This window comes from Strongylocentrotus purpuratus, unplaced genomic scaffold (genome assembly GCF_000002235.5).
Source record: "Strongylocentrotus purpuratus isolate Spur 01 unplaced genomic scaffold, Spur_5.0 spur5_scaffold_21, whole genome shotgun sequence".
NCBI lineage: Eukaryota > Metazoa > Echinodermata > Echinoidea > Camarodonta > Strongylocentrotidae > Strongylocentrotus > Strongylocentrotus purpuratus.
Genome location: NW_022145607.1, coordinates 2,917,603 through 3,061,781, shown reverse-complemented (window position 1 = coordinate 3,061,781; position 144,179 = coordinate 2,917,603). Strand labels below are relative to the sequence as shown.

The window sequence follows — 144,179 nt, the reverse complement described above, 5'->3', positions numbered from 1 at the left end:
CCAAAAAGCAATCGTCATTATCAAATCGATTTAGGTTGGCAAATTCATTTTGAGTAATAAAACAATATCTATCTCTATTTTAAGATTGAAAGCACGTTAAACTAATTCCTTTAAATATTCAAAGAAGGTTTAATTTCCTTTACATGAAATGAAAGCATGAAGCCCATTTTCAGTCTGTTTGCATTTTAAACAAAGGTCATCGTATGAAAGACCACACTTGAACAGATTTTTACGAACTGGTAGCATATTATATAAGAGCTTGAAATTAAATTCACGTAGACGAAATTCTTTAGGTACCCTATGCTTATCATTTATCCAAATTTTTGGAATTTATTTTTGTAGCTTTGAATAGTCAAAAATCAAAAATTGTTTACTTCTTCTAGTTTTAAGGCTGATAAATAATTAATTTATTTAAACAAAAGTACCATTTTTAAAGATATCATTTAAGTATATAATACCACTTTTATACCAGTCTTCATAAAATAGCATTTTCTTTTCAAAAAAAATATCTTGATTATACCATAAAATATTTTCGTCGACATGTTTCTGTGTCTGACATTCAGCTGATGTGTATTTGTTTATAAGGTACCATGCATGTAATATTTCTATGTAAAAACTAGGGACATTTCTAAGTTTTAAGAGATTTAAAGTATAATCAGTATAATTGCAATTCAGCAGTAAATGCAGCCCTCCCAAACAGTCAAACCAATGTTTACACATATCTTTCCAATTTCCTGTTGTATTATCCAAACAAATCCCAAGCCACTTTAACCTAAAACTAAGCATTTGTATCAACAATCATTAAATGTATAACTTGACTAATTGCAAGTGATTTAATAATAGTCAGTCTTCCAAAAAAAGTCAGGTTTCTTTTTCTCCAGTTATCTAGCAGTTTTTGCATTTTTTCTAATTTATTTTGACAATCTATCTTTAAAGCACACTGCAGTTCAGGTGCGATATGATGTCCTAAGTATTTTACTGGCTCATCTGTCCAATGTAAGCCAAAACAAGATAACGACCATCGTTGACAGGCTGTTCCAATCCAAATCAAGACAGTCTTTTCTCTATTTAACTTCGGTCCTGCAACATCGCCAAAAACCTCTAATTAGATTAAAATATTTTCAAAAGAATTATATCAGATACATAAAATAAGGTGTCATCTGCATATTGCAGCAATTTCAGATCAATACCTTTATCATCAATATCTAAACCTTTGATTTCCCTATTTTCTCTCACTTTATTTGCCATTAATTCTGCGGCCATTACAAACAATAAAGCCAAGAGGGGACACCCTTGGCGTATTCCTCTAAGAACACTAAACATTTTAGATAACCAACCATTTACAATTACAGAACTTGAAATATTTGTGTATAAAATTGTTACCCACTTCTGAAAAACAGGCCCAAAATCAAATTTACTCAGACATTTTTTGATTAAAGTTACATCAATTACATCAAAGGCTTTAGAAAAATCTACTATCATAAGAGCACCGTTTTTATCGTTCCTTGTAATGTATTCGATAATATCTTTAATAAGTCTTACATTGCAAGCTGCCAGACGACCTCTTATGTAACCGGACTGGTTTTCATGAATAATTTTACAATTACTTTTTGAAAACGTTTCGCAAACACTGTTGCAATGATTTTATAATCACTATTCAGCAATGTGATCGGTCTCCAATTCTTCAGCTCTCGGTGATCCCCTTTCTTATATATCAAAGTAATTATTCCTTTCCTTTGAGTATCCGACATTTTCTCATTAGCATAACACTCGTTAAGAGCGGCAACTAAAATATCACAGATCTCATTCCAGAACACCTGATAGAATTCCGCTGTTATTTCGTCAGAGCCTGGAGTTTTGTTTTTCTTCATTGCGAATACAGCTTGTTTACATTCTCTGTGTGTTAATAAACCTTCACATATTTTATTTTCATCGTCAGAGAGAGATGAAATATTTTGAGAAAAATATATAAACTTCTGCAGTTTTAACATCAATATCTTCTTTAGTATACAACTTACTATAGAAATCAACGGTTTCTTTCAATATTCCTGTCTTTAGCTGATTTATGTTTTTTTCTGCTAGCATTTCTCTTTTCTAAGCTAAGACAATATTTAGTACTTCTTTCTCCCTCTTCCATCCATCTTGCCTTAGCTCTGATACCAGTTCCTTTAGATTCTACTTTATATATATTTTCCAGCTCTTCTTTTATAACCCTATATTCGTTTTCATTATCATTATTTCCACTTTGGTTATCAATACATTTTTGTATCACATTAAGCTTCATTTCTAAAAACCCTTTTCTATTTTTTTGACCTGCAACTTTAGGTTTATAATATTTTTGTGTAAATTCACGTATCTTTATTTTCAAAAGTTCCCATTTCGGTAGGGGACTCATATTTTGAGAATTAATTCAACTAATAACATCACAAATATTGTTATGATAACAGTCATCAGACAGAACACGACTGTTCTGCTTCCAGTAACCTGGGCCCTGTTGAACAGTTTTTGTTCTGATTTTTAAAGAAACTGCGTTGTGATCAGCTCTTACTGATGGTCTCATATCTGTGTTTTCAACTCTCCCTAAAAAAAATTATCGACCAGCCAATAATCTAATCTTGAAGCAAGTTTTAGATATTTATTTCTCCAGGTAAACTGAATAGTATTAACATTAATTTTTCTCCAGATATCACACAATTCGTATTTCTTTAACAATCTACTAAAATTTAGTGGTTTCTTGTAATAGGAACGGTTTGTTCCCTGAACATGTGCAGTGTCTTTCTTGACATTCAGTACACAATTCCAGTCTCCTGCCATTACTAATTTCGATTTTTCATATTTTTCACAAGAATTTGATACGAAAGTATTCAGATTTCTAAAAAACCGTTCTCTTTGCTTTTTCTTAGTTGGTGCATATACGTTAACCATCGTCAAAGAATATGTGTCCCTTTTGATGTCTAAACCATCTGAAAATTTGACTTCGTTTTTTCTTATTTCTAAGACCACGAACGTTTAAACTTAAGACATGACAATTCGACATTTACATGAAAAAGGAAGATTGTATAACAAAAATCAAATTGAAATAAGTTTGTTTGACATATCCATCATTTTTTCTTCGGTGGTTTTTTCGTCGACTTTTGCTTCCTCTTTTTACTCTTATCTGTATCATCTTTCACTGGGCGTGTTGGCAACTCGGGTGATTCTTATGGTCATATTTACTGTATACAGTGCGTGTAAGTAATATTTATGGTTATATTTACCGTACAAAGTGCGTGAAAGTAACCTGTATGGTTGTATTGACTGTACAAAGTACAATTGCAAGTAGGGTATTAACTACTTATTCAATTGCTTTAGCTTGACACGTACAAATAAACACTTCGTATGTATCTATTTATGTATGTAGACTCTATAAATGAATGTAGATTTATGAAGATATAGATTAGAGTGACTTGGAACAGCATGTTTTTTAGTTCAAAAGATCTCTACCTCCGTAAAAAAAAAAATGAAAATATTGCCATTTGCTAACAGTTCAAATTAAAATAAACAAGAAGTTCATAATCTTCTCTGTGTAAATAAGCAGTTCACATATATTATGTGCAAGGTTTTGTTCGTATTCTGACCGAATGTGCACTTTTATAACTGAATATGATAATCCCGGTGGTTGCATGGCAATACCGTTATCAAATATGTCCAAAGTGGAATCTGTCGTCTTTTTGTCTTCGTCTCTGATCTCTATCTCCCCTTTCTTATCTTCTTAACTTTCTCTATGCTATTTCTTTCTCTCACCCCTTCTCTCTCTCTCCCCTCTCTCTCTCTCTCTCTCTCTCTCTCTCTCTCTATATATATATACTGTTTCCCTTTCACACTCCATGGCTAAAAGGTGCTTTTGAATGTAATACGCTAAAGATGTAGATAAACATAGTTTGCACTATTTTTTTATTATTCAATGTAGTGATTATAGGATTTTCAAAGATTTTCCAGTGTTAGAACCCTACTTGGAACAGCTTCATTAAAAGAATGTTTTTTGTTAGTCAGCCATAACTGTGCTTACTGCAAGGATAGAGACATATAATTTGTTATTTCTCAGTACAGGAACTGCATCAGAAATGGATTAACGAGGCTTAACAAACAAAGTAAGCCCCCCTCCCCACCCGAGCAAATTCTCGTATTTTTGAATAGCCAAGTAATGAACAAATTTACCTAAAATAAACTTTGCCTGTGGCTCCCATATAACTTGTTTTGTTTAATCCGTCAAGACATGCTGGGATAAGCACACTTTGAAGACAAAGGGGCTACATTTCTTTAGTGTACTGAGAGACAGTAAAATTCATGAAGGACGGCGCTGTATCATGCAATGGGCTGGTTAGTAATATCCTGACACACCCTAAAGACCATTATTACACTGTTCAAACGGAACTGAAGTGGTGTCATTACTACAGTTGTGTGGAGAAACAGGTAACATATAGTCCCTTGCATTGACACTATACCTCAGCTACCTTTGACTCTTGCTTATTGCTCGGAACACAGTCTACCGTGAAAATAAAGATTCAAGGTCAGCAGGGTGCCATGAGATCATTAATTAGCCCGATACAAACAAACAAACAAACAGCGATGACAGTCATGAACGTCAATGTCTCTTAGAAAAATAACGAAATAACAGCAATCTTGTTAATTTGAAATATTGTTATTTGTCTTCAAGGCATGCTCATTCAAGCATGACATTGACGGATACCTCTAATTCATTTTTTAAACATAACTAAAGCCATAGTCTCCTTTAGGTAAATTTGTTTAAAAATTTTCGGTTTAGAAATTATGAAGATTTGCTTAGTGAGGGGGGGGGGGGGTTCACTTGTGTTTGTTGTTTTTATGTCAAACATAAAAGGTTTGTTAGAATTATTATGTTAAAGATTGGTAAATCACAATTATTCAACTAAATATGTTGATCTTTTTTTATAATCCACACGTAGCGCGTGCATGCATTATTATAACAGTTTCGCTGTTTTAGCTGTTTACAAATGCTTTAATTGCCATCTTAACTTTATTGATATGCAATGTATTATGATTTTCATGCATTTGTCTCATACACTGAAAGGGGGCGTTAGAAATGAAGTTCCAGTTTCTAGTTTATCTCTCTCTCTCATTCTCTATCTATCTCTTTCTCTCCTACTACCCTCTCTCCATCTGTCTTTGTTCGTTTTCTGCAACCCACTTACCCCTCTCTCTCTTATCTCTTTTATCTCTCTCTCTCTCTCCTTTTTTTTCTCTCTCCTTCCCGTCCTTCTCTCTTCATCTGCTTATGTTTTGTATATTTTAAGAACACGATTGCTAATGTACACTTTGACTCCGTTCTATCGCAACCACAAGAGCTGTCTCTTGACAAGGATCGCTGGGTTCACGTTTATCAGACACGAAATGATTTCTGACATCTAATAAACTCGTTCAAAGTACTGTTTATTTAGGGATAACATCACACCATGAACTTTCCGAGATAAGAACGATTAAAAAGGTTCAAAGTGATACCATAATTACAACGTCGAAGCTCCTTTTCACGAACAATTCAAGCCATAAAAGCTTATGAGCATGGCTTATCGGAATAATATTTATTTTGGGTCTCTAACACGACTTCCATTATGATATGTCCGTAAACTTACAAAATAATCATTGACGACAAAGCGTCTAAAATTTCCCGATGAACCTAAAGTAATATCTCGGCTTCTCTTCAGTTTTATACATGGACAAATCAATACTAACATGTATCATTTATTTAGAACCAACGCCTTTAAAACTGTGAAAATAATATTATCTCATTTTAATACAGTATTTTGAATTTTCGGGATAAGGCAGTAAAACCGTATTAAACAGTCTTAAACCAAATCAAAAGGATTAGGTTATAAACAATTAACAATGAAGGCATAACATTTGTAATGCTTAAATATGAATTTCATGAAATACCATATCATTAACATTATTAATGCCAATAATAAAAAAGCCACAATGGTTTAAGGCCTGGTACAAAGCTCTTTAACAAAACAAAAACAAACCTTGTACAATCCCATGACCAACATACTTCAGAAAAATCGAGTTACGGATTTTAAAGACATGGATGATTGGCCATATTTTGAACCTCGACCGCGGTGAGCACTCGGCCATAGATCTTGACCTCGTCAATTAAGCCATAGAAATACTCGTTACTTTGCCCTCACTATGAACATGACTGACAAAGAAAGCGGACAAAATATACAGTTCCTCAGTTAGACAAAGGAACATCCCTTCACTGCTATTATGTAAAAAGGTGAATATGCATGTGACACCTGTTCTACACATTTGTACATAATAGCAGTGAAGGGATGTTCCTTTGTCTACCTGAGGAACTGTATATTTTGTCCGCTTTCTTTGTCAGTCATGTTCATAGTGCCTGGACCTGCTTGACCAACAGTGACCGGTGTATTGCGTGTTAAAATAGGGCCAGTGCAACAATCCTGGTTGTTGGCTGTCTGCTGCTGACCATTGAGGTAGTAGAGCAAGGTAGACCCGTCATAGGTCATGGTCACGTGGTTCCAAGTGTTCCGCAAAGCGACAAGATGTATGTAGTCCCAGGTAGTAGCAGCAGCGGTTGTAATGACACCACCGCCTAACATTTGACCGCTGTTCTCCCTACCCATTCTGATCTCCCAGCTCCCTGTAGTGTAATACCCATTATTGATGATTCCCTGGTAGTTCCCCCACTCACCGGTTCGCTTGAACCATACACTGACACTGAACTCCGTGCCCCAGGCGAAGTTGGCAAACGACTGGACGCTCATTTTAGACGCACCGTTAAAGGACGCGGCCTGACCGCATTGGCCAGCCGTGTAAGAAACATCGCCGGTTGTGGTTCCGTCGCGGTTGTTACCGGAGCTGTCATTAACGTCTCCCTCAAACGGGTAGTAAGCTGGAAGAAAAGTAGGATGAAAATACCAAGGCATCACAGCAGGACAAACATTGAGTTCCGACAGGCAACTAACAGAAAAAAACATTCTTATTTTCAAATTTTGGGATCAGGCTAAATGCTAGTTTCAAAATTTTCGATTTTGCGAGAGAACATTCCAACAAGCTAAAGAAATAGGCTTGGAAATTGCTTTCAAAGTGGCTTTGATATTCTGACTCTCTGACATTGGTGCTCCGGTGGCTACTGTTCAATGAACTAGTCTTCGGGTTAGGGTTACGCTTTGGTTTTAGTTGAGGTTAAACATTGTAGTTAGGCTTTGGATTTATTTAATCCTTTTTAATTTCGGCTAGTTCATAAAAATGGTCTTGGAACAGTGTTTATAGGAGCGCGTGTCCTAAAACGCATATTTTGTGCTTTAACTACTTAACACAGTCTGCGGACAGAAAATAACAGAACACATCTTTAATACGTAGGATAACAAGTTATGCTCCCTTAGGTTAATGCTCCCTTAGCATCCTGATTAAACTGATTACAATTCTTTTTTTTTAAGAGAGGAGGTATAATGACGTATGGAAATATTATACTTTTCTTCTTTAAATTCATTGTTATTTCATTATTATATTCTTCTACCTCATGCGAAAAATAAATAATATTGATTAGGCCTATATATACATGTACATGCATGCGGAGATCGCTGTATCGCGAGAGGAAGGAAGGAAGGAATGGAAAAAGGGCGAGGGAGTGTTGAACCAATATCAAAAACGAATTATTAAAGCCCTCAGATTTTAAAATGTACCAAATATTGTCAATCTCGATTTTTCAAATATGACGACTATGGTTCTTATCTTGTAAATCCCTTTAGCGTTTTAAGGGACGATCCTGTAAGCAGAGTTTGGGCTCTTTATTAGTCAGGTCAAGATATGGTTTGACCCCAAAAAAATTGCAACAAAAGGTTTTCCAACGGTTTCTTGTAGTATCCGACCTCAGGAATAACATACTAAAAGTCGACCAAAATCGAAGGTTCAGAAAGCTGTTATTTTCAAGATGGCGTCCAAGATGGCCACCGATACCTAGAAATGGCCACAAATCACTTATTATCCATCCTAAAGACATAATTTTAGTGTCTATCCCATGGTTTTGGAGGTCAGAGAATCCATTGAGATAAGTAAGAATGGTTTGCAATGGTCTAGGAAACCCCCTAATCCAAGATGGCGTCCAAAATGGCCGCCATAACATAAAATTGGCCATAAGTCACTTATTATCTATCCGAGAGACATAATTGGGGTGTCTATGCTATGGTTTTCGGGATCATAGAATCCATTAGGATAAGTTAGAACGTTAAGCAGTGGTTCAGGGAACCACGAAATCCAATATGGCGTCCAAAGGGCCACAAAACCACTAATATTTCTCAATAGAGGGCGCACTTTATAAACAGGAAATGAACTTATAATGTTTCTCTCACCCTTATGGTGTCATCGACCCCGCCCCCCCCCCCACCCCAGCAAGAGGGTCAATTCAATTTTTGACAGGTCATTGTCAACACTGAGAGAGTGACCGAGGGAGGGGGGAGTGACCAAAACAAAGTAACAACTTAATACTAATATCTAGACACACATTTATAATACCTACCATACAATTAAAAATGTTTAAAACCTCGTGTTGTTCATGTCATCTTATAGCGCGTACACATGCAGATCTTCATGTTCCTTCATTTTGATGAGGAATGTACTTTAGTAAGGAAAAATCATCTTCTGCTTCACTATCAAGTGACTCGATATATAGATTGCGGCATTCATCAAGTTGGCAAGGTCTACACACACACTGTTACATGTTAGTCCGTAACATATGCGGGTACAGCAAGGTGTGCCACAAGCAGTACAGGAGTTGCAATGAATCAACTTATCAAGAAGATTACTAGGTACAGCCTCCTTATTCAACATTATTATCCTCTAATTTCCAGCCCCAGTATGTGATGTCCATATCTTATAATTCACTCTCCATCCACGCCATGACTTGGTAGTATGTTCTGAGGGAGTGGAATTTGGCGGAGGCTGGCGTAGGAGGGAGTCACATTGGCAATTTTCTTGACAAGCAAGTTGTATCGTAATGATGCAACTGAGTCATTTCAGCTACAGCAGCAACCAAACATGAAAGCAGTTGCTTTGATACCAAGTTCCTCAATTAGTTCCTGTGGCTGACTTAATTGGAAGAAGGAATGTACTAGCACTGGATTCTTATGTGGGGCTGTATTTCACAAGCTTCTGGAAGACTGTTCTCTTTCCGATTCCGAATATCCTGGAAGTCGAATCGCAACCAGTGTAGGCCTGTCGAAAAAGTAGTTGTGAGCATAGATCTTTACCCAGGTCCACTTTCAACGAACTGATTAATGTTATACACCTTTGGAGCCTTGCATTGCTCCATTGTAAGAGTGGAAGTATAGTTCTCTGCTATCTTCATCGGCGTAATGCAAGCGTAACACCAATAGGTCAGTGCCATCTCAAATCAGAGTAGTAGACTGACGACGAAAAGAATTCACTGCAGCTTTAGCAATATGTACATCTGCATCTGCAGGGAAAAAGCTGTCAGAGGCAATGAGAGCAACAGCTGACAGAGGAGGATGGCGTAAACTTGTGATGGCCACAGCAGCACAGCTAGCGCCACCTGACTGAAGAATAAGACATCTGCATCCCCGGATACATTGCTGACGGTGCAATTACCCTTCCTCAATTCCTCACTGATGAGATTCATGAGTCCCTGCTTATTGCAGGCTTTTGATAAAAACTCATCCTTCTTGCCTGAGAATACTGTGTCTACATTGAATCTGACAACTGGATGGGCCTTCTGCCTGCCTCGCTGGTGTGTATTATCATTAATTGACGGCCCTCCACCATAGCCGTCAAAAACTACATTTGCAGAACCATATAGTGGGGGGGGGGGGGGGGGGGGGGGGTTGTGAAATCAGGATATGATCGTGCTATTCTGCCAAAGCTGTCTCCTGTCTTCCGTGGTATCCGATGCACCGAGAAACCACCATCAAGGACATACTGGTCTGTTTTCTTTCACGGCTTCACCCGACACTTTACTTGCATGATCGGTTGTAACATGAGCTAGCTGAGGCTTCTTAGCCTTCCGAATGACATTCCTAGCCTCAAAAAGTGCAGGTAGGAACGGACCGAGCTCAAAGCTCATCACCTCTGCTACCTCAAGTTCCCCCTTTTTTTTAACTACCAGGAACTGTTGAAACAGCAAAGCAAAGCAGCAATTATGGTTTGCAGGTACAATTTGTACTTTCAAAATCTCTCCCAGAGTCGTAGCTTTGGCTTTCCTTTTGAACGAGATTATTAAAACAGCATATTGGAAGGCTGCTGAGCTTAATAGCCCACTGAAAGGGATTGACTTGCAATTAGGATGCTTCCAGACCTTCATGATTTTGCTGGAATCAATCGGTACCCTGACGAAAGGAACTGGACTTCGCATAATCCTTAGAACAGATAGCAGGGACCTATAATTCCACTCTTACAATCGACAGCCAAGGCTCCGAAGGTGTAGAACTGTTAGCAGTTGAAATTGGACCTGGGTACGGGATCTGTGCGCACAACTACTTTTTCTGGATGCCTATACCGATTGCGATTCAACTTCCCGGATATTCTTAAAGGAAAGAAAGCAGTCTTCCAGAAGCTTGTGAAATGCAACCTCACTTTGGAATCCTGTACTAGTACTTTCCTTCTACCAAGTCAGCCAAAGTAACTACTAAGAGGAACTTGGTATCAAAGCAATGTCTGTCATGTTTGGTGGCCGCTGTAATGACTCAGTTGCATCATTACGATACAACTTGTTCGTCAAGAAAATTGCCAATGCAACTCCCTCCTACGTCAGCCTCCACCAGATGCACTCCCTCAAAACATACTACCAAGCCCGGATGGGGGGGGGGGATTAGATTATAAACCCCTACCTATTTATAGGGGTTATTTTTCTCGAAGTTAAGCCCACTTTTCACAATTTTCACAATGCAAACACCCGAAAATTTTGTAAACACGGACCCATGTTTAGGGATATTTTTGATAAAAATGGGACCCATGTTTAGGGATTCATTAGAGCGGCACACGCATGTATGTCTTAATATGTGAGTACCCCCCCCCTTTCTCGGGCTACCAAGTCATGGCATGGATGAAGAGTGAGAGGACATGGACGTCACAGACTGGGGCTGGAAATTAGAGGACAATCATCTGGTTCCACTAATGTCATATACGGAGGCTGCACCTATAGTAATCTTCCTAAGTTGATTCATTGCGACTTCTGTACTGCTTGTAGCACACCTCGCTTTACCTGCATATGTTACGGACTACCATGTAACAGTGTGTTTGTGGACCTTGCCAACTTGATTTATGCCACAACAATCTATATAACGAGTCACCTGATAGTGAAGCAGAAGATGATTTTTCCTTACTAAAGTACATTCCTCATCAAAATGAAGAAACATGAAGATCTGCATGTTTATGCGCTATAAGATGACCTGAACAACACGAGGTTTTAAACATTTTTAATTGTATGGTAGGTGTTATGAATGTGTGTCTAGATATTATTATTATGTTGTAACTTTGTCTTTGTCACTCCCCTCCCCCCCCCCCCCCACCCCCCCCCCCCCTCGGCCACTCCCTCAGTGTTGACAATGACCTGTCAATAGTTGAATTGACTCCTTTTCTGGGGGGGTCGGTGACACCTTAAGGGTGAGAGAGAAACATTATAAATTCATTTCCTCTTTATTAAGGGCGCCCTCTATTGAGAAATCTTAGTGGTTTTGTGGCCCTTTGGACGCCATATTGGATTTTGTGGTTTCCTGAACCACTGCTTAACGTTCTAACCTATCCTAATGGATTCTATGACCCCGGAAACCATAGCATAGACACCCTAATTATGTCTTTCGGATAGATAATAAGTCACTTATGGCCATTTTTATGTTATGGCGGCCATTTTTGGACGCCATCTTAGATTTAGGGGTTTCTTAGACCATCACAAACCATTCTTACTTGTCTCAATGGATTCTCTGACCCCCGAAACCAGGGGATAGACACCAAAATTATGTCTCTAGGATGGATAATATGTGATTTATGGCCATTTCTAGGTATCGGCGGCCATCTTGGACGCCATCTTGAAAATAACAGCTTTCTGAACATTCGATTTTGGTCGACTTTTAGTATGTTATTCCTGAGGTCGAATACTACTAAAAACCGTTGAAAAACCTTTTGTTGCAATTTTTTGGGGTTGGGGTGTTTTTTACCGTATATTGACCTGACTATATGGTGAACTGTGTATTGTGATGATGTCATCCTTTTGATAAAAAGGAAGGAAGAAAAGAGGGGCGGAATGTAATCAACTCACCAATCAAGCAATCATGAGGGCAGGAAGAACACGCCATCACCGTTGATACCATAAACATGATCGTCGCTAGGAGGGCTATCCAAGTGTTTATTATCGGCGGACTATAGAATATAGATTATAAACATTGTCTGACTGTGGTTATTGTTTAACAGTACAAAATTGTAGATGCCGGTTCAGATTGGGTTGCTCTCAATATGATCTAAATTATGAAAGTAAAAAAACATATTGTGAACATTCGTTGCCAGTTTAATGATAAAAGTGACCATTTAATTGGAGTATTTGGGATAATTCTGAGGTAGCAGATGTTCTTACTTGCAAATTCTAACTTTTACAAAGACTATGATTTAACAGCCTCACTGTATCAAAATATTTCTGAATATGGTGAGAAAAAAAGTTTTACTCTGTAGAAAATTGAAAGCAATCAATTTATGTATCGTTTAGAGCAGACTCGACAGTTTTCAAATGTATGCGCTTTAAGTATTACTATTATTTTATTTATTATTTCGATTTAATTTTTTCACGAAATATATAGTGTGTAGCCCAATGAAAACAATCAAATAACATTTTTCTTGGAAAACAACGATACACAACGGAACCAAGTTTTCTTACCCCATACTGTCGAACTTATGAGAAGGGGCTCTAGCGCGAGATGACTGTAACTGACAAGTGTTGTCTTGAGAATGATTAAAGTGATATTGAATTAAAATCAGGAGCGATACTTTATTTTCTTCTAGTCACGTAAACACCATGTATAGATGACAGTAGGTATATTCAAGGACAGAGGAGGTTAGCATCCGGTACAGGAGAAATTAAAAAGAAATCAATACAAGAATACCAGCACGCACGTCCACTCGACTGGTATCTGATAGAGATTGAGCACTCTTACTTGTTTGAAGTGAAAAGAAGATAATTTGTATAGGTCAGCCGTGTCTTTGAACCTGGTCAAGGTCAAATTTTAAAAGCACATATAGACCTAGATGATTCAAATGATAAAAAATGGTTTATCAGTGTAGAATATGACGCACAAAAAATTATTATTGATGTAATGGTGGTCGCTCTCTTGAACTAAAACAAGTGTATTTTTTTAAAAGCTTTTCATGGTAGCTTAAAATAGATATTAAATATTTATGAAATAATGATATATATAAATGATTATTGCTGTACTTTTACTTGGTAGTTCAATGTGTGATTGAAAATACTTAGTATGTTGGTCAATATTTGTAGCCCCAGGACAGCACGAGTAAATGTCAATGTATTTTGTTTATCAATACTTCATCTGAATTCTTTTCTACCCCAATAACTCTAGTATTGTTTATGTTCGTAAAATATTGGTATCTAGTTTTTCAAATGACCCTTTTTCAGATTAAGCCCGTATGAATGAACAAGTAATAAAGTAACTACAGCAACAACTACTACTACAACGACGGCTACGGCTACGGCTACTTTTACTATTACTGTTATACTGATACTACTACTGCTACCACTACTACTACGTATAATGCTAATGATGATAATAATGACAGTGGCAATGACAATTATAATACTATTACTACTACTACTACTACTACTACTACTACTACTACTACTACAACAATTACGACTTAGACTATAGGACTTGGACTACGACTACAACTAGTATTACAACTAAGCTACGGCTCTAACTACTACTATCATTACTACTGTACAACCAGACTCAACTACTACTACTAGTAACAATTATACTGCTGCAACTTAGATCAGTTATGATCACTAAGGTTGTCATATCATAAGAAACACTTTATCTGGCGGTGATACCATTCAATAACTGCTATTTTCACAAAAAGGCCCTGCCTAGTCTGCAAGAAAAGATTCTAATTTGGCAATCTTCCACAATTCCTACAGCCTAGACCAGAACCTAAATATGGTAGCTGCTGGCTGTTATGTGTCGAATAGCGACTCGAGTACAGAGCCGAGTGTAGTCTTGTATTGCAGACACTGTTACTCACGACAGCTAACAGGGGTTTGTCCCTGGAAAACAAGGCTCGACACTACTCTACTCTTAACCTTGACCCTCACCCATTATTATATTCTTATATTATTTATATTTTTGTATATGGTCAGCACACTCACGGAAACGAATGGTAGTGTATAATGAAACTATAATCAATCACAACATTACACATGGCAATGTCACGTGGTATCCAATACTTATACAAATAGTTCTTATTATACGACTATGGAAATGAACGGTAATGCATTATCTTCAAGATCGTAAGAGTTAAAAAATGAATAAATAAAGGTCTTAGTTACGCCTTCGTCCACGTGATCATTATGTGCACGATATGCAGAGGTGGAAAATATATTTACGAACACGATTTATGAAATTTGGAACTTCGAACACATTTTATGCCAAGTGATTCGGACTCTAATATTTTTTCGGAAGAAGGTTAAATAATTCATATGTAGTGTGCATGTGTGTTCACGATAAATGATAGTTGTTCGATGGATGAAGACAGTTGCATCACCCTACATCCACCAACAGATGGCGCTGATGGATTAAAAATGAGTCGAAAGGTCGGTGACATACAAATATAAGCTGATTCCTGTTGATGTGCATGGCTGCATACTCATATTTCGTTATTTAAACATCTAAATATTTGTCATAGATTTTTGAAAAAATAATTTCATCAGACATGCTAATAAGATCCAACCTAATAACATGCTCCAGATCTTTTTCATCTTATGACATCATCCGTCAATCATTAGTGAGCCAACAAGAGACATTGGTATGTAGCTTCACCAGAGCTGACCACCTGTTTACAATAAACCATACAATACCAACATAGGAGTTGCTATGTCAGAGGTGCTGTAGCATCACCAGGAGAAGAAAGGTAATGTGGAGGTATTGTATGAAGAAAAAAACAATTCTTGTGTGAGCATGTGCTTTGTTGAACCGCAATCCTCCAATTTTCAAATGACCCAACATTAGTCAAACTCGTTGTTTCAATTTAGACGACAAATGTTCGCATGTTTTCCGTCGACCAGAAAAAGCTGCCAAGTTTGTTTGCAATTCGCTTTAATATATCTAACTTAGGGACACCCCTGTTAATAGGCTTTCGGCCCTCTACGTTGAACTGTGAATTGTGACACAGACCTGTAACCCACTTTACCTCAGTGAGATGTCATCCTTTTGATAAAACAAAAAAAATTATAACGAGCCATTCAGGTACGGAATGTTAACAGCTCACCGATCAAGCAATCAAGCCATCACCGTCGATCTCATTTACACGCTATTCACTGGCAGGAATATAGTGTTCATAATTGGCAACATTTTAGAATATAGATTATAACCATTTATGTTTGTCAGAATAATTTATGACATAATTTCTTATGCAGATCATACAAATATTCCTGGGATATTACTTTTTATTGACTTTGAAAAGGCGTTCGATTGTGTTTCACATGATTTTCTATGGAATGTATTACATTTCTTTAATTACGGGGATAAAATTATCCAATGGATCAAATTACTATATTCAAATTCTGCTTCAAATGTGTTAATTAACGGTTGTTTAACCTCGCGTTTTAATATTAAAAGGGGTTGCCGACAAGGAGATCCGCTTTCTCCATATTTGTTTCTATTATGTGCAGAAATTTTAGGCATGTTGGTCAGAAAATCCCACAAGATAAAAGGTTTAGTTATAGAAAACAAGGAATATAGAATATTACAATACGCTGATGATACAGTGTTGTGTCTCGATAGTACAGAAAGTTTACATTATGCTCTGGAGCTATTGGAGTTCTTTTCTCAGTATACAGGTTTAAATCTTAATATAAATAAGACACAGATATTGTGTATCGGTTCCTTGAAAAAAACTGTAAATATTGATTTACATCAGGTTCATGGGACTGACATATCGTTGGTTAACGGGGGATTCATAAGGTATTTGGGAATAGACTTTGGTATTGATTTAGAAAAGCTTCCGGATTTCAACTACGACAGAATATTTGATAAACTAAAAAGGCAAATGATATCTTGGTCGAAACGTAACATTTCTGTTTTGGGTCGCGTGGTCTTGGTGAAATCACTGCTAGTCTCGCAATTTAATCATTTATTTATGTCCATTCCTAACCCTTCTGAACATCTTTTAAAAGCAATAAATGTCTCTTTTTAAAAATTTATTTGGAAAGGGAAACCTGATAAGATTAGCCGAAAACAGATGGTTTGTTCTTACGAAAATGGTGGATTGAAAATGGTTGATGTTGTACAATTTTCTAGAGCTTTGAAACTGACCTGGATTAGAAGAATATTGTTGAACTCATGTGAAGACGTTACCCATTTAATGTACGCTTTCTTACGTCCACTATCATCATTGGAATGGGGTAAAGGTGATATATATTTCACTTAACTATCATTTATGCTAAGAAACTGTTTTTGGAAAGAACTTTTCCAAATACTAGCTTTTTTTGTCCGCCAGGTTCAATGTACTACTACTCCTTTTTGGAAAGCAATTTCTATTTGGTATAATTCTGAGATTAAAATTGGAGGAAAGGGTATATTTTTAAAAGAATGGTGTGATAAAGGTATTCGATTTTTAAACGATTTATTAGATGATCAAGGACACATCTTAGCAAGAGAAGAGTGTGAAAAAAGTTTTCAATCAAAATACAGTTTCTTCATTATTGTCTGTCTCTCTCACTCTCTCTCTGAAACAGACAAGCAAATACTGGTTCTCTCTTCTTCTCTTTGTTTCTCCGTCTACCCCTTTTTTATCTTTCATCTCTGTCCCTCTCTCTTTCTATCTCTCTCCTCTTATTTCTCTCTCCGTATATAAAGGACACACTCTTCCTTAAATATCACAGTAAAACCAACCGTCGCAGCACACATGAAAAGTTGTAGGGGACTACACACATGAAATTCAGTCCAACTTTTTAAACTCACAGGGCATTTCTACGATGATATACATAAACACTGTATATAACTCCAAACAGGAGTAACCGAAATATATAGTATTTGTTATATTTGCCAGACTTCAACACTCTTTGATTTTAGGAAAGTACTATTCATTAAGCATGAAAATCATATTCAATAAAGATGAAAGTCCTACTCAATACATAAGAGGGTAAGAAAAAAACCTGAGAACAATTTATTTTCATTTAGCTATTTATTAGCAAAGCAAGCAAATTCGACCATTCATTTTGATCTGCCACATCCATTATTCAATTAAAACAAAAACGGTGTTTACAGAACAGATTGAAGAACAAAAAGCCTTCAAATTTCAAAGAATCCATATATGCAGTCCATCTTGCATACTACTATAATTGATACGTTTGTCATTATAATCCGCTGAAACACATAGAGGTTTGAAGTTTGAAGTTTATTTATTCCACATTTTACATTAAAAAAAAGTTTAGATTCTTTCTTTTTCTATATAATATACAGGCGTTTATTATAAGAATATATTTCACAAAAGAACAAACAATTCAAGATTTCAAATCAAGTATAATGTACAGAAAATAAGTGCGAAATTTAGAAATATGTAGATATGACAGGCAAGGTCAAAACAATTTAAAATGTGGGGAGTCTAAATAAAAAGCATAGCTTGTATGTGAATAGGCTCCCGTACTGAGTAAAACAATATAGTAGATCTGAATTTAAAAGGTATGAAAGGAGGCAAAAACGGAGTAGTATAGCATAGATAACTGCATAATATGCATACCATACGCAACAATACACTAGATATCAAATTTCAGTTTATAAAAACTCCTTAGTAGGCAAAATATTGTAAACTATGTATTATAAATTGTAAATAATTCATTAACGATATACATGTATCAATGAACAATATACAGCATTAGCTATAACCACTGAATACTACAATACTCCTTCCAAATTTCGTATCGTATGATTAACAATATGTGAAGAAAATCTCTATTACTATTACCATTCCAGTATCATGCAAAGTATAGCCCATAAACCTCTACGAAGACGCTATTAAACAGACTGTATTGGATATATCTACATGTATGCGTTGAGTTGTTATCTGTTTTAGCTTATCCTGTCTTTCTTGTTTTATATTTACCCTTCTGATATGTATGCCCTTTAAATATGGATTACACTCTACTACAATAAAACACAACACTGTTGTCAAAAAATATGTAACCTCATGCATGGGTATATAATTATGTCTTTGCCAAAGTTTGAAACAGTTCTTTAATTCAGAGAAAAGCAAGAAAGCAAACATTTTCAAGCTTTTAAAGACAAAGGGCACACAATTATTGACATTCAAGATATGATAGCATGGTTAGTGCATAACAACCAGCTTCGGTTTTGCTTGCTGTTGGTGATTTGAAGCGATTTTTAACTTATATTAATTGTAACATAACCCACTGAGATGCATGGAAGCACACTGATCATATAAGAAAGCAGAGAAAAGTTATATGTTCATTCTCAACATCTATTATATGTATTCAGTGTTTAAAAAAAAAAAAAAATCATGTTTGTATAGAAGACCACTGAAACGTTGAGTAAACGTACATATATTGTATAGTAATAAGGTTATTTACAAAGGAAGATAATTTTAAAAATTATCAAATACATTAGGAATTTACTTCTTTGATACATGCATGTACCATTATTACATTCATTGTATTCCTGTAAATTATATATGGGTACATATATTGTATAGCCATAAATCTAGATATGTATATACATAATTGTGTAACATATACGATTATTGTTTTAAGTGTTTTAAGACTCCTCTTCATGGCTGGTCTTTTGATGTTGTTTTTGCATCATTATTTCGCGAGCATAGATATAAAGAGCGAAATAAACGGTCTTCAAAACTTTATTTATATTCTTAAATAGCAAAATTAGACCATTTGTGACCAACATCCTTTTGTAATATGAGCAAATATGTCGGTATAAATGTCAACTATAATTTGATAAGGTGCACAATCTAAGCGTTTACTCTAACCAGGCCCCCCAAGCTCCGCCATTTTGTCCGGATCCATTAGAAGCCAAAATAAGCCCCCTTGCATAATTCATGAGCCTTATGAATTATGCATTCTGTAGGATGATCCCCGCGAAAAGTGTACTGGAATGATGTTTACTACATGGTAAAAGACAATACGCGTATCAGCGTAATTAGAGAGGTCAAATAATCTACTGTACGGAATTATGGGTAATTTATTCATAACGCTGCGCGCTAGCAACGCAAGTGATTCAGCGAATCAATGTGGACTATTCTGATGCGATCACCGTTAGGTGAAATACGCGCTCGAACTTGTATTATCGATCACCAGTATAACAGCTGGTGTACCCAGGATGCATCTGGAAGTGGATCTTAAAAGTTCCTCTCGTTGTTGTGTTTTTGTTGTTTTTTAATATGGGGGAGTGGCCTTAACTTCATTGAATAAGAAATACTGATATTTTAATGTCCTATTCCCTTTTTAGTCTATCAATAACTGGGTCTGTTTTTGTTTTATTAACTCAAACATGCTATAAGCCATATAACAACAAATTCTCTGGCTATGATTATACATTTTAAATATGCTAATGTATAAAGTGTCCTTATTTTATACAAACAAATTATGTGGCAAAGAGGATGGTTTTTCTCCACCCACTCTCATCGTACCTTAATGATTCCCTTTCTCTCTCTTTCTCTGTCTTTCGTAAATTATCTTCTGCAACTAACGGTTTGTTGTCTTGACTGAACAACCTGTTGCAGTTCCTTTCTGTCTCACTTTCAATCATAATACCATTCATTTACATTTACTCGTTATCAACTACGATCAACCATTGATCCATATTCACTCCATTACTGTCCACATTTCACTTGGATTATCTTCACTTTTCCTTTTTGCAGCCTTTGCAGGAGCTTTGAACATTTTTAATATAGAGACCAGAGAGATCGGAAAATATGTTAATCATTTTATTCGAATTGAAAACGGAAAGTGAAACATTGTTTTTTCAACATCTTGACATATTTTTTGTTTAAAGACAATGGAATTTAACACTGGAAATTTTAAATTGGGGCGCCCCCCCTCCAAAAAAAACAAAAAAAAAAAAAAAAAAAAAAAACAGAAGTGGTACCAGGGTTAGTTAGTTCGGAGGCCCATGTCCTTTATAATTTTATTTTTAGGAATAGTTTTCTCTTTGTTATCAATTTGACATTAGTATACCGTTAATTTCACTGGGAAAACCACCCCCTTCCCTTACACATCAATACTGCCATTACTTCTAGCAACAGTAATTCTATAATTCAACTGAAACGTTTTCATTTTCTAAATCCTTCTAATATAAACATATAACAAATATAATACTGTTTACACTTTTGCAACCTGTTACATGGTCCATTTAGAAACAGCACCAGGAAGAGGATAACAAGCCCCCCCCCCTGTTTTCTTAGGCTAGGAAGTATCAAAACATGATTCTATTAAAATTAGCAGTTTGGATACAACAGGCAATGATGATTAGCAGTTTCCATATTTAGTGCATTTAGAGGGTTGTCTTTCAAACCTTCTTACATACAATACTTGAAGCAGCAATAATGTAATAATCTACAAAACTTCAAATACAGAAGTCCATAGACTGAGGTAAATGAATTTCAACATGTATAATTATAATTAAAATATCATTGATTGATTCAATCTTTGATATAGACTGATAGATCTTTATCATTCAAATTTCAAGGAAATTTCTTTCTGCCCAGCACCCAGTTTCATCCTATAAGATGGTAGTTGACATTGTTAAAATGTCATTAATGTTTATTCATTGATGATTAGTTTAATTATTTGAAAGTTGACAAGATGATAAATTCATTAGCTTTTTTTAAATGTGGTATTCTACAAACATATAATACAAATAATAAATAAATAGTATGTAAATATTCAAGTTTAAACCCATTTCTACTCAGTGGCGGATCCAGGATTTCTTAGGGGAGGGGGCCCAACTTTTTTTTTTTTGCTCCTGAAAATTTGAAAATCGCGCCGGCCGAAAAGTCGCTCAGTGGGGGGGGGGGGGGGGGGGGGGGGGGGGGGGGGGTACAGAGCACAATTTTTTTTTTTTTGCTCCCGAAAATTTGAAAATCGCGCTGACCGAAAATTCGCTCAGTGGGATGGGGGGGGGGGGGGGGGGGGGGGGGGTAGTGAGCACATTTTTTTTTTTTTTTATCCTCAAAATTTTTTTCAATTTGCACCCCCCCCCCCCCTTGAGCGCCAGGGGGGGGGGGGGCCCAACCCCCCAAAAAGGTAAAAATCACATGATTTTACACGATTTTTTTTCAAGGGGCCCGGGCCCCCCGGCCCCCCCCCCTGGATCCGCCACTGTCTCTACTGTCCTCTTTCATTATATGAGGGGGCATCTTTAAGACGTAGTCCCATGTAGATGTCTTCTGCATTCATCGATGAAGTTGTAGGCTAGTTTTCAGAAGAAAGGGCTGTGATGATAACCCAAGTCTGTTGAATGGAAAAATGAAATAAGATACAGTGTATAAGAAAATAAACAACAACTAATAACATACACCCTGATACCTGCTCTGACAAAAAGAGGAAGGACTAATATTCACTTGGGGTTCTAGTGGGAAAACCTAAACTTTTTTTCCTACAAGACTAGTTACTGACCACATGTTAGATTATTTCTGATGATCCCATTAAGACAATAGGCCTGATGGAGCTTGGATCAGACAAGTATGAAATAAGTAATACTGGTACATGTACAATGTACTTGTAATGTAAACTCGTGGTCATAAATGAATAGTACTCGGTTTACATAAAATGACCAAACAACTTGGTACAGAGAATGTACAGGAAATAATGCTATTGAAACATACGTTTAATATTTCATACATATTGACATTTTAGTTTTAATCTAAATCACAATTGTGATATTCAGTCAAGTATTCTTTTACAAGTCAATGGACAATGAAACATATAATTGTCAGATCTATAACTTTCTGCATGATAAATGTGTTCTACAATAGTTTATTGGGGGTACCTACATGGTATATTAGCACACTTGCTTGTATGAAGTGCAGTAGGCCCACATCTCTAGATATGATTCTGTCAATATCTGTTCTTTATTCCTCTCCTGGGTTTGTAATCAGCATGCTTTCATCATCCACTGTAGAGAAGCATCATCCTACATAAGAGAAAGCAATGTAGGTACTTCAATTAAAAAGTGATAATAATAGATACATATCAACCATAATTCATCGTATAAACAGACTTTCGTTAATCTTATGTTGTGTTCTTCTTCATCTTCATTGCTCAAGAAGTGAAAGGACCACTTACAAAAAAAAAGTAATGAGGGGTACTGTGTATACCCTACATGTATGATCATTATCATTATTATGTAGTGCTTTGAATGTGCATTAGACATCGTTCTTCTACACACAGGACCTCCTGTAAATAAGGACAAATCCCTTTGTAAACAAAGAAAGGGAAGAACTAGAATAAAATATTCCCTCCACTATACACACTTGAAACATAAACTTAGTTCCATTTCCTTTTTAGTGAATTAATAGGTGGTGGTTTAATATTTGTGTACTAAATATCCTGAAAATTTTACCTGCATGGGACTTTCAGCTTCATCTTGAAAATATAAGAAATGTTCAATTGTTGTAATGTCTACTCATCATTTAACTCCGTCCAGCTCTTCATCAGTTTCCATCTGTTGGAACAAAAAGAAAACAAAATCAATACGACAATCAAGGCGTCCCTTTCTCCTTAACAAAATAAAAATAGATCTAGCATAAAAGCTATTTTTCATGTCATGGTTGGCCTTAATTTTGATATAGTGTGGAAATCAACATTCCAATTTAATGGACCACAGTACGAAGTAAAATCAAATGGAAGATTTAACGTGTGCCTAAAAAAGTGCTTTATATGGCCTATAAATATAAAGTGGTCTTAAGTAGAATTGGTTTATTAAGACAAGAAGAAGTGGACTTCATAAGTAAACATAATTGTGGACAAGGGGTCTTCTCTTACACAAACAAATAGATTTATCAACATGAACTGCACAATTCAGAGAAGAAAAAAATCTCAAATATATTAAAAGTAATAACAGGAGTCAGAAGCGAACGCGGGGGGGGGGGGGGTAAACCCCCCTACCTTCATTTTTTTTTATGTGTATGTTTTTGTGGAAACCCCCCCCCCCTTTTTTTTTTTAGTGTTTTTTTTAATACAAAAAAAAAAATCCAAATGGATGACCTAACCCCCCCCCCCCATGCTTATTCAGTGGCTGGCTGAGTCGTTGCGAAATTTTTGGTCCGATTTCAAAATGTTAACCCCCCCCCTCCTCCTTGAAAAAATCCTGCGTACGCCACTGATAGGGGTCTAACTTTGTTAGATCTAGATCTAGTAGTAAGGTCAAGGTCTAGACTCTAAATGATAACTTGCTCAAGCATGCATGCTGGACCCACACAAAATCTAATTATTAAATAAACAAATCCTAGTGTTGATGTTTTTTTAATAATTTTTATTAATAGTTCCAGGTTTACATCTAAATGAAATAGGATTTGGAGTTGTTTGATTATCAATGGTCACAGATAATTTTGGTCTAAATAAAGTTGACACAGATGCAACTGAGCGAACGGATGGCACTGCAAGTAAAGCCATCAGAGTCAACATCTACTAACAAGTTAAAGATTTTAACAAGAATTAATCCACTTGGATTATCAAAAAAATCATGCTTCAGAGATTATTGTAAGGTGTAACGTTAAATCTAGATTTAAATTAAATCGATGATTGGTGAATTAGATTCATGATGACGATCAAATCTGAAATAAAACTTGATTAGAAAGTATGATCTTGATGCAGATGAGCACCAAAATTCCCCGGGTGGGCCTGCCGGAACGGCCGGGCCCCTAACTGGAGTACTAGGGTGAAATGACGGCAAACCGCAGTCAAACTACTTCATGACGATGAAAATCAAAGTTCAATTTCAAGAGTAATAATTTCCTAGTCTTTTCCCCAAAAATCTGTTGAGAACGGTCTCACAGTGTAACGAAATTACCGTAGATCACAAAGACTATTGCAGCTTTTTCAAAATTGATGACTAAATTCACTTAATCTACTCATATTTCAATCAATTACTCACCCATTCTCAATGAACTAACTCTTCTCAGTTTGTGCGAGTGTAGTAGCGTCGTGCATAAATCTGCATAATTAAAGTGACGCAATGAGGTCAAATACATTATCCGGTTTCTTAAACGATACTATCGATAAAATACATATTCATGAGGCTCTTATCCAATCAGAAAGCCGCCTCGGGTGCTTATTTTGTCTTCAAATGATCCAAAAGAGGCGGAGCCTAATCCCATTCGTCTGCATGGTTTCCGCGCGTGCTGCTTTCCGTCTAGTAATTATATTTAAACGTCTTTGACTCTAACCCCAATACAAAAGAGGTTGGTTTATTATCATGATTATGATATTGACTAAAATAATGAGTGATATACATATACAACAGTGATAATTTCGTTAATAAGACTTGAAACTTTCGATATTTGTACATCAAAATACGCATAGATGTTCTGTTCTTGTACACGATTTTTTAAAGGAATTTACTATGGCATTCGTAGATTACTGTACAATATGTATACTATACTCTTCTGTACGAATACAGAAGGTATGCTGCAAAGAATTCAAAATATGGGCAACAATATTCCTTATATACAAGTCATTGTCAATTCATGTGAATAGATAATAACAATATATTAATGAATAAAATACATCATTGACGACTACCACTTATTACCATTAATATTGTCAGCAATAATTTGAAAAGGTGCACAATCTAAACGTTTACTCTAACCCCAATACAAAAGAGGTTGGTCTTTTGTTATCATGATTATGATATTGAGTAGAATAATGAGTGATATACATATACAACAGTGATAATTTCGTTAATAAGACTTGAAACTTTCGATATTTGTACATCAAAATACGCATAGATGTTCTGTTATTGTACACGATTTTTTTAAAGGAATTTACTATGACATTCGTAGATTACTGTACCATATGCATACTATACTCTTCCGTACAAATACAGAAGATATGCTGCAAAGCATGCAAAATATTGACAACAATATTCCTTATATACAATTCATTATCAATTCATGTGAACGATTAACATACAATACATTAATGAATAAACTACATCATTAACGAATACCACAGATTACCATTATAATCCTTCCACATTTCATATCATATTATTAACAATACGTACATAAGTTCTTTATTAATATTACCATTTCCTCATCACGCAAAGTGAGGCCAATAAACCTCTACAAAGACGCTTTTTAACAGACTGTATAGGATATAAATACATGCATGCATTGAAGTGGTACCTGTTTCGCTTGTCTGTTTTTCTTGTTTTATATTTACACTTCTAATATGTGAACCCTTGTAATATGGATTTCATTCTACTACAACAAAGCAAAACACTGTAAAACAATATATATTCCTGTATGGGTACATAATAATGTCATTTACATTGCTTAATCATCAAGTTCTTTATTCCAGAGAAAAGCGAGAAAGCAAACACTTTCAAGTTTTTAAAAAACAAAGTGCAAAAAACGAGTGAAATTCATGAGAGTATAACATTGTTCGTGCATAATAACCAGCCGATAAATTGTGGTTGCTGTTGTTTTGAAACGACGTTAACGTATATTAATAGTAACATAACGCACTGAGAGGCATGGAAGCATACTGATCATATTTGAAACTAAAAGAAAAGGGATATGTACATTCTATACATCTATTTTATCTATTTATTATTTACAAAAATTACTATTCACAAATGAATAGAAGAACACTGGAACACTAAGTAAAAGTATACGTTATATGGAATAGTGATAACATTATTTACAAAGGAAGATAATTTATAATTTCTCTCGTTTGCAAGATTTCAAATACATTAGGAATTTACTTCTTCTATACTTACATGTACCATTGTTACCTTCATTGGATATCTGTAAATTATATATATAGGTATCTTATATTGTATAGCCATAAATCAGAATATGTACATACATAATTGTGTTAATTATTAGGTGATACGTATGAAATATACGTATCACCTTTTGATTTCGTCAAGATTTTTATTATTATTATTTATTTATTTATTATTATTCTTCCTCGAATTTGTTCGCAGGATATCTCATGACTGAATAAAGCCATTATCATGAAACTTGCCATGATTATAGATCTTAGTCTAACTTAGAACTGCGTGACTTTTTAGAGAGTCAAAATTATCGTGACGTCATCCAGGCGCCATTTTGATCATATCTTCATAACGGAAAGGAATTTCTCATTTATAATTATCAGGATTAAGATCAATATCCGTCCGGTCAATTTCAGGTCAATGAATGCGCGCAAAAATGCGCGTACGCGTTTCTGCGCGCGTCAACGCGCGCGTAAAATTTTAAATTGCTCCAAATCATCTTAAATTTTTTTTGCATATGTTTCAGGCCATTATAAACATTTCATAAAAAATCGTGCAAAACACGCATTTTTGCGCGTTTTCGTTCGCATGGCCGAACGAAAAATAATTACCCCTCAATTGTTTTTGACAGGATATTCCTCATATTTTTCTGAACAATTTGAGACCATGTTCATCTCTTTATCACTATTAATAACGGAATGAGCGTCCGTTGAAGATAAATATCCGTGCGTGCTAGCTCATGTATTATATAGCAGAAATGGGCAAAAACATGCCTATAAAAAGTACATAGGGATGAATAAGGACTGCCATTTTTTTTCCTTCATATTTAGATAGAGTATGAGTCGGATATATTATTTCATGTCTCATTTGGCCATTAAGTATATTTTTACATAATCATATTGACCTTGGAACTCAAAATACGAATTTGCATATTATGACGTCAACATATTTACGGAAAATGATTGTATCTCTGCGAATATTGATCAATTTTCTTCTACATTTTGATATGTTGTAGCTGAGACAATTCTTCACAAGATTATTACCAATTTGATGACGTCATTAGATTTTTGCTTAATATGCGTCTTATGCCTATGGGAGGTGATTGATACTACATTCCAGTCTAGACTTGTTCATTATGTTGCGTATGTAGTGCGTCGAAATATCAGTTCAATGATTGGTAGGCTCTGCAATTGTTTAGTAAATTAATAGTTTAATCATATAGCAATTCTCTATCAAGCACCTGAAGGGGGCGCTATACCACTTTTAATCATGGTCATCGTCATTTAAAACCAAAAAATCTTCATCATCAATATCGTCATTATCGTATTTATGAATATTATCATTAGATCATCATCGGCACACTTTCATGATACAAAAATAGCTTACGTATCACCTAATTCGTCAAAGTGACGAATTAAAGTCTAGTTCAATTATTGTTTTTAGTTTGTCTCTCCTCATCATGGGTGGTATTTTGGTGTATATCAGTTTTTTAATAGGAAATTAGTCCCTTTGTTACCAACATACTTTCGTTATATGGGTAAGTATGTGGGTATGATCGTCAAAGATAACTTCAAAATGTGCACAATATATGCACTTACTCTATCACAAAATACCAAGAAGTTTGCGTTTTATTATCATGATTACAATATTGAGTAAAATAATAGGTTATATATATATATACAACATTAATCATTTCGTTACTACGACTTCGAACTTTCGTAACTCATTATTCAAAATACGCAGAGAGGTTCGGTTATTATGCATTGCAATCTTAGCCAATCAATTGACTACAATTTTCATAGATAACTGTACAATATGCATACTAAACTCAACAATACAATATATATAAAATGTCAATTTATAACATAAGCTCCAATGGTAGGCAAAATATTAAAAACGATGTCCTTATAAATCGTAAATATTTCATAAACAATAAAAATGACCTATATCGACGAATAATATACAGCATTTGCTATTAACATTGATAATTTCCAATATTTCTTACAAATTTCATATTTCCAATACACCTATACAAAGACGCTATTAAACAGGCTGCGTTGTATAAACTCTCATGTATGCGTTTATTTGTTAACTATTTAATTATTGGTTTGAGTGCTTCTCAGCTCTTCATGTCTGGGGTAATGGCTTATTTTCTACATCGTCCTTTTACGAGCATTAATATAAACAGCAACAAAAACGGATCTCTAAAAGTCTGTTTCTGTTATTCTCCAATAGCAACATTAGACCGTTTAATAGTTACAAGCATACTTTAATGAAGATTTCAAAATGTGTTATCCATGAATTAATTTTATTAAAAGACATTGTTTCATTAAATACAATTAAAACAAATGTGCAATAAATGGACAATATGAGCAAGCACGTCGGTGTGAATGTCAAAGATAACTTTAAAATGTGCACAATCAAAGCATTTAATTTCCCCCCGAATACAAAAGAGGTTGGCCATTTTAATAACTTGCATGTATTTACAATATGATAAGGTCACTCATTTACAAGATAAAGAACGCAGTCCATAGACATTCTTAGCCTTACAAAAAATCTATGAATTGAGGTTAGCTATAAGGTATTAAAAATGTATGATTTTTCTTATGTATGATAAAATGCAAATCAAATATTGTAAGTCCACAATGAGTTTCATTATAAAGCCATGGCATTTAAACTGCGACTGACATAGATATTTGAAATTGGTGCACTTAAATTCCAGATAGATGACACAACAAATATTCAAAAGGTGATAGCAGGATCAAAGTTTTGGCAACATTACGTATGGTAAATATTTAAGGCCGTATAGACTGTACATATAGTACGCAATAAACTGGACAGGGGGAAAACAACACCTGGGTTCGTTACCGTATGCCAGATAACCGATTCAAGATAAAGATATTCATGAAATGCAATCAAGAGAATAACATAACTGAATAACATATTTGGGTCAGCTCTAAGCCTTATGTGGCAAGGAGAATGTAAGAGGAGTAGAGTTTACAAGAAGGAGATTGTACAAGAAGGTGAAAGTAAAAGAAGGAGAAAGTACAAGAAGGAGAATGTAAAAGAAGGAGAAAGTACAAGAAGGAGAATGTAAAGAAGGAGAAAGTAAAAGAAGGAGAATGTAAAAGAAGGAGAATGTAAAAGAAGGAGAAAGTAAAAGAAGGAGGATTTCAATCTGCCTTTGACGGATTCACATTAATCACATTGTATACTTTTTCTATTTACAAAGATAATGTAAAGAAACTTGCTACTTGTATGTGATTAAAGTGTTCCTCTTTTCGTTTTATAACTTATTCAAACTCTGGGAATCAAATATTCTTAGATTATGAAATTAACATGTGATATACACTACACATAACTCAGTATAAAGTTGCTTATATTACATCATATTCTGCAATGAAGCACAATTTCTCTATCGTGCGTGGCTTGTGTTGGAAATGGCCTTCCATAACATAATACAAGCATTAATATCAATACATTGGGAGGTGTATACATACATGTGAAATATATTTGGAGATTAATTGATCAAGCAACAATTCTTTTTCATTATACATGGTTTTCAATAGCGATTTTGAAGAAACTAAAATTAGCATGAATAACATATTGCCAATATAGTAAATAAGACAAACAAACACTCTATTCACAATATATTAATAAATGAAATTCGAATTTGAACGAAAAATTATTTCTTCATGTATTTGTTAGTATTATAATATTTTTTAAACAAGAAAGTGAATATCACGCATATGGATATTTTGTCTTAATGGATTGTAAAAACGTAGAGGAGGTATACAAACAGGTACGTGAGGTGCCACAGGGAAGGAAGCATGAATTGCCTACAAGCCCCAGACCCTGCATGAGACTCTATCTGGGGTGTGGGAGTGGTAGACGATGTAGGTACAGTATTAACAATCTGCCTTGTAGTTTCTTTGATAGGTGGCCACACGAAGTCGTTGCACATTGTTTCATTCACATATGAAATTACATCATGTGAGCAACAAGAGAAATGACTGTCATCGAGTAGCCAGAATATACCACTGGTAATTAGCCCATTATCTGTAATATCACCCTTAACGTCAATCATCTGATCATTCTGGTAACACAATAGTGTGGTTGTAACGCTTCCAGTGGTGGCTCGACAGTGTACTTCATAGGGATAATCAATATTTTCACTTAAAGTGATAAAGCATTTGGCAGGTCCGGGGGTAATTTGAACAACAATCTCCTTCTTCATAGTTTCATACCAAGCGCCCTCAAAACTATGCCAGACTGCCGTTAATACGTACCCATCCTCATCCATAGTATCAACGTCTTCTATCATCAGATTCACACAAGGAGAGATGTCTAAATATGTGAATGAGGTTGAAAATCTTCGTATCTGGGATGGGTTTTTAAAGCCCTTGATATCTACTTTTCCATTTATGGAGAATGGACGAAGATTAGATTCGAACCGAAGTGTGTAAAATGGAACATCCTGGGATGTATCTGTATCACTAGGTGGTAATGTGAGATGGAATGGGACCACACCAGATTTACCTGCTTTTAGCGTGACCCGTTCGGTGTTAGCCCTACCTGCTACGAGAACCGGACTTCCAGCAAGAATGATGGCCAAAGCGATAATCATCTGCAGGAAAGTTTGTCCGAGGGCCTGGATTGAAAGGATTAAAATTTGACAAAGTCATTGAATACGTCATTCAGCAAGGATCCGGTGTGAATAAAAAAAAAAGATAACACTGGATGGACACTAATCAATGCTGTCGTCCAATGTTCCACCGGGAAACCAGTCACATTTTTAAAAATGGGAATAATTTAGTAACAATAATTTCTAATCGCCCCCAAAATAATACAGAATATTACGAGGTAATACAAACCTGAATTGAAATAAATTGAAATAATGAATGAAAAGAGCAAATCCTTATTTCATCGAAAAGCCTTCCTCTACAATTCATAGAGATTACTCTTGTCGTTTAATCAGCATTAAAACTACTGATAAAGGTTAATGATTGAGTTTTGTTTTGCATAGATGCAGAACAATAATCCATTTTTATCATAAAGTTGTTACACTTTTTCATATCTTCAATAGCAAGTTATTTAAAAATGATAAATGGAGGCAATACTTCTCTCTTACCCTGATTTCCCAATATGGGTGTAAGGTGGTTCCGTGGGAGGTGACAGGGTTTCCGTCATACAACTTTTGGTGAACGGCAGCTGGTGGTTGTGTAGGGAAGCTGTTGAATTTAATTGTAGAAATTAGGTGAGACAACAAAAAAGCCAATCAAATTGGGTCCTTCAAATCTCTGAAATATAGAAATATTGACAAATAGACATACATTTACATCGAAGAAAGCCCACATATGGCAAAGGAAAAATACTTAGATTTAAAATATTGACCCTCACAGTGCCATGGGTACCGCATCAGGTGTTGGTTCACTGGTCTCCATCTTCATAAGGTTCAAGTCCAGGTAGGTAAGAAATCCAAAAGTGCTCTAGTCCTACTAATAAGTGATATCATACAGTTTACGTTCATAATCGTTTTTTTTCTTCAAATTCATGTACATAAGGAACAATATACACAATAATTCTGAATATTCAATGAACATGAAAAAAATGTTGTTACTAATGATGAAGTTCATTGTGGAGCGAAATGTATGTACTAAATACATCTCGTTATACGAATAATAAGGTTTCCTCATAATAAAAGAAATTGAAAATGACTAGTACCTCTCAATCTCTGATGTTCTGTTAATTGGAGGATCATTACCAGCATTCATCGGTGAAGAAGATTCCTGACAGAGAAAATGTCACATTAGAATGCTGTGGAACGATATGAACTAAGAAAACATAATGGCGACAATTAGTTTTGCTTAGCACGGATGCTCTAGCATGAATTAGACGAATCAACGAGAAAGACGAAATTCAAAAGTCATGCATAGAATGAACACATTATTGTTTCTTACAACACAAATAAATGACCATTGTGTAAATTAGCGTTGCATGTAATTTTTCATTTTGTCATGCATAGGTGTGTTTGAAGCCAAACATATGAATCTACACCGTAGGGCTATGTACAAACGTTCATTCATTTTGCTTTCTACGAAGCTTTGTTTTTCTTCTCTATGAAGATATTATAATTGGCTGAATGTTTGCTTCTAAACATATTTGTATTTTCCATTATCTTTTCTATCCAAAATTTTCAATCAAATATATTGCATATGCTTTGTTTAGAGAAAACTTAAACAAATAATAACCACTCACTCGAATTTCCCTGTTTTCGTCAATTCGTGAGCGACCTCTGGATTCCGGTTCTTCAGACGGGTGACCGTCATTCTCCATGGTTTGTAGATAGGGTGGATCAAATACGCTGTATTGCCCTGTCTGAGCTCCACGCGGTGAAGAAAAGTCTGTGCCATTTGTTGTGGTGCATCTTTTTCTTGTATCGGGGCACGTTATTGCCTTCATCCGATCTAGCATCGGAACTTGTTCACTTTTGTCAGGATATTTCAGCTTAGCCTGAATGAAAGGATTGTGCTCCTCATTGCCACCCTGTCCATCATCATTGGTCCTTACGGGAAGACTCTTCAAGGAGGGTTCATCGGCTCCTCGCTTCGAATTATGAGCTTGAATGCAGTCATTTCCCTCCTCTGCATTGTCTATCTGAGATGGGTTTAGTGGCTGCGTGTCTGCATCCTTCATTGTCACCGTCACATATCCTCTTGTGATGTGATTCTGGTGGCCTCCAGGTCGTAGGGCTCCTTTTTCTTCCTTATCCAGGTCACCTCTAGAAGGTGAGATGTCTTCTATTGCATTCAAATGGCATGCGTTCGCTGCTGCCTGAAGCGTTGTCAATTCATCTATGTCCCTTGCGTCAAAGTCTGCTCCATTCAATACAAGGTAATCGACTATGTCTTGGTGTCCTTCTTGTGCAGCGGCATGGAGTGGTGTCCATCCATCATGATCTTGTTCATTGACATTAGCGTTGTGGTGAAGGAGAAATTTCACGATATCCATGTTGCCATTGTAACATGCTGCATGAAGAGGGGACTTGCCGCATTCATTTCTGTCGTTCACATTATATCCATTGGAGACAAGGAATTTTACCACATCGATATGGTTATACTGTGTTGCGATGCAAAGTGGGGTCATTCCGTCAAACCAGGTACTTTCAGCTCCTTTCACCATGAGAAGTTTGACAACTTTCAAATGGCCATTTATGATTGCAGCATGTAATGGCGTCCAACCTCTGCAATCTTTCATGTTGACATCATATCCTTGCTGAATGAGATATTCCATGACTTTCAAGTGGCCTCGAGCAGCTGCACCGTGAAGAAGAGTCACCCCTTTGTCATTTGGTTCGTTCTCATCAGCTCCTTCGGAAATGAAGAACTTCACAATTTCTAAATGACCAAAATGTGCTGCAGCATAGGGTGGGGTCATCCCATCGTGTATGGTCCGCTTCGCTCCTTCATTCATGAGATATTTGACAGCTTCTAGATGGCCATATTGGACGGCAGCATTGAATGGTGTCCAACCCTTGGTGTCTGTCTTGTTCACATCTGACCCTTGCTGAATGAGATATTCCATGACTTTCACGTGGCCTTGAGCAGCTGCATTATGGAGAGGAATCATCCCTTTGTCATCTTCTTCGTTCACATCAGCTCCCTTGGAAACGAAGTATTCCACGATTTCTAAATGACCAGAATGTGCTGCGGCATGGAGTGGAGTCATATCATCATATCTGTTCTGCTTTACTTCTTTAGTCAAGAGATATGTGACAGCTTCTCGATGACCATATTGAACAGCAGCATTGAATGGTGTCCAACCCTTGAGGTCACCCTTGTTAATATCAGATCCTTGCTGAATGAGATATTCCATGACTTCAGTATTACCGTGAATAGCTGCATCGTGAAGAGGAATCCGTCCTGCATCATTTTTCTCGTTGACATCTACTCCTTTGGAAATGAAGTATTTCACGAGGTACACATGACCAAATCTTGCTGCGGAAGAGAGTGGGGTGATTCCATTATATATATTCTGCGCCGCCTTCATACTCAGGAGATATTTAACGGCTTCAAGATTGTCGTATTGAACAGCAGCATTAAATGGTGACCATCCAGTTTTGTCTCTCCAATTCACGTCACACCCTAGCTGAACGAGATATTTCATAACTTCAACATTACCGTCAATAGCTGCACCATGGAGAGGAACCATGCCTTCATCATCTTCTTCGTTCACATCAGCTCCGTTGGATATGAAGAATTTGACGATTTCCAAATGCCCACATTGTGCTGCGGCATAAAGAGGGGTCATTCCATCATATCTGTTCTGCTGTGCCCGTGTATTCACGAGATACCGTACGACCTCCAAATGTCCCTCTTGAACGGCGGCATTAAATGGAGTGCACCCAGTGTTGTCTTCATTGTTCAGATCAGATCCCTGCTGAATGAGATATTCCATGACTTCCAAATGACCGTGAAAAGCTGCACCATGGAGAGGAATATTTCCTTTTTCATCTCCTTCGTTCACATTAGCTCCTTTGAATACGAAGAATTTGACGATGTCTAAATGACCAGATTGTGCTGCGGCATAGAGTGGCGTCATTCCATCATATCTGTTCTGCTTCGCTCCTTCAGTCATGAGACATTTGACGGCTTCTAGATGACCCTCTTGAACAGCAGCATTGAATGGTGTTCAACCCCTGGCATTACCCTTGTTTACATCCGACCCAAGTTGAATTATATATCTCATGATTTTAATGTGACCGTTACACGCTGCACCATGGAGAGGAATTACCCCGTCATCATTTTCCTCCTTAACATCAGCTCCCTTTGATATGAAGAATTTGACGATGTCTAAATGACCAAATTGTGCTGCGGCATAAAGTGGGGTCATACCGTCATATCTGTTCTGCTTCGCTCCTTCAGTCATGAGACATTTGACGGCTTCTAGATGACCATATTGAACAGCAGCATTGAAAGGGGTCCAACCCTTGATGTCTACTTTGTTCACATCAGATCCTTGCTGAATGAGGTATTCCATGACTTCCACGTGGCCACGACCAGCTGCCCCGTGGAGGGGAATCTTTCCTTCTTCATTTTCTTCGTTTACACGAGCTCCTATGGATATGAAGAATTTGACGATGTCTAAATGGCCAGATTGTACTGCAGCATAGAACGGGGGCATTCCAGCATATCTGTTCTGCTTCGCTCCTTCAGTCATGAGACATTTGACGGCTTCTAGATGACCATATTGAACAGCAGCATTGAAAGGGGTCCAACCCTTGATGTCAACTTTGTTCACATCAGATCCTTGCTGAATGAGATATTCCATGACTTCCACGTGGCCACGAGCAGCTGCCCCGTGGAGGGGAATCTTTCCTTCTTCATTTTCTTCGTTTACACGAGCTCCTATTGATATGAAGAATTTGACGATGTCTAAATGGCCAGATTGTACTGCAGCATAGAACGGGGGCATTCCAGCATATCTGTTCTGCTTCGCTCCTTCAGTCATGAGACATTTGACGGCTTCTAGATGACCATATTGAACAGCAGCATTGAAAGGGGTCCAACCCTTGATGTCAACTTTGTTCACATCAGATCCTTGCTGAATGAGGTATTCCATGACTTCCACGTGGCCACGAGCAGCTGCCCCGTGGAGGGGAATCTTTCCTTCTTCATTTTCTTCGTTTACACGAGCTCCTATGGATATGAAGAATTTGACGATGTCTAAATGGCCAGATTGTACTGCAGCATAGAACGGGGGCATTCCAGCATATCTGTTCTGCTTCGCTCCTTCAGTCATGAGACATTTGACGGCTTCTAGATGACCATATTGAACAGCAGCATTGAAAGGGGTCCAATCCTTGATGTCAACTTTGTTCACATCAGATCCTTGCTGAATGAGATATTCCATGACTTTCACGTGGCCACGAGCAGCTGCCCCGTGGAGGGGAATCTTTCCTTCTTCATTTTCTTCGTTTACACGAGCTCCTATGGATATGAAGAATTTGACGATGTCTAAATGGCCAGATAGTACTGCAGCATAGAACGGGGGCATTCCAGCATATCTGTTCTGCTTCGCTCCTTCAGTCATGAGACATTTGACGGCTTCTAGATGACCATATTGAACAGCAGCATTGAAAGGGGTCCAACCCTTGATGTCAACTTTGTTCACATCAGATCCTTGCTGAATGAGATAATCCATGACTTTCAGGTGGCCTCGAGTAGCAGCACCGTGGAGAGGACTCATCCCTTCGTCATCTTCTTCGTTCACATCAGCTCCTTTGGAAATGAAGAATCTGACGATATCTAAATGACCCAATAGTGCTGCGGCATAGAGTGGGATCATTCCATCAAATCTGTTTTGTTTTGCTCCTTTAGTCATGAGATATTTGACGGCTTCTTTGTGGCCACTTTGAACGGCAGCATTGAATGGTGTCCAACCATCGACATCATTCGTGTTCACATCAGATCCATGCTGAATGAGATATTCCATGACTTTCATGTGACCTCGGATAGCTGCACCATGGAGAGGAATCCTCCCATTTTCATTTTCTTTGTTCACATCAGCTCCTTTGGAAATGAAGAATTTGACGATATCTAAATGACCAAAGCCTGCTGCGGCATAGAGTGGGGTCATATCATCAAATCTGTTTTGCTCCGCACCTTTAGTTATGAGATATTTGACAACTTCAAGATGGCCCCTTGGAACAGCAGCATTGCACGGTGTCCAACCATCGACATCACCCTTGTTTACATCGGAGCCTTGCTGAATGAGATATCCATGACTTTCAACTGGCCTCCAGAAGCTGCACCGTGGAGAGGAATCATCCCGCAATCATCTTCTTCGTTCACATCAGCTCCTTTGTATACGAGGAATCTGACGATGTCTAAATGACCTAATCGTGCAGCGGTATAGAGTGGGGTCCTTCCATCACATCTGTTCAGCTTCGCTCCCTTAGTCATGAGATATTTGACAGCTTCTAGATGGCCATTTTGAACGGCTGCATTGAATGGTGTCCAATCTTTGGCATCTTTCTTGTTCACATCAGATCCTTGATGAATGAGACATTTTATGATTTTCACGTGGCCTCGAGCAGCTGCCCCGTGGAGAGGAATCATCCTTTCGTCATCTTCTTCGTTCATACCAGCTCCTTTCGAAATGAAAAATTTGACGATATCTAAATGACCAAAATACGCTGCAGCGTAGAGTGGGGTCTTTCCACAATACCTGTTTCGCTTTGCTCCTTCAGTCATAAGATATTGGACAGCTTCTGTATGACCATATTGAACGGCAACATTGAAAGGTGTCCAGCCAGTGTTATCTTCCACATTCACATTAGCTTCTTCTGCAATGAAGCTCTCTAAGATGTGAACATAACCTTTTGCAGCCGCTGTTTGAAGAGGTGTCTGACCCAGTTCACACTCAACACTCACGTCCGCCCCTTGAAGGATGAGGAAGTCAACGATCTGTGCATGTCCTTCTTGAGCCGCTGCATGAAGAGGACGGAGTCCACCTTTACTTGGTTTATTTGGATTGGCTCCCCGTGAAATGAGGTCGTCAACATCTTCGAGATGACCTTCTAAAGCTGCCTTGTAGAGCAGTGTGTATCCTTCCTCATCCAGCTGGTCTATGTCAGGGTTGAATGGTAGCTCTGGTTTGGAAGCACTGACATCGCTCTGTGATTCTTCATTCAGTGTGGTATACATTGCATATGAAGCATCATTCGTATCAGTCTCTAAGATGTCCATGACGTCTCCTGGCAGCAGAGGAGATGTGCATTCTTCCAATTTGACGAATTTGTCATCAGCAGATGTGTTTGTATTCAAATTTACAAGAGCGCCCTGTGACAGCTCTGTTTTTACGTCCTCAATATCTACATTAGGTCGAAGTAATGTAGGAGTATTAGACAGTCCTTTATCTTCTCCATCTGTATGCTCTCTCTGTGCTTTATTGTGTTCAGTATTCAAAGCACCGGATGTATGTTGTGCTGGCATGTTTCGCAGTAATGTGATCAGCGGTATACCAGTTCCCATGGCCCTATAACAAAATGCATGTTTATAATGTTGTACTCAATGTGATATTATGGAACCAGGCATTTAAAATTTGTGAAATCATTTGCGTCATTTTGACTTATACTTGTTCCAATTCCATTCTAAAATAAAACGATCAATTGGAACTTAATTTAGTTTGTATCAAGAACATGACATTAAGCAAAAAGCAATAAAATAATATGCATTTGAAAATAGGCAATAACATTACATGATGTCATTTGAGGCTGACACCATATTCGGGGGAGGAGGAGGGGGCGGTTCATTTGTTTGAAATCTAAAATGCGACATTTGAAGTCCCTTACCGCGTACTGATACCTCATTGTATGTATTTGCCTGATTAGATCATGGTCTACGTCCCCGGCTATTTCTTTTCAAAGGAAATTGAAAGCAAATCAATGCATTTTGTCAATATCGGTTCGTAAGGAACAATGTAAAATTGTTGAATAAAATGTAATATCAAAATGATCAGATAGAGGCGAATTAGTTTCATCTTTAGTAAAAGGTGTAAGGAACAAGGAACAATTAAATTCAAAGATTTTGACACCGACAATGCCAACGGTTTGTTAGCGTTACGAAATAAAACCTTTAATAAAAAGGGTTGCCGTTAACGAGCATTAAACTGAACGGATAATGTTCAATTATAAAATTGAGTCTCATAAAGAAGTGAGTGTAGCTTACCGAGTTTCATCTAAGAGAAGGACAAAATTACTTAACAAATATAAAGGGCTGGGTACTGAAACGGGAAATCGACTGTTTAGCTAGAAAATGAACTTTATGTGGGACAAGCGTGACATCACTAGTTGCAATGATTATCCAAGTATATGCAATGAATGGTTACATGTAATGGTGGTTCAAAACAAATGGTTTCATGTCTGGTGTCAATAGAGAAAAATTAAAATATATAGGCATAGATACATCTGTTATGATCGCGTTATTCGTTCTACTTTCTATTCATAAATAATAGCTATCCTATTCGACATCACCCTTCCTCCCCCCTCTCTCTCTCTCTCTGTCTTTCTCTCTCCCCTCTCTTTCTCTCTCTTTCTTTCTCTCTTTCCCTTCCCTCTCTCTCTCTCTCTCTCTCTCTCTCTCTCCTTCTCTATATTTTGATGAGCACTCTTATCTTATTATCGCTGTTATCTTTATCATCTCAATAATTTGTTTATATTTTTGGAATGAACAAAGGCGGTATATTAAGTTCTTTTGTATGCAGATAACGATCTTATGAAGACACTTTAACCTCACTTTAACCACATTCCATGTTATACACTGATAGATACACTAGCGATATGTTTTACGCTAGTGTAATTTCCCGAATATAAGGTCTAATAATACTTAGTAAACATTTTTTTTTGGTTTACCACAACCACGGGCTACGCTTTGACTGATTAATAAGAGAAAAAAACTTACATTTTCCGTTCCTGAATTCCTACGTCACCTCCAGCGTCTTGAGGAAGGTTCTCATCTTCAGCCTCTTTTTCAAACTCGCCAGATTTCTCAGTGAGCTGGACAAAAGCAAACAAAACCAAAATTTCATCACATTTATTGATGTCATAATGTCACAGGGATTCATATCTTAATTGATTAATCGCTTTGACATAACTAATAATTGGGAAACAATATGACGTCACCTGGAACGAATTCGAATATTATTGTTACCTAAATCATGATGTTACCCCTTTAAAGTGTGAAAGCTGGTGCTTCTTCTTCAATACACCAAAAATGGTTAGAATTAGTTTATGGGTTGCTTTTAGCGTAAACTCAGCACCAGGCATGATGAGAGGAAGCGGCTTTACTAGAGGACCTGACTAATTTCAACCCAAGAACAACAATTAAAGCTTTTTTTTGTATAATTTATTTAAAGGACCTAATCAAATTATTTTACCAAAATATTTGTCTCACTCACGATGCGACCTAGCTATTTAAACTGCAAAATTAAAAGCTTAGTAAACAAAGCCCAATGAAGCAAAAATACCGTTCGTGTGTCATGCATTGATATAAAAGTCTGGAACATCTATAAACGTAGCTAATTATATTTCAATGTAAAATAGATAATGACGTGCAAGGACATTTCCCCTACCAAATAATATTTAGAGTACCCCAAAAAATATATCTCACTTTATATTCTCAGACAGCTAACGAGAGGTCAATCAATCAATGAGGGAGTTGTGCGGAGCTAATTATTAGGGATTTAATTATCCTGGGGTTGTTGTCCAAGTTAACTACCTCGTGGGGGGGGGGGGGGGTTGTTCGTCATGGTTATTTTTCGAAAATCAGTGCATTGTTGCACGATACCATCATAAGTACAAGTTCACCAACAACCCATTGAAACGCATGTTAAATTTAACACAGTACGTTTCAATGGGTTGTTGGCGAACTTGATCTCATGAAAAGCTAACTTGGCAATAACGATAACAACGAAAAACTCTCGAAACTCCGACCAATTGTCATCTTTCAATTTTCAATGCTGCTGTTCTAAGTCACTTAGATACTCAAAGAATAACTATTTGGAGAGGACTGAACAATATTACATTTTGAATTAGTTAATACGCCCTGGTGATTTATGGGTTACCTCATTTATAATTTATAATTGAATTTGATTTAAATAAGGGCAGGGTTAATGAGAGAAACGGGTCAGTGAAAATCTGAGGAATATCCGACAAAAGGAGTGGAAACCTATCAATCTTTAATTTGGTTTCAATCACAAACTATGTCATTTAAAGGCCATTTGTTTTTCTGATGAAAACAATAAAGTTCTATTACAGAGTTTGTTGATGGTTAAAACACTTTTAATAATATATTTAGAACATAGGTATAAAACCACTATATCTTTTTATTTGGTTAAATTCGATTTTTTTTTATTTTATTTTTTTATAGGACCACTAATTGGGGTGCATGCGGGATAAATCATAAGGAAGCATCATTGTGATAGAATGATTATACATTTAAAACTTTGAAGTTTCTTATCTTTCGTTCGATTTGAAACATTCATCACGTGGTGACTAATGTCCTTTGGCAAGACATTGATCTACATTTTCCACTCTCCACCCAGGTGTTAAATGGATACCAGGTAGGATGCGAAAGCTAATGTGCTTAGATTAGCAAGAGAGCGCTTGTAAAAATGACGCCTGGCTGGAATGCTCCCCAGGGAGTGGAGAATGTGCATACATTGTGTGCGGGTTAGCCTGAATGACCGGGGTAATGATATGATTGCTGAGCCCTCAGGGAGAAAAGTATGAATACTGATGAGGCTACCCTGGGTAAACAAGCCATATTATTATTATTATTATTATATTTTTCTTTAATTTATTTGTTACTTAGCCACTTTAATATTACAGTGAAATTTCTCTGTAGATTGCGGCTCAGAAGCAATGTCCGGCTCATCAGACGATTTAAGTGGGAGATATTCTTTGTGAATGCTTTGAAATATCAGGAGTAAGAACGTCAAGTCTGTAAACCTCATACATATTCATGAAATATCAAATATAACTAGATATGATATCATTTCTATTAAACTTTAATGAGTAAACCTTCTAAAGTGCCTTAGCAAAAAGATACATTTTGCTTACCTCGACTCCATCTGTTGATGATGATCCTGGACCCATCTCCTCGCCATCAGTGTTTACTCCCATATTGGAATCACCCTGTAGCAAGTGAAATATAAAGATATACATCAGAAATGAATCGCAATGCATCAAGCTCTGCTTATCTGGGAGCCACGGTCAATTCAGTTTATTTTAGGGCAAAGATGGTAGAATCAGGAGAGTAGTGTAAATTTAAATGTACTGCGCAAACTATAAATATTGAGGCCTGGAACAGATTTTTTAAGCGAGATTTCAGGCGAACAACCCTACCCCTAACAATATCGTCTTGTAATAAGCTCCTTTTTCCTTCTTGCCAATACCATCTTGTGATCCTATCTTTATAATTTTAATAGAGTATCATTTGAAACAAACAAACAAACAAATCGAAAGAAAGAAAATGTCACACGAAACATATTTTCTATTAGTGACGATTATCTGACTTTTTTGGAAATACATTTTGTTGTATCTTCTTCGAGGTAGATGCGAACTCATGACTTGAATTTATTATTTTCGGATAGTATTGCTTTAAGTCTTACACTAATATTCATTTTTTTTTTTGTTCTTCTTCTTTTTATTCAACTAGTAAGACAATTGTTTCAGCCTAGCAGATATATTCATGTATCAGTGGAATATAATGCAGTATACTACTGCTGAAATATTAAACATGAATGGTGTTTACGAGGGATAACTCGATAGCTCAGTCGGTAGAGCAGTGGTCTCGTAATCCGGTAACCCGGGTTCGAAACCAAGGCGATGCGCTAGGGCCCTTTGGTAAGGCATTAATCCTCATTACCAGGTCCCTCGGAGAGGACCTCAAGCCCTCGGCGGTCTCGGTTGCTTACTTACAAGCATTTATGCTTTCTTGGCAGTCAGGTAAAATTACCACCACCACCGAGTTATTTCATAATTAATCTTATAATCTAGAAAATTGAATATCACTATAGAAAGTAACGAAAGATATTAATAATAATAATAATAATAATAATAATAATAATAATAATAATGATAATAATATTAATTTGTATATAACGCTTTACAAACATACTATTACCCCCGGTCATTGGATTCAGTGCTTGCCCGCACACAACGTGTGCACAATCTCCACTCCCTGGGGAGCATTCCAGCCAGGCATTACATGACGCTCAAAAACTGTTTGACCAACAATGACGGTCGCATCTTACCGGGTACCCATTTAACACGTGGGTGGAGAGAAGCAAGTGCAGGTTAATATCATGCCAAAGGATATTAGTGCCGGTGTCGGGATTCGAACCCTCGACCTTCGCATCTTCAAGTCAAGCGCCTTAAACCACTCGACCACGTTCGGGTGCGTGTGATGTGCGTGTGCATGTATGTGTGTGCGAGTATGTGCGCGTTTGCGCGTGTAAATAAATAACTCCTTGTTATGTCCAGATCCATAAACTTGATTTTTTTTTTTACTGTTATTGTCAAAGAGTTCGGTCTTGACACAATCGATCATGTCTGATTGGTACACGTCTGTAAAACGCAATGTCATGCTCCCATATGCATATCCATCCTCCTACATTCATAGACACACTCACATACACACCTCTTTTTCAATGATATAAAGGCTGGATCTCAAAAGAAGGGAAACGTAACGCATTAAAATGATATTGTTACGTTGTTTTCATACGCAACTGGGTTTATCATTTATAACAGTAAGTTATTATGACCAATGGTAGAGATCTGCGGAGCGTTGGTGAAAAACATGCCCTCTTAAAATACATTCTGAAGAGGGTAATTTCAACGGAAGCTTGTCTGACATTATTTTTCGGTCAAAGTTGGCCGTTGTTTCAACTCTCCAACAAACTTTTTTTGCGCTTGTTAATTTCCAATGAACTGAAATAAATTAGGTGGCCTAAACTGGCTTATTGCTGCAGTATTCGTCTCTCTCTCTCTCTCTCTCTCTCTCTCTCTATCTCTCTCTCTCTATCTCTCCAGCTCTCTATTCCTCTTCCCCTCTCTATGTCTCTCGGTCTCTTTGCCTGTCTCTCTCTCTCTATTCCCCTCGCTCTTTAGCTCTCTATTCCCCTTCATCTCTCTCTCTCTCTCTCTCTCTGTATTATGATGCTCGAATATTATATGGGGATATTAGCCTCAAGTGAGCTTGGTAACAGAAAAAAGAATGAAAAATAGGGAAATCGGGGGAAAACCGAGAAAATGCGGACAAAGAATATGGAAGTTGCAAATCCATAAACATATATATTGATATGGAGCTACTCCTCTTCTTCAGTTGCAGTACAGGCCACTGTCAGGTATATTATTGTACTGTCGTACTGTCATTAACATCAACACAATCTTTCCCTTCTTGAGATACTTTCCGATTGATCTGAAGATTGGTGATGTTTTTTCGGCACAACTTCTCGATTCTTATGTAATACATCCTCCTTTTTATTTTTTTATTGGAAAGGGGACGTTTTCGTTTGAAATTCTATGACACAGTAGATGTATATATGAAACAAAGCAATATATATGAAATTACTAATCAGATCATAAATGGTAGGAATACCTTTGTATATTTTACTGATTTTTTAATGTCTTTTTGCCATTATATTCAATTTTCTGTGTTTTATTCTTCCACAATTTACAAAAAGGAATATTATAATACGCCTCCCAAACTTAAATAGGTATCCTTTTTTCTTCTCATTAGTTCTGTTGTCAGTCATCAGCTTTGTCGTCAGTGAAATGCGAAGTTGCTCAGTCTGCTATTTATATTAAACATTGATATTCTTACATCGTTTAATTCAAACATCTAAATGTAAAATCTCACACCCATAGGCTCTTTTTCAGTTGCAGTATAGGCTACTGTCAGGTATATAGCGTACCATCGTATTGTCATTAACATCAACACATATTTCCCTTCTTGTGATACTTTCCTATTGATCTAAAGATTGGTGATGGTTTTGTAATAATGTTTTAGTGCTTGGCTCTCAAAACTTTAAGTCCAATGTATTTATGTAAGCTAAATCAAATTAATAATCTCTGCCGAACATCTGTGATAGATATATAAGGATGTCCGGGTTAGTTTTACTTTGTCTTAACGTTATACCATCATCGTTTTTCGCTGGTACTTTCTCTCCTCTACTTCACTTTTGATTTATTTAGGTTGGGGGAGTACCTAGCGTTTCTCCACTACAAGGGATTTGTTATGCTGAACCCATATAAAATAACTTCTTGTTATAACCAGTTCCATAAACATGACTATTAAGACATCTTATGACGGTTAGTGTCAAAGAACTTGGTCCCGATACACGATTGATCACGTATGATTGGCACACGTCTGTAAAACCCAATTACACGCGCCTATATTCACGCACAAACACACACACCTACACCCACACCATTACGTAACTTTTCCTGTGCTATGAGGCTGTACACATTATTTTTTGGCTGGATCTCAAGGAAGGGAAACGCAAAACCTTCAAATGATAATATTACGTTATATACGCAGCTAGGTTTAGAATTGAAGTTAAATTATTTTGATCAATGGGAGAGATCTGTGCAGCTTGGGTGAAAAAACATGTACTTGTTAAATAATTTCTTAAAAGAAAATGTCAATGGAAGTTTGTTCGACATTGTGTTTCGACCAATGCTGGTCATTGTTATAACTTTTAGACATAGTCTTTTGCGCTTTTGTAATGATTTCTGAGATTACAGTGTAGAGTTAAAAAAAGACTAATAAAGTTTTTATTTTGAACAACTATGTACCATTAATTTAAAGGGAAATCCAACCCAATTGGATTTCTACTCCAAAAGAAAGCAGATAAACCATAAAAGCAAACTGAAAAAAGTTTCAATTCAATCTGACTAAATATAAGAAAGTTATGCATATTTGAAAGTTGTAATCACTATACGTATGGGCACTTTAAACTGGCTGAAGCGGTAATGTCAATGTGATGCAGTGCCAGACTACTTTCCTATCTCTTCCAACATATAAAATGACTAAAATGAAAAGTTTCAAAAGATAGATGGCTCAGAGAGGGCTATTCTTTTTAGGGGACCTATACTAATATCTAAAATATATTTCAAGTAGTGCCCCAAGGGCGAAGAAACTTACGAGAAAAACAGAAATTAGTGATATTTTTGTAGACGGCAATCGGTGAGTAATTCACGTCCTACATCACAATCCATTGACCAAACCACCAATTTGAGAGTCGTATAGACTTAGTGATCTCATATTTCAAACATTCATAACTTCCTTACTATTGATCCGATTCATTTCAAACTTTTTTTGTTTTTGTTACTTTACTGCTTTCATACAAATCAATTTATTAAAAGGGTTGGATTGCCCTTTGATCCTAATAAAGGTCTCAAAAGGTTTAAATGAAGTGAAACCACCCAACCTTAGACTCAGAATTAAAATGAAAGAGTGTTAAAATATAATACGTAATTTTCTTAATTCTCACCGCCATACCACCTACCTGAACAGTACCTGCAACAAGTAAATATGAATTGAGTATTGAATGAATTAAGTAATGCGCATTCGACAATTACATGTATTCATTTCTTCTCCTACTGACTCTATTTTGCCTTATTCTGATATCTCAAACATCTCAATATGTTATCTATATTATTTTCCTGCTTTTATACAATTGACATGATTAGAAGGGCTGGATTACCCTTTAAACTTGCTGAGCTATATTTTGCCACAAGCTTTAGCATGTCAATAGTATTGGCCTGCTATTCATTTTGCACACGGTCACACAATCACACAAACTGTGGATTTTGGAAAAGGAAAACATTGACATTGATCGTATTGTATGGATGTTCATATGTTCGTTTAGTTAGTAGGTGGAATTTTGTATTTCCAGGGTGGTTCAATCTTTTTTCTGAATCCCGTTGTTTTACACCAGGATGGGTTATAACAAATAAAATGGACGCGTTTTTAAGTGTATGTGGGTATGCCTAGTGTGACATTATGGGTATCCTATTTTCAAACCAATACTTTTTTTTTTTTAATTCCAATGTACATTCAATTCTTTAAAGGTGAATGGGAAAAATGAATCATTGATGTTGCTGTTCATTAACCAACTACAAGCTATTATGGCACAAAGTTTTTCCTTGTTACTCGCATACAGTATCGTCTCATTTTCCAAGTGTTGAGAACTCAAAAAAACAATGTTGTCAGTCTAGTTTTCTTTCGTATAGAATAACGTAAAATTAAGCAAATTTGTTTCGTATGATGGAATGTGTAATTCAAAATGAAAATTTGGCATTTCTTGCACTGCGGCTACTTTAATGAATTAGATAATGTGTAGTCAATTGGCAAAACAGACGATAGTTAAAAAAATAAATATTAAAATATACATTCTTTAAATTAAACAAAATCACAGTATCCATCTGTCCATTGACATTGTATATTTTGTCCAAGTATCACCGAATGATTTCATCAGGGAGGAAGAAGATTAGAATGCTATATCGTAATCATGTCCTCGTAATTATTTTTAAACATTTTCCTTGATCTTATGGAAGGAGAAATTTCATCTTAAAGAAGGTATTTACCTGAGACTTAAAGTGAAGCGTGGTCGATAGTGCTTTAACGTTTAGGCACCGTCACACAAACATAAACTAGTAATTTATTACTATTTTGAAATTGACGTGATTTACAATTATTTGACTTTTCGTTTGATCAATCAATCGTACAGTCAATTGCTAAGTTTTGTTTTGCAGGTCCCAGTTACGATTTAACCAATCGTAAACGGGATCGTATAACAAAAGGTTGACTAATCTTCGCAAAAGGGTGAAACTTGAAAAGTCATATTATCTCTTGGCGCATCCCCAAAACGAAACCTTTCACATGAAATGCTTTGTAAAGTCATCGTCATAGCCATGCAGCATATATTTCAATCCATATTTATTGCTCAGTCAGTCGGAAAAACTATTTGTGTTGCAAATCATATATTCCGCCCGAGCTAGCTATCTAGGGGAGTAATGTAAATATTGAGGAGCTTAAAGAAGAATGGAACCCTTCATTGTGACCTAGGTCACTATGTAGAGGACATTCAAACTCACATTTGCATACAACAATCAGGTTCGTAGGGTACACATGTATGTATATTCATTAAAACTTCCAAAATAAGAAGACGGTTATCGTCTGCTATAAGTTCAGATGGCAGCCGCCATTATGAGGTATTTGCGCTATACTCCGCTCTAGCTCTGCAGCTGGTAGCATGCACTCACTCAGCCATCCAATTTATTTTACTACTTTTTTAATATGTCAAATATAATTTATTTATAATGTAAGTTCCTATTTACATTTTTTTTAATGAAAATGTTATAAAACATGCAATCATACTTATACAAGTAAGTGTGATTGATATAGTTGGCCATTCATACATCCATAGCGCATTTACGTCACAATCTCCGGCGAGGACAACGCAATGGCGGCACCCAGTAACGGTAGAATCGTGAGGAAAGGACCTTTTATAATTTGATTTCTCAAACAAGGGAAACGCTCTCCGCGGTCTCGCCTGCATTACGCAATTCGATATGATAAATAATTGAGGTTGGAACATTAGTTATAGGCAGGGTGGTCCATTAGCAGGCCTCAACAAATGAAATCCTCTGAATATAATTTTGAAGTGAATATTGACTAAGAATGATCAGGTGAATTATTTACTAGTTATTGTACCACGATCGATAACTTGAAAGAAATATGAACAAATTAGTTGAAAAAAAAATTATTTATTAATTATTATATTAAGTTGTGAAAACATAATTCAAGTCTACTGACCTAAAATGACCTTTGACCTTGTGACCTGGAATTTGTGTCATATGATTTGTGATACTCGATAACCCTTGGGTAAATATGCAAACAAATTGAAAATCTTGATGTTGATGCCACAACAAAGTCTAAATTTGTTGACCTAAAATGACCTTTGACCTCAACTTTGTGACCTGAAATTCTACTCACATGATTAGGTATACTCGATAAATCTATAGTCTAAGTTTCATTGACTAAGAATTTATACTTTCAAAATTATATTAAAAATTCAAAAACTTAACCTTAGGTTAAGTTTTCGATGATGATGCAACAACATAGTCCAAGTCTGTTGACCTAAAATGACCTTTGACCTCAACTTTGTGACCTGAAATTCTACTCACATGATTAGGTATACTCGATAAATCTATAGTCTAAGTTTCATTGACTAAGAACTTATACTTTAAAAATTATACCACAAATTCAAAAACTTAACCTCATGTTAAGTTTTGATGTTGACGCCGTCAGCGGCGCCTACGTTTCGCTTTTTGCTACGCAGGTGAAACAAAAACGATGAACCAGATCTGCGATTTTCTTCGTGATTTCAAACGACTGATATTAATTTTGTTTGAAGTTCCTTCACCTTTAACAGCGACAGAGAAATAGAGCAATGTAGAGCGAAAGCGAGTAAGTGGGTTAGTGTTCCTTGTCTTAAAGGCGAAGTCCACCCCCAAAATAATTTGCTTTTAATAGATGCATAAAAACAAGAGAAACTGAGTAAAACAAATTAGGGTAAAATCGGGTAACTAATAAGAGAGTTATGAATTGTTTTTAGAGTACGAAAACTATGGAACTTAAAAAAACACTACACGAATTGCAAATTTGGTTACCAGTTTGTGACGTCATTGCCTCATTATTTATCAATTTATTTATATATTTTATCCAATTAATTTCCTTTTTTATCCACAAAACTTGATTTCCCAATGCCTTTGCCTAGGTTATTTGTATTATATTGCATGCATGACATTTCAAAAAATATTTTATGAACTTTGAAGAATTTATATTATTTTCTGAGTATTTTATATTCATAATCACTCATTTTTGTATTAAATAATAATAGTTTATCAAAATTCACATTTTTCATGATTTAACTGGGAAAAATATCATTTGGAGGCTGGTATGAGGAAATAAGATTTTTAGGGAAAAAATTGGAAGTTTATGTTATTAATATAAAGAAAACAATTAGTGGAAAGTGAGGCAATGACGTAACAGACTTATGACGACTTGCCAATTTGTCTTGAAATTAACAAGTTTCTCATGTCATTAAAAATTCACAATTTGCTTATTAGTTATCCGATTTTGCTCAAATTCTTTTTGGTTGGTTTGTCTGATTTGTCTGCTTCTATTGAAATTAAGTTATATTTGGGGTGGACTTGCCCTTTAACGTTATATCATTATCGTTTTCTCCATAACCAAGGATCTTTTGATGATGAACCCAACTTACGAAAACAGTCCATTTAAACTTCACCCCACTTTGGACCCGAAAGTGGGGTGCAGTTTGGGGAGAAGCTCACCACAGAGCTAGAGAGAGAAAAGTCCCTAATCTGCAGTGTAAACAAACTTTGCCAGGACATCGCCAGCCCAACCTTGATAAGTACTGCTTGGAACTCTCTCTATGAAATTCTAGTCTTATCCACAGTCTGATATAGGTTCGGATTATGTCCATTCTTATACCTGGGAGTTGTCAGTTTCATCTCCCTTGCTTTTCCTTTATGTTCCTTTCATCATAATTGTCTAGTTTGGAATGCATGGACATAAGTAAATGTGATATAAATAATAATGCATTATACAAATAGTATAGGATATAATATACGCTAGACTGCTCTGGGTTGCCTGTTCATGATTTATAGCGCATAAATATTAGGCTTGATATATATCTGAACCTCGAAATAGTATAAGTTCCAGTGTTCAACTATTTTGAATCTAATATTTGTTTGATAACTATTCCGCAGTAAATTTGACAATTATCAACATCTATTCTATAGTCATATTTTTCACAATTAATAACTCATGAACCTCACACTACAAGGATAGCATTCATCCAGATTCTCCAGCTTGCTAATTCGGATTCTCCAAGACCATCCCAATTAAAGCTTGGTTTATATACACAAAGATATTTGGGAAGAAAGTGGTCTGTAATACCAGACAAGCAAGTGGGGTATTTGGGCTCTGTGCTCACCGAAATTGAAATTCTCCATTTGAAACTCTGGTAATGTCAACAAATACAGCCTTTGTTAAAGGCGTTATTCCACCTCCAAATTCTTTTATCTTCCTTTTCCATCTTTCCTTTTGTTATTTTTTTTTTTACATACCTTCTATCTTCCATTTCCCTTTTTCTTTAAAAATAATTACTTATTATCACCCATCTTTCCGTATGTTATCCTTTATTTCTTCCTTCCTTTTTTATTATTTTTCCGCATTATCATTTTTTCTTGTTTTTCTATCATTTCTATCTTTCCATAAGTTATTCTTTGTTTTAAACCTTCTATTTTTTTTTCGTTTCCATCTTTCCTTATTTTATTTTATGTTTTAAACCTCCTTTCATCATTTTGTAATAACTTTGTTTATGTTATTCTTTATTTGTTGTATCTATCTTTCTCCCATTTTCACAATAAATAACTCATGAACATCACACTAGTACAAGGATAGCATTCATCCAGATTCTCCAGCTTGCTAATTCGGATTCTCCAAGACCATCCCAATTAAAGCTTGGTTTATATACACAAACAGTGGCGTAGACAGGTTCGTACACCTGGGGGGGATGACTCAGGGGCGGATCTAGCTTTTTGCTAAGGGGGGGGGGGTTGACCAATAATGACGATGCGGAGCATCGTCCACGAGCCGCGAAGCGGCGAGCCGATTTTTTTTGGGGTGTTTATTTGAACCCCGTAAGTGATGTTTTCCTGGCATCTATTAACACAATGGAGACCATAAAAAGCAGTGCATGATAACGTCTTTTTAAATCAAGTAACAGTTAAATACACAGTTATATCCAGAGTTATCATGTGTTTGGTTAAGTTACCAGATGAGTTGAATATCTTCTCACAATATTTGCACTTGAAAGGGTTTCTCTCCAGCGTGCATTCTTTTTTCTTTCTTTCTTTTTTTTTTTTTTTTTTCCCTTTTTTTTCTTCTTTTTTTCCTTTTTTTGTTTGTTTGTTTTTTGGGCCGCCCAAGGGGGGTTTAAACCCCCTAACCCCCCCCCCCCCGTAGATCCGCGCCTGTTTAATCTTGTGGTTATCTTGTGGTTTCCAAACCACAAGATAACCACAAAATACTTGTAAGATTTTCTTTTTTTTTACCGTCTGAATTGGCTTTCACCGTGTGAATGCGGCTAATAACAATAAACACAATTACAATAATGATGAGGATTATTATTATCATCATCATAATTATTATTATTATTAATATTATAATTGTTATCATTATTATTATTACTATTATTATCATCATTATGACTTATTAAGTAAGCAAATATCATTCCCCAAAACCTGGGGGGGATGATTGTACATGCCATCCCCCCCACCTTGTGAGCTGGGGGGGATGCATCCCCCTCATCCCCCCCGTTGTCTACGCCCCTGTACACAAAGATATCTGGGAAGAAAGTGGTCTGTAATACCAGACAAGCAAGTGGGGTATTTGGGCTCTGTGCTCACCGAAATTGAAATTCTCCATTTGAAACTCTGGTAATGTCAACAAATACAGCCTTTGTTAAAGGCGTTATTCCACCTCCACATTCTTTTATCTGCCGTTTCCATCTTTCCCTACATTATTCTTTAGTGGCTCCTTCTTGTATCTTCTTAATTGTTTTCTACTTCATTCATCTTCCGTTTTTTTTCATTTAGCTTTACTATGTTCTGTATTTTCTTCTTTTCTTTTCTTCCATTTCTGTATTTCCTTATGCTGTTCTTTATTTTCTCTGTCTTTCCTTATGTTTTTACTTATTATCAACTTTGTTATATCTTCCGGCTAATGTTATTCCTTATTTTTCTCCTCCTTTCAACACATATTTTTTGACTTTCCTAATATATATTTTGTTTGAACCTTCTTTTATCTTCCTTTTCCATCTTTCCTTTTGTTATTTTCTTTTTTACATACCTTCTATCTTCCATTTCCATTTTTCTTTAAGAATAATTACTTATTATCACCCATCTTTCCGTATGTTATCCTTTATTTCTTCCTTCCTTTTTTATTATTTTTCCGCATTATCATTTTTTTTGTTTTTCTATAATTTCTATCTTTCCATAAGTTATTCTTTGTTTTAAACCTTCTATTTTCTTCCGTTTCCATCTTTCCTTATTTTATTTTTTGTTTTAAACCTCCTTTCATAATTTTGTTATAACTTTGTTTATGTTATTCTTTATTTTTTGTATCTATCTTTCTCCCATTTTCACAATTAATAACTCATGAACATCACACTAGTACAAGGATAACATTCATCCGGATTCTGAGATTGCTCATTCTCACGAAGCTTGGTGTACGCGAAGATATCGGGAAAGAAAGCGGTCTGTAATACCAGACACGCAAGTGGGGTATTTCGCTCCCCGTTCACCGAAAAGTGAGATTCTCCATTTGAAAGTCGGGTAAGGTCGACAAATATAGCCTCTGTTAAAGGCGTTACTCGGCCACCAAATTTATTCGCATAGACGAAATAAACTCGAACGCGTTTAGAAAAATGTTAGGAAAGGCCGGGAAAACATCAATTTTGTTGGTTTGACCGTTAAATATTTTTGAGGTATTAAAGCAAGAATAGAATGTTGTAAATATTGTTTTCGTTACATTTATTCCGTGCGTAATCTGAAGGTCTACTCAACTTTCTTATTGCCTATTTCTTGCCCCCCCCCCAAAACGGCAGATCAAGGATTTGAAAATAGGGAGTGGCCGGGGCTCAGACGTCAAATTTGAAATAGTGGGGGGGGGGGGGGGGTGGTTGTTTAGGCAGACGGCACATTTCTTGGAATTCGTTATAAAGACGGTATTTAAAAAAATAATGATTCTGGTAAGATAAGAATTGAATTTCATCAAACTTTTATTTGATTTAATATGATCTGTATACGTATAGGATACAATATTTATTTCCCCACAACACATCAAGCCGTGATGATTGAATGTCCATTGCATGTAACACGAAAGAAACAGAAACTCTCAAATCTACAATCCTTTAGAAAGATAATAATAAGCTGAGTGATTAGGGCATTACAAGACATCGAAGGACTTAATCTATTTTACAATAGTTGATGCAACCATAATGGAACATTATGCTTCTCGATACTGAGGATATGAAATTTCAGCACAAGAGTATTTGGTTTCAAAATTTTATAGCAGTTCGTTAAAGAAACATTTCGATGCTCACTTGCATAATAAATCTCTATGACAAGCTCATTTTTATCACGACAGTTAAACCTTTTAACTTTTTGATACTAAAGATTGTTGAAGAATTGCCTAATAACTGCTCGGATGATTTTTTACCTTTCTCCGAAACCTCTTGGTTTTTTGCTCATGATTATAGCGCATTATTCTTGTTGTTACTGTTTAATAAGCAAATACATATCTGCACAACGAACGTCTTTATGATTATGATGTCCTCGTTTCGTTGTATGTTATAAATTCAATATCATGACGAGAAGTGCGTCAAAAATATCTTAACATCGAAATGATTTCTGTTCATGTTTAACTATTTTAATTAAAGCCTTTTTACTTGATCTAATACTTTTATGATGATGACATAGTCCGCAATAAACTTGACAAACATTATCATCCATACTATATGTCGTAGTTTATAACAATAATTACTCATGAACCTCACGCTACAAGGACAACATTCATCCAGATTCTGAGATTGCTCATTCTCACGAAGCTTGGTGTACGCGAAGATATCGGGAAAGAAAAATCAGGGTACTATTGGATAATTCGTTTTTCTGATTCTGTCACGACACAGAAAAGTCCAAAATTCCTTTGTCATTTCTTAATTAAAAACAAAAAATTAAAATCACGAAGCAAAAAACGTGTTGCGGTTTCGTTTCTGGTGTTAAAAAAAACAAATCAGAAATCAGAGAACACAGAATAGAAAAAAAACTCTTTCTGATTTATAATTTGTGTTTTTTACCACCAGAAACAAAATCACAGATCGCAAACGCGGTCTCGGCTCTCTGATTTCTAATTTCGTTTTCATTTCACGAATATTAAAGAGCGCCCTCTACGTTATAAGAAACGGCGCGTACGTACGTTTCTCTCATTTCTCTGTATCATTACATTACTCCCCCTCCCCCCCCCTCTCTCCGTCTCTCTTTCTCTCTCTATCTTCTCTCTCTTTATCTCTCTCTCATTCTTATATATCTCCCACCCTCACACGTACGCGCACACGCAAATACCATGCACACACACTTTGTTTTTTGTTGTTTTTATATACTGTATTTGTGTGTTGTTGTTGTTTTAGTTTATAGGCGTTTGTCATTCAGAAGTGAATATTTACGCCTCTTCTCTTAGGATTAAAACACAGTGTTTCTGTCTCTGTTCTTACTCTCTATCCATCTTTTTTTAAAATTTTTTATCTCCCTCTTCTCTCTCTCTCTCTCTCTCCCCTAGTTCTGTCTCCCTCTCTCTCCCTCCCCTTCTTTCTCTGTAAAACTTGAGCATTATCATTCTTCAAACGTTGAATTGACACCGTCAATAAGACATTTCTATTCCTTTTTTTATTCCGGCGAAACTAGTATACATTTTATAGCCTACTTTCATGATATGCATTTCATGTACAACATGAAACCGTGTAACTGATGCTCATAAACGCTAGATATTGTAGTGTCTTTTCAGGGAAATGAAAACGATATAGACTTTTGAAAAAGTATGTTAAAGATAAATAGAAAAAAGCTTCAAGGGGGTCCATGCAGCTTTGCCACTGGACCCCACTCCAATTTACGCTTCGATCGCTACGCTCGACCTGATCGTAAGTACTTTAGCCCCCCCCCCCCACCCCCACTTTGAAAAACGGTCCGCGGTGCCCGTTTATACAATGTACGTCATAGCATTTCATTAAAAAAGCTATACATCATCCATACTTCACGCACATTCAATTACAAATTGGGCTTTCTTTTTAGACCAAAAAGACACACCCATTTCCAGATCTATATTTATGTACAGAGTAAATGAGAGCCTCGTTGTTTATGTTCATCTACATCATTCAACGGATCCGATACTAGATGGCACCCACAATATTACTCCCACGAGATGTCGTTACCATAATTGCTTTTATCGTGTGTTCTATTAATACAGCCTATTATTATACAGCCTATTATGTGAAATGCATGCTTCACACTGTTATTATACGATCCATTTTATGTTATTAAGATGAGTTGTACTTATGGGACTCATAAAGTGTGTATTAGTTAGTACGTTTTACACCCTACCAATAACCATGCATCAATTTTCTTTAGAATAATAACAATAATAATAACTATTATTATTATAATTATTATATGACAATAAATGTATATAAGGCGCTGACTCAACTTAAATTAAATGCCCAACGCGCACTTGTGAAAACAAAGTCACATAAAAGTATCTGCGTTAGAAACAAAGGATCGGGAATAAGATAGAATATTAGATGAAAATGAAATTGTTATGTAGAAATTAAACAGAATGAATACGTTTTAAGAGTACTTGTTATACTTCAACTGATCCACTTTATAGAATCTCTCGAGGGAAAGCATTCCAAAGCTAATGCCTAGCTTGCACGACCAAAGTTTTTGTTCCTCCCACTTTACTTGGTATTGAGTTTAGGAAGGACAAGAAATCTGGAGTTTTGAGAGCGTAAAGATCTGGATGGAATGTAATGATTTATCAGATCATCCATTGGGAGCCCACTTTGTTTTAGTGTGTTAATTTTTGTGTGAGACATGATGCATTCCATAGTTTATGAGATTAACCTGACTTACCTGAGCATTCCAAATTGGTTTTGAGTGGCACCTTGCATAATGATTCTTGGTCAATGCTACCATAACTGGCTTTTGGGCCACAGTTTGGTTGCTTCTGGTATAAGCAGCAGAATATTTTGTCTGGCATGGGCAATTCCGTGCTCTGTGGCGTTCATGCATTTAGTTAAAATTGGTTTCAAGTGGTAATACCTCGATCGTTCATTCGATCAAACGCATTTTTAGGGGCCCTTTTTATGAGTCTGGTGTGCCTTTTGCAGCAGAAATTGATTTTTTTCTGGCAGGGGCCATTCGGTGTTATGTGGCATTCATCCATTAATTGTTATTTAACATTAGTTTGAAGTGGTACCTCGATTCGTAAGTAAGTTGATCAAACCCATTTTTAGGCCCCTTTTAACCGGTACAATATTATTAGTGAGCAAGCCAGCTGCACTATAACATGCATAAAGCATCATGATGAACAACATTATCTGTAAATACAACAACAGGCAATTCATTTAAGGCTAAAAACTCCACTGCTACACATTACAATACTACTAACCTAGTCATTAATTCGTTTAGTAGAGTACAGGCATAATGAGTACCGAATGCAGATACAACAAAATACAAGAGAAATCTATCAAAAATGAGAGAGCAATGGGGGCATTGTTGTACATGTATCAATGTCTGCTGGTACAATCATCCATCCACGTGCTTCTTCCATTTAACTTTGCTGGCTCAGACACAAAGCTTTTAGACGACTCCATGAAATTGAAACGGTCAAAATTATACCACTGAGTGAGGAGTCGGTCCCTACTGCAGATCGGTTTAAAGGGGTAAGCCACTGTAGCCACACTATTTTATTCACAAACGTCCCGTGTGATCGAAGTAACTTCATTTTCCTGATTTTAATACTATGGCTGTTCAGCTATCTGAATTTAAATAAAGGGCCTGAACTTTTGAAGTTTCACGTAAAAATTACAGAAAAAGCCTGGTAACATATTATTATTATCGTGCAGAGTATTCCCTTAAAAGGATCAATTTGGCATATTGACATGATTATGCTTGTTTTTATATCATATTATGAAATGACATTTTTATATAGTACTATAGGTGCTATGTAATTAGGCTCTTCTTGAAAACGATTTTTTACCGGAGGGTCAATGATTTACTTGTATATCACACTATAACACTTTAAGATCAGGACAATAAAAGTTGGTATCCATGCCACGGTAATAGACTAAAGATGGACAAATTGGGACTCCCCCTTTTTGGAATTGATGCACCAGATAATTTAGAAACTGAGAGAACAAATTATAATGAAGAATTTTGCCTGTAGGATTAGATAGAACAAAATATACGGTCTGATTAAAAAAAGCATTGGTGCAATTTATTTCTCACTCTCATTTCGTTGCAAAATCTTGAGAATCCCTATACATCTCCTGAATTGTTTACTGATTAATCGAACGTTGTCATCGTGTGAAGCCTTTAAAGAGAGGCACTGGAAAGATGACCGCCCTGGAATACTTCCCGATGAAAGAAATGAAGGAACCCTGTTCACATCAGAAATCTATATGATTACATTTCACGATATGCAGAAGTGCTTGTTTGATTTAGACTGTGTTTTGACGAATATATTCCTAACGTCAACCGACACTTCAACTGATTTTGTCACGCAGTGATTTTGATTTGATTCACTTTTTCAATCCCCCATCAAATAGTGCATCCTAGACCCTATATTATATATTTTTATCAGTGGCGTATAGCATGCATTGTGTCTAGCCAATGATGGGGCCTCAACAGGGGCAATAATCGATGAGTAAATACGAGTGAACAAGGCCACCGAAGAAGAGGGATACGGGATGGATTTTTTTCTTCACTCTATCATGCTGGCATGCCGACGTAGAGGGCGCTCTTTAATATTCGTGAGATGAAAACAAAATCAGAAATCAGAGAGCCGAGATCGCAATGCGATTTGTGATTCTTGAACAAGAAACAAAATCACGAAGCAAAAAACGTGTTGCGATTTCCTTTTCTGTGGTGCGAATCAGAATTCAGAAATCAGAAAGAGTTTTTCTAGTTTTAGTTTTCTGATTTCTGATTCGTGTTTTTCACCACCAGAAACGAAATAGCAACACGTTTTTTGCTTCGTGATTTTAATTTTTTGTTTTTAAATAAGAAATGACAAAGGAATTTTGGACTTTTCTGTGTCGTGACAGAATCAGAAAAACGAATTATCCAATAGTACCCTGATTAAGAAAGCGGTCTGTAATACCAGACACGCAAGTGGGGTATTTCGCTCCCCGTTCACCGAAAAGTGAGATTCTCCATTTGAAAGTCGGGTAAGGTCGACAAATATAGCCTCTGTTAAAGGCGTATACTCCACCACCCAATTTGGAACAGCTTGCCACATGCAGTATCGTGAATGCGCCGGGCACTCTGAGCGGCCGTTTTTCAGTGTATTTACTTTTAGTGTTCTTAAAAATTTGCCGTGTCGTTTGATCCTAATTTTATCTTTTTCATCTTTCTAATTTTCATCTTTCCTTATGTATTCCTCTATTTTCACCTTGTTTTATTCTCTCTATCTTTTCTCATGTATTTCTTTTTTTCTAACCTTCTTTATCTTCTGTTTCCATCTTTCCTTATGTATTTTTTAAAAACTTTTTATCTTCCTTTTCTATCTTTCCTTATGCTATTCTTTATTTTCTCTTCCTTCTTTCCCTCCATTTCCATCTTTCCATATTATCACCCGTCTTTCCCTATTTTATCCTCCCTTTATATTTTCCTTCTGCATTTTTCCATTGCCAAGCACATCAATGTCCTCTTCTATACGTAAAAGAAACTTAAATAGCTAGTACTTGCTAAAAAAAACAATAACAAGTGAGACTTTAGACACACTGAATCCAGGCCTATTATAAATATAGGTGTAGGGTCTGCGATGAGAAGACTATGAATCTGGATTGGATATCAGATACCAGCTGGTAATCCTTTTATCAGTAACTAGGCTATGATTGACCGCTGTCTCTCTCCCCATGGACCCTACTGGTAATCCCTTTATCAGTGATCAGTGCTCCTATCAGATTAAGGTAGCACAAGGAAAAGTGGTGAACTGGTGAGCAGAGCTCAAATGAGATGTGTTATTTATTGAATAAATAACTCCTTGTTGTAACCAGTTCCATAAAAAATGTTTATTAAGACTTCTTGTGACGGTTATTGTCAAAGAGTTCGGTATCGAGAAACAATTGTTTTTGTTTGATACTAAATTTGTCATGGTAGCCCGTAAGTTTTTTTGAAGATATACCCTTATCTTAAGAATGTGGGCAAGTGAACATGTCAAATGGAATTTTTCATATATTCTAATTGGTTAAACAACTTTAATATTGGAATCTTGTTTCAAATCCGAAACACAATGGGATTACGATTCACACTTAGAAATCTAGTTAGTATACTACTCATTTCTTAAAAGAATCATTGTTATGTTTGATATTATTATGAAAACTGTCAAGTGGAAGCTTACCGTTTGCTTAATTCTGTGATGTGTCCAAAGGAAACGACGAAACGCGCGAGGCCTTCAGTCTTTCCCCTCATCAGCAGTGTTGACTGTGCGAACTAAATGCTACCTAGCTACCAAGGATTCACGAGTATCTTATCCAAATTTCAGTCAAAGTAACAGGTAACAGCTCACTTCAAATGTTTGTTCTTGAACGTGTCATTAAGAAGCAAACTGACGGTGAAATACTGTTATTTTGCACGATCAGAAACAGGAGGTTAGTGTCCATTAAATGGCGAATCTGGTATTGGCACTATATCGAAACACGCAGTGCTCGGAAAAACACTTGCCAAAGAAATAAATCGCAAAACAGATTCAGTGTGCAAAAATGTGTTATTATCCATAATCCGAGACCCATGTAGAATTAACGGACAAGATACAATAATGAAAGGCATAGGTAAATCTAATAGATCAAAAAGGTGGTTTAGAGTGCGTATTGTCACTTGGCGCACCCCAAATCGAAACATTCTACATGAAATGCTTTGCACAGTCGTCGTCAAGGCTATGGCAGCATATATTTCAAAACATATGTATTGCTCAGTCAGTCGGAAAAACTATTTGTGATGCAAATTATACATTTTGCACAAGCTTGCTATCTGGAAGAGAGTAATGTAGATATTGGGGAGCTTAACAGCGACAGAAAAAGACAGTAATATAGAAAGAGATCGACAGAGAGACAGAGAGAGGGAGAGAGAGAGACAGAGAGCGCGCAACCTGGTTTCGCAATAATTTACAACTGGGTGTTTATAATTTCGTTGCGAAGTGTGTACCCATATTTTGGGCAGGGTTTCAGGAAGAATCCTGGTGAGGGGAAAGTGGAAATGGTTGGATTGTCTGGTTGGGTATTGTAATATTATTACGTACGGATCTATAACTTGTAAACCTGCTCAGTAAAAAGTACAATACAATCATGAAATTGGGTACTGGAAATTTCCGAAATTTAGATTCGCAAAGTTTAGTTGCGTGATTTAGATTTGTTATGAATTATTATAATGGCCTTCTGTTATAAAACAGTAGTTTTATCGGTTAGGTCTTTAATATTGTTTCTCAGATCCACTATCCATTATTCCCAGACCATTGCAACGGTTACCACAACAGTCTACTTTAAGGTAAAATAAATGACACGAGTTACAGAAACCTTACGAACTCACGCAGTATAATAGTAAATATAAAAGTATGCACATGGGCAGTTTATAGTTACACAATTCTGCCGTCATCAATCCAAATCATAATCTTCTTTATTTTCACAAACAATCTTATTTATATTCACATTTTTCAATTCAAATCTTATTTTCATTAAATCATATCTATAGAAATCTTGTAGAAAATGAAAAGTAATAATAATGGAAGGTTTTGTTCTTGTGCGATCCATGAGCTCCTTCCTGTAGGTAAGGCATATATCAGTACCGAGTCCCTCGGAGAGGACTTAAAACCATCAGTCCCCTGATTGTTTATTCACAAGCATACACCTGGTTTCCTAGCAGTCAGGTAAAATAAATAAACCATTAAATTGTTTTTCACTTACCAGGGAAATTAGTTTGAAAATACAACTCCTTCTCTTTCTTCCCACTTCTCACTTCGTAGAAAGCGGGAAACTCATATGTATTTGTAATGACAAACAATTCTTTACCGTTGTTTCAGTTACTATACTAGCCCCTTTGATAATAAATGTATTATTTTGAGACTGACTGTACGTTGTTAGATGCGTAAAGTTGTGCATTTAATATATTAAAAACATATTGTTTCTCGGGCTTTGAGAGAAGAATCGATAAATTGACCTGACTAACAGGAAAGATGGATGGAGGGGGGTGGGGTAGAAGTAGTAGGATGAGAAATATGATGTGACATCAGGGATTTAACGATGAGAGAATTCGATCTTTAGCTAAACGGATAGGAGGTACAATAAACTGGTTCTAGATTATATTGACATGTTGATTATAATTATGAGCAGTGGATATAATTATATGAATGAACCAGTGGGTTTATCATGTAAAGTGTTACAAAGAAAACTAGAGTACAACTACAAGGCAGTTCATACTATGATAAACCAAGATATGACTATAAGTTAATTGGGCAATTACTATGCTGTTTTTTATGGACTTAGTGTCGGAAGGCGTGTTAGATTCATGATAAATATTATTTCGATAAGCCAGCCTCAAGTTTATGATTTTGTGTAAAGAAGCAGTACGTCGAATGAGTTTATTAGATGTCAAAAGTAAGTTCGTGTCCAATACGTGTCAACATGGCGAGCCAAGTCAGACAAGAAAAGTTAATGTTGACTGAATTGGAAAGAAGTTAGCCTTTAGACAAGGCCTCATGTCTGATAGACGCCGAGCGACTAAATAGAGACTAATTGTGAAAACCCGAGTGAACGGCAGAGCGAGTGGCCCTAACGCCACTCGATCGCGCTTTCACCCTGGGTCTCTAGATTCACCTCAGCCGCTGATTGGGTTGGAAAATAACCAGAGTCACGAGGCCTTGTCAAAAGGCTAGAACGAAGTCAGATGTACCACCAATAAAGATCTTTAGATATCAATACAGGCACTATTTTTTTAAGGTTCGACGAATGAATAGATAGAAGGAGAAATCAGAAGGAGAAAAATGATAGACATAAGAGGTGAGAGAGAGAAGGAGATATAGAGAGAGAAAAAAAGAGACAGAAGAGTGACAGAGAAATAGAGGGGGAAGGAAGGCCAATGGAGAGAGAGAGAGAGAGAGAGAGAGAGAGAGAGATAAAGAGAGAGAGAGGGGGTACATTATGTCAGCCTTGTTAGGTAGTAGACTGTCGTTCTCTTGTGTGATGATTTGTAGCCATACGTACGAAGTGAGAAGTGGGATGAAAGAGAAGGAGAGATAGGGGAAGAGTTGCAAAGTGGTAGAGGGAGAGAGAGAGAGAGAGAGAGAGATGAGAGAGCTCGATTGTGTGTATGTTTATGTTTGTTTGCGTGTGTGCGTATAGAGAGAGAGAATTCCCTCTTCAAGAGAAGCGACCGTTCCTGAAAAATGGGTCAACCTTCTTTGCAATTCGCTCTAACATTTCTGACAAAGGGAGGCCCCTGCGAGCACAATAACGAACTGTAAATTGTGACCCAGCCCTGTACCCAGGGGTGTACGCAGGGGGGGGGGGGGTTAACCCCCCTTCAATGTTTGTTATGTGTATGTTTTGGGGGACCCCCCCCCCCTTTGATTTTTTCTTTTCTTTTCTTTTTCCTAATGGATGACCTAAAACAGATGACCTTACCCCCCCCCCCCCCAACGGAACGGAATGTCGATCGGTAAAATTTCGGGACCAAAAAAAAAATATATATATGTCCTATCACCCCCCCCCACACACACACACACACACACACCCATGCCTTTACAGCGGCCGGCTGAGTCGTTGCGAAATTTTCGGCGTGATCTTCAAAATTTAACCCCCCCCCCCCCCCTTGAAAAAAAAGCCTGCGTACGCGCTTGCCTGTACCCATAATGCCTCGGTGATGATGTCATCCTTTTGATTAAAAAAAAAAATTGTAACAAGCCAGCTCAGCGATCAAGTAATCATGATGGTTAGAGCCATCTATACACATAATTTGGCCAACTCGGTTTCACTGGGTCACATCATGGCGTATATTCGTATGTTTTGTGCTTGCCAAACAAAGCAGTGGTCGGTATATTGTGTCCATCTTGAACCGGGTTGGCTCAACTCTGTGTATGCATGGCTCCGATAAGGGCTAAAAGAACTTTTACCGTCGATATCTTCATTGGGAAGACTAGTGTTCATTATCGGCACAATTTTAACATTTAGATACGGAACATTTTCTGTTCGTGGTTATTGTTTAACAATTCAAGAGTTGATAAGCGCTTTAAAAATCAATCTGTATTATTTTTATTATCATTTCGTTGTTTTGCTCACGACATGTAAAGCTCGTAGCCGATGCTGGCCTTTCCTGAAGAACATCAATATCATCTTTTCTTGGAAAAAGACATAGGCCTACTCAACCTAACCAAGTCCGTTCACCCCATACTGCAGAATTAATGAGACGTGGCTCTTGCACGAGATGATTGTTACTGAAAGGTGAAGTCTTGAGAATAATTGATTAAAGTGATATTGAAATCCGGACCAAGTAGGATGGTAGGTATATTCCAGGACAGACAGAAATATAAGATAAAGCGCTTGTGAGGTACAATCCATGCTCCTTGTGTATTCCATCTTGCGGTGGCAATTAATATATTTTCTTTAAAATGTACATACTAGACATTTATATACAGGGTGTGCACAAAAAGGACTAGCAGATGGAATAGAACAGAGCAAATTTCACCGGTACCGATTGTAAGGGAATCGCTTTAAAAGAAAAATAATATCGAAAATTGGTTGAGCGCTTTTGCTTGTTTTATACTTTCAGAAATTATATCATGTCTGAGTTTTGGGCAAGCTATATTAAACGTCAGGGTAAACACAAACATAATGTTTCATACACGTTATCCTTTTACCCCCCCCTCCCCCTTTGTAGGTGTTTTTAATAAGTTGTTAAACAAAGACATAAAATTACACTAGTTTTTTTTAATGCAGTTTCATTGATACTGGACAAATTTAAACTTTCACTTTTTTTCACAAAATGCTTCCTTCCCCTCTAAACAAACCCCCCAAAACACACACACACACGCACACACAAAATATTTTGTACCAATTCTGTAAATCTTGGTATCATTTTGTCATTTGAAAATATTTTCATTCCATCTGTATAAATATTTGTATAATATCGAAAATTGGTTGAGCGCTTTTGCTTGTTTTATACTTTCAGAAATGATATCATGTCTGAGTTTTGGGCAAGCTATATTAAACGTCAGGGTAAACACAAACATAATGTTTCATACACGTTATCCTTTTACCCCCCCCCCCCTTGTAGGTGTTTTTAATAAGTTGTTAAACAAAGACATAAAATTACACTAGTTTTTTTTAATGCAGTTTCATTGATACTGGACAAATTTAAACTTTCACTTTTTTCACAAAATGCTTCCTTCCCCTCTAAACAAACCCCCCCCCCCAAAAAAAAAACACACACACACACGCACACACAAAATATTTTGTACCAATTCTGTAAATCTTGGTATCATTTTGTCATTTGAAAATATTTTCATTCCATCTGTATAAATATTTGTATATTGTCCTATATTGGGGGGAGCACCCTTAAGACCTACCTATTCAACACAAAATGATTCCCCATCTTCCTACCTAATTTATAACCACAATTATGTCCTATCTTTTTGTAATTTTTTCGTCATCCAAAGTACATAATTATTGCACTTTCATTTATATTACTTATTGTATTTTATAATAATAATAATAATAATAACTTTTATTTACCCAGGGTAGCCACTTCAGTTATGAAACTGTTCTTCCAGCGGGCCCTGCATAACATAATATGTTATTACTACCCTTCTCCAATCTAATATGCTGAGCGCCTAGCTAGAAGGCAGAAGGTCCCATTGTTATAAGTCTTTGGTATGACTCGGCCGGGGTTCGAACCCACGACCTCCCGTTCATGAGGCGGGCGCTCTAACGACTGAGCCACCATGCCCGTTACAATGTTACTGTTAATACACTGTTAATTAAGTAAGAGCGTTTGTTTCGTCTGTATTAAGCACAAGGCTTATTTCACGTTTTTTGTTCATGCTTATTACATATTTAGATTAAACGTAATTTTCATTTGTTTTGTAATGGTGCGTAGCTCTATCATCCTTTTGGGGAAAGGTTGATAGAATGTCTCTGCAGAATCGAACCCAGGTCCCTGGCTAAGAAAGCCATTGCCTTAACCACTAGACCAAGTAGATTATGAACAGCAGTTGCAGCGATACCATATTCAGATGACCGACAGGGGCAGGTAAGTTTTGAATAATGACGAGCCCCGTGCATCATTTGGACAAATAATTAATAAAGATTGAACATTTGTTAATTTTGATGTGATCACGCTCAACATGCAAAATACGCAAAAGACTCCTTATGCGGAATTAAACATGCGTCAATGCGAATGAAGAATCTTGCGAACAGATTTCAACCAGAGACCTCTTTAAAAGTCCCTTTTTTAATATGTTATTAAGAATTGTATATAAAAACATTAATTTAAAAAGCTTTTCCCCTGTATAATATAAAACGCTTATCATATCACATGCTCCCAAATTAATAAATATCCTCGTTTAAATGAGGGATTTCTCATTGAGCGTCTAAAAATGATAGGCGGGTCGGTCCTGAATTAGACGAGCCAGGTATTAGGTCAATCCTGATCCCTCCGCCTCTCCCCTCCACCTCCCTCTCCCCGGACAACAACCCCTAGACAAATACCCCCTAGGATAGTTGTCCGGGGGTAAGTTGTCCTAGAGGATGGTTGTAGTACGGGGTAGTTGTCTGGGGGTAGTTGTTCGGTGGGTGTCCTAGAGGGCGGTTGCCCTGGGGGGTAGTTGTCCTAGGAGGTAGTTGACTGGGGGTGGTTATCCGGGAGTGGATGACCAAGGGGTAGGTGTCCTAGAACCCTTATACTGACATCTGTTGTTGCTTCGTTGGGAGAGGGAGGAGCTTTACCAAAGACGATACTCACTATAATCGTTTGGATAACAGAATGTGCACCATATGACCTGGGTCTTCATTTGAACGTCTGAAGTTCGAAATACGACGAATACCACGTGCAAATATTAAGAAGAAAGCGAAAAGGGACAAACGAACGGAACGAATGAAAAAACGAGAGATGATGCACAAATATCAGTAGGAAAAGGAGACTACAGCAAATTCCCAATTATTCTGTCACATATGCCCTGAAGGGTAAGAAATCAATCAGTCGCTGTTAATATTTTGGGTCTAAAAACTTTGTACAAAGAGTTATGGAAATTAACCTGGCATAGTGACGTCTACACATTCCTTCCTTTATACTAAAGTCTGCTCTACACAAAAAGCACATAATTTCATTCTTTAGTTGGCAAAACAATCCTCCCTAGGTTAGTTGTAGCTGGTAAGGTTCTAAGTAAGGTTTTAAGAAACTTTAGAGGAGGGCGTTCTTTCCACTTCTATTCCTTTTCTATGTCTGTTTGTTTGTCTCTCGCTGACAGACAGACAGACAGACACACACACACACACACACACAGGCAAGCACGTACTGTTTCTCTCTTCTTTTCTTTGTTTCCCTGTCTACCTCTCTTCATTCCTTCTCTCTCTCCCTCTCTCTTTCTATCTCTTTCATCCAATTTCTTTCTCCGTATTTATGGCTACAGATATATATGGCTACCCCAAAGACCGACTAACCATGAGACCGACAAACCTTGAGACCAACAGAAGTTGAAACCGGCAGATCAGGATACTGACATACCATGGGACCGACAGACCCTTTTCATCCCCCTCTCTCTTTCCTTCCTATTCCCTCTCCGTATATACGGCTATAGGCCTTGAGACAGACGGACCATGGGACCGACAGACCCTTTTCATCCCCCTCTCTCTTCCCTTCCTATTCCCTCTCCGTATATACGGCTATAGGCCTTGAGACAGACGGACCATGGGACCGACAAACCCTTTTCATCCCCCTCTCTCTTCCCTTCCTATTCCATCTCCGTATATACGGCTATAGGCCTTGAGACCGACAGACCATGGAGCCGACAGACCCTTTTCATCCCCCTCTCTCTTTCCTCCCTATTCCCTCTCCGTTTGTACGGCTATAGGCCTTGAGACCGACATACCATGGTACCGACAGATCACATGACAGACGGCCAACGAGAGCGACAGCCCACGATTCCAAAATTTCGCTCCTGTAGGAATTCTATGTAACATTTACGAGGGTTTATGAGACCTCCAATTAGTTATGTCAAGAAGCTAACTTAAGCAAAAAAAGTTATTGAAATATAATGAAAGTTTAGAACAGGTCATGTGCTTGCATTGCGAAATAAACTGTCTAGAAGTTAGTTTGGAAGGTTCATGATGAAATAAATGAGAATTGTACATTTTGCGGTACCGTTTTGAAATCATTAATGCGATGATTAAAAGAGCACCCCGTGCTTGAAAATCATAGTAAAATCTCCCGTTGCACACAGGTCAAGGTGTAGGGGACTTCACATATGAAATTCAGTCCAACTTTTTAAACTCATAGGGCATTTCAAACCCTTGTTCGTGAGGATTTACGACGATGATCGTTTGGATAACAGAATGTGCACCATATGACCTGGGTCTTCATTTGAACGTCTGAAGTTCGAAATACGACGAATACCACGTGCAAATATTAAGAAGAAAGCGAAAAGGGTACCGTTTTGAAATCATTAATGCGATGATTAAAAGAGCACCCCGTGCTTGAAAATCATAGTAAAATCTCCCGTTGCACACAGGTCAAGGTGTAGGGGACTTCACATATGAAATTCAGTCCAACTTTTTAAACTCATAGGGCATTTCAAACCCTTGTTCGTGAGGATTTACGACGATGATATACACTATTATAGTTCCAAATAGGAGTAACTGGCATATATTATTTGTTATTTTTTACCAGAATTCATCACTCTTTCATGTTTAGGAAAGTATTATTCATTAAGGATGAAAGTCCTATTCAATATATAGCATGATAAAAAAACTATGAGAACAAATAATTTTCGTTTATGTATTTATTAGCAAAGCAAGCAAATACGAACATTAATTTGGTCTGCCACATCCATTATTCAATAAAAAGCCAGTGGTTAATTGTATATAATTAACATAATTATATTGTATAGCCATAAATCAGAAATATGTACATACATAATTGTGTTAAATATTGTTTTTAGTATGTCTCTCCTCCTAATGGCTCGTCTTTTTTTTTACATTATTATTTTACGAACATAAATATATAGAGCGGAATGAACGGATCTCTAAAACTTTTTTCTTGTATTCTTGAATAGCGAAATTAGACCCTTTGCGACCAACAAACTTTCGAAATATGAGCAATTATTTCTTTATGAATGTCAACGATAACTGAAAAATATGCACAATCTAAGCATATACTCTACCACATAATACAAATAGGTTGGCCTTTTAATTATAATAATTATAATTGTATGTGAACTACTGACTGATATTCATTAACAATTGTGTTGCTACGACTGTCGTAATTTACTATCCAAAATACGCAGAGGTATTTAATTGTTATACAGGCATGACAATCTTTGCAAATTAATTGTCTATGATTTTCATAGATAACTGCACAGTGTGCATACTATGCGCCACAACACACTGGATATCATTTTTCAATTTAGAAAAAATAGGCGACATAATATATTGGAAACGATGTCATTACAAATCGTAACAAATGCATAGACGATATACATGTATCAACGAATAATAAACAGCATTAGCGACTACCATTGATTACTACTACTACTAATAATAATAATAACCATTATAATCCTTCCAAATTTCATATCGTAATATTAACAATACGTAGATAAGTTCTTTATTACTATTACCATTTCCTCATCATGCAAAGTGAGACCAATAAACCTCTACAAAGACGCTGTTAAACAGACTGAATTGCATATATCTACATGTATGCTTTGAAGTGGTACCTGTTTCGCTTGTCTGTTTTTCTTGTTTTATATTTACATTTCTGATATTTATGCCCTTTAAATATGGATTACACTCTACTACAATAAAACGCAACACTGTCAAACAATATATAACTTCATGCATGGGTACATAATTATGTAATTGCCAAAGTTTGAAAAAGTTCTTTAATCCAGAGAAAAGCAAGAAAGCAAACATTGTCAAGCTTTTAAAGACAAAGGGCACACAACTATTGCCATTCATGAGAGGATAGCATGGTTAGTGCATAACAACCAGCCTAAAGTTTTGCTTGCTGTTGGTGATTTGAAGCGATCTTAAAAATATATTAATAGTAACATAACCCACTGAGATGCATGGAAGCATACTGATCATATAAGAATGTAGAGAAAGGTTATATGTTCATTCCTAACATCTATTTTATGTATTCAGTGTTTTGAAAAAGATTCACGTTTGTATAAAAGACCACTGAAACACAAAGTAAACTTATACATATATTGTATAGTGATAATACAAAGGAAGATATTTCAAAATTAGGAATTTACTTCTTTGATACATGCATGTACCATTATTACATTCACTGTATTCCTGTAAATTATAGCCATAAATCAGGATATGTATACACATAATTGTGTAACATATTCAATTATTGTTTTAAGTGTTTGACTCCTCTTCATGGCTGGTGTTTTGAAGTTGTTTTCGCATCATTATTTCACTAGCATATATACAAAGAGCGAAATAAACGGTCTTCAAAAGTTTTTACTGCTATTCTTAAAAAGCAAAATTAGGCCACTTGTGACCACCATCCTTTTGTAATTTGAGCAAGAGGTCGGTATGAATGTCAAATATAATTTGATAAGGTGCACAATCTAAGCGTTTACTCTAACCCCAATACAAAAGAGGTTGGTCTTTTGTTATCATGATTATAATATTTAGTCAAATAATGAGTGATATACATATACAACAGTGATAATTTCGTTAATAAGACTTGAAACTTTCGATATTTGTTCATCAATATAGGCATAGATGTTCTGTTATTATACACAACGATTTTTTTAAAGGAATTTACTATGACATTCGTAGATTACTGTACAATATGCATACTATACTCTTCTGTACAAATACAGAAGATATGCTGCAAAGCTTTTAAAATATGGGCAACAATATTCCTTATATACAATTCGTTATCAATTCACGTGAACGATTAATATACAATATCTTAATGAATAAAATACGTCATGAACGAATACCACAGATTACCATTAATAATCCTTCCATATTCCATATCATACGATTAACAATACGTGTAGAGGTTCTTTATTACTCTTACCATTTCCTCATCACGCCAAGTGAGGCCAATAAACCTCTACAAAGATGCTATTAAACAGACTGGATTGCATATACATACATATATGCATTGATTTGTTATCTGTTTCACTTGTCGCATTCTGTCTAGTGTTATATATACACTTGTGATTTTTGTGCACTGTTTATATGGATTTGTTTATACTGCAACAAATCACAACACTGTAAAGCAATATAATATTCCCTACATGGGTATATAATCATTTCATTATCATGGTTTGGATAAATTCTTTATATAAGAGAAATGCAAGAAAGCGTAGGTTTTCAAGCATTTAAAAACTAAGTACACAAGATACATGTGTTCCCCCAAAGACACAAGAGAGAGGTGGGAAATAATCTTCTTTCATTGAATCTGCATTATTGCAACTATCGGTTCTAATTATGATCCTTATTTGGGGGGGGGGGGGGCAAAAATAGCCATATTTGTGGTACATGACACAAAACTGTTGTATTTTCTGAATAAGAGCAAATTGTCGAATATTCGATATCTTTTACATGACAGCAGTAAAACAAGATTGGCCACTGATGCACATTCTTAAAACTCAATTTCGTTCACGTCCCTCCTCCATACGGCTTCGAAAAACGAAGCACGCGTGCCCCAAACTTCATGTAAGGTAAATGCACTTTTTCAAAATAAAACTTGCATAATTTTTTTCAAAACTAACATATATTTGCAATATAATAATGACACTTATTAATAATATAAAACCTACAAATAAATCAATGAATTGAGTTGAGCTAATATGTGTTACGTAATTTTTTTTGTATGATAAAATGCATAATGCATATTGTATATCCACAATGAGTTTCCTAATAAAGATGTCTTAGTTAAACTGCGGCGTATATACAAATTTGAATTAGTGCACTTGAATTCCAGCATACAACAACAACAACAAAAATGTTCAACGAGTGCAAAGCATGTTTTTAAAATCACTTTTACATTTGTATATATTTACAAAGAAAATCTAAAGAAACTTGTAATGTTTACGTGGTTATAGCATCCCAATTTTTTTTATTGTACAACTTATTCCAGCTCTGGGATTCACAAATTTACAGATTATGAAACGTACATGTGATAGACACTACCATAACATCATGCAATAAGTTTGTAACATTAAATCATATTATGCAATGAAGCACAATTTCTCTATCATGCGTGGCTTGTGTTGGGAATGGCCATATATAATATAATACACATTAATATCAATGCGAGTCGTTCTGTATAAAACAAATGTATATCAATATAAAAAAAAACATTAGGAAGTGTAGACATACATGTACAATATTTTTAGAAGTTAATTGATCAAGCAACAAGTCTTTCCGTACATTACAAAATATACATGTACTATGACTTCGACAACGGAACATGCATCCTTGTTGAAAATGTCTTATTTCCATGAGAATAATAATGATAATAATAATAGAAATGGTGCTTATAAAGCGCTTTCCACCGTATTCTTAAAGCGCTATGACAAGCAAAATACAATGATAAACAATTCCATTATAAACAAATCAAAACATTACAAACAATCCCCCAAATAACAAACATATGCAATATACATCAACGTAACCAGAGTAAGTTAATCATCAAAACCAAATTTGAATAATTGTGTCTTAAGACAAGTTTTGAATTGGTTGACAGTTTGACAGTTTTTGACATGTAATTGTAGTTTGTTCCAAAGTTCAGCAGAATCTTTGCAAACAGAGCGATGACTAGAGTTGACGCCTAAGTAGATACGAGGTTTAGTTGTGAAGATGACCGTAAATTTCATGATGGTTTTTATTCCTGGATTAGTCCTGGCAGATAAATTATTGCCAATTCATGAATACATTTATAAGTGAGAAACCAAGATTCTGTACTTCAATGCGGTACACTAACAAAGTCATAATGACCTCTATTGACAGCGATATTAATCGCATATTTGAAGCTAGAAAGGCGTTAACTCGGCATACACGCATTCACTATTCTATATCAAGTTATTCAGGCTCAGAATGTAACACCCGGCTCAACATGAAATAAAAAAATGCAAAAATAAAATCTAAAAAAATAAATCATACTCCAAATTAACATCTACATGATCTGTGAAGAGAATATATCTGGTAACATGGGTATCATACACCTTTAGAGTAATGTTCATTTTGAGCATGTTGATCCTAGGAGTATCACCTTGGTTCAATTTCATTCTAAAATTAGGATCTAACATGGCTGGATGATAGCAAACTACTTATATAGTCTATGTCAAATCGACATGGTGATAAAATAGAATGCCAACAATTAGTAAAGATCTTCCCTCAATTATTGAAATATAGCACACTATAGACTATTTAACTATGCATACATTCACATAACAACGAATTGAAAAGTAGACAATTTTGATATTTCCTTTCACATCAAAAACATTAATGCAAGAATTTAAGAAACGAATGTGAAATAGTAACAACTATGAACATCATACACTTTAAAGACATTCGAATTCGAACGATGATATTTATTTGTATTTATTTGTAAGTATTACACTATCTTTTAAACAAAAAAAGAGATATACGTATGACGACTTTGTGTTTAGTACATTGTAACAAGGGCGAGGATGTATACAAACAAGTACGTGTAGTGCCACAGAGAAGGCATCATGAATTGCCTACAAGCCCCTGACCCTGTATGAGATTCTACTTGGGTTGTGGTAGTGGTAACTGATGTAGGTACAGTATTAACAATCTTCCTTGTAGTTTCTTTGATAGGTGGCCACTCGAAGTCATTGCACGTTGTTGCATTCACATGCAAGGTTACATCATGTGAGCAACAAGAGAAATGAGTGTAATCGTGTAGCCAGAATATACGTCTGGTAATTAGCCCGTTAACTGTAATATCACCCATGACATCAATCCTCTGATCATGCTGGTAACATGATAGTGTGGTTGTAACGCTTCCAGTGATGGCTTCACAGTGTATTTCATAAGGATAATCACTATTTTCACTTAAAGTGATGAAGCATTTTGCTCGTCCAGGTGGGGTGTGAACATCAACTTCCTTCTGAATAGTTTCATACCTAACGTTTTCAAATCTATGCCAGATTGCCAATAGTACGTACCCACCCTTGTCTAGAGTATCAACGTTATCTATCATCAGATTCAAGCAAGGAGAGGTGTCTAAATCTGTGACTGAGGTAGTAAATCTTGATAACTGGGATGGGCTTTTAAAGCCCTCGATATCAGGGTGTCCATTAATGCAGAATGGACGAGACTCGGATTTAAATCCAAGTGTGTAATATGGAACATCGTGGGATGTACTATTAGATGGCCATGAGAGATGGAATGGGACCACACCATGTTTACCTGCTTGTAGTGTCACCCGTTCGGTGATACCGCTGCATGCAACGAGAACTGGACTTCCAGCAAGAATTATGGCCAAAGCGATAATCATCTGCAGAAAAGTCGATGTTCGACGTTTGGTCTAAAACAAAAGGGTATGAATTTGAAAGAACGTCGTTGAAATTTGAGAAGTCATGGAATATCTCATTCAGCAAGGATCCGATATGAACAATACAGGTTTGTTTGTTTTGTTTTTCGTTTTGTTTTGATTTGTGTTTTTTTTTTTTTTTTTTTTTTTTGGGGGGGGGGCACCATTCAATGCTGACGTTCAATGTTCCACAAGGAAACAAGTGATATTTCTCTATATATGGGAATTATGATATTTATTTATAGTCGCCCCGAAAAAGATTAACAAATATGACGAGGCAGTAAAAACCTAAATTGATATAACGAATGAAAAGAGCAAATGCTTATTTTATCGAAAAGCCTTCCTCAACCAATTCAAGAAGTTACTGTCGTCGTTTATTCATCACTAAAACTACTTATAAGGGTTAATGCTCGACTCTTTCCTCTCAAATATAATCTAAATATTCTGGTAGTGTCCTTTAATAAAAGCCCTCATACACGTTTTGTTTTGCACAGGTGTAGAACATTCATACATTGTTATCATAAGCTTGTTATGATTTTCATAACTTCGACAGCTATTTATTTAGAAATGATAAATTGAGGCAATACTTTTCTCTTACCCCGACTTTCCAAACTGGGTTTGAGGATGTTCCGTGGGTGGAGACAGGGTTTCCGTCAGACAACCTTTGGTGAACGACATCTGGTGGGTGGGTAGGGGAGCTGTTGAATTTAATCGTAGAAACTACAGTTAGCTGATGTAAGGAGAAACCACATTGGTCCTTAGTAGGGTCTACTCAGATGATGTCAAATTTGTATAGCCCATTAACAAAAAAATCTCTGTAATATACAAATGTATGTATGAGTGTTTACTAATAGATGTACAAGGAAAAACACCTAGATTTAGATATCTACTTCAACAGTACATCATGTCTAGCTTCACTGTTCTCTAGCAATCCGAAAGTGCAATGTCTTACAGTTTACTTACATATCGCTTTTTTCCGTAAATGTTTATTTTTTTATACATTATGAAGAACATACAAAATATTTCTGAATATTTAATGAGCATGAAGAAAATCGTTTTTATTAATGACCTTTTAATTAAATACATCATGATATACGAGTAATTAGGTTGCCTCATAATACAAGAAACGAAAACTGACTAGTACCTCTCAAACTTCACTGATGTTTCGTTGACTGATAGATCATTTCCATCATTCATTGGTGAAGAAGATTCCTGGAGAAAAAAAATCAATTATCATAACAATTGTCATTTTAGAGTGCTGTGAAATGATATAAAATAAATGGCGACAATTAGTTTTGGTTAGCACGGATGCTCAAGAAAGAATTGGACAAAACAAAGAGTAAGACGAAGTTTAAAATACATGCAAAGAATGAACACGTTACTGTTTTTCAAAACATAAACAATCTGACCTATGTGTATAAGACCATTGAATGTAATTCGTCATGCTCTATTTTTAAAATATGAGTACTTTTCTCATAAACAGGTGTGTGGGTGGTAAAAATATTACGGAAAATTTAACTTAGGGCTATGTACACAAGGTCATTAACTTTTACGCTTTCTACGAATCTCTGTTTTTCATCTCTATGATGACATTAGAATTGGCTAAATGGTTGCTTCCAAACATAATTATCCGTATTTACCATTATCTTTTCAATCCAAGTTTGAATCAAGTATATGCTTTGTTAAGATAAAACTTAAACATTGAATAACCACTCAGTCTCATTACCTTGTTTTCGTCAATTAGTGAGTAACATTTGGATTCCGGTTGATCAGAAGGATGACCGTCAGTCTCCATGGTTTGTAGAAAGGGTGAATCGAATCCACTGTATTGCCATGTATGAGGTGCATGCGGGGAAGAACAGTCCGTGCCATTTGTTGTGGTGTCTCTTTCCATTGTCCCGGTGCACTTAATTGCTTCCATCTGATCTAGCATGGGATCTTGTTCACCCTTGTCAGGAAGTTTCAGCTTAGCATGAATGAAAGGATTGCATTCTTTATGGCCACCCTTTTCATCATCAGTGGTCCTTGTGGGGAGACTCTTCAAGGAGGGTTCATCGGCTCCTCTCTCCAAAATATCAGCTTGAATACAGTCATACCCCTCATCTGCAATGTCTACCTGAGATTCTAAATGTGTTTGTCCATCCTTCATTGTCACTGTCACATATCCTCTTGTGATGATATTCTGGTGGCCTCCAGATCGTGGATCTTCTGTTTCTTCCTCATCCGGGTCACCCCTAGAAGGTGAGATACCTTCTATTGCATGTGGATGGGTTGTGTTTGTTGCTGCTCGGAGCGGCGTCAAGTTATCTATGTCCCTCACGTGGATGTCTGCTCCATTCAATGCGAGGTAATCGACTATGTCGTGGTGTCCTTCCTGTGCAGCTGCTTCTAGTGGTGTCCATCCATCATGATCTTGTTCATTGACATTAGCGTTGTGCCGAATGAGAAATTTCACGATATCCATATTACCATTGTAACATGCTGCATGAAGAGGGGACTTGCCGCTGTCATTTCTTTCGTTCACATCATATCCACTGGAGATTAGGAAGTTTACCACATCGGTATGGTCATATTGTGTTGCGATGTACAGCGGGGTCAATCCGTAAAACGTGGTACCCTTAGCTCCTTTCGCCACAAGAAATTTGACAACTTCCAAATAACCGTTTTCGACTGCAGCATGTAATAGCGTCCGACCTTTGCAATCTTTCTTGTTGACATCACAACCTTGCTGAATGAGATATTCCATGACTTTCATGCGACCGCTGTCAGCTGCACCATGCAGAGGAGTCATTCCATCATCATCTTCTTCGTTCACGTCAGCTCCTTTGGATATGAAAAATTGTACTATATCTAAACGGCCACAATATGCTGCACTGTAGACTGGGGTCATCCCATCACATCTGTTTTGCTTCGCTCCTTTAGTCATGAGATATTTGACGGCTTCTAGATGGCCATTTCGAACAGCAGCATTGAAAGGTGTCCACCCAGTGTTATCTTTCTTGTTCACATCAGATCCTTGCTCGATTAGATATTCCATGACTGCCATGCGACCGCTGGCAGCTGCACCATGGAGAGGAGTCATTCCATCATCATCATTTTCTTCGTTCACATCAGTTCCTTTGGATACGAAATATTTTACTATATCTAAATGGCCGGAATATGCTGCATTGTAGACTGGGATCATCCCAGCACTTTTGGTTTGCTTCGCTCCTTTAGTCATGAGATATTTGACGGCTCCTAGATGGCCTTTTCGAACAGCAGCATTGAATGGAGTCCAACCATCGGCATCTGCCTTGTCCACATCAGATCCTTGCTGAATGAGATATTCCATGACTTTCACGTGGCCTCGAGCAGCTGCACCGTGGAGAGGAATTCTCCCTGTGTAAACTTCTCCGTTCACATCAGCTCCTTCACTGAGGAAAAGTTTGACGAGGTCTAAATGACCAATTCGTGCTGCCTCATAGAGTGGAGTCATACCTGAATATCTGTTCTGCTTCGCTCCTTCAGTCATGAGATATTTGACGGCTTCTAGATGGCCATTTTGAACTGCAGCGTTGAATGGCGTCCACCCAGTGTTATTTTCCTTGTTCACACCAGACCCTTGCTGAATGAGATATTCGATTACGCCAAGGTGACCTTTAGCAGCGGCACCAAGGAGAGGAATATCTCCTTTTTCATTTTCCTCATTCACATCAGCTCCTTTCCAAATTAAGTTTCTGACAACATCCAAATGACCAAATACTGCTGCAGCATACAATGGGGTCATTCCAGCATATCTGTTCTGCTTCGCCCCTTGAGTCATGAGATATTTGACGGATTCTAGATGACCATTTTGAACAGCAGCATTGAATGGTGTCCAACCCTTAGCATCACTCTTGTTCACATCAGATCCTTGCTGAATGAGATATTCCATGACTTCTAAGTGATTTCGAGCAACTGCACCGTGGAGAGGAGTCCGTCCTGTATCATTTTCCTCGTTTACATCGGCTCCTTTGGAAATGAAGAATTTCACAAGGTCTATATGACCGAATTCTGCTGCGGCATAGAGTGGGGTCATACCAGCATATCTGTTCTGCTTCGCCCCTTCAGTTATGAGGTATTTCACGGCTTTTAGATGACCCTCCTGAACGGCTGCATTGAATGATGTCCATCCGGTGTTATCTTCTTGGTTCAAATCATGTCCTTCTGCAATGAAGCTCTCTAGGATGTCAACATAACCATGTGCAGCCGCTGTATGAAGAGGTGTCCTACCCCGTTCACATTCGACATTCACGTCCGCTCCCTGCAGGATGAGGAAGTCAACGATGTGTGCATGTCCTTCTTGAGCAGCTGCATGAAGAGGACTGCGCCCACCCTTACTTGGTTTATTTGGGTTAGCTCCCCGTGAAATCAGATCATGAACACCTTCGAGGTGGCCTTCTAAAGATGCCGTGTAGAGCGGTGTGTATCCTTCCTCATCCACCTGGTCTATGTCAGGGTTGGATGGTAGCTCTAGTGTGAATGCACTTGCAGCGATGGTAGCGATATACTTCTTTATTGCTTGCAGCGAGGAGCCATTGCGGTCCTTCAACTCGGTGATTGCTGTAGCAACCATCTCGGCAGTTATTTCATCCAGTAGCGTGTTATACATTGCATCCCAATCATCGTTCGTATCAGTCTCTAAGACTTCCATGATTTCTCCTGGCTGCAGGGAAGATTCTTCCATTAGGACGCACTTGTCATCAGCAGATGCGTCGGTATCGTGGGACTCATGAGCGCCGTGTGAAAGCCCTGAATTTATGTCCTCTATATCTGCATCAGGTCGCAGTAATGTAAGAGTAATACTATATCCTCCACCATGTGCTTCTTTGGGTTCAGTATTCAAACCAACTGAAATATGTTGTGATGGCATGTTTTGCTGCGGTTTGATCAGCGGTATACCGGTTCCCTTGGCCCTATAACAAAAAACATATTTCTATTGTTGTACTCGTAGTGACAATATGAAATCTGGGATTTTAAATTGTAAAAACTTGTTATGCCAATAGATTTATACTTGTTCGAATTCCATTATTAAAGAAAGAGTTTAAATGAAGGCCAATTTAAATGTTATACAACGTTTGGTAAGGGGTCATGAATTTGGTTCAAATGAACTATTGGAAGCAAATGCGATCCGACAATATTTAGTGATCGTTGTCGCTGTGGAAATTGAGTCTAAAGTTATGAAATTGTGAAAAATAAACTCTTTATGTTGTATAGCTCCCTCTCAAGGTCAAGATAATAATCAAGCTATGAAACAATGTTTCTTGACTAAAATCGACCGATTAGCTATTTCCGTTTGGAAATTATATATCACAACTACATATTCTGAGATTTTCATGGTCGCAGCTACCATTAACGGCCATAGGCGCTATTTGAAATTCATCAAAATTTACCGGGAGCACCGGTAAATTTTATACTCAATTTTTCTCGAAAGCAGAAGTGTTTTAGGGGCTAAATGTGCTAGTGCATATAAAACATCCACAGGGGGATCCAAATATATCAAAATTGTAAAGAATCACTATCCACCCAATGTTCAATATTTTCCAAAACTTTGTATTACCTTTAAAAGAATGATATGCGATTGAAAATAGGTAATAAAATTACATTATGTAATTTGAGTCCGACACCATCTTCGGGGGAGAAGAGGGAGGGGATGGGAGGAAGGGGATGGGAGGGAGGAGTCCATTTGTTTCATTCCTGGGGTGCAATATTTTGAGTCCCTTGCTGCGTATAAATCTCATTAACTATTTATGTATCTGCCTGATAGTTTAAGTCCTGTTGGGGTTTTTTCCAAAGGAAATTGAAAGCAAGTAAATGCAATTTATCGTCTTCGGTTCGTAAGGGAAATTGCTAGATTTGTAAATAGAATTAGTTAGATAGCGGCGAAATTAGTCTTCTCATTAGTAAAAAGCGTAAGAAACAAAGAACAAAAGTCAAAGCCTTACACCATAACCATGCCATGGTTTGTGAGCGTTATAAAATCAAACTTGTAATAAAAAGGGGTTCCGTAAACAAGCATCAAGCGTCAACTGAGCTGATATTTTTTGTCAAATGGAGAATGGAGACTAAGTGAGTGGACCATATCGAGTTTCTTCTAAGACGAGAACATAATTACCCAAATAAAATATAAGGGTATAAGGACTGAAACGGGAAATCGACCTCATGTGAGATATGCGTGACATGACTAGTTGCAATGATTATTCAAGTACAATGAATGATTACAGATAATGGTGGTTCAAATCAAATGTTTCATGTCTGATGTCCATGGAGATAAATGAAATGTCTAAACCAAAAATACATCAATTATGACCGCGCTATGCGTTCTATTTTCTATTTATAAAATGATAGTCATCCTATTCGACATCCCTCTGTCTCTCTCTCTCTATCTCTCTCTTTCTATATTTTGCTGAGCGATCTTGTCTACTTCTCTATCTATCTTTATTATCTCAAGAAATATGTCTATATATTTCCATATTTTCTGGAATGGGCACAGACAGTACATTATTAGTTCTTGCTCATGCAGATAACGATCTGATGAGGACACTTTAGCCTCACTTTAACCTCTTTCCATTTTATTCACTGATATATACACTAACGATATGCTTTATGCTAGTGTAATTTCCCGAATACAAGTTATAATAATAATAATCCGTTTTTTTTATATAGCGCTCAATACACCGATCCAACGATGTGCCTAAGCGCTTTACAGATATATATTAATACTTAGTAAAAGATATTATTTACTAAGTATCAATATATTATTAATAACAAATATTTCTTGATTTACCACAACCGCGGGCTACGCTTTGCGTGTTTTGATACGTTTAGATGATGATTGATTTGAGAAAAAAAACTTACGTTTTCTGATCTTGAATTCCTACGTCACCATCAGATTCTTGAGGAAGGCTCTTCTCATTTTCAATCCCTTGTTCAAACCCGCAAGGTTTCTCAGTATCCTGAACAAAACAAACAAAAAACAATTTCATCACAGCTACTTATGTCATAATTTCACAGGGATTTGTCTCTTCAATTATTTATCGTTTCGACATGACGAAGAATTGGGATACGATTGCAACAACCAGAGTTGACAAAAGACTTAACTCCGTTTCGTTGACGATCAGCCATGCATCAAGTCTTTCGTCTTCGTTGTGCATGGCTGATCTTCAACGAAACGGAGTTAAGTCTTTTGTCAACTTTGGATGTTACTACGGCAGACAGCCAGAGAAAATGAACTCGTTTAATCAAATTATGGAAAGGCAAGCATTACTTAATAATCAAACAGAACTTTTTTTTATTCCTGGCTCATTCTTCCTGATTGAGGTGTCATATGAAAGGGCTAAAATTGAACTTCCTAGAAATGTGATTTTCTCCTTGAAATTAAGATACCGCCCGCCAAATGACTTTTTGGTTTCCTCTCTTCAAATTGTTTGTAACAACTCATGCGTGAAATATTAATTGCATCAAATGAAGGAGGAGGATCTAAGCTTTACAAATATGTATCATTTATTAATAAATTGTGATTAAGTTATGATAAAACATCGATATTTCTAGGTTTCGTTTTTTTCTGGGACGCACTGTATAGTGGCAAAATAACAAGGTCAGAGTTAGACCAGTGCAGTCATATTTGAAATAAAATTTGCAGGTATTATCATGATCGAAGCGTATCTAGTGATTGAGAAAAATCGAACAAAATACGGTAAAACTTGCAATTAAACTTAGGCAGCAATTGATATATTGACAGCAAAATGAAAGAACGTGTTATATATTACACATGTATGTAAGGGGTAAGGGATATGGTCCAGCATTCATTTGATAGATATACAAAATTGAAAGAAAAAATCAAGGTTTAGGTCAAATGCATTACTTAGATGCTGACAAAAGGGTACACAAGGCTTTAACCTTAACATATAAATTGTGCCATATATATTGGGGAATATATTTTAAAGTCGCTTTGTCATTATACGATGCTTTTTCATCCACAAGTCTCGGATAAAAAAATAGTATATAAACACCCCCGCCCGTCTAGACCCCCTTGGTCTCTCTCACTCCCTAGGAGTAGTGCCGGTTGCCGATATCTGAAAACCACCGACAAAAAAGCTGCGACCATTGACAACCAATTTGCAAAATTGAATAGAAGGCGTTGTAGGGCAGTTGCCAATCGGTCGCCGAATGTCGTACAAAATTGTCGCAAATTAAAAAAAGTTGTAACATACTTTGCGACCGCTCTTGGAAATATTTGCGAATTATTGGCATTTGTTCGACTATCGATTGGCAATAATGATACCTAATCTGAGATCAATGGCCGATGCATTCATTATTCATTTATGATACACGTGTGCATTCATATTAGACGGAAGTATACTTTTCAAGACGGGGAACGAAAGGTTTTCACGAAGCAACTTCATCATCTTGGAAGTGATTATCCTAATATGCACAAAGTGGGAGGTCTCTATAGTGTCCGATAGTATTTGGGGGTCATTTGCACAAGTGCTATCTCCCAGATTGGCTTATTATGAAATGGAGGAACTTTTTCCCAGATTCTAAAAAAAAAAGGAGGATTCGTAACATGTAACAATTAATTCAACAACAAAAATCAGACTTTGTCTAATTTGAACTGACACTTGGTTTTTTAACAAGGCTGTTGTCGTGAAACGCTACCCTGACAATTACAATAAAGAAAAACTTCCGAACAATATATTTTGTTTTGGCATTACATTTGAACTATAGGTTACTGATATATGATTATTTTGCAAACGAGTACTCGTTTGTGCCACGTCTATTATTGCTTTGATATATCTTTCATATTGCTCCGATTGTCTCATTTTCGCTCGCTGGATCACTGTAGCACAAACCTAGCTAGTTCGACGTCACTAAAACTAGCCAATCAGCTGTCAATGACGTCATATTGAATGCGGCGGCAAATATATTTTGTGAAATTATCGAGAAATGGACTATTTCTAATTGCAAACTAGTTTTATTTTTGGCTGGAAACGCAACCATTGTTATCTTGAAATTCATTGAAGTCATCAGAATAGGGTAAGTTACGTCTCAGATGATTCAAGAGGTTTATTTTGTAGATAAATTTTCAATTTCTTAGAATGTTCCACTGTGTTGCAGGGTACCGGGTGTATGCCATTGGGTGTGATGTGTTCGCGCGCAATGGCGCGAATTATACATTCTTCTTCTTCTTCGCTATAAGTACAGGCCACCGCGTCGTCGGGTGTGAACATTCCTTTCCTTCTCAATACAATAACTTTCACCTGCCTAAGTTATTCAAACCATACGGAATAGTGGCGTCTCGCCACTTCCATTACGTAATCATTAAAAGGATCCGCATATACAACATTTTCCTGTTATACGTTGTACCGCAGGAAAATACAAATCTCCCTGGTATACCTTACAGTCCAAACGTAAATATGTGCCTTAAACGAAGCAGGCGACAATCTGCGTAGCAGACGACACTTGATAGTAATTTTGTATGTGAGATTGCTTTGCTAAATATAAATTACTTTGTTAATAAATATCAACTAAAATTTCTTTTACATATCTTTAAACCATCATTGATATTTAATAATTCATGAGTGAGTAAAAGAAACATACCAAACTATATAAATGATATGAAATACTTGGTGGCAATTAGGGGAGTTTGACGTGATGACCGATTGCACCCCTCTGTTAATAACCGAATAGTCCATGGTGTGTCATGAATATTCATGTTTTTGCTTACCTCGGCTAAATGTTTGCTTTTACTAAATGGACAAAATTACGGTGGGGGGGGGGGGGGGTTGGATGAAATGGACATAATGAACACAGCAGAAGTGATAATTGATAATTCATGCTTCTTATCCTTCGTGTGCTTGACCTATAATCTTACAATCGCTTGGCAGACTGAGTCCAAAGTTCGACTTGTTTCACATGTGTATTATAGGCAAAGGCGAGCTTGCAACCTATTTTGAAAAATTACGGTGGGTAAACTTTCAAAAGTCAATGAGACATGAGGGCTCCAATGAAAGAGCTAGTGATAACGTACGTCGGGGTGGATGTGCTTTTCGTTTAAACAAAACAAAATGAATTTTTAACGACTTTTAAAAAAAACGTCCATAGGCTAACATGTTAGGCTGCTGACTCTGATGATAGGGGGCGTTGTGAAATGAGACTAAACGGAGCAATATGCTAAATGTGCTATGGAATTTTGTTTTAACTGTTCTGTATAAATGTTTTGCTTTTTGATGTTAATATTTTCATAATTATTCAGTGTCCTATGGAAGACCGCTACTAATTAGTGAATGATCTACCCTGACAAAAGATTAGAAATAAATAAATTAATTAATATATAGGAGTAAAAAGACATTTAACTTACCTTGACTCCATCTGTTAATGTTGATCCCGGACCCATCTCCTCGCCATCAGTGTTCATCCCCATGGTGGAATCACCCTGTAGCAAGTGAAATATAAAGATATAAATTAGAAAGGAATCGCAAGGCATCAAGCTCTGCTAATCTTGAACCCCGGTCAGCACTTTTAATAATCTTTTTTAATTAAATTTAAATTGATTCATTATATATTCGATAAGGACTCAAAGTCGAGCACTCTAACTTGTTTGGGATTTTAAGGAGATAACATCATAGGTCAGCCCTGTCTATGAACGTGGACAAGGTCGAACTTTAAAACCATGTATAGACTTAGATAATTCAATTATAAAAAAAAGGATTAGCTAGTGTATGAATTGATGATTTAATACACACAGAACTGATCATTGCTGTAATCGTCGCTTTGAGATGATATGGCCATAGGCTGCTAATTAAAATGACGTCCACATGTATTGTAAAAGGTTACCGGGAGGTAGACCCTTATAACTGGTTGTGCCACCATGAGGAACTATTAACCAAATGCACTCCATTTTCATAGAATGTTACAATTATTCTCGATGCCATTCAAAAAGAAGAGACTCTGGACAAGTCCTTTTAGGCAACAAATTACTTGGCAACTTCGAGGAAAAACTCTGTTGCAGGTGTAAGGTACAAGGAGGAGCAATTGCTAGATGTCTGCAAATAGAATTCAATTTATTTGCCAGGATTGACAAAGAATGGATTTACAGCCCTTCTCTATGATCATAAGTCAGATACCTTAAAGTGCCTGGCTGAGGTTAATAGTATCATGGATGAAGTTACATTACAGTGGTACCTGGATGGCCATTCCATTGCCCCCAAACAGAGGAGTTGATCACTATGTTATCAAATCGTCGGAGGGGAGTAGTCATCTTCTTCTTTACATTAAAACCAAAGTAATAAGACAAAGCATTGTTGCTTGCAACATTACAACCCCCTAAATCCAATAGTTTGTATTCCGAATTCCTTGTGGCGTGCAAATTATCAAATGATGATGTGGAAAACCCCGAGATGGCAAGCAGCACAACATCTTGGTAGGGTACGAACGGTCAAGATGAACATTCGACTATAATATTGATAGCAGTGCCTATTGCAAGTGGATGTTGCGTTGTGTTCTGCCTAATCTTAATTATGTGGGCATGAAAAAAAATCAGCAGTCTGCAGGACTTTGGAGACACACCCATCTGGCAATGGCAAAGTAGTTGTCGTAGGTAATTTCAGAGGTAGACTACTTCAGGGCAGATATGGCAGAATCAGGGGACTATTAATAATACTGAGGCCTGGAACAGATATTTAAGCAAGACCTCAGAAAGAACAACCCTATGCCTAAACATAACGTCTTGTGAATAGCTCCTTTTCCCTCCTTGCCAATACCATCTTGTGATTCCATATTTATATTTTTGATAGAGTATCATTTATAACAACAACCAATCGAAACATAGCAAATGTTACATAAAACATATTTTCTGTTAGTGACGATCTTCTGACTTTTGGGGAAATACATTTTGTTTTATCTTTTTCGAGGTATGTGCGAAATCATGACTTGAATCTATTATTTGTGGATAGTATCGTTTTAAGTCTTACAATAATATCAATTTTTTTTTCTTATTTTCTTTATCAAACAAGCAAGACAATGGTTTCTGTCTAGCATATATACTCATGTATCAGTGGAACCTAATACAGTATACTGCTGAAATAGTAAGCATGAATTATATTTGATAGTAGTTTTATATTAGTTTGAAAGTTTTGATAGTGGTGGTTATTTTACCTGGCAGCTAAGAAAGCAATAAATGCTTGTTAATTTACGAGGGATAATTGAGCTAATTAATCTCATACTCTAGAAAATTGAATATCACTACAGATAGTAATGAATTATATGGGGAATGTATGGGTGAATGCGTGTGTGTGTGTGTCTGTGCGCGAGTATTTTTGCGTTTGAGCGTGCAAATAAATAACTCCTTGTTATGTTCAGTTCCATAAACATGACTATCAAGACTTTTTGTGAATGGTATTGTCAAAGAGTTCAGTCCCGATACATAAATGATCATGTCTGATTGGTACACGTCGGTAAAACCCAATTTCATGGTCCTACATGCATATACACATATATACACACACACACCTTCACTCAACCCTTTATTATTTGTCAATGATATGAAGGCTGGATCTCAAACAAGGGAAAGATAACAACATGAAAAATGATATTGTTTATACGTAACTCGGTTTATCATTAAAAGTAAATTATTATGACCAATGGTAGAGATCTGTGGAGCGTGGATGAAAAATATGCCCCCGTAAAATACATTCAATAATTTCAATGGAAGCTTGTCTGACATTATTTTTGATCAAAGTTGGCCGTTGTTTCAACTCTTCTGCGTTTTTTTTTTTTGCGCTTGTTAATTTCCAATGAACTGAAATAAATTAGGTGGCCTAAACTGGCTTATTGTTGCAGTATTCGTCTCTCTCTCTCTCTCTCTCTCTCTCTCTCTTTCTTTGTCGGTCTCTCTGCCTGCCTCTCTCTCTCTATATATTTCCATTCCTCCCCCCCTCTCTCTCTCTCTCTCTCTCTCTGTAGTATGATGCTCAAACATTTTGAGGGCGAATTAGCCTCAAGTGAGCTGGGGAACAGAAACAAGAAAGAGAAAACGGGGAACTCGGGGGAATACCTAAAAAATGCGGACAAAGAACATCGAAGTAGCGAATCCATAAACATATCTATTGATATGAAGCTACTCCTATTGAAGAGTCGGTCACGGTAGGTGATGTTTTTAACAAATCAAATTCCTCCTTTTTATTTTTTTTATCTGAAAGAGGACGTTTTCGTTTGAAATTTTATAACGTAGTATATGTATATACGAAACCACACTTAAACGGGTAGCCCTTTTTCTCCTCATTGGTGTATTGATTTCTGAGATTGAACAGTTATGTACCATCATTTTGAAGGAAAATCCAACCCAATTGGATATCTACTCTAAAAGAAACCAGAAAAATCAGATTAGCAAAGTGATAAAAGGTTAAATTAAATCTGACTAAATATAAGAAACCTATGCATTTTTGAAATTGGTAATCACAATACGTATGGGCAGTTCAAATTGGCTGAAGCGGTGATGTAAATTTGGTGTAGTGCCGGACTACTTTCCTATCTGTTCCAACATATAAAATGACAAAAGATAATGACTCGGAAGGATCTATTCATTTTAGGGGACCTATACTAACATGCTATCTAACACATATTTTGAGTAGTGCCCCGGGCGTAGCAACGAGGAAAACAAAAATTAGTGATATTTTTGTAGACGGCAAATTGGTGAGTAATCCACGTCCAACATCACAATTCATTGACCAAACCACCAATTTGAGATACGCATAGACTTAGTGATCTCATATTTTAAACATTCATAACTTCCTTACTATTGATCCCATTCATTTCAAACTTTTGCCATTCTGTTTCTGGGTTTTTTCTGTTTTCATACAAATCAATTTATTACAAGGGTTGGATTGCCCTTTAATCATGATAGAGATCTTGTCCTAAATGGTTTAAGTGAAGTGAAACTAACCAACCTTTGACTTAGAATTGAAATAAAAGAGTGTTGAAATATAAAACTTCATTTTCTCAATTCTCACCATCATACCAACTACCCAAAAAGTACATACAACAAGTAAATGTGAATGCAGCATTTAATGAAGTAGGTAATGCGCATTTGACAATAACATGTATTCATTTCTTCTCCTATATGACTCTATTTTGCCTTATTCTGACATCTCAAACATCTCAATCTGTTATTTATCTTATTTTCCTGCTTTTATACAATTGAACTTATTACAAGAGCTAGATTACCCTTTAAACTTGCTGAGCTATATTTTGCCACAAGTTTTTAGCATGTCAATAGTATTAGCCTGCTATTCATTTTGCACACGGCCACAAAATCACACAAATTGTGAAATATGGAAAGGGAAAACATGGACATTGATCGTGTAGTATGGATGTTCAGATGTTCGTTTATTTAGTAGATGGAATTCTGTATTTTCAGGGTAGTTCAATATTTTTCCGAATCCCTTTGTGTACCCCAGTGTGGGTTATAACAAACTAAATGGACGCGTGTTTAAGTGTATGTGGTTTGCCTAGTGTGACATTATCCTTTATCCTATTTCATACCAAAATATTTGTTTATATTTACATGTACACGCAATTTTGTGAATGTGAATAGGAAAAGAAATGAATCATTGATGTTGCTGTTCATTATCATACTACTAGCTTTTATGGCATGATGTTTTTCCTGGCTACTCTCATACTGCATCGTCTCATTTCCCAAGTGTTGATAACTCAAAGAACACAAAGTTGTCTACTTTGCTTTTGTATAGAATAAAGTAAAATTAAGCAAATTTGTTTCGTGTAAAGGAATGTGTAATTAAAAATGAAAATAAGGCATTTCTTGCACTGCGGCTGCTTTAATGAATCAGATAATGTCTAGTCAATGGGCAAAACAGACGATAGTTAAACATTGAATATTAAAATAAACATTCTTGAAATTAAAACAAATCACAGTATCCATCTGTCCATTAACATTGTATATTTTGTCAATGTATCACCGAATTATTGCATCAGGGAGGAAGAAGATTAGAATGCTATATTTTTTAACATTTTCCTTGATCTAATGGAAGGAGAAATTTCATCTTAAAGACCTTGTTTACCTGAGACTTGAAGTTAAGTGTATTTGATAGTGCTTTTAACGTTTTGGGCACCGTCACACAACGATAAATTAGCAATTGATTGCTATTCTGAAATTTACCATAATTTACAATTATTTTATTTTACGATCAATCAATCGTACAGTCTGTCATTCAATTGCTACGTTTTGTGTTACAGGTTCCTAGATTTTTTAACTTGTAAACGGGATCGTCAAACAAATGTTGACTAATCTTCGTCAAAAGGGTGCATCTTGAAAAGTCATTATCTCTTGGCGCACCCGAAACCGAAACCTTTCACATGAAATGCTTTGTAAAGTCATCGTCATAGCGATTTCACCTTACATTTCAATACATATTTATTGCTTAGTCAGTCGGAAAAACTATTTGTGATGCAAATCATATATTTGGCCGAAGCTAGCTATCTGGAAGAACAATGTAAATATTGGGGAGCTTAACCGAGAATCAAACCCTTCGTTGTAACCTGCGCCATTATGTAGACGACACAAGATCGCCCCCGGTCAAAAATAGGTAAAATTAAAAGATGGTAAGTAAAATGCGCCCCCCCCCACTCCCCTGGTCAAAACATTATTTAAAAAGTTAAAAATGTGATTCTTTTTTGTTGTTGCTCAAGGGAGGAGAGGTGGTTGTTGCAAAAGAAAAGACAAAAAGGAGGGCTCATCCCCCCCCCACCAGTTGAGCCAAAAGAACAAAAACAGTAACGGTAGGATCGTGATGAAATGTCCTTTCATTATTTGATTTGTCAAAAACGATGAACAAGATCTGAGATTTTCTTAGTGATTTCAAACGACTGATATTCTATTTTTAAAATGCACAATTATTTTATTTTGACTTTCATTCTCCTCTAACAGCGACAGAGAAAGAGTAAACGAGAGCGTGATTGCGGGTTAGTGTTACTTTGTCTCACAGGCAAAGTCTACTCCAAAAATAGTTTGCTTTTAATATAGGTATAAAAACAAGGGAAACTGAGCAAAATTAATTTGAGTAAAAAGTTAATTAATAAGGAAGTTATGATTTTTGTGTAAAGTATGAAAACTATGGAACTTAGAAAATCACAAATTGCAAATTTGGTTATCGGTTTGTAACGGCATTGCCTCATTATTCAACATTTGCTTTATTTATTGTTATCCCATTACTTTCCCTTTTTATCCACAAAAACTTGATTTCCCCATGCCTTTGCCCAGGTTATACCATTTGTTTCATATTGCATGCATAACATTTCACAAAATATTTCATGAACTTTGAAGACTTTTATACTATTTTCTCAATATTCTATATTTATAATCACTAATTTGTATATAAAATATGAATAGTTTTTTAAATCAAAATTCACATGTTTCAAGATGTAACTGAAACAAATTACTCTATATTTGCATCCACACAGGAACATTACTATCAATATAACTTGGATGCTGGTGTAAGAAAATAAGACTTTGCGGAAGGGAAATTGGAAATGTATATTATTAAAATAAAGAAAACAATTATTGGATAGTGAGGCAATGACGTACCAGACTCATGAGTGACTTGCCAATTTGTCTTTGAATTATAAAGTTGTTCATGTCATTAACTGAATTCTTAAAGTAGTTATTCGATTTTTCACAAACGTGATTGGTTTGTCTGATTTTTCTGCTTCTATTGAAAGTAAGTTATTTTTAAGAGTGGATTGGCAATTGAACATGTCAAATGGAATTTGCATATATATGGAATTATCTAATCTAATTGGTTGAATGTTATTTCAAATCCAAGACACAATGGGATTAGGATTCACATTTAGAAATCTAGTTAGTTATCCTACTCATATTTAAAAAAAAACGTTATGTTCGATGTTATAATGAGAACTTTCAAGTGGAAGCTTACCGTTTGCTTAATTCTGTGATGTGTCCAAAACAAACGAAGAAACGCGCGAGGCCTTCAGTCTTTCCCCTCATCAGCAGTGTTGACTGCTGACTAAATGCTTCCTAGCTTCCAAGGATTCACATGTATCTTATCGAAATTTCAGTCAAAGTAACAGGTACGACTCACTTGAAATGTTTGTTCTTGAACGTGTCATTAAGAAAGAAACTGACGGTGAAATACTGTTTTGCACGATCAGGAACAGGAACAACAGTGTCCATTAAATGGCGTATCTGGTATAGGCACTATGTCGAAACACGCGGTGCTCGGAAAGCACTCGCCCCAGAAATAAATCGCAATACAGATTCCGTGTTCAGAAATATGTTATTGTCCCTAATCCGAGTCCCATGTAGAAGGTACAATAATGAAAGGCATAGGGGTGCGTACATTTACTTGGTACATACAGGTGGGTGAAGAGTTTGCGTATTATCTCTCGGCGCACCCCAAATCGAAACATTCCACATGAAGTGCTTTGCACAGTCATCGTCATGGCCATGTCAGCATATATTTCAAAACGATATTAATTGCTCAGTCAGTCGGAAAAACTATTTGTGATGCAAATTATACATTTTGCACCAGGTTGCTATCAGGAAAAGAGTGCTGTAGATGATGGGAAACTTAGCAGCGACATAGAAAGAGTGCAATTTAGAAAGAGATCGACAGAGAGACAGAGAGAGAGAGAGAGAGAGAGAGAGAGAGAGAGAGCAACCTGGTTCCACAACAATTTACAATTGGGGAGTTTATCATTTCGTTGCGAAGTGTGTACCTATATTTTGGGCAGTGTTTCAGGAAGGATACGAATGAGGGGAAGGTGAAAATGATTGGATTGTCTGGTTGGGCATTGTAATATTATTATGTACGGATCTATAACTTGTAAAGCTGCTTAGTAAAAAGTACAATACAATCATGAAATTGGGTACTGGAAATTTAGATTTGCAAAGTTTAGCTGCGTGATTTAAATTTGTTATGAATTACTATAATGGCCTTCTGTTAAAAAAACAGTAGTTTTATCGGTTAGGTCTCTAATATCGTTTCTCAGATCCACTATCCATTATTCCCAGACCATTGCAACTGTCACCACAACAGTCTCCTTTAAGGGTAACATAAATGACACGAGTTAAAGAAATCTTACGACCTCACGCAATATAACAGTAAATATAAAAGTATGCACATGGGCAGTTTATAGTTACACAATTCTGCCGTCATCAATCCAAATCCTAATCTTCTCCATTTTTACAAAAGATGTTATTTATGCTAAATATATTACTCATTGCGGATATAGTATCGAAAATAATATCGCTAGTGGACATTCGTTCGTCTGTTTTTATGTTCACATGTTTTAAATTGAAATTTTATTTTCATTACATCATATCTATAGCTGTACACAAATTATTATACCTTACCAGGGAAGTTTGCAGTGTGCAGTTAACTAGTGTTTTATTCAGACAGGGGGTTTGCTAGTCGGCGTAAGTTAATCCCTGCATCATTAAATACCTCATATATATTTCACTTCTAACAATAGTTGTCCACACGCTCTTACTCGAACCAACTTGCCATGATTAAAGGGCAAGTCCACTCCAAAAATATTTTACCTTCAATAGAAGCAGAAAAATCAGACAAACCAATCAAAAAAGTTTCAGCAATATCGGATAACTAATAACAAAGTTATGAATTTTTAATAGCATAAAAAGTTTGAAAATCACTAGACAAATTGGCTAATCACTCATGAGTCTGGAACGTCATGTCCTCAGTATCTACTAATTATTTTCTTTATATTGATAGTATGAATTTCCTATTTCCCCCCTAAGAATCTTATTTCTTCACACCAACATCAAAGATGGATTGTAAGTAATATGGTTTTGTGTGGATGCACTGATATAGAGTTATTTGTCCAGTAAAATCATGATTCTTTTGGGGAGATATTACTATAAACTATTATATAAAAATCAATAATTACGAATAAACAATATTCAGAAAATAGTATCAACTCTTCAAAGTTTACAAAAGATTTCGTGAACTGTCATGCACGCAATATCATACAAATCATAAAGCCTGGGCAAAGACATGGTTTTCTAAAATAAAAAGGGAAATTAATGAGATTAAACTATATAACGCAATTGATAAATAGTGAGGATATGACGTCACAAACTGATAACCAAATTGGCAATTTATGTAGTGATGTCCATTGTTCCATAGTTTTACATACTTTTTCAAAAAATCATAACTTTCTTATTATTAGTTATCCGATTTTGCTCATACTTTTCTTGATTGGTTTGTCTGATTGTTCTGCTTTTATTGAAAGTAATTTATTTTTGGAGTGGACTTGTAGCACGAACTTCCACCGACCAGCGTAACTTACGCTGAGGCGGCAGAGTTTGGCCAACCAGGTTCGAGTTGGACACATTTTGGCGACTACTGTTTTGTTGGGCAAACACAAGACAAACGAATATGCGCCATGTTGTGACCCGGTGAAAGCTAGCTGGTCAAACTCTATGTATAAATGACACATGAAAGCACACAGTTACTCCCGGGTGTAAGATGAGAGCATCCACACGGTCAACTTAAAGGACAAGTCCACTCCAAAAATAACTTACTTTCAATAAAAGCAGAAAAATCAGGCAAACCAATCAAAACAAGTTTGAGCAAAATCGGATAACTAATAAGAAAGTTATGAATTTTTGAAAAAGTATGTAAAACTATGGAACAATGAGAATCACGACACAAATTGCCAAGATGATTATCAGTTTGTGACGTCATGTCCTCACAACTTATCAATTGCTTTATATAGTTTAATCCCATTAATTTCCCTTTTTATCCCCCACAACTTGATTTCCCCATGCCTTTGCCCAGGTTATATGATTTGTATCATATTGCGTGCATGACATTTCCCCAAAAAATATATGAATTTTGAAGAATTGATACTATTTGCCGAATATTATATTTCATAATTATTGATTTTTATATAAATAGTTTATCAAAATTTTATTTTTCATGATTTAACTGGACAAAAATTACTCTTTATTTGTGCATCCACACAAAAACATATTACTAACAATCTAACTTGGATGCTGGTGTGAAGAAATAAGATTCTTGGGGTGAAAATAGGAAATTTATATTATCAATATAAAGAAAATAATTAGTGGATAGTGAGGACCATACGTCACAGACTCATGAGTGAGTTGCCAATTTGTGTAGTGATTTAAAAAAAAATTCATGTCATTAAAAATTCATAACTTTCTTATTAGTCATCCGATTTTGCTCAAACTTTTTTTGATTGGTTTGTCTGATTTTTCTGGTTCTATTGAAAGTAAGTTATTTTTGGAGTGGACTTGGGCTTTAATACGCTACCCTCTAGTCGTGTTAGCGAGTTACTCCTGGATTTTTCTAGGAGTAAATAGGTCGGTAAAGGTAGGTGAAGCTAACACGATCATCGTTCAGACGGTCACTACCCCGATTAGCTCTTAACACAACATTTTACCCCAGGGTAACTTGCCTCCGTCTGAACAAGACTAATGTGTAATCGTCCATTTAACCTAGCATCGTTCATCCATCCATGAAGGACCATGCATTCAATCAGCAGATGTATTAGTTTTAATGTACTTTTATTAAAAAAACGCTCCTTCTCTCCCCTTTCCTTTTTAATTTTGTTTTGGCTCTACGGGGGTGGGGAGGGAGGGAACACTCCTTTTTTTTCCGTCCAATATTCACACCTCCCCCCCCCCCCTTGAGCAACAAAAAAGTAAAAAACATCTTTTACTTATTTTTTTGCGAAAACTAGTGAGTAATTTCTCCTGTTTTTTTAAACAATGTTGGAAAAGAACGTATCATTGTTTTGTTTTTCAGATATCAGTTTTGAGTTTGAGATCTGAGTGAACACAAACATAAAATTTCACACACATATATCTGTTATCCCTTTTTCCAGTTTGTTTTAAACAAAGACATGAAATTGTACGAATTATTCCAAAGAGTAAGTCCCACTTTTTCACAAAATGCTCCCCCCCCCCCCGAAGAAAAAAAAACAAATTTTGTCAATCTTGGTATCATGTTCCATTTGTAGAATTCTTTCCCGTTTTGGGGAGCACTCTGTATATATAAATACATGCAAATATATATAATACTGATGCAAATCCCAAAGACCATGGAGACGGGCCCGTAGTCTCTCGTCGAGACCAGCCGACAGTTTGACAATCTTCAACTTAATACTGTAATACTCTATCGGGGTCTGATCAGTTTTCACCCATTCCGAAATTTGTCAAATGCAAACGACTTTGGCAACTCTCTTCGAAAATAAATACACAATTTTGAGCAATTAGAATTACAGAATAATGGTGCGTAGCTCTATAATCCCTTTTGGGAACAGTTGATAAAATGTCTCTGCAGGATCAAACCCAGGTCCCTGGCTAAGAACGTCATTGCCTCAACCACTAGACCAAGTAGAATCTGGACAGCAGTTGCAGCGACGCCATATATTTGACCGACAGGAGCAAGTAAGTTTTGAATAATGACAAGCCCCGTGCATCATTTGGACAAATAATTAATAAAGATTGAACATTTGTTAATTTTGATGTGATCACGCTCAACATGCAAAATACGCCAACTTTTCTCATGCGGAATTAAACATGCATCAAATGATTTAAATACTGTAAATTATTATGGTCTGACGATAAATTAGGTTCTGATGAAATGAGTATGTATCACAAGAAAATCAAGCAATTTCAAGAGTAAAATATAGTGTACAAACAATTTATTTAAGAGCCATCGGCTCTATATAATTAAACATGCAAATAATTGACAAGAATAAAATGATTCAGCATCACTATGAACTTAGATAGGAGTATATCCTATCACTGTTTATGTCGACTTATCGTTACTCAATTATATCACAATATAATTCTCCATATTTCCAAAGGAAAAAAGATTACCTGATGACCAGGTCATCCTTCGAGGTATAATACAGTTAATCTCCCACCGACTCTAGCCCGGTCTTTATATAAAAAGTATACTGTTGTGGGTTAGAGAGTCCCGATTTAGAGTTCGTAAATACCACCTCTTCCTGTTTCTGAATAGGCGGAACGAAATACTCTGGTGTATGTAGTAACCCGGTGCGATATGATGCATGACCTGCTAAGCCTGACCGGTGTACGACAGCACTGGGCGTTGACTCTACGACTTGACGCGAGTAGGTTGCCTGAGCTTGTCGACTACGAACACATGTCCATTCACTGATGGTGCCTAGGGTTATGGCTACGAGCCCAGCTTGTCCCTAAAAGAATTAAATGGAAACCAAATAGCCAACCATCTACAAAAATAAACACGATAGCTATAGCGATGTAAATCCTAACAATTTACAACAATCATTTACAATCTCTAGAGCTTAGCTTCACTGACATAAACCACTAAAATAGGCGACATTTATAAATGACCATGTACGGTATCTTTCACCTAGAAATTATAGAATAACACCTATGTCTTTACATATAGTTATACATGTATAACTTTTCAGTGCAATACACTTTCTTAAACCTCATATATTCTAAGCAAACAAAATAATCAAGATTAAGTCTTCCTTATTCAACAAGCAAGATACAACACAAAAATCCATTATCTCGTAGTACATAGAAAATATCTTTCTCTTTATGAAATGTATGAAATTAACCTTCCTTCCAGATAATTACAAATAAGGTAATACATTTATTTCGGTAACTTACAGTTCAGATGTTCAAACGATGATCCAAGTTGAGGCGAGGGCTGATGAGGCTTCTACCACGTCGGCCTGTGCTGCCTGGTTCTTGCCTGGTCCCATAGTATAGGGAAAGTCTATGCCAGCAACAGCATGCTTATAGCCTGTGGCTGTAACTTTTACCTTCGTGGCCAACACCCCTCATTCACTCCCCAAAGTCAGACCAAATTCTGAAAGGTCTGCTCCTCTCGAGATCTCATGTGCAATCTGATTAAACTACCCTAAATCTCTAATCCACGTTGGCTCTCTCAATAGTAACCTCTTTAACATTCTTTGTATTCCTCTCATGCCAAAACTGTCCATCCAAATTCCTTTTACTGAATCCTCTATACAAAACTTTCCTATTAACATTCTCCTCATCCTTTCCCCACACACAGACAAAGACAGACACCTGCTCTACTAGAGACCCAAGTTAGTTGACCTAGTAAATCCAAGTTAGTTGACCTGGTAAATTGCTACCAACAACATCTATTCATCTAACACCTGTCCATTACATTCTCTGTCTAAAAAAGAAATCCCAGTCACATTGTGACATATCTCCCCTTCCTTCAAGAAATTTATATAATTTCAGAAAAAAATTTCAGAGTGGTTTTCTCATTCGATACGAGGAAAATTTCAGAGTGGTTTTCTCATTCTATACGAGGAAAATTTGTTTACAGGAAAATATAAAGATCAATAATAATTATTAACAAAAAAACCTTCTGTTCCTGCTTTACTTGAAATCAACTACTGGTATCTGGTATCCTACTTAAGTAGTCTGCACCGACGTTTTCACTGCCCTTGATAGCTGTGATGCTAAACTGGTACGGTTGAAGCGCCAGAGCCCATCTCAGAATCCTTGAGTTCGCGACTTTTGATTTCGCGATACACTGCAGTGGCTGGTGATCGGTTTCTAGTTCAAAATGCTTGCCGTAGAGGTATGGTTCGAACTTCTGAACACCCCAGACTACTGCTAAGCATTCACGTTCCATAACACAGTAGCGCTGCTCTCTTGGGAGAAGTTTCCTACTAGCGTAGGCGATAGGGAACTTCTTCCCTTCTGTCTCTTGTAGCAGAATTGCACCGAGACCATGATCTGAGGCATCAGTCCTCAGGATGAAAGGAAGATCTAAGTCCGGAAGATGGAGAATGGGTTCACTAGCAAGTTTCTTTTTCAAGGTAGTGAAAGCTGCCTCTTCCGCATCTCCCCATTTCACTAGAAGTGGCTCTCCTTTCTTTGTTCGGTCAGTCAGTGGTACTGCTAATGCTGCGAAGTTGGGAACAAACCGTCTGTAATAACCCACAAGACCTAGAAAGGATCGAAGTTGCTTTTTGGTCTTAGGTCTCGCAGCTCCTTGAACTGCATCGACTTTGTCTTGCACTGGTCGAAGCTCTCCTTGACCTATTCGATGACCAAGAAATTCGATACTTACACATCCTACAGTGCACTTGGTAGGCCTCGCCGTCAAGTTTGCTCTCCTCAGTCTCTCGAACACCTCACGGAGGGTATCTAAATGCTCCTCAAAACTTACTGTATGGATCAAAATATCATCAATGAAATTGTCTACACCATGCAAGCCACGGAGCAAAGCCCTCATGATACGACTAAAGCTTGCCGGAGCATTAACTAGCCCAAATGGCATGCTTCGAAATTGATACAAACCATCTGGTGTCACAAATGCTGTCAGTTCCTTGGCTTCCTCTGTTAAGGGTACTTGCCAATACCCTTTGGTTAGATCAATCTTTGTGAAATACTTGGCCCTAGAAAGTTTTGCAAATATTTCTTCCTGATCAGGTATCGGTTCTGCATCAGTTACGGTAACTTGATTTAACTTACGATAATCACAACAAAACCTGATCGTCCCATCTTTCTTCTTTACCATCACTACCGGGGATGCATAAGGAGAAGACGAGGATTCAACTATGCCAACATCTATCATCTTCTGAACCTCCTCCTTCACCTTACCTCGCAAAGCATGTGGTAATGGGTACGGTTTACTCTTAATGGGTTCCTTATGGACAAGTTTAATGTCATGCTTACCTAAGTTTGTCAATCCCGGCATATCAGTCAAAACTTCTTCATACTCCCGTAAAAGAGAGTTGACCTCCTCACGCTGCTTATCATCTAGATGTGGACTGATCTGCACATCTTTGAGAGATTCTGTTGGGGTAAGATTGGGGAGATGAAGAATATCCTTTCTCGAAGAATGGTTTACATCTTCATTCTCTCCTTCGCTACATTCCTCAGACAAGCCATCATCCACAACAGAGACACCAGCAACATCGAACCCACCTGCACTCTCCTCTCTCCTGTAGTACTTCTTCAGAAGATTTGCATGGAAGGTTTTTATCTTTCCATCCTTATCAATTCTGTAGTCCATTTGTCCTATCTTCTTTACCACCTTGAAGGGTCCTTTCCAGTGCATCAACAGTTTGTTGTTGTCACTCGGAAGTAGAAGAAGGACTTCATCATCAACTTCAAACTTTCTCTCCTTTGCTTTCTTATTGTACTGTCTCCTGTACCTCTCTGCTGATTTGCTGAGATTCTGTTGGGCAACTTCACAAGTCAATTGCAGCCTGTCTTTCAGATCCAATACATACTGATATGTAGTCTTGGTATCCGGTTCATCAACCTCTCCAGTCCACATCTCCCGTAGGATAGCAAGAGGGCCTCGAACTGCTCTCCCAAACAGGAGTTCAAAGGGTGAGAATCCCGTGCTCTCCTGCACTGACTCTCTGTAAGCAAACAAGAGGGGGTTCAAATACCTACCCCAGTCCTTGGGTCGTTCTTCACACATCTTGCGGAGCATAGACTTCAAGGTACCGTTGAAACGTTCAACCAACCCATTGCAAGCGGGATGATAGGGTGTAGTCGTCATCTGACGGATGGAGAATAGACGACTGACTTCCTTCATCAGCTCTGATGTGAATTGGCTGCCCCGGTCTGTCAACACCTCTCGTGGTATCCCCACCCTGGAGTATATGTCCATCAGTGCCTCTGCAACTGTCTGTGCATCAATCCTGCGAAGTGCTACAGCTTCTGGGTAACGTGTAGCATAGTCTACAACGGTAAGAATGTACCGGTTACCTTTGCTAGTAGCAGGTTCTATCGGTCCAACCAGGTCCATCGCCACACGTCTAAAAGGTTCATCGATGAGAGGGGTTGATCCCAGAGGCACCTTCGTAACCTTCCCCTTAGGCGAAGTACGCTGACATGGTCCACATGACCGACAATACCGCACTATATCTGCATGCATACCTGGCCAGAAAAAGTGAGTCAAAATCTTATCACGGGTCTTTTTAGTTCCAAAATGACCACCAAGAATAGATTCGTGAGCAAGCTTCAAGACTTGATTCCTGAATTTAGTGGGTACCACAACTTGCACGAGTACATCTGACCCTGGGGTTGCATCAATATATTCTCTATAGAGTACATCCTTCTTAACGATAAAGTAAGACGAATTTCCACTCTTACTTATCTTCTTTTCTCCACTTTCAGCGAGTTTCCTGGACGCATCCAGTGCATTGTCCTCCTTCTGGGCCTGGATTAGATCATCCACAGACACAATGTCATTCAGTGAATCAGGTACTTGAAGGGGAGGCCTCGTACGTCCTGCCTTCCGCTTCTGTCCTCTTGTCTCTACTGCGTTGGCCTGATGATCTTTTGGCTTCCAGTCTTGGTCTGGGTCAGCTGGTTGCCGGGCTCCATAAATGTTCCCTAGTACAATATCATACACGGGGGTTAGTACACACAAAGCTTCTGCCTTACCTGTGAAGAAAGGAGTATCTAGCTCGATCGTTGCAACTTGGAAGGTTCTGATCGTCCGATCAATGAGCAAGCAAGTCCGCTGTTCTCCAGTGAACTGCTCCTCCGACACCAAGTCTTGCCGAACAATGACAGTCGTACAACCGCTGTCACGTAGAACATCCACGAGCTTCCCGTTCACCATTCCCTTGATGACTGGCATCTCCACTGGTGAACCACTCGCTGCTGCTGATAGTACCGGGAGGGTGTCGCCAGATGCTAGCTTCACTCCGGTTCCATCTTCGGTGAGGTTTTCTCTCACGATGAGACTCAAACCCTTCGAGTCATCCAGATGAGCTGTCTCTCTTGAGTCAGTAGGTCCTGCTGCAGCATCATGTCTGGCTGATGTATCGTCTGCTGACCTGCCTTTGACGAGACTTGATCCCATCTCACGTCGACCTTTCTTTCCACTTGGGCAATTGAAAGAAAGATGTCCAAACTTATTACAAGTGTAACATTTCTTGTTCGAAAGATTAGAGTTGGTTGGATTCTCAGACCTACTTGATCTTTTATCACTACTTGAACTAGTAGAACTGTTTGGACTCTTAGTATTATTTGAACTGTTAGAACTGGACTGCTGGGCTTTCACCCTTCTTACCCTCAAATCTGTATGAGCATCATGATATTGATCAGCTAGAGTTAATACTTCTGTAAGCTTTCCAGGATGACGTTCCTTAACGAACATCAGGCATTCCTTACTGCTTGTATTAAATATCTGTTCCTGGATGAGCAGGCTCTTCAGACCTTCAACATTGTCATCATAAGAGCTAAGATCAATCCATCGATCTAAGTATTTCTCAATTCTATGGGCATATTGAACATAGGTTTCCCCCTGATGGAGTTTAGCATACCTAAACTTAGTCCTATACCCTTCTTCCGTAAGATCATATCCTTTTAGAAGTGAGGATTTAACTATGTCATAATCCTTAACCTGGGAAACTGTAAGTCTTGAAATAATATCCAAAGCCTTACCCGACATCAAAGCACAAATTGCGAGTGCCCAATCCGACTTATCCCACCCTACAATTACGGCATGTCTCTCAAACCTAGACAAATAACTGTCAATATCATCCTTTCCTTCTTGGAAAACTGGAAGAGGAGGAATACTGGGCCTACTACGTGGGTGCCCCGACTGTGAACTAGGTCCCGTCCCATTAGTTTTCCTTAGTTCCTCTAGTCTAATCTGTTGAGCTATTACTTCAGTCTCAGCACTCCTTGCTGCCGCTCGTTCATCTCTAGCTTCACGCACACACTCATCAACATACGTTCTCAATTCCTTCCCCTCCAAATTAAACTCTCTTTCCCTTGTGTAATAAACTTATCTCTCTCCATACTGCAGGCCACACCAAGGTAAATTTACAAACCTGCCAAATGCAGACAATTTATGCAGCGCAAACGTCACCACGCCCTCAGCTCTGGCACAGGCACGTAGAGAAGCCTCCCTGCCCCGACCTGCACTTGCACCACCGTCCGAACAGTCTTGAACCTACAAACACTGTAAACTGGAGAAGATCAAGTTTTCATTATTACACAAAAACAATCACAAGACATATTACCCAATGATAACAATCTAATCATTATAACCTAACCTATCAAATAGACAAAAAATAGTCCCTTCGTGGTCGCCAATATGTCAGATTTAAATACTGTAAATTATTATGGTCTGACGATAAATTAGGTTCTGATGAAATGAGTATGTATCACAAGAAAATCAAGCAATTTCAAGAGTAAAATATAGTGTACAAACAATTTATTTAAGAGCCATCGGCTCTATATAATTAAACATGCAAATAATTGACAAGAATAAAATGATTCAGCATCACTATGAACTTAGATAGGAGTATATCCTATCACTGTTTATGTCGACTTATCGTTACTCAATTATATCACAATATAATTCTCCATATTTCCAAAGGAAAAAAGATTACCTGATGACCAGGTCATCCTTCGAGGTATAATACAGTTAATCTCCCACCGACTCTAGCCCGGTCTTTATATAAAAAGTATACTGTTGTGGGTTAGAGAGTCCCGATTTAGAGTTCGTAAATACCACCTCTTCCTGTTTCTGAATAGGCGGAACGAAATACTCTGGTGTATGTAGTAACCCGGTGCGATATGATGCATGACCTGCTAAGCCTGACCGGTGTACGACAGCACTGGGCGTTGACTCTACGACTTGACGCGAGTAGGTTGCCTGAGCTTGTCGACTACGAACACATGTCCATTCACTGATGGTGCCTAGGGTTATGGCTACGAGCCCAGCTTGTCCCTAAAAGAATTAAATGGAAACCAAATAGCCAACCATCTACAAAAATAAACACGATAGCTATAGCGATGTAAATCCTAACAATTTACAACAATCATTTACAATCTCTAGAGCTTAGCTTCACTGACATAAACCACTAAAATAGGCGACATTTATAAATGACCATGTACGGTATCTTTCACCTAGAAATTATAGAATAACACCTATGTCTTTACATATAGTTATACATGTATAACTTTTCAGTGCAATACACTTTCTTAAACCTCATATATTCTAAGCAAACAAAATAATCAAGATTAAGTCTTCCTTATTCAACAAGCAAGATACAACACAAAAATCCATTATCTCGTAGTACATAGAAAATATCTTTCTCTTTATGAAATGTATGAAATTAACCTTCCTTCCAGATAATTACAAATAAGGTAATACATTTATTTCGGTAACTTACAGTTCAGATGTTCAAATGATGATCCAAGTTGAGGCGAGGGCTGATGAGGCTTCTACCACGTCGGCCTGTGCTGCCTGGTTCTTGCCTGGTCCCATAGTATAGGGAAAGTCTATGCCAGCAACAGCATGCTTATAGCCTGTGGCTGTAACTTTTACCTTCGTGGCCAACACCCCTCATTCACTCCCCAAAGTCAGACCAAATTCTGAAAGGTCTGCTCCTCTCGAGATCTCATGTGCAATCTGATTAAACTACCCTAAATCTCTAATCCACGTTGGCTCTCTCAATAGTAACCTCTTTAACATTCTTTGTATTCCTCTCATGCCAAAACTGTCCATCCAAATTCCTTTTACTGAATCCTCTATACAAAACTTTCCTATTAACATTCTCCTCATCCTTTCCCCACACACAGACAAAGACAGACACCTGCTCTACTAGAGACCCAAGTTAGTTGACCTAGTAAATCCAAGTTAGTTGACCTGGTAAATTGCTACCAACAACATCTATTCATCTAACACCTGTCCATTACATTCTCTGTCTAAAAAAGAAATCCCAGTCACATTGCGAAAAGATTTCAACCAGAGACTTCTGTAAAAGTCCCTGATTAATATGTTGTTAAGAATTTTTTTATAAATACATCAATTTAAAAAGCTTTTTCCCCGTATAAAATACAATGCTTATCATATCACATGCTCCTTAAAGAAAAATATCCTCGTTTAAATGAGGGATTTCTCATTGAGTGTCTAAAAATGATATTCGGGTCGGTCCTGAAGTAGACGGGTCAGGTATTAGGTCAATCGTGATCTCTCCACCCCCCCTCCACCCACCTCTCCCCGGACAACAATCCCCCAGACAACTACCCCCTAGGATAGATGTCCGGGGGTAAGTTGTCCTAGAGGATGGTTGCCCTATGGGGTAGTTTCCCTAGGAGGTAGTTGACCGGGTGTGGTTATCCGGGGGTGGATGACCAGGGGGTAGGTGTCCTAGAACCCTTATAATTACATCTGTTATTGCTTCGTTTGGGGAGGGAGGGGGGGGGGGGCTTACCAAAGACGATACTCACTATAATCGTTTGGATAAAAGAATGTGCACCATATGACCCCGGGTTTTCATTGGAACGTCTGAAGTTCGAAATACGGCGAAAGACACGAGCAAATATTAAGAAGAAAGCGAAAAGGGAAAAACGATGGGAAAGAATGAAAAGACGAGAGATGATGCACAAATATCAGTAGGAAAAGGAGACTACAGCAAATTTCCAATTATTATTTCACATATGCCCTGAAGGGTAAGAAATCAATCAGTCGCTGTTAATATTTTGGGTCTTAAAACTTTGGACAAAGAGTTATGGAAATTAACCTGGCAGAGTGACGTCGACACATTCCTTCCTTTATACTAAAGTCTGCTCTACACAAAAGCACAGAATTACACTATTTAGTTGGCAAATCAATCCTCCCTAGTGAGTTGTAGCTGGTAAGGTTCTGAGTAAGGTTTTATGAAAGACCAATAAGCTGGCAACTTTAGAAGAGGACGCTCTTCCCACTACTATTCTTTTCTACGTCTGTCTGCCTCTCTCTCTCTCTCTCTCTCTGACAGACACACACACATAAAAGTACAAACTGGTTCTCTCTTCTTCTCTGTCTACCCCTCTTTTCATTCCTTCTCTCTGTCCCTCTATCTTCCTATCTCTTTTCTCCAATTTCTCTCTCCGTATATATCGCTACATATATACATATATATATATATATATATATATATATATATATATTTGGCTACCTACAAGACTGACTGAATGACCATCGGAGCGACAGACAGACGATAGGACGGAAAGTTAAACTTAAGCAAGAAAAGTAATCAAAATATAATGAAAGTATAGAACGGGTCATGTGTCCAACATGTATTTCTTATATTTGTAATGCTTTTTTAGAAACATGAAAATAAATTGAAATTGATATTGAAATTGAAATGTCATTGCATTGTGAAATAAACTGTCTAGAAGTTAGTTGGTGGAAGGTTTATGATTAAACAAATTTGAATTTTACATTGGGCGGTACCGTTTTTAAAATCATCAATATGATGACCAACAAAGCAAATCCTGCTTGAATATCACAGTAAAACCATCCGTTGCACACATGTAAAGGTGTAGGGGACTTCCCAATATTAAAGTCAGTCCAACTTTTTAAACTCATAGGGCATTTCAAACACATTTTCGTGTGGATTTACGACGATGATATACACAGTATATAGTTCCAAAGAGGAGTATCTGACAGATATATATATTTTTATATTTACCAGAATTTATCACTCTTTCATGTTTAGGAAAGTATTATATATTACGGATGAAAGTACTAATCAATATAAATTAAAGCATGATACAAAATAAACAGAGAACAAATTATTTTCATTCATGTATTTATTAGCAAAGCAAGCAAATTCGATCATACATTTTGATCTGCCACATTCATTATTCAATTTAAAAATACGGTGGTTACATAAAAGATTAAAGTACGAAAAAGGTTCAAATTTCATAGAATCCAATTGCGGTCCATCTTGCATACTATCATAATTGATACTTTTGTCCATCATAACCCGCTGAAACACATAGAATCACACTGGTTAGTACATTTATTTTATCAATTTAATGTTAAAAGAAAATTAACGATTCATATTTGGATAGAAAGATACTGAAACACTGAGTAATATTACAGGATGTATGGTATAGTGATGAAAATATTTAAAAGGGAAGATGATTTTCAACTTCTCTCGCTTGCAAAATTCTCTATTATGCTATTACCATTCCATCATCATGCAAAGTGAGGCCAATAAACTTCTACATAGACGCTATTAAACAGACTACATTGCATATATATATACATGTATATGCGTTGATTTGTTATTTGTTTCGCTCGTCCGTTTCTTTTTCTTTTATATTTACACTTGTGATACGTATACGTTATATATAACAAAATACAACACTATAACACGATATTTTACTTCCTTGATGGGTATATAATTATGTCCTTGTCATGGTTTAAATAAGTTCTTTATTTCAGAAATGCAATAAAGCACAGATATTCAAGCATTAAAATGAACAACATTATTGTGATTCACGAGAGGTTAGCATGGTTAGTGCATAATAACCAGCCTGACGGTTCTTTGTTGTTGTTGTTGTTTTGAAGTAAGTTTAACATAGTTATATTGATAGTATAATAACCCGCTGAAATGCATGGAAGCATTCTAATCATAGTGGAAACTAGAGATTACATGTGCGGTCTATACATTTATTTCATCTATTTTGTGTTAAAATTCGTAATTTAATAGAAAACACAGAAACACTCAGTAAACGTAAATTGTATAGTAATAAAAGGAATATGGTTTTCGAATTTCTTGCGTTTGCATGATTATAAAAAAAGTAGGGATTCAGTTATTTCATGCATGATATAGGCCTATGTTTCATGCATTGTGTAGCCGTTAATTATGATATGTACAAACATAATTGTGTTAATCATTTCAATATTGTTTTAGTATGTGTTTCCTCTTCATGACTAGCCCTTTCGTGTATTTCTACATCGTCATTTTACGAGTATCAATATGTACAGCAAATGAAACGGATCTCTAAAAGTGTTTCCGTTGTTCTCGAAAAGCAAAATTATACCGTATGTACAAACATACTTTCATAATATATCTATAAAGCGCTTGGGCACATCGTTGGATCGGTGTATTGAGCGCTATATAAATGATTTTTTTATAATAAAATTGTTCCATTAAAACACTGCACATTAATGGACAATATGAGCACGTATGTCGGTGTGCATGTCAAAGATAACTTGAATATGTGCACTGTCTAAGCATATAATCTACCCCCAAATACAAAAGAGGTGGCCTTTATTATCATGATTATAATATTGAGTAAAATTTTGAGATATTTACGTATACAACATTAATAGTTTTATTACTACGACTTCAAACCTTTGTTATTTACTGTTCAAAGTACGCAGAGAGGTTGTTATTATACAGACAAATTTGTGAAAATTAATTGACTATGAGTTTGATAGATAACTGTACAATATGCATACTTTACAGTTTATACTATATTCATAAAAATACAGAAGATATGCACCAAAGTATGTAGAATACGGGCAACGATATTATTACAAATCATTATCAATTCATGTAAACAATTCATAAACAATATCTTAACGAATAATATACAGCGTTAACGAATACCACAGATTACCATTATAATCCTTCCAAATTTCATATCGTAAGATTAACATTACGTAGATAAGTTCCGTATTAATATTATCATTTCCTCATCACACACAATGAGACCAATAAACTTCTACAAAGACGCAATTAAACACGCTGCATTGGATATAACTACATGCATGTGTTGAGCTGTGTTCTGTTTCTCTCGTCCTTTCTTTCTTGTTTTATATTTACACTTCTAATATGTATGCCCTTGTAATATGGATTTCATTCTACTACAGCAAAACACAACACTGTAAAACAATATATATTACTGCATGGGTACATAACTATGTAATTGTCATGGTTTAATCATCAAGTTCTTTATTCCAGAGAAAAGCGAGAAAGCAAACACTTTCAAGTTTTTAAAAAACAAAGTGCGAAAAAACTATTGAAATTCATGAGAGTATAACATTGTTAGTGCATAATAACCAGCTGATGAATTGTGGTTGTTGTTGTTTTGAAACGACGTTAACATATATTAATAGTAACATAACGCACTGAGAGGCTTGGAAGCATACTGATCATATATGAAACTAGAAGAACTTTATGCACATTCTATACATCTATTTTATCTATTCAGTGTTTACAAAATAACTATTCACAAATGAATAGAAGAACACTGAAACACTAAGTAAAAGTATACGTTATATGGTATAGTGATAACATTATTTACAAAGGAAGATAATTTTTACAAATTTCTCTCGTTTGCAAGATTATCAAATACAATAGGAGTTTACTTCTTTTTTACATACATGTACCATTGTTACCTTCATTGGATATATGTAAATTATATATAGGTATCTTATATTGTATAGCGATAAATCAGAATATGTACATACATAATTGTGTTAATTATTCAATTATTGTTTTTTAGTTTGTCTCTCCTCATCATGGCTGGTATTTTGGTGGATAACAGTTTTTTTAATAGGAAATTAGTCCCTTTGTTACCAACATACTGTCGTTATATGGGTAAGTATGTCGGTATGATCGTCAAAGATAACTTCAAAATGTGCACAATCTATGCACTTACTCTATCACAAAATACCAAGAAGTTTCGTTTTATTATCGTGATTATAATATTGAGTAAAATAATGAGTGATATACAAATACAACATTAATCATTTCGTTACTAAGACTTCAAACTTTCGTAATTCATTATTCACAATACGCAGAGAGGTTCGGTTATTATACAGGTCAATATTTGCCAATCAATTGACTACGATTTTCATATATAACTGTACAATATGCATACTATACTCAACAAAATGCATACTATACTCAACAATATATATACAAATTTCAATTTAGAAGATAAGCTCTAACGGTAGGCAAAATATTAAAAACAATGTCATTATAAATCGTAAATAATTCATAAAAAATAACAAATGACCTGTATCGACGATTAATATACAGCATTAGATATTAACATTGATAACTTTCAATATTTCTTACACATTTCATATTGTATGATTCACAAACGTGAATAGGCTCTCTATGACTATTACCATTCCCAAATAATGCAAGGTGAAGCCAATACACCTATACAACGACGCTATTAAACAGGCTGCGTTGCATAAATCCTGATATATGCGTTTATTTGTTAACTATTTAATTATTGGTTTTAGTGCTTTTTAGTGTTTTTTGTATCTACATCGTCCTTTTACGAGCTTTAGCATATAGAGAAAAAGAACCGGACCTCTAAAAGTCTGTTTCTGTTAATCTTAAATGGCAACATTAGACCGTTAGTTACCAGCACACCCTAATAAAAATTCCAAAATGTGTTATCCATATATTCATTTTATTAAAAAACATTGTTTCATAAAATACAATAAAAACGCTGCAATAAATGGACAATATGAGCAAGCACGTCGCTGTTAATGTCAAAGATAACTTAAACATGTGCACAATCTAAGCATTTAATTTCCTCCGAATACAAAAGAGGTTGGCCATTCTAATAACTTACATGGATTTACAATATGATAAGGTCACTCATTTATAATATAGAGAACGCAGTCCATAGGACATTCTTAGCCTTACAAAAAATCAAGGAATTGAGGATAAAACTATAAAGTATTAAAAGTGTATGAGTTTTTTTTATGTATGATAAAATGCAAATTAAATATTGTAAGTCCACCATAAGTATTATTTAGCCATGACATTTAAATTGCGGCTTACATAGATATTTGAAATTGGTGCACTTAAATTCAAGTAAAGATGACACAACAAATATTCAAAAGATGATAGCAGGATCAAAGTTTTGGCACCATTATGTATGCTAAGGCCATATAGACTGTACATATTGTACACGATAAACGGGACAGGGGAATACAACCCCTGGATTCGTTACCGTATGCTAGATAACCGATTCAAGATAAAGGTATACATGTAAAGCAATCAGGACAACAACACAACATACTTGGGTCAGCTCTAAGCCTTAATGTGGCAAGGAGAGTAAAACAAGAAGGAAGACTCAATCTGCCTTTGACGGACTTGTTACAATATTTCTGCAAAGCATGTTTTTTAAATCACATTTATATTTTGTTCTTTTTACAAAGATATTATAAAAAATCTTGCTACTTGTACGTGATTATATAGTGTTCCTCTTTTCATTTTACATCTTATTCAAACTCTGTGATTCAAATATTCTTAGATTATGAAATTAACATGTGATATACACTACGCATAACTTCATGCAGTAAGTTGCTCATATAATATCATATTCTGCAATGAAGCACAATTTCACTATCGTGCGTGACTTGTGTCGGAAATGGCCTTCCATAACATAATTCACGCATCAATATCAATTCAAGCCGTTCTGCAAGTACATGTATATCAATGTAAAATACGTTAGTAAAAGTAGACGTACACTTTAAATATATTTTTTAAATAATTGAATAAGCCAAACATATTATGTAGGAAATGGTTTTCAACAGCAATGTTGAAGAAACTAAAAGTATCGAAAATAATATCGCTAGTGATATTCGTTTGTCTCGCAATGTGGTCAATAAGGAATCTAAAAGTTCACGACGTTTCGTGCGCTATCTGCAACACTTCGTCAGGTGATAAAAACTGATTTGTAAGCAAGGGTCTTTTATACTTTCCGGGAGGACCGGCGGAGCGGTCTATAATTCGATCGATAATTGGAACAATAACGCGCAATGCCTATTGGTCGACGCACACCGTGATCGACCAATCACCAGGCCGCTGGTTCGGCCGCTGGTTCGGCTAATGCACCAGGCCTATTGGCCGACGCATACGGTACTCAACCAATCAATCAACGGGCCGCTAACTAAAAGTAATATGAATAACATAAGTATACAAAAGAAAAGAAACGCAGACTTTATGAGAAAACAAATCATTTTACCACAATGTGCGCTATAAAAGACTGTGTTTTAAAATTGATAAAACTGTTTAGTCGAATAGCTTAAGATGTATAGGCACAACTTCACTTCACTGCTTGCATAAGCATGTGCACTATGAAAATTTACTTTGACTTTGACAATGGAACATGCGTCCCCGTTCAATATTTCTTATTTTCATGATCCAAAGTCATATTTACACGTTTAGACAACGATAAATAACCATGTACTGACATTTGCAGCCAGACAGGCATTATATCTGTGGTAACGTGTTTGACTTTCTGGTTTCAAACGGGGGATATTTACAATATAATGGTATATTCACTTCTTATGTGTAATTTATTATAATCTCTGACGTGATTCGTTATGTTTATATCATGTCGTTTAAATGTAACACCAGTCTCGACATAAAGTTGAAAATAGTGAAAATAAAATGTGGAAAGAAATCACATTCCAAATTAATATTTTCATGATTAACGATGAGGATATATTATGGGTATCATAGAACTTTAGAGTAATGTTCATCGTGCACATGTCAATCCTAGGAGTAACTCATGTTTTCCCCATGGTTCAAATTCATTCTAAAATGGGGGTCAGACATGGCTGGGTGATAGCAAGCTACTTAAAGATAATTTTGAGTTCTGGTCATGCGATTGCATTGTGAAAGAAACGGTGTGGAATCGATCAAAACAAGATGACCATGTAGCTTGTAAGTATTGGTGTGTACTTTAAGGTTCTGGAATCATCAAAATGGTAAGAAGTTTGGTCCAGTCTTGGTAAAAGTAACAAGCATTCTACACAGAAAGATGTAAACGGGACTACACATAAAAATGAGGTTCTCATTTTTAAGCTGTTATATGTCATATTTATAATATGAAGGCATTTGAAGAGCCATGCTTATCAGGGAACATTTTTTCTCTGATGTTCTTCCACACTTGCATAATAACAATGAACACGCTCAGAAATTATTGTTCACCTCTTCCCAGAACTCAACCTTTTCTTTAAATGGTCTATGTCAAATGACATGCTGACAAAAGGGAATGTCTTCGATATTAAATATGTTCCCTCAATTATTGAAATATAGCCGACCATAGACTATTAAACAAAGCATACATACACATAACAACGAATTGAAAAGTAGGCCATTTTGATATTTTCTTTCAAATAAAAACATACATGTATGAATATTAGCAACGACTATGAAATAGTAAATGTTTCGTACATTGTATACATTAATGAAATTCGAATTCGAACTATGATATTTGTTTGTATTTATTTGTACATATTACACTATCTTATAAACAAGAAAGTGACATCACGTGTGAAGACTTTGTGTTTAGTACATTGTAACAAAGGCAAGGAGGTATACGAACAGGTACGTGAAGTGCCACACAGAAGGAAGGATGAATTGCCTACAAGCCCCTGACCCTGTATGAGATTCTATTTGGGGTGTGGGAGTGGTAACCGTAGGTACAGTATGGACAGTAAGGCTTGTAGTTTCTTTGCCGTATGGCCACTCGAAGTCATTGCACATTGTTTGACTTACATCCAAAGATACATCATGTGAGCAACAAGAGAAATGAGTGATATGGGGTAGCAAAAATATGCCACTGGTAATTAGCCCATTATCTGTAATATCATCCTTGACGTCAATCTTCTGATCATTCTGGTAACATGATAGTGTGCTTGTAACGCTTCCAGTGGTGGCTCGACAGTGTACTTCATACGGATAATCAACATTTCCACTTAAAGTGATGAAGCATTTTGCTTGTCCGGGTGGGATTTGTACATCAACCTCCTTCTTTATAGTTTCATACCTAACGTTTTCAGAACTATGCCAGACTGCCGTTAAGACGTACCCATCCTCATCTAGAGTATCAACGTTATCTATCATTAGATTCACACAAGGAGAGGTGTCTAAATCTTTGACTGAGGTGGTAAACCTTCGCAACTGGGATGGGTTTTTGAAGCCCGCAATATCATTCTGTCCATTAATGCAGAATGGAAGAGGCTCGGATTGAAATCCAAGGGTGTAATATGGAACATCGTGGGATGTACTATTAGGTGGCCATGGGAGAAGGAATGGGACCACACCAGGTTTACCTGCTTGTAGCGTGACTCGTTCGATGCTATCGATGCCTGCTACAAGAACCGGACTTCCAGCAAGAATGATGGCCAAAGTGATAATCACCTGCAGGAAAGTTTGTACGAGGGCCAGGATTGAAGGACAGCGGTCAACCGATTTTTGACGTTTGGTCTAAATCAAAAGGGTATGAATTTAAAAAAGAACGTTGATGAAATTTGACAAAAGTCACGGAATATGTCAATCAGGAAGCATCCGATGTGAACAATAAAAATTGGGGGGGGGGGGGGGTATGGTTCGTTGATTGGAAGATCATTTCCAGCATTCATCGGACAGGGTGAAGGAGATTCCTGAAGGGAAAATCAAATACATCGTAGAAAATGTCATATAAGAATGCTGTGAAATGATATGATCCAAGAAGACAGAATAGCGACAATTAGTTTTGGTCAGCACGGGTGCTCTAGGATGAATTAGACAAACAACGAGAAAGACAAACAACTGGAATGAACACGTTATTGTTTCTTACAACCAAAATAACTGACCATTGTGTATAATTGTAATTTTTCATTCTCTATTTTTAGAATTTGAGTCCTCTTCTCATGCATAGGTGTGTTTGAAGCAAAACATATTACGGAATCTTCACGAAGCTTTGTTTGTCATCTCTATGATGATTTTAGAATTGGCTGAATGGTTGCTTCTAAACATATCTGTATTTTCCATTATCTTTTTTTATCCAAAGATTCAACCAAATATAGAGCATTTGCTTTGTTTAGAGAAAACTTAAACAAATAATAACCACTCACTCTCATTTCCCTGTTTTCATCAATTAGTGAGTGACATCTAGATTCCGGTTCTTCAGACGGATGACCGTCAGTCTCCATGGTTTGTAGATTGGGTGGATCGAATCCGCTGTATTGCCCTGTCTGAGGTCCATGCGGGGAAGAGCGGTGTGTGCCATGTGTTATGGTGTCTCCTTTCCTTTGCACTGGGCACTTCATTGCTTTTCTCAGACATATCATCGGATATTTTTCACCTTTGTCAGGACATTTCAGCTTAGCCTGAATGAAAGGATTGTGTTCCTGATAATCATCATCATGGGTCCTCGTGGAAAGATACTTCAAGGAGAGCTCATTGGATCCTCTCTTCGCAATATCAGCTTGAGTGCAGTCACTCTCATCCTCTCCATTATCTACCTGAGATGCTAACTGTCCTATACGTGACTGCGTGTCTGTATTCTTCAGTGATACCGTCACATATCCTCTGCTGATGAGATAATGATGGCCTACAGATCGTGGATCTCCTGTTTCTCCATCATCCGGGTCACCTCTATGTGGTGAGATGAGTTCTACTGCATGGACATGGCCCGCGTTTACAGCTACCTGAAGGGGTGTCAAACCATCTATATCCTTCAGGTTCATGTCACCTCCATTCAATGTAAGGTAATCGACTATGTCGAGATGTCCTTTTTGTGCAGCAGCATGGAGTGGTGTCCAACCCTCAGCATCCATCTTGTTTACATCTGATCCTTGTTCAATGAGATATGTCATGACTTCAATGTTGGCGTGAATAGCTGCAACGTGAAGAGGAGTCCGCCCTGTATCATTTTCCTCGTTCACATCGACTCCTTTGGAAATGAAGAATTTTACAAGGTCTATATGACCAGATTGAACTGCGGCGTAGAGTGGGGTCATTCCATCACATCTGTTTTGCTTTGCTCCTTCAGTTATGAGATATTTGACGGATTCTAAATGACCCCCTTGAACAGCATCATTGAATGGTGTCCAACCCGTGCCATCACTCTTGTTCACATTAGATCCCTGCTGAATGAGATATTTCATGACTTCAGAGCTACCGTGAATAGCTGCACCGTGGAGAGGAATCCGTCCTGAATCATTTTCCTCGTTAACATCGACTTCTTTGGAAATGAAGAATTTTACAAGGTCTCCATGACCAGATTGAGCTGCGGAGTAGAGTGGGGTCATACCAGCATATCTGTTCAGCTCCGCTCCTTCAGTCATGAGATATTTGACAGCTTCTATGTGGCCATATTGAACAGCAGCATTGAATGGTGTCCAGCCCCTGGCATCACTCTTATTCACCTCGGATGCTTGCTGAATGAGATATTCCATGACTTCAACATTACCGTGAATAGCTGCACCGTGGAGAGGAATCCGTCCTGAACCATTCTCCTCGTTCACATCGACTCCTTTGGAAATGAAGAATTTGACGAGGTCTACATGACCGTATACTGCTGCAGCATAGAGTGGACTATTACCAGCATATCTGTTTAGCTCCACTCCTTTAGTCATGAGATATTTGACAGCTTCTAGATGGCCATATTGAACAGCAGCATTGAATGGTGTCCATCCCTTGGCATCACTCTTATTCACCTCGGATCCCTGCTGACTGAGATATTCCATGACTTCAGTGTTACCGTGAAAAGCTGCACCTAGAAGAGGAATCCGTCCTGAATCATTCTCCTCGTTCACATCGACTCCTTTGGAAATGAAGAATTTTACGAGGTCTACATGACCGTATACTGCTGCGGCATAGAGTGGACTATTACCAGCATATCTGTTCAGCTCCGCTCCTTTAGTCATGAGATATTTGACAGCTTCTAGATGGCCATATTGAACAGCAGCATTGAATGGTGTCCAGCCCGTGGCACTACTCTTGTTCACATTAGATCCTTGCTGAATGAGATATTTCATGATTTCAGTGTTACCGTGAATAGCTGCACCGTGGAGAGGAATCCGTCCTGAACCATTCTCCTCGTTCACATTGACTCCTTTGGAAATGAAGAATTTTACGAGGTCTACATGACCGTATACTGCTGCGGCATAGAGTGGACTATTACCAGCATATCTGTTTAGCTCCACTCCTTTAGTCATGAGATATTTGACAGCTTCTAGATGGCCATATTGAACAGCAGCATTGAATGGTGTCCATCCCTTGGCATCACTCTTATTCACCTCGGATGCTTGCTGAATGAGATATTCCATGACTTCAACATTACCGGGAATAGCTGCACCGTGGAGAGGAATCCGTCCTGTATCATTCTCCTCGTTCACATCGGCTCCTTTGGAAATGAAGAATTTGACGAGATCTACATGACCAGATAGAGCTGCGGAGTAGAGTGGGGTCATACCAGCATATCTGTTCAGCTCCGCTCCTTCAGTCATGAGATATTTGACAGCTTCTAGATGGCCATATTGAACAGCAGCATTGAATGGTGTCCAGCCCGTGGCACTACTCTTGTTCACATTAGATCCTTGCTGAATGAGATATTTCATGATTTCAGTGTTACCGTGAATAGCTGCACCGTGGAGAGGAATCCGTCCTGAATCATTCTCCTCGTTCACATCGACTCCTTTGGAAATGAAGAATTTGACGAGGTCTACATGACCGTATACTGCTGCGGCATAGAGTGGACTATTACCAGCATATCTGTTTAGCTCCACTCCTTTAGTCATGAGATATTTGACAGCTTCTAGATGGCCATATTGAACAGCAGCATTGAATGGTGTCCATCCCTTGGCATCACTCTTATTCACCTCGGATGCTTGCTGAATGAGATATTCCATGACTTCAGTGTTACCGTGAAAAGCTGCACCTAGAAGAGGAATCCGTCCTGAATCATTCTCCTCGTTCACATCGACTCCTTTGGAAATGAAGAATTTTACGAGGTCTACATGACCGTATACTGCTGCGGTATAGAGTGGACTATTACCAGCATATCTGTTCAGCTCCGCTCCTTTAGTCATGAGATATTTGACAGCTTCTAGATGGCCATATTGAACAGCAGCATTGAATGGTGTCCATCCCTTGGCATCACTCTTATTCACCTCGGATGCTTGCTGAATGAGATATTCCATGACTTCAACATTACCGTGAATAGCTGCACCGTGGAGAGGAATCCGTCCTGTATCATTCTCCTCGTTCACATCGACTCCTTTGGTGGATATAAAGAATTTGACGATATCTAAATGACCAAACTGTGCTGCGGCATGAAGTGGGTTCATACCATCAAATCTGTTTTGCTTTGCTCCTTCAGTCATGAGATATTTGACGGCTTCTAGATGGCCCTCTTGAACAGCAGCAATGAAAGGTGTCCTACCCTTGGGATCAACCTTGTTCAACTCGGATCCTTGTTGAATGAGATATTCCATGACTTCCATGTGGCCTTCAGTAGCTGCACCGTGGAGAGGAATCATTCCATCATCATTTTCTTCATTCACATCAGCTCCGTTCGAAAAGAGGAATTTGACGATGTCTAAATGACCAAAATGCGCTGCTGCATAGAGAGGGGTCATACCAGCACATCTGTTCTGTTTCGCTCCTTCAGCCATTAGACATTTGACGGCTTCTAGATGGCCGTTTTGAATAGCAGCATTGAATGGTGTCCAACCCTTGGCTAGCCTTGTGCTAGCCTTGTTCACATCAGATCCTTGCTGAATGAGATATTCCATGACTTCTAAGTGGCCTCCAGAAGCTGCACCGTGGAGAGGAACCATCCCTTTGTCATGTTCTTCGTTTACATCAGCGCCATTAGATATGAAGAATTTGACGATATCTAAATGATTAGATTGTGCTGCGGCATAAAGTGGGGTCATACCATCATACCTGTTCTGCTTCGCTCCTTCAGTCATGAGGTATTTGACGCCTTCAAGATGACCCCCTTGAACAGCAGCATTGAATGATGTCCAACCCTTGGCATCAATCTTGTTAACATTAGATCCTTGCTGAATGAGATATTCCATGACTTCTATGTGGCCTTCAACAGCTGCACCGTGGAGAGGAATCTCCCCTTCATCATCTTCTTCGTTTACATCAGCTCCTTTGGAAATGAAGTAATCCACGATGTGCAAATGACCAAATCGTGCGGCGGCATAGAGAGGGGTCATTCCATCATAGCTGTTCTGCTTCGCTCCTTGAGTAATGAGATATTTGACGGCTTCTACGTGACCATATTGAACGGCAGCATTGAATGGAGTTCGCCCGGTGTTATCTTTCTTGTTCACATCAGATCCTTGCTGAATGAGATATTCCATGACTTTATTTTGGCCTTGAATAGCTGCACCGTGAAGAGGAATCACCCCTTTGTCATTTTCTTCGTTCACATCAGCTGCATTGGATATGAGGTATTTGACGATGTCTAAATAACCAAGTACTGCTGCGTCATAAAGTGGGGTCATTCCTTCATAGCTGTTCTGCTTCGCTCCTTCAGTTATGAGATATTTGACAGCGTCTAGATGCCCATATTTTACTGCTGCATTGAAGGGCGTCCAACCCTTGGCATCACCCTTGTTCACTGTGGATCCTTGCTGAATGAGATATTCCATGACCTCTATGTAGCCTCGAGCAGCTGCACCATGGAGAGGAATCCGCCCTTCATCTCCTTCTTCGTTCACATCAGCTCCCCTAGAAATGAGGAATTTCACGACATCCATATGACCTCCGAGTGAAGCGGTATATAGTGGGCTAATTCCATTAAACCTGTTTTGCTTCGCTCCTTGGGTCATGAGATATTTGACGGCTTCTAAATGGCCACACTGAACGGCTGCATTGAATGGTGTCCACCCTGTGTGATCTTCCATGCTCACGTTAGTTTCTTCTGAAACCAAGCTCTCTAAGATGTCAAGATAACCTTTTGCAGCCGCCGTATGAAGAGGTGTCTGACCCAGATCACACTCAACACTTACGTCTGCCCCCTGCAGGATGAGGAAGTCAACGATGTGTGCATGTCCTTCTCGATCCGCTGCATGAAGAGGACGGAGTCCACCCTTACTTGGTGTATTTGGGTTTGCTCCCCGTGAAATGAGATCATCAACATCTTCGAGGTGACCTTCTAAAGCTGCATTATACATCGGTGTGTAACCTTCCTTATCCATCTTGTCAGGGTTGAATGGTAGCTCTAGTTTGGAAGCACTGACATCACTCGGAGATATTTCATCCAGTAGTGTGTTATACATCGCATCCCAATCATCACTCTTTTCAGTCTCTAAGATGTCCATGATTTCTCCTGGCTGCAGAGGAGATGTGCATTCTTCCATTAGGACGCACTTGTCATCAGCAAATGCGTCGGTGTTCAAATTTACAAGAGCGCCGTGTGACAGCTCAGTCTTTTCATCCTCTATATCTGCACCCGGTTGTAGTGATGTAGGCGTATTAGACAGTACACTACATCCTGCATCTGTATGCCCTCTCTGTGCTTCATTGTGTTCAGAATCCAAAGCCCCGGATGTATGGTGTGATGGCATGTTTTGCAGTGATGTGATCAGTGGTATACCGGTTCCCTTGGCCCTATAACATACAAAAGGCATACTTATGGTATTGTACTCGATGCGATATTATGAAACCATTCATTTAAAACTTGTGAAATCAGTTGCGTCATTTTGACTTATACTTGTTCGAATTCCATTCTAAAATAAAGAGGCTGATATGGAAACGATCAATTGGCACCTAATTTTGTTTGTATTATGAAAATGAAATTTTAAGCAAAAAGCAATACAATGATATGCAATTGAAAAGAGGCAATAACATTACATGATGTCATTTGAGACTGACACCATATTCGGGGAAGGAGGGGGGGGGGGGGGGGGTGTCCATTTGTTTGAAATCTGGAATGTGACATTTAAAGTCCCTTGCCGCGTATTGATACATCATTGGATGTAATTAATGCCTGATTAGATGATGGTTTAGGTCCCCGGCTATTTGTTTTCAAAGGAAATTAAAAGCAAATAAATGCATTTTGTCTATATCGATTCGTAAGGAACAATGTAAGATTTGTAAATAAAATTTAATATAAAAATGATCAGATAGAGGAGAATTAGTTTCATCATTAGTAAAAGGTGTAAGGAACAATTAAATGCAAAGATTTTGACCCCAACAATGCAAACGGTTTGTGAGCGTTACGAAATAAAACCTTTAATAAAAAGGTTTGCCGTTAACAAGCATTCAACTGAGTGGATAATTTTCAATTAGAAAATTGAGTCTCATAAAGAAGTGAGTGGATCATACCAAGTTTCATCTAAGAGGAGCACATGACTAGTTGCAATGATTATCCAAATATAAACAAGTAATGTTTACAGATAATGGTGGTTCAAAACAAATGATTTCATGTCTGATGTCAATGGAGATCAATTAAAATGCCTAGGCATAAACACCGCTCTTATGATCGCGTTATTCGGCAGTGGGAGCCCCTTAGCAGCACACATAATAGAAGGCCAAGTAGAAGGAAAAAGAAAAAGAGGCAGACAGAGAAAGCAGTGGTTCGATAACATCGAAGAATGGACAGGTCTCACATATTCAGGAGCCAAAAGATTAGCACAGGATAGAAACAAATGGAGAAAGACAACAAGAAGATGTGCAGATGTGGTCGCCAATCGCCAGCAACTGACGGCGGCAGCCAGACAGACATTCGTTCTACTTTCTACTCATAAAATAATAGATATCTTATTCGACCACCCCCTTCCTTTCTCACCCTCTTCGTCTCTCTCTATCTCTCTTCTTCTTGATGAGCAATCTTCTCTACTTCTTTATCGTTATCATCTTTATCATCTCAAGAAATTGTCCATATTTTGGAATGAGCACAGACAGTACATTAAGTTCCTGCTCATACAGATAACGATCTTTAAAGACACTTTAGCCTCACTTTATTATTCACTGACAGACACACTAGCGATATGCCTTACGCTATTGTAATTTTCGGAATACAAGTTATAATAATTTATAACAAATATTTCTTGGTTTACCACGACCACTGGTTACGCTTTGCTTGTTCTGATACATTAAAATGAAGATAGATTTTTTTTTTGGTAAACTTACATGTTCCGTTCCTGAATTCCTACGTCACCATCAGCGTCTTGAGGAAGACTTTTCTCATTTTCAATTTCTTGTTCGAATCCGCAAGTTTTCTCAGTGACCTGAACAAAAACAAACAAAAACCAATTTCATCACAGCTAATGATGTCATAATTTCACAGGGGTTTGTCTCTTCAATAGTTACTCGTTTTGACATAACTGAGAATTGGGAAACAATATGACATCACATCACCTGGAACGAATTTGTACATTCTTGTTAGCTAATTCATGATGTTGCCCCGTTAAACTCTGAAAGCGATGCTTCTTCTTCAATACACCAAAATGACTAGAATTAGTTTATGGGTTGCTTTAAGCGTAAACTCTGCACTGCATGATGGGAGGAAGCTGACTAACTTCAACCCAAGAACAAAAACGATAACTGATTTTTGTTATCTTTTTAAAGGACCTTATCAAATTAAAATGCCCTCAAAACTAAGAATTTAATTTATTTTACAAAGATATTGTTGTCACTCACGATGCGACCTAGCTATTTAAACTCTAAACTTAAGAGCTGAAATTGGAGGCACTTATTTCCAGTAAACAAAGCCCAACGAAGTAAGATACCGTTCGTGTACATGTCATGCATTGAGATAAAAGTCTGGAATATCTATACACGTAGATAATATATATATATATATATATATGAAGAATTCATTCCAAAAGGAGCTAAATCCACTTTGGGTACTTCTGAGTAAATCGCCATTTTTATTTCTCCCCTTTCCCTTCAGCCATGTACCTTCATGTTGTTATATGTGTAAAAGGTGTCAACATGGACCAATAATGTATGATTTAAAACGAAGTTATTTATGATTTTTTTATTAATTTTTAGATTCTTATTTTTCGTGGATTTAGCTCCTTTTGGAATGAAACATGATATTGTACCAAAAATTTGTGAAATTTTAGGATATTTTCTCAATAAAGTCACTGAAATTTATTTTAATTTATTAGCAAACCTTTCCTTTTAAATAATAACAGTGAAATCACATTTAAAAATACCTTTTGAAAAGAAAGTAAACAACATATTACAGTTTCATTCCAAAAGGAGCTAAATCCGTTTCATTCCAAAAGGAGCTAAACCCATGTTTCATTCCAAAAGGAGCTAAATCCACAAATTTTAATAATTTACTAAAAATCAGGAATAACTGGTAGATTTTTTTTCTTATCATATATTATTGGTTCAGGGCGACACCTTTAACATAAATAACAACATGAAGGTACATGGCTAAAGGGAAAGTGGAGAAACAAAAAAGGTGATTTACTCACAAGTACCCAAAGTGGATTTAGCTCCTTTTGGACTGAAACCGATTTGGATTTAGCTCCTTTTGGAATAAAACATGATATTGTAACTAAAAAAAATTATACTTCCTGGTGAAACTTTTGAATGTGATATAGTGCATTTTGTCCCCATGTAGGAAATCATTATTTTAAGACAAAAAACTCAATTTTGATGAAATATGGATTTAGCTCCTTTTGGAATCAAGCTCTTCATATATCAATGTAAAATAGATTATGATTGGATTATAATTAATACATCTCTCCAAAAAATACCATTCATAATGAAATGTAGCAAACAAATCTCCTTAGACAGATACAGTCCAATCAATATTAGTGATCGAATTTGGCCCGACAAACTGATTATTTTGTTGATATATAGATTCCAATCGAATCAAATGCATACCCCCTCCCCTTGTCTTTCCTAGTTGTCACACAATCGAAATCGTATTACTTTTCCTTCTCACCCTTGTAAATAGGGACTTGAAGATTTGCGTGGACTGATACGAGTGACGTCCATTCAAGGCAGTGCATTAAAAGGACGTCGACCGTAGCAGTCCACATTGTCTTCGTGCAAATCTAAAAGTCCATAATAGCACGTTGTGAGCGGTAGATTATCCATGTTGCATTAGATGTTGGGTGTACACGCAACTCTAAAACAATAGACGCAAATCCTAAATTCACATTTGGTTAAAAATAAAGTGATTAAGTTTTGTGTAGAACCTACACATAACAGGCCCCGAAAATTATTACGAGTCCCAAAGCACTCAAATGTTTTAAAACATGTCAAATTAGTCCTTGGTCTAGTTTTAATACGTAATCTCCAGTATCTGTTTATAAGTGGTGTTGTAACACCTACAGGTATAAGGAACAGGTGAATTATAATTCATTTCTATTTAATTTAATTTAATTTGTATTGGCAAGATAACACATAATAAATGTCAGAACACCAATGCGGTCATATTCACTATGAAAGTAAACTTTGGCAGAAATAAATTTTCTCGCGTCCAGCATTTGTGCATGCATTTCCTTCCATAATCTTTTTATTTTCAGGAGAAAAATCAATTGCATGCCCCACCCCCTCGTGACACAAAAATCTAAGAACGTGTTATACTACAAGTATGTATGGGCTATGGTCAAGTATTCATTTGATTGATAATGATATACAGAATTGGAAGTAAGTCGAATGTATAACCTAGATGCTGATATATAGGTACACAAGGCTTTCACCAAATATCGTTTGTATAAATGCATAAAGTAATCGCACCATATTATATCGGTGAATAATTTGTTGAGGGCGATTTGTCGTTATACGTATGCTTATTTACTTTAACAAAAAGGCACAAGCCAGTGATAGAAAAGGAATAATACCCCCTCTCCTTTAGGAAAACATATCAAACAAACTGAATTTAATATCATTTTTAAACTTAAAAAATGAAATTCATTCCTGGTTGCTGAGGTTCGGCAAACGTTTGGAATTTAATTGGTAACTGATCGTACATCATTCGTAAATCAATTACCACCATTTTTCCAACCAAGTGTCGCCTGGTAATAAATCGACAACTACTGGCGATCAGTCTTCATTCAAGCTGATAATTTTTGCGTGTCCTTGGAAGACCAACAAAAAAACATTTCCACAACAAGTCTGGTCTGCAAAAGGTTTTCGATGCAGCAGCGTAAACCTCCAACCGACTAAAATGCTCCGAACCACTGGCACTGACTAAAAACTCCCGACCAGTGGTTGTCGGGCGTCCACGGCCGGTCGTATCTCTAGTGTTAGGTCTAAGACCCCGTTTACAATGAGAAAATGGCCATGGCCGGGCCAGGTCTACTCGGCCCCGCAATTCTGTGCGTTTACAGTGCTGGGCCAGGCCGCGGCCTAAATTGTAACCTTTCAATATTTTGTCAGAGTGGCGCTCTGCATGAATCTCTGCTCTGAATGAATAAACATGAATCTTTTCCCCAATTTCCTATACACGGCGAACTTTCACTTCCGGGGTAACAGTTGGGCCGCGGCCTGGCCCTGCGTGTGTTTACAGTGAGAAAAAGCCAGGCCAGGCCGCGGCCTGGCCGCGGCCTGGCCGCGGCCGAGACTCCCTCCAGAGCAGGGCAAAATGCGCGGCCAGATTGGCCTCGCATTTGGCCTATTGCGCGTTTACAGTGCTAGGCCAGGCCGCGGCCTGGCCCGGCCTTTTGCTCACTGTAACAGGGCTCTTAGATACTCAAAGAATAACTATTTGGAGGGGACTAATGAATATTACATTTTTAATTAGATGAAACGCCCGGGTCCTTTTCTAAATGAAGTTGATTTAAATAAAGGCAGTGTAATGAGAGAAACGGATCATAATTAGTAAAAATCTGATAAAAATCCAACAAAAGGATGGGAAAGTTATGAATCTTCAATTTGGTATCAATCAAACGCTATGTCATCTAATTTGCGTACACCTAGGCCATTCGTTTTTTCTGACGGAACCAGTTGTTAATAACAGAACTTTTAGACCCGGTGGTGGTGTTGCACTTTACATACCGCAACTATATGAATATGCTCTTAAACCTAATATGACTATATCTAACGATGTTTTAGAATCCCTTTTTGTTGAAATTAACAACCCAAGTGGAAAAAACTTAATTGTAGGCGTTTTATACAGACCTCCTCAATCAAATACTCAAAATTTTCTAAGAACTCTTAATGACCTTCTGCTAGATCCTCTGTTGAAAAACAAAGATTGCTGTATTATGGGTGACTTCAACATTAACTTAATGAATTGCAACATTAACAACGTTTCGCAAGAGTTTCTCGAAACTTTTTTATCCAATTCTTTCTTACCACTTATCACTAAACCCACAAGAGTGACAAAAAATTCAGCTACTATTATTGATAATATATTTAGCAATATAACCTACCCCATCCCCAAAGCCGGTATCATCCTAAATGACATTTCTGATCATTTTCCAGTTTTTGCTAAGTTGTGTATAAATAAACTTGTCAAAAAAGCGACGATCACTACTCCATATCGCAAAATAACTGATGATAATATTACTAATTTAATCAGTGATTTAGACTTAATAGACTGGTCGAACGTTTTTGATTCATTAGATGTTGATGAATCGTACGACTTCTTTATCAATAAGCTTACAGCGTCTTTAAATACTCATGTTCCCCTCACCACCCACCGGAGATCAAACTATAAAAAGACCCCAATTCATCCTTGGATTACAAAATCGCTTTTAAGATCTATCAACCGCAAGAATAACTTGTATTATAAATATATTACAAAACCAAGTGACGAATCTCGCTCTAAGTACACATTATATAAAAACACCCTTACCACTTTATTACGTATTTCAAAAAAAGAATACTATACTTCACAACTCAATTTGTACAAAAATGATATGAAGAATACATGGAAAATCATTAATGGTGTATTAAATAAGAAGAAAAAAGGATCAGCAATAACAAAAATCAAAACCAATAATACTATCACCGATGATGCTGATACAATCGCTGAAAATTTTAACTCGTACTTTTCACAAGTGGGTAACAAACTGGCACAACAAGTGCCACAGAGTACCAAATCATTTAACGATTTTCTTGTCAACCCTAACCAAAATTCCATCTTTTTTAATCCTACAAACACTCGAGAAATTATAAACATTGTTAACAATCTTCTGATTAAGAAGAGCGCCGGGTTTGACTGTATTCCCAACTTCTTATTAAAGAAAATTATCAGAGCTGTTGTTCATCCCTTGGTGCATATCTTTAATATTTCACTTCATACAGGTCGGGTACCTAATCAAATGAAAATCGCCAAGGTCATACCCCTCTTTAAGAAAGGTGATAATCAACTCGTTACTAACTATCGTCCCATATCCTTACTTACCTCGTTATCTAAAGTTCTTGAGAAACTTGTTTTTACAAGAACAACCACGTTTTTTAAAAAATACAATATTTTCTCACACTTCCAATTTGGTTTCCGTGAAAATCATAGCACCTCGCATGCAATTTTGTCTTTTATGAAAACAGTTACCACTTCCATTGATAAAGGTTTGCATACTGTAGGTATATTCCTGGACTTCTCCAAGGCCTTCGACACTATAAACCATGAAATTCTTCTTCACAAACTTTCTCACTATGGTATTAGAGGGAAGGCCTTGGAGTGGTTCAGGAGTTACCTTACAGATAGGACTCAATTTGTATCGGTTAACAACTGTAATTCTTCTACACTTCCTATTACCTGTGGTGTACCGCAGGGTAGCCTACTCGGCCCCCTTCTTTTTATTACCTATATTAATGACATTCAAAAATCTTCAAATTTATTATCATTTATACTTTTTGCAGATGACTCCAACATTTTCTTTTCTCATGAGAATGCGAACCAACTACTTAGAACTGTAAACTCTGAACTAAAAAATGTAACTGACTGGATCAAGGCTAATAAACTATCACTTAATCTGCAGAAGACCAATTACATGCTATTTAGCAACAAAATCAATAGTTTGCCAGGTGAAATTATTTTTGATAACGCTGCTCTTGTTAATGTTTCTACAACCAAATTCTTGGGAGTGTTTATTGATGAAAAATTATCATGGAAAACTCACATCGATAATATATGCAAAACCATTTCACGAAACATCGGTATTATCAATAAACTCAAATACTTTCTTCCTTCTCGAACTCTTCTTACATTATATCATACCTTAATATTACCATACATTAATTATGGGATTATAGCATGGGGATGTGCAATACAAACACAATTAAATAGGATCCTACTGCTGCAGAAAAAAGCACTCAGGATAATATTTCAAACACAATTCAGATCTCATACAGATATTTTATTTTTCGAAAATAATATTCTCAAAGTGAAAGATATCTATGTGTTCCAACTCGGCCAATTTATGTTCAAACTAAGTAAAGACGACCTCCCCGCAATTTTTTCCGATATGTTCTGCAAAAATGCCTCTGTACACAATTACCCGACTAGACAACGGAACTGTTATCACTTACCCTTAACACGAACATTATTTGCACAGAATTCATTTGTCTTCGCTGGATGTGCCTATTGGAATTCTCTTCCCAACGATATAAAAGAAGCCCCTAGTCTTAGCAATTTTAAACGTAAACTTAGGAAAACATTAATCAGCCAATACTCTCCACCAACAAGCCAAGCTCAAAAATCTAAACCTACGGAAAGATAAAACAAATCTTTCCTTTTGTTACTCCTCCTTTCCTCCTTTTTTGTTTCTTTTTTAAGAATAATCTAAACAAGCCTAACGACCTGGTGGTGTACCTGCCTCCTGTCCCCATCTCCTTCTTCCTGCCTTTCTCTCGCTCTCTATTTCTCTCTTGCTCTCTCCCCTCTCTCTCTCTCTCTCTCTCTCTGTTACTATATTTATCTTACTTTTATTTTTATTTTTACTTTTTCTTTTTTTTTGTATTCCCTTTTAGTGTGTTTTACTGGTATTAGCTTTCGACCATAATTATTTAAGCGTATCCATGTAACTAAGTCAGGGGCTTGCCTCATACAAGCTCTGCTTTTTTAGCAAGCCCCTCCGTTTTGAATTACTTCATCAAGGTCATTTTTTTTCTATTGTTCAGTACTGTTTTTTCCCACTATTTCTTATCAACTAAATTTTGTTCTACATAATACTGAATTTACTTTGTTTATATTATATTTGACTGTATTATATTATGTCTGTTTATATTTTGTTTGTTTTGAAACGGAAATAAAATCTGAATCTGAATCTGAATCTAAAACACTTTTAATAATACATTTAGAACATAGGTATAAAAACACTTTATCTTTTTATTTTGTTAAATTGGAAGTGAAAGTTTTTGTATAGGGCCACTTGTTGTGGTGCATGCGTGATAAATCATAAAGCAGCCTCATTGTGAAAGAATGATTTGAAATGTTCATCAATTTTTTGCTTTAATTTGTATTCTATTACTTCAGACACTTTAATATTACAGTGAACTTTCCCTATGGATTGTGGCTCAGAAGCCACGTCCGGTTCGTCAGACGATTTGAGTGGGAGATATTCTTTGTGAATGCTTTTGAACGTCAGGAGTGAGAACGTCAAGTCTATAAACCTCATAATTATTCATGAAATATGAAAGATAAGTAGATATGATATTATTTTTATTAGACTTTAATGAGTAAACCTTATAAAATGCGTTAGCCAGAAAATTACATTTTGCTTACCTCGACTCCATCTGTTAATGTTGATCCTGGCCCCATCTCCTCGTCATCCGTGTTCACCCCCATATTTGCATCGCCCTGTAGCAAGTGAAATATAAAGATATACCTTAGAAAGGCTGCTATCGACTGAAGCATTCTTGCTTATGATAGTTGGCCTCTGCATTTATCTTGATTATTTTTACTTACCTCCATACTTTCAAGCTTTCAATTATGCATTTTTATTTGTGTGTATTTAAGTTGTCACTCGTCACTATTTATGTTATATACTATTATTGTTGTTTAATTTTTTTATATTTGTTTTTATCAATAAATGCAGAAACATCTGCTAAAAAAAAGGGAATCGCAATGCATCAAGCTCTACTTATCTGGGAACCACGATCAATTCTGTTTAGTATAGGGCAAATATGGTGAATCAAGTGAGTAGTGTAAATTTAAATGTACTCCGCAAACTATAAATATTGAGGCCTGGAACAGATTTTTAAAGCAAAACCTTAGGCGGAACAACCCTATGCCTAACAATATCGTTTTTTAATAAGCTCCTTTTCCCTCCGTGCTAATACCATCTTGTGATCCCATCTTTATATTTTTAATAGAGTATCATTTGAAACAAACAAACAAACAAATCGAAACAAAGAAAATGTTACATAAAACATATTTTCTATTAGTGACGATTATCTGACTTTTAGGAAAATACATTTCGTTGTATCTTCTTCGAGGTCGATGCGAAATCATAACTTGAATCAATTTTTTCGGATAGTATTGCTTTAAGTCTTACACTAATATTCATTGTTGTGTTTTTCTTCTTCTCTTTATTCAACAAGTAAGACAATTGTTTCAGCCTTGTAGATATACTCATGTATCAGTGGAATCTAATGCAGTATACTACTGCTGAAACAGTAAGCATGCATGGTATTTACGAGAGATAACTCGATAGCTCAGTCGGTAGAGCAGTGGTCTCGTAATCCGGTGACCCGGGTTCGAAACCAAGGCGATGCGCTAGTGCCCTTTGGTAAGGCATTAAGAGAAGCAAGTGCAGGTTAATATTTTGCCAAAGGATATTAGTGCCGGTGTCGGGATTCGAACCCTCGACCTTCGCATCTCCAAGTCAAGCGCCTTAAACCACTCGACCATGTGTGGGTGCGTGTGATGTGCGTGTGCATGTATGTGTGTGCGAGTATGTGCGCGTTTGTGCGTGTAAAAAAATAACTCTTTGTTATGACCAGATCCATAAACTTGATTTTTTGTTGTGACTGGTATTGTCAAAGAGTTCGGTCCCGAGACACAATTGATCATGTCTGATTGGTACACGTCTGTAAAACGCAATGTCATGCTCCCATATGCATATCCATGCTCCTACCTTCATAGACACACACACACATACACACCTCTTTTCCAATGATATGAAGGCTGGATCTCAAAAGAAGGGATACGTAACGCATTGAAACGATATTGTTACGTTGTTTTCATACGCAACTGGGTTTATCATTAACAGTATTAGTTATTATAACCAATGGTAGAGATCTGTAGAGCGTTGGTGAAAAACATGCCCTCGTAAAATACATTCTGAAGAGGGTAATTTTAACGGAAGCTTGTCGGACATTATTTTTCAAACAAAGTTGGCCGTTGTTTCAACTCTTCGACAAACATTTTTGTGCGCTTGTTAATTTCCAATGAACTGAAATAAATTAGGTGGCCTAAACTGGCTTATTGTTGCAGTATTCTTCTCTCTCTCTCTCTAGGAAAATCGGGGGAAACAGAGAAAAAGCGGACAAAGAATATGGAAGTTGCAAATCCATAAACATATTTATTTATATGGAGCTACTCCTATTGAAGAGTCGGTCACGGTGGGCGATGTTTTTTTTTTTCGGCACAACTTCTCGATTCTTTTGTAACAAATCAAATTCCTCCTTTTTTTTTTTTTTATCGCAAAGGGGACTTTTTCGTTTAAAATTTTATAACGCAGTAATTGTATATATGAAACAAAACAATATATAATATGACATTACTAATCAGATCATAAATGGTAGTAATACCTTTGTATATTTACTGTTTTTTAAATGTCTTTTTGCCATCATACTAATTTTTTTTTTTTTTCTTCTTCCACAACTTACAAAAAGGAATATTATTATACGCCTCCCAAACTTAAACAGGTATCCCTTTTTCTTCTCATTAGTTTTGTTGTCAGTCATCAGTTTTGTCGTCAGTGAAATACGAAGTTGCTAAGTCTGCTATTCTTATTAAACATTGATATTTTTACATCGATCCATTCAAACATCTAAATATAAAATCCCACACCCAAAGGCTCTTTTTCAGTTGCAGTATAGGCCACTGTCAGGTATATTGTCATACTGTCGTACTGTCATTAACATCAACTAATCTTTCCCTACTTATGATACCTTCTGATTGATCTGAAGACTGTCGATGTTTTTTTAAATAATGTGTTAGTACTTGGCTCTCAAAACTTTAAGTCCAAGGTATTTATGTAAGTTAAATCCAATTAATAATATATGCCGAACATCTTTGATAGATATATAAGGATGTCCGGGTAAGTGTTACTTTGTCTTATACCATCATCGTTTTTCGCTGGTACTTTCTCTCCTCTTCTTCACTTTTGATTTCTTTAGGTTGGAGGGAGTACCTAATTTTTCTCGATATCAAGTGATTCGTTAGGCTGAACCCATATGGAATAACTCCTTGTTATAACCAGTTCCATAAACATGACTATTAAGACATCTTGTGACGGTTACTGTCAAAGAACTCGGTCCCGATACACGATTGATCACGTATGATTGGCACACGTCTGTAAAACCCAATTACACGCGCCTACATACACGCACAAACACACACACCTACACACACACCCACAACTTTTTCCTATGTTATGAGGCTGTACACATTTTTGTTCTTGTTTTGTGTGGTTAGTTCCTAGGCTGGATCTTAAAGAAGGGAAACGCAAGACCTTCAAATGATATTGTTACGTTGTTTACACAGTTAGGTTTAGAATTGATATTAAATTATTTTGATCGATGGTAGAGATCTGTGAAGCTTGGGTGAAAAAACATGTCCTTGTAAAATGATTTATGAAAATAGAATGCCAATAGAAGTTTGTTCGACATTATGTTTCGATCAATGCTGGTCATTGTTACAACTTTTAGACATAGTCTTTTGCGCTTGTGTATTGATTTCTGAGATTACAATGAAGAGTTAAACAAGACTATTCATTTGTTTATTTTGAACAACTATGTACCATCAATTTAAAGAGAAATCGAACCCAATTTGATATCTACTCTATAAGAAAGCAGAAAAATCAGAGGAGCAAACTGATGAAAGGTTCAATAAAATCTGACTAAATATAAGAAAGTTATGAATTTTGACATTTGTAATCACAATACGTATGGGCACTTTAAATTGGCTGAAGCGGTATGATGTCAGAGTGATGTAGTGCCGGACTACTTTCTTATCTGTTCCAACACATAAAATGACTAAACATCAGCTTTTTCAAAGAATAATGGCTCAGAGGGATCTTTTCTTTTTAGGGGACCTATACTAACATGCTATCTAAAATATATTTTGAGTTGTGCACCAAGGGCGAAGAAACGAGAATTTTTTTTTAGCATGTCAATAGTATTGGCCTGCTATTCATTTTGCACACGGTCACAATATCACACAAACTGTGGATTATGGACAAGGAAGACATGGACATTGATCGTGTTGTATGGATGTTCATATGTTCGTTTATTTAGTAGGTGGAATTTTGTATTTCCAGGGTGGTTCAATCTTTTCTCTGAATCCCGTTGTTTTACACCAGGGTGGGTTATAAAAAATACAATGGACGCGTTTTTAAGTGTATGTGGGTATGCCTAGTGTGACATTATGGGTATCCTTTTTTCAAACTATTTTTTTTTTAAATTCCAATGTACATTCAATTTTGTAAAGGTGAATGGGAAAAATGAATCATTGATGTTGCTGTTCATTAACCAACTACTAGCTATTATGGCACAATGTTTTTCCTTGTTACTTGCATACGATATCGTCTCATTTTCCTAGTGTTGAGAACTTAAAAAAACAATGTTGTCAGTCTAGTTTTCTTTTGTATATAGAAGAACGTAAAATTAAGCAAATTTGTTTCGTGTGAAGGAATGTGTAATTCAAAATGAAAATAAGGCATTTCTTGCACTGCATAATGTCTAGTCAAAGGGCAAAACAGACTATAGTTAAACATTGAATATTAAAATAAACATTCATGAAATGTAACAAAATCACAGTATCCATCTGTACATTGACATTGTATATTTTGTCAAAAAATCACCGATTTATTGCATCAGGGAGGAAGAAGATGAGAATGCTATATCGTAATCATGTCCTCGTTATTATTTTTAAAACATTTCCTTGATCTTATTAAAGGAGACATTTCATCTTAAAGAAGGTATTTACCTGAGACTTGAAGTGAAGCGTGGTCGATAGTGCTTTAACGTTTAGGCACCGTCACACAAAGATAAACTAGCAATTTATTGCTTTTTTGGAATTGACGATTGTTTATAATTAATTGATTTAACGATCGATCAATCAATCGTACAGTCAATTGCTAAGTTTTGTGTTACAGATCCCTAGAGTTGTTAAACAAATCGTAAACGGGATCGTCAAACAAATGTTGACCAATCTTAGTCAAAAGGGTGAATCTTGAAAAGTTATCTCTTGGCGCACCCGAGAACGAAACCTTTCACATGAAATGCTTTGCAAGTCATCGTCATAGCCATGACAGCTTATATTTCAATACATATTTATTGCTTAGTCAGTCGGAAAAACTATTTGTGATGCAAATCATATATTTGGCCCAAGCTAGCTATCTAGGAGAATAATGTAAATATTGGGGAGCTTAACCGAGAATGAAACCCTTCGTTGTAACCTGCGCCATTATGTGAACGACAAGATCGCCCCCGGCCAAAAATAGGTAAAATTAAAAGATGGTAACGTAAAATGCCCCCCCCCCCCCACTCCCCTGGTTAACAAATCATTTAAAAAGTTTAAAATGTTATTCTTTTTTGTTGTTGCCCAAGGGAGGTGAGGTGGTTGTTATAAAAGAAAAGAAAAAAGGAGGGCTCATTCCCCCCCCAACCAGTTGAGCCCCCCCCCCCAAACAAAAAAACAAAAAACCCAGTAACGGTAGGATCGTGATGAAATGTCCTTTCATTATTTGATTTATCAAAAACGATGAACAAGATCTGAGATTTTCTTAGTGATTTCAAACGACTGATATTCTATTTTTAAAATGCACAATTATTATATTTTGACTTGCATTCTCCTCTAACAGCGACAGAGAAAGGACAGTTACATAAACGAGAGCGTGTTAGCGGGTTAGTGTTACTTTGTCTCACAGGCAAAGTCCACTCCAAAAATAATTTGCTTTTAATATATGCAGAAAAACAAGAGAAACTGAGCAAAATAAATTCGAGTAAAAAGTTAACTAATAAGGAAGTTATGATTTTTGTGTAAAGTATGAAAACTATGGAACTTAGAAAATCACGACACAAATTGCAAATTTGGTTATCGGTTTGTAACGTCATTGCCTCATTATTTAACAATTGTTTTTTTTATTTATTGTTATCCCATTACTTTCCTTTTTTATCCACAAAAACTTGATTTCCTTTTGCCTTTGCCCGGGTTATATGATTTGTATCATACTGCATGCATGACATTTCACAAAACATTTTATGAACTTTGAAGAATTGATACGATTTTCTCAATATTCTATATTCATAATCACTAACTTGTATATAAAATATTAATATATTTTTTTTAAAATCAAAATTCATATTTTTCAAGATGTAACTGAAAAAAATTACTCTATATTAATGCATCCACACAGAAACATTACTATCAATGTAACTCGGATGCTGGTGTGAGGAAATAAGATTTTGAGGGGGGGATTGGAAATGAATATAAAGAAAACAATTATTGGATAATGAGGCAAGGACGTAACAAACTCATGAGTAAATTGTCAATTTGTCTTTGCATTATAAAAATGTCATGTCATGTCATTAAAAATTCTTAAATTAGTTATCCGATTTTTCTCAAACGTGATTGGTTTGATTGATTTCTTTGCTTCTATTGAAAGTAAGTTATTTTCTGGAGTGGATTTACCCTTTATCGTTATATCATCATCGTATTTTCGCTGGTGCTTTCTCTCCTCTTCACATTTTTTTCCTTCAGGTTGGAAGGTGTACTTAAAAATCATTTTTTTAAGGGGGACAATTTCTCCATAACCAAGGATCTTTTTATGATGAACCCACATTAAATAACTCCTTGTTATAAACAGTCCCATAAAAAATGACTATTAAGAGTTCTTGTTACGGTTATTGTCATACACAGCTGCATTACTATCCTGGCTATGTATTAAATACTGTTCTTTTGATTCCCAACATTTCAAACACCACTGTACAATACAAAACTCGTCATGGTAGCCCGTATGTTTTTGTTTTACCCTTATCTTATGAATGTTGGCAAGTGAACATGTCAAATGGAATTTGCATATAATGGAATTATGTAACCTAGTTGGTTGAATGTTTTTCAAATCCAAAACACAATGTGATTACGATTCACACTTAAAAATCTAGTTAGTTATCCTACTCATATTTTAAAAGAATCTTTGTTATGTTTGATGTTATAATGAGAACTTTCAAGCGGAAGCTTACCGTTTTTTGGCTAATTCTGTGATGTGTCGAAAAAAAACATCGAAACGCACGAGGCCTTCAGTCTTTCCCCTCATCAGCAGTGTTGGCTGTGTTAACTAAATGCATTCTAGCTACCAAGGATTCACATGCATCTTATCCAAATGTCAGTCAAAGTAACAGGTAAAAACTCACTTTAAATGATTGTTCTTGAACGTGTCATTAAGAAACAAACTGACGGTGAAATACTGTTTTGCACGATCAGAAACAGGAGGGTTCAATAGTGTCCATTAAATGGCGTATCTGGTATAGGCACTTATGTCGAAACACGCGGTGCTCGGAAATCACTCGCCCCAGAAATAAATCGCAATACTGATTCCGTGTTCAGAAATATGCTATTGTCCCTAATCCGAGTCCCATGTAATAGGTACAACAATGAAAGGCATAGGGTTGCGTAAATTTACTTGGTACATACAGGTGGTGCAGAGTGTGCGTATTATCTCTCGGCGCACCCCAAATCGAAACATTCCACATGAAGTGCTTTGCACAGGCATCGTCATGGCCATGACAGCATATATTTCAAAAGCATATTTATTGCTCAGTCAGTCGGAAAAACTATTTGTGATGCAAATTATACATTTTGCACCAGGTGGCTATCAGGAAAAGAGTACTGCAGATGATGGGGAGCTTAGCAGCGACATAGAAAGAGTGCAATTTAGAAAGAGATCGACAGAGAGACAGAGAGAGAGAGGGCAACCTGGTTTCGCAACAATTTACAATTGAGGAGTTTATCATGTCGTTGCTAATTGTGTGTACCTATGTTTTGGGCAGGGTTTCAGGAAGGATACGAGTGAGCGGAAGGTGGAAATGATTGGATTGTCTGGTTGGGTATTGTAATATTATTATGTACGGATCTATAACGTGTAAACCTGCTTGGTAAAAAGTACAATACAATCATGAAATTTGGTACTGGAAATTTCCGAAATTTAGATTCGCAAAGTTTAGCTGCGTGATTTAGATTTGTTATGAATTATTATAATGGCCTTCTGTTATAAAACAGTAGTTTTTCGGTTAGGTCTTTAATATTGTTTCTCAGATCCACTATCCATTATTCCCAGACCATTGTAACGGTTACCACAACAGTCTCCTTTAAGGGTAAAATAAATGACACGAGTTAAAGAAATCTTACGACCTCACGCAATATAACAGTAAATACAAAAGTATGCACATGGGCAGTTTATAGTTACACAATTCTGCCGTCATCAATCCAAATCTTCTCTATTTTCACAAACAATGTTATTTATATTCACATTCTTAAATTGAAATCTTATTTTCATTAAATCATATCTATAGAAATCTTGTAGTAAAGGAAAGGTAATAATAATGGAAAATGTTGTTCTCGTGCGATCCCATGAGCTCGTTCTTTTAGGTAAGGCATAGATTATCAGTACCAAGTCCCTCGGAGACGTCTTAAAGCCGTCAGTCCCCTGATTGTTTTTCACTTACAAGGGAAATTAGTTTGAAAAAAAACAACGACACTGTATTTAAGCTGAAGAATTTCAAAATTATTAACATATACTTTTTTTTAAAGCTGTTTTCTGTTCATTTATCCCTCAAACGGTGAGCAAAATCCCAACAAAAGCTCAGGAAAAATCATATTAAAGGGGAAGTCCACCCTGAAATTAAGTTAGTTTTAATAGGAGTAGAAAAATGAGAGAAACAAGTCAGTGAAAGTTTGAGCAAATTCCGATTAAAAATAAGGAAGTAAGGATTTTTGAAGTTGTGATCAATCAAACACAAATTGGCAACTCTATGACGTATCATGCGAGCTCAACTTCCATTTGCTCAGTACTAAAAAAAAATAAAAAATTTGCATTTTCCCTCAAGAAAAATTTCAACCATACATGCACTTTAAATATAATAATTGCAAATATGTTTCTATACTCCCCCTGCAAGGAACAAATATATATTCCGTCATCAATAACGGAGAAAACATGATTTTATGGAATATTATGCACAAAGCAAATGAAGGAGAGCTCGTATAATAAGTCACAGAGTTGCCAATTTGTATTTGATTGATCACAACTTCAATAATTCATAACTTTCTTATTTTCATTCAGAATTTGCTCAAACTTTCACTCACCTGATTTGCTTATTATTCTGCCTCTATCGAAACAAACTTATTTTGGGGGTGGACTTTCCCTTTAAGGATTTTAGTAGGGTGATTGAAAGTTACGAGATTTCTCTCAAACGTTGAACTTTTGTTAATGTTGTTTGATTTATTTAGTTTTTGTCCCGCTTCATGCTATATTTGGGGCAGCATTCAACCAATGGCTGATTAAACTTTTGTGATAGGGAACATTTAGCAAAGACCTTTGACAAGTAACATAATTATATCATCTATAAATGCGATTTAGCTTTATATAGCGAGCGAGCTTTGGGGGGAAATTGCTCTTTGTGTGTCTGTTTTTAGGGGCACGTTTAATGATGAGAGGAAAATGGACACTCTTCGAAAGAGATAATGCACTTACATGTACATGTATTAGAGAGGGAGAGAGAGAGAGAGAGATAAAGAGAGAGAGAGAGATGGAGAGAGAGAGAGAGAGAGGTATGTCGGTTTTGTCAGGTAGTAGGGACTTTTAGATTTGCGTGGACTGATACGTAAGACGTCCATTCAAGGCAGTGCATTACAAGTACGTCGATCGTAGCAATCCACGTTGTCGTTCGACAATTCTAAAAGTCCCTAGTAGACTGTCGTTCTCGTGCGTAATGATTTGTAGCCATTCATACGAAGTCTATCGTTTACGGCTGATTGTCAACGAAATGGAGTTAGGTCTTTTGTCAACTCTGTTTGTTGCTACGGCAGGCACCCAGTGAAAACGAATTCGTTTGATAAAATTATGGAAATGCAAGCACTACTTTAAACAAACGGAACGTTGTCATTCCTTGCTCATTTTTCCTGATTGAGGTGTCATATGAAGGAGAGAACCTCAACTTTCTAGAAATATGATTTTCTCTTTGCAATTCAGATACCGTCCGCCAAATGACTTTTTGGTTTCCTCTCTTCAAATTCATTTTAATCACTCATGCGTGAAATATGCATCACATGAGTTGCATCAAATGAATGAAGAGGATCTAAGCTTTCCAAATATGTGTCATTTACTAATTATAAATGTGACTAAGTTATGATAAAACATTGATAATTCTCGGTTTCGTTTTTTCTGGGACGCACTGTATAATGACTAAAAATTATTTTTTTCCAAAGATAATGGCTCAGAGGGATCTATTCATTTTAGAGGACCTATACTAACATGCTATCTATGTTATGTTTTGAGTAGTGCCCCAAGGGCGAAGAAACGAGAAAAACAGAAAATAGTGATATTTGTGTAGACGGCAAATGGGTGAGTAATCCACGTCCTACGTCACAATCCATCGCCCAAACCGCCAATTTGAGATTCGCATAGACTTAGTGATCTCATATTTGAAACATTCAAAACTTCCTTACTATTATTCGATTCATTTAAAAATGTTGCCATTTTGTTTCTGTTATTATTCCACTGTCATACAAATCTATTTATTGCAAGGGTTGGATTGCCCTTTGATCCTAATAAAGGTCTTGTTTCAAAGGTTTAAATGAAGTGAAACCACCCAACTTTACACTTAGAATTGAAATAAAAGAGTGTTAAAATTCATTTTCTTAATTCTCACCATCATTGAATGAATTAAGTAATGCGCATTTGGCATTTACATGTATTCATTTCCTCTCCTTTATGACTCTATTTCGCCTTATTCTGATATCTCAAACATATAAATATTTTATTTATCTTATTTCCCTGCTTTTATACAATCGAATTTATTACAAGGGTTGGATTGCCCTTTGAACTTGCTGAGCTATATTTTGAAACAAGTTTTAGCATTTCAATAGTATTGGCATGCTAATGAGTTTGCACATAGTCACAAAATCACACAAACTGTGGATTGTGAAAAGTGAAAACATGGACATTGATCGTATTGTATGGATGTTCATAGGCTATGTTCATTTATTCAGAAGTTGGAATTCTGTATTTCCAGGGTGGTTCAATCTTTTTCTGAATCCCGTTGTGGGTTATTACAAATAAAATGGACGCGTGTTTAAGTGTATGTGGTTTGCCTATTGTGACATTATGGGTATCCCTTTTCATACCAAAAGATTTTTTATATTTACATGTACATGCAATTTTTTTAAATGTGAATAGGAAAAAAAATGAATCATTGATGTTTTTGTTCATTAACCAACTACTTGCTATTATGGCACAATGTTTTTCCTTGTATTACAGGTCCCTAGAGTTGTTAAACAAAGCGTAAACGGGATCGTCTAACAAAATTTTGACTAATCTTCGTCAAAAGGGTGCATCTTGAAAAGTCATATTATCTCTTGGCGCACCCGAAAACGAAACTTTTAACATTAAATGCTTCGTAAAGTCATCGTCATAGCCATGCAGCATATATGTCAATACATATTTGTTGCTTAGTCAGTCGTAAAAACTATTTGTGATGCAAATCATATATTTGGCCCGAGCTAGCTATCTAGGAGAGTTATGTAAATATTGGGGAGCTTAAAGGAGAAGGGAACCCTTCATTGTGACCTGCGTCACTATGTAGAGGACATTCAAACGCACATTTTCATACAACAATCAGGTTCGTAGGGTATGTATATTCACTAAAGTCTCCAAAATAAGAAGACTGTTATCGTCTGGTATAAGTTCAAATTGGAGCCGCCATTATGACGTATTTGCGCTGTACTCCACTCTAGCTCTGCAGCTGGAATTTATGCACTCAGCCATCTAATTTATTTTACTACTGTCTTAATATGACAAATATAATTTATTTAAAACTTAAATTTATATTAACAATGTATTTTTTTTGTTAAGGTTATAAAACATGCAATCATACTTATAAGTGTGATTGATATAGTTGGCCAATCATACATCCATAGCGCATTTACGTCACAATCTCCGGCGAGGACAACACAATGTTGACACCCAGTAACGGTAGAATAGTGATGAAAGTACCTTTTATAATTTGATTTAACGATGAACCAGATCTGCCATTTTCTTCGTGATTTCAAACGACTGATATTAATTGTGTTTGAATTTCATTCTCCTTTAACGGCGAGAGAGAAATAGAACAATATAGAGCAAGAGCGAGTGAGTGGGTTAGTGTTACTTTTTCTTAAAGTCTAAGTCCACCCCAAAGATGATTTGCTTTTAATAGAGGCGGAAAAACAAGTGAAACTGAGTAAAACTAATTTGAGTTAAATCGGATAACTAATAAAAAAGTTATGAATTGTTGAAAGTTATGAAAGCTATAGAAGTTTAAAAAAATACTACACAAATTGCAAATTTCGTTACCAGTTTGTGACGCCATTGCCTCATTATTTATCAATTGATTTATATATTTTATCCCATCAATTTCCCTTTTTATCCACAAAAACTTGATTTCCCCATGCCTTTGCCTAGGTTAAGTGATTTGTATCATATTGCATGCATGATATTTCACAAAGTATTTTATGAACTTTGAAGAATTGATAATATTTTATGAGTATTGTTAATCACTAATTTTTATATAAAATAATAATAGTTTATCAAAATTCACATTTTTCGTGATTTAGCTGGAAAAAATCATCTATAAATTAGTGCATCCACAAAAAAAATATCTTTATAATTTGGATGCTGGTGTGAGGAAATAAGATTTTTAGGGGGAAAGTTGGAAATTTATGTTATTAATATAAAGAAAACAATTAGTGGATAGTGAGGCAATGACGTAACAGACTCATGAGTGACTTGCCAATTTGAAATTAGCAAGTTTTTCATGTCATTAAAAATTCATAATTTGCTTATTAGTTATCCGATTTTGCTCACACTTTTTTTGATTGGTTCGTCCGATTTGTCTGCTTCTATTGAAATTAAGTTATTTTTGGAGTGGACTTTCCCTTTAACCCTAATAAGGCCGGGGGTCATTATGCCCCCCCCCCCTCCACGTTTTTTCTGATTGTTCGGGAACGCATATGGAAGGCGCCCCGCCGCTCGCTGACTTTTTTCTTTCGAGTCTTGCGCAACTTTTAAAAGAATTTTTTTGAAAATCGGACCTACGGTTACAAGGTCACGTGACCTTTTGTGTTTGCATGTCAGCCCGAAAATCGCTCATTTTCGTGATTTGTGTACAAAACATATGGAAAAGTCATTTTTCCTAAAAACAGATCAAACATGGGTTATTGGGTTTTGTTTAAAGTTTAGGTGGTTGTTTTGGGAATCAAACTAGTTGAATTGTAGTTAGAAATGAAATAAAACAACAAAAACAATAAAATACATAACTTAAAAAAACAATGAAATACATAAGAAATTATCAAAACATGGGATAACATAAGGAATAAGCTGGCTCTTCCAAAAAATGTTGTCGTATTATTATTCAGAATGGTCTAATGAATATATGTAGTGAAAAAGAATGCCCAAATAATGAATAATATATGATTAATGGGTAAAAATGTGATTTTTATGACCTTATTGGCATAAATTACCATAAATATACAAATGAGCCAATTTTTCAAAAATTTGAAATTATCATAGTATTCTATACACTTCACTTGACATGCCTGCATATTTTCGCATATTTTCGCGGAGTTCGGCTTCGCGGCCGAACTCTTAAGGGTGGGCCATAATGCCCCCCCCCCCCCCCCCCGGCCGTACTAAGACTTCATATAGCCCAGCCTTTTTAGGGTTAACGTTATATCGTTATCGTTTTCTCCTCTGAATTACAAAAGTCTATGGCCTATCTTTTAACCTGGTGTGAAAATAATCATATGAGGATGAACCCCCCAAAATGTGCTCAATTAACGTTTGTTTCCTACGGTCTCCCCAAATCGATCCTGCAGTTTGTACCGGAAATCATGAACTGACCACCAAAATATTAAGAGTCATTATTCAGAATGACTTAATATGGGATCAAAACATAAATAATATCATAAAGAGAGCAAACAGTAAAATTCATGTGCTTATACTATTAAAACGTCACGGTCTACCCTATGATGACTTGTTGACCATATACTTGTGCTACATAAAGCCTGTCATTGAATATGCAGCCCCTGTATGGAATGGAGGCCTCACCAAAAACCAAATCACCAGGTTAGAAAGAGTCCAGAAGAGAGTTTTGAGAGTGATTATCGGTGCACGTTACTCAACTTATGACACTGTCCTAGATGCATTGAACATCGAATCTCTCTCTGATAGAAGAAAGAGTGTGTGCTTGTCGTTCTTCCGAAAGACCCTACTCTACACAGATCAATTTAACAGTATTTCCCTCCAGAAAATAATTCAAGAACACTAAGACGTAAACCCCAAATCCCTAAACTGAGATGTAAAACTAAACGATTGCAAAATAGTCCAATTCCGTACCTCATCCGTGCACTTAAAGCTACAGTCCCATATACGTCCCGGACCGTCCCGGACCGTCCCGGACCATCCCGGACCCCATCCGGGGTGATCCGGGATTCGGTCCGTGTTGACACCGTGTTGGCACCGGGGTGGTCCTGGATGGTCCTGGATGGTCCTGGATGGTCCTGGATGGTCCTGGGCGGTCCGGGAGTCGACCCCGGATGTTTTTGACGGTCAAAAACTGCCGGGGTGGTCCGGGACGGTCCGGGACAATAGTTTGATCCGGGGTGATCCGTGTAGCCACCGTGTTGGGTCCGGGGTCATCCGTAGTGGCGCCGGGGCGGTCCGTGTTGATCCGTGGCAGTCCGGGAGTGAGTTATTGACCGCCCAGGACCATCCAGGACCATCCAGGACCACCCCGGTGCCAACACGGTGTCAACACGGACCGAATCCCGGATCACCCCGGATGGGGTCCGGGATGGTCCGGGACGGTCCGGGACGTATATGGGACTGTAGCTTTTAAAGCATCACACTTTTTTGAACAAAACATCCCGGACCATCCCGGATCATCCCAGACCATGGTCCGGGATGGTCCGGAGTGGTCCGTGCTCGTCCGTGCTGGTCCGGCTTTATATGGGACTGGGGCTTTACCAAAGTAAACGATGAATGATCCTCCTTTTCTTGTACCTTTCAGGCTTGGCAATTTCGTCACCTTTTTGTTTTGTTATGCTTTGTTGTTCTTTGACACCCCTCTTTTTTTCTTCTTCATCTTCTTGTTCTTGTTCTTCTTCTATACTTAATTTTCTTTCCCTTCCCTTTTTTCTCCTTTTATTTCTTCTTTTCTTTATTTCTAGACTTATTTTCTGCTTCTCCTTTTTTCCCTTTTCTTCTTCTTTCCCTTCTCCTTCTTCTTCTTCCTTCATTCTTTGATTTCATTGCCTTGCCTTTGCCTGTTTATACACTCCTACCGATTGTGTTTTGTATAATGTATTGTATATTATTTAATGATTTTTAAGTAATTGTTTTACTCCATTTTACCCTAGTTTTACCATATTGAATTGAACTTAATTTAATTTAACTGAATATTTCATGACAATAGTTTATCACCCCTCTTCACTCATCTCTTGTCCACTTTAGGCATGGTTGTATATTACCACTTTATTTTGTTATTTTACTCTTTTAACTCTTTTATCTTTATCTTCTCTTTCTTCTGCTTCTTTTTCCTCTTTTGTCTTCTCCTTCCAGTTCTTCTTCTTCTTCATCATCGTCTTCTTCTTTTCCCTTCTTTGTCGTATCCTCCTATATGAAATTCCCATTGTCGCTTTCTACTACTTCTTCCTAAACCTTTCCCCCCTCAGCCTTTACTCTTCC

At 36.8% G+C, this 144,179-nt stretch overlaps 4 protein-coding genes and 2 long non-coding RNA genes across 7 annotated transcripts; all 6 read right to left on the bottom strand.

Moving 5' to 3' along the window:
* Positions 1-21,642: 21,642 nt before the first annotated feature.
* LOC115927990 lies at positions 21,643-22,931 on the bottom strand. 2 transcript variants are annotated; one of them, XR_004065803.1, is made up of 3 exons: positions 22,854-22,931; positions 22,285-22,424; positions 21,643-21,742 (listed from the first exon to the last, which is right to left on the bottom strand). It is a non-coding gene; the product is annotated as an uncharacterized LOC115927990 (long non-coding RNA). The 2 variants fall into 2 exon arrangements; XR_004065802.1 differs by lacking the exon at positions 22,854-22,931 and having other exon boundaries at positions 22,285-22,581.
* A 7,066-nt stretch (positions 22,932-29,997) lies between these two features.
* LOC589173 lies at positions 29,998-38,323 on the bottom strand. Its single transcript, XM_011669193.2, has 7 exons — positions 37,033-38,323; positions 35,028-36,898; positions 32,493-34,898; positions 31,959-32,023; positions 31,366-31,465; positions 30,649-30,885; positions 29,998-30,105 (listed from the first exon to the last, which is right to left on the bottom strand). Exons 1-7 carry the CDS (start codon positions 38,267-38,269, stop codon positions 29,998-30,000), a joined length of 6,024 nt encoding a protein of 2,007 aa, XP_011667495.2. The 5' UTR covers positions 38,270-38,323.
* Positions 38,324-39,693: 1,370 nt separating this feature from the next.
* On the bottom strand, positions 39,694-97,275 carry LOC105439799 (ankyrin-3-like). Its single transcript, XM_030995087.1, has 7 exons — positions 97,198-97,275; positions 96,616-96,735; positions 84,848-84,922; positions 81,346-81,443; positions 76,196-79,403; positions 41,857-41,931; positions 39,694-39,792 (listed from the first exon to the last, which is right to left on the bottom strand). The coding sequence occupies exons 1-7, from the start codon at positions 97,273-97,275 to the stop codon at positions 39,694-39,696; spliced, it is 3,753 nt and encodes a 1,250-aa protein (XP_030850947.1).
* LOC115928181 lies at positions 96,200-101,384 on the bottom strand. The gene is made up of 2 exons (XM_030995086.1): positions 97,181-101,384; positions 96,200-96,735 (listed from the first exon to the last, which is right to left on the bottom strand). Exon 1 carries the CDS (start codon positions 101,382-101,384, stop codon positions 97,935-97,937), a length of 3,450 nt encoding a protein of 1,149 aa, XP_030850946.1. The 3' UTR covers positions 96,200-96,735; positions 97,181-97,934.
* A 1,345-nt stretch (positions 101,385-102,729) lies between these two features.
* LOC115928307 lies at positions 102,730-104,265 on the bottom strand. The gene is made up of 2 exons (XR_004066009.1): positions 103,711-104,265; positions 102,730-103,265 (listed from the first exon to the last, which is right to left on the bottom strand). It is a non-coding gene; the product is annotated as an uncharacterized LOC115928307 (long non-coding RNA).
* Positions 104,266-111,567: 7,302 nt separating this feature from the next.
* LOC105439798 lies at positions 111,568-128,797 on the bottom strand. Its single transcript, XM_030995085.1, has 5 exons — positions 128,735-128,797; positions 121,225-121,322; positions 114,201-119,700; positions 113,174-113,571; positions 111,568-111,595 (listed from the first exon to the last, which is right to left on the bottom strand). Exons 1-5 carry the CDS (start codon positions 128,795-128,797, stop codon positions 111,568-111,570), a joined length of 6,087 nt encoding a protein of 2,028 aa, XP_030850945.1.
* Between the last annotated feature and the right edge of the window lie 15,382 nt (positions 128,798-144,179).

What these genes read in the sequence shown, in the direction of transcription:
- LOC105439798 (XM_030995085.1), bottom strand. Translation starts at nt 128,797, where the DNA reads ATGGGGGTGAACACGGATGACGAGGAGATGGGGCCAGGATCAACATTA. An exon ending in ATGAAAACAGGGAAATGAGA is followed by an intron (nt 113,572 to 114,200) that starts GTGAGTGGTTAT and finishes CTTTTGATTTAG; the next exon opens with ACCAAACGTCAAAAATCGGT. An exon ending in GATACTCTAGATGAGGATGG is followed by an intron (nt 111,596 to 113,173) that starts GTACGTCTTAAC and finishes GTTTGAAACCAG; the next exon opens with AAAGTCAAACACGTTACCAC.
- LOC589173 (XM_011669193.2), bottom strand. Translation starts at nt 38,269, where the DNA reads ATGGGAACTGGTATACCGCTGATCACATTACTGCGAAACATGCCAGCA. An exon ending in ACGAAAACAGGGAAATTCGA is followed by an intron (nt 32,024 to 32,492) that starts GTGAGTGGTTAT and finishes TTTCTCTGTCAG; the next exon opens with GAATCTTCTTCACCGATGAA. An exon ending in CATTCTCCATAAATGGAAAA is followed by an intron (nt 30,106 to 30,648) that starts GTAGATATCAAG and finishes CCCACACCCCAG; the next exon opens with ATAGAGTCTCATGCAGGGTC.
- LOC105439799 (XM_030995087.1), bottom strand. Translation starts at nt 97,275, where the DNA reads ATGGGACCAGGCAAGAACCAGGCAGCACAGGCCGACGTGGTAGAAGCC. An exon ending in GGAATTCAAGATCAGAAAAC is followed by an intron (nt 79,404 to 81,345) that starts GTAAGTTTTTTT and finishes TTTTTGTTATAG; the next exon opens with GGCCAAGGGAACCGGTATAC. An exon ending in CACTAATTGACGAAAACAAG is followed by an intron (nt 41,932 to 76,195) that starts GTAATGAGACTG and finishes CACTTGCTACAG; the next exon opens with GGTGATTCCAATATGGGAGT.
- LOC115928181 (XM_030995086.1), bottom strand. Translation starts at nt 101,384, where the DNA reads ATGGGATCAAGTCTCGTCAAAGGCAGGTCAGCAGACGATACATCAGCC.